The 121,896-nt window shown below is 39.8% G+C and overlaps 2 protein-coding genes across 3 annotated transcripts; one reads left to right on the top strand and one right to left on the bottom strand.

Annotated features, from left to right (window-relative positions):
• Positions 1 to 262: 262 nt before the first annotated feature.
• EFCAB9 (EF-hand calcium binding domain 9) lies at positions 263 to 10,657 on the top strand (the record flags this gene model as incomplete). Its single annotated transcript, XM_081942269.1, has 4 exons — positions 263 to 398; positions 2,546 to 2,694; positions 5,270 to 5,446; positions 6,811 to 10,657. The coding sequence occupies 4 exons, from the start codon at positions 263 to 265 to the stop codon at positions 6,973 to 6,975; spliced, it is 627 nt and encodes a 208-aa protein (XP_081798395.1). The 3' UTR covers positions 6,976 to 10,657.
• UBTD2 (ubiquitin domain containing 2) lies at positions 8,110 to 90,646 on the bottom strand. 2 transcript variants are annotated; one of them, XM_081942249.1, is made up of 4 exons: positions 90,513 to 90,595; positions 66,791 to 66,908; positions 36,930 to 37,166; positions 8,110 to 15,263 (listed from the first exon to the last, which is right to left on the bottom strand). In XM_081942249.1, exons 3-4 carry the CDS (start codon positions 37,102 to 37,104, stop codon positions 14,866 to 14,868), a joined length of 573 nt encoding a protein of 190 aa, XP_081798375.1. In that variant the 5' UTR covers positions 37,105 to 37,166; positions 66,791 to 66,908; positions 90,513 to 90,595; the 3' UTR covers positions 8,110 to 14,865. The 2 variants fall into 2 exon arrangements, with proteins under 2 accessions (XP_081798375.1, XP_081798374.1); XM_081942248.1 differs by lacking the exon at positions 66,791 to 66,908 and having other exon boundaries at positions 90,513 to 90,646.
• Between the last annotated feature and the right edge of the window lie 31,250 nt (positions 90,647 to 121,896).

The following is a 121,896-nucleotide window of genomic DNA, read 5'->3' as shown; positions in this document are numbered from 1 at the left end:
GGTGTCTTCTGTTTTTGTAGGGAAACTAAAAGAATTAGATTGATGTTTAATCTAGCCAATAACTTCAAATAGATAATTAAACACAAGACAGAAATGTTTCTTATCTATCCTTGTTCTCTGGGTGCAAAACTTTCATAGAACAGCACAAAAGTCTTTTTGTCATCATGTTCTAATTCCAGGATGGAATTCTGGAATTGTAGTGTTGGCATCACCATGACCAATTCCAGAATTCCAAATATCAACATAATTCTTCTATGGCAAGATGAGGCTGAAGCCAAAATGTTTCTTTCATTTTCTGTGCTTAGATAAAATATATTGCTTATTATCGGTCAGAAATGCCAGAGCTCTGACAGCTTACTTTCATCTACTTGATGTTCATAACAAGAACACTTTGAATAGTAAGTAGGATATGGAAGCTAAAGAAAAGTCTATAAAAATGAAATATAGGATTATCATTACTGTATTATTTCCTTTTGAAGATCTTTAAGTATTGGGTTTTTTTTTCCAACTTCATTGAAATGAGAAAACTGAATAGACCTCATTGAATATCTTCAGACTTGGAAGTCAAATGATACTGCTATGTTGAACAGTTTAACATGCCTGTAGGTTAACTATCAAAGATGAGTCCAAGTAGATTGTATTACATGCCTCTCTTGTTAGTGTATTCCACTAACTTTTTCTCATTTGTCCTGGCAGCTGTATTTCCTTGACACTCAATTGTGGCTAAATCAGCCATGATTTACTCAGCTCAATTATCACGGGGATTACTGTGACATATTAAGGTGTAGTCTAACTACACAAGCTGAATTTGCACAAATTACTAGGTTAAATATGGTTGGCTATGCCGAGGTTCATATACCATGCAAACATAGCCACTATCTGGAATTAAGAGTTCAAATTGACCTAATTGTGACAATTATGTGGCAAAAAACAACAACAGAAGACTGATAAGAAATTGGGGAGGTTATATTCTTAGCAGTCATCTGGTTACTGAGGCCACTTGGGAATTTATCTGTACCTTCAGATTCACGTGAATCAGAGTGCAAATGGGTGTGGAACCTTTTTTGGGACAGCTGAAAGGATTGTATTGTAGACAGGAGATAAGTAGTGTCCAGAATGTGGACCTTCAAGGAAAGAGGACCACTGGTTTGAAAGAAGGGTAAAAGAGGCCATCTGTGTTGAAATTGAACAGGGAGAGGGGTATGACACCATCTATCTCTTGCATTCTGAATCAGGTGAACCTGAGGATAAGATAAATCCCCAAATGGCCTCAACAAGTCTCAGAGAGCTAATAACTGACCTTTAGAGTGCTGATGAACAGATGGTTGCTAAGAATCCCTCCATTCCCCACAATTTAGCCAGAACTGAAGAAACTTCTTGGGAGAGAAGTGAAATGTGTTCAAGAAAAAAGCAAAGTCCAGTTGCCTTTTGAAAAACACCTTTGGGAGAGGTTCTTTGAAGACATGCTGAGTAAAGCATTTCCTTTTTCAAACACGGTGCCCTCTGGATGCTCTGGGGCTAATCCCCCAGAATTCCAGACTGTGTAGCAACTAGGGTGGGAATTCTAGGAGTTTCAGTCCCATCTGATCTAGAACATGGGTCTCCAACCTTGGCAACTTCAAGACTTGTGGACTTCAACTCCCAGAATTCCTTAGCCAGCTTCACTTTGGGAGTTGAAGTCCACAAGTCTTAAAGTTGCCAAGGTTGGAGACCCCTGATCTAGAAGGTGCCAGATTGGGAGTGCTGCATTGGGCTGTCTCAAGTAGAGCATAGGACCGACTGCTTCCAAATTTAGGCAAACTGGTTTTCATACTTGTTTCCAGGAATGTATGCCTCTTTATTTGATTTAAGGCAGCATACTTTTTTGATTCTGTGACATCACCATGCAACCTATTTTAGGTTGCAGTTAGAGTCAGGAATGTACATATATTCAATTATATATTTTAAATAAACTTTTTCAGTAACATGTGGAAAATGTCTTCAAATGATTGTTTTGAGATACTGACATCCACTCTTATTTGGTCTGCTGTTAATCAGTGGCTGGGTACAAACATTTAACTAAACCAAAATATGTTGTTAGATTTTAACTATTCTGTTGTGGGAAACTTATTATCACTTATTCAGCAAACCATTATGTACAAATCCAATCAATATTAGTTGCTGTATTACAAGTTGGACAGAGGTGGGTTTCCATATTTTTTACTACCAGTTCGCTCTTGTGTATGCAGGCACGATGCTTCTGCGCATGTGCAGAAGCATCCGGGTGGGTGGGCGGAGCCTCCCGCTGCTGCCACTACCGGTTCGCCCAATCCGGGCCAAACCGGGAGCAACCCACCTCTGAAGTTGGAATATATTAGAGTTACCAGATTGGGATAGCAAAAATTAAGATGGCTACTATAAGATATAAACAATTTTTTTTCTGTATCATCATCTGGATTTTTGCAGCTTATATCTGGATATTTTAAAATGTACAATATGCTATTATTAATAGTCTTATTAACTACAATAGATCCTTTGCACACACAATGTGCACATTGTTTTTCAGATCTGCAGTTTTACTACTTCCTTCGTCATGTAACTAATTTGTCCAACTGTCAGATCATGCTAGTCTTTGATTTACTGGATTGGGATGGCAAAGGGGAGATCGGCTTTGACGAATTCTACATGTTGGTCTGCATCGTAATGGCACATGAGGTAGGAGTTAGATTGCTGTTGGTGATTGAAGAAACATTTGGTTTTGCAATGAAGTCCACCTTCATCATGCAATCTATCTTTCACTTATATAGCAGGATTTTTAGTGAAATTTTGGGGTGCTAAGTAAATGAAGAAAAATATATTTTGCAAGCATTTTCCATTCTGCAAATGGATGGACAATTCTGAGTCCAATTGTTCACAAAAGTTGATTTCTCATTTCTGATTTCCCAGTGAAAAAGCTTACATATCTTTACTGAGTGTTTACCTCTTTGGCTGCAGCTTCTATGGGAATCAACTGACTAGAAGCCACATGTTTTCTCTCATCATTTACGTCAGAATCCTTGGCAGATTTTCCCCTGAGAATCTAATGGATTAAAAAAAATAATCTGTATCTTCTAATTCTGTTTTATTAGAATAGAGACTAGCCTGGGATGTCAGGTCAGGAACTGGTATAAACAAACCATGATAAGAGCTTCTACAATTTGGGCATCTGACTCCTACTAACAGAAGGCAACTGAGTCTGATGTCTCAGCATATCATCTTATTCAAAGTCAAAATTTTCAAAAATTTCAATTTGCACAATGGGTGAACTATTCCTGAATTAGCTGAACTAGTAGCAATTTTATTTTCAAATGCTATGGTGGAATAAGAAAGATTTTTGCTTCCGATGAAGAGACTATCAGTGATCCCTTACCGCTAAAAAACAAACCTCACTTAATTGTAAATAGTTTAGATATGCTCTTAGCCTGGGCAAAATCATTGTTTGTGGAGCTAGAAATAAATGTCAGTCTTGCAGTCTTCTCCTGTGACTAGCATCCAGTGGTAAAATTCACATTTTTTTTACTACTGGTTCTGTGGGTGTGGCTTGGTGGGAAGGCAGGGGAAGGGTACTGCAAAATTTCCATTCCCACCGCACTCCAGGGGAAAGATATTGCAAAAACCTCATTCCCTGCCCATTCCTGGGGGAAGGATATCGCAAAATCTCCATTCCCACCCCACTCTGGGGCCAGTCAGAGGTGGTATTTGCCGGTTCTCCAAACTACTCAAAATTTCCGCTACCGGTTCTCCAGAACCTGCTGAATTTCACTCCTGCTAGTATCTACTTATACCCTAGCTTAAAAAAGGACAGGGATTCAGAAAACCAAGTCCATTATATCAGCGACCCTCAACCTTTTGGGCACCAGGGACTGGTTCTGTAGAGAGAGGTTTTTCCAGGGACTGGAGAGGGCATGGTTTCGTGTGCTGCCTTGCATCCCATGGATGGAGCTTCACTTATTTGTATGGACCAGTTTCTGGCATGCTGCAGACCGGTTCTGGTCCACAGACTGGGGGTTGGGACCTCTGCATTATATGACAGGTACATGGGGGACTTGTACAATATGGCTCAAAGAAACAGTCATGGGCAGCTGCACTATACAGTAAGGATCTCCTCTCTCTACTCTGTATAGCTTCTCATATACCTATCAGCTGTTACAAGTATACTTTTTAAAATCTGGGTTTAAGGGCCTTCTGAATCAGTACCGTTATCAAAAGTAGCCTGATTGACAGGCGTGTGATGGTGCTGCAGGGGGGGTGGAAGATACTATGTGAAAGGGAGATTGAGGGAGATTTTGGGAAGGCTGCAACAGGCCACATCCAAGTGTAGGAAGAGTGGAATGCATGATGCAATGGGTGCAAGCACAAAAAGGCTAATAGACCTTGCCAGAGCAACTAGCAACCTTCCCTGCCAGCTTCTGCATTGACTTTGCACCAGGGAAGCCAGCAAGGAAAGTCACAAATGGCTGGCTCATGAATGCAGAATGTTGCAACCATTAAGTGTGGTCCAGTTCCCATGTGCTGAAATCATAGCCATGTGACTGTAGGGTTGCTGCAATAGCCAGAATTTCAAGGACTGGTCCTAAGCACCATTCATTCAGTGCCATCACAATTTTGAATGGTTCTGAATGAGTGGCTGGTAAACAAAGATTAACTGTGCACAGTGTTATTTAGATTTAAGAATATCAGGAAAAGTAGAAATGCTTGGATTTTTTTAAAAATATAAGAAGATATGTTTTTTGCTTTGTTTTAGATATGTGTTGCATGAGCACAAACCAACATTCTGTTGAAGTCTTCCTGCCTGAAATATATCTTATGGTCTACAGGAGTGGTGTCAAACTCATAGCACCATAGTGGTGTCCTGTGACATATCCTGACTTTCCCCCCCTTTGCTAAACCAGGCGTGGGTGTGGCCAGCGCATGGCACATTCGGGCTGCGGGCCACGAGTTTGACAGCTCTGGTCTACAGGCTAACTTCTTAACAAATTAGTAACTCCAACATTTGGCCTTTTTGTACAATTATCCTGAATCACTTCTCATTAAATCCCATCATCAAGCCATCACAGGAAAAGAGTTGGTATTGTTCAAATCCTGTTACCATCCCTGAGGTTTATTCTTTTTCACATTCAGATTGCCATTTTAGAAGCATTTCAAGTTGTTGTTGTTTTCCTGATATCTACCAGTAATGTTTATTTTTAATGTTTGAGGATACTAGGGCAGTAGCTCTTATTGCTGTTCTTGCCTTTCTGTCTTTGACCAGAACCATCTTGAAAAACAGTTCATGTATCGTCATTCTCATGCCGTTTTTGAGTTGCTGGACATTGATGGGGGCCATACAGTTGCTCCAGCAGAGTTCCAGGCCACACGCTTCCTTTTCAATGTTAAAAAGACTGACCTGAGTCAGATATTCAAGGATTTTGACATCTCAGGTGATGAGGTAATCAAAAATGATGAACACAGGAGACAGGTTCCTCCTTCATCTCAGTATCTTTTGTAAGCCAGAAGCAACCCTACCTAATATTGTAACTGTGCTGCCCACCAAAAATTTATGTCCTTCTGGTATGTTAATCCCTCTGCTACATTTAAAGATCATGGTAAAGCAGTGTGTGCTTTAGCCAGGACTTGTTGAAAAAAACCCCCACAAAGTTAATTTTGTAGCAAGCAAGATTTATTTTGGGATAATTTTTGGCTTGTTATTTCATGCTCAAAATCTTGCTACTTTTGCCTTGCATTTCTGTGAATAGTTCCACTTTATTTAAACACAAATACGAAATGTTCAGATTGTTGCAATGGAAGGGCTTAGTCATTTTAAGAAGGCATGATATCCTTTCTAACCTCTCAGCCATATGTAACATGATTTAAGTTCATGTGAATGTTATGAAGGATCTTGGTAACCATGGCCTCTCTTCTTGTATCAACATGGCAGCATCCACTGACATTGAAACTTCCTGATCCTCACATTGCAAAAAGGTTTAATTTAGAGCAGAAGCTCTGAACTTGCTTCCTGTGTAAGAATTAGTCACCTGCTTGCAAATTCTGTAAAGAAATTATATTTGACTCTTTGTTAAAATTACATGAAACTTCAAGCTCGAAAAAGTTCATCAGCTTACTGTTTCAGCTTTTAATAACATGTCCCGTTCCAGAATTCAACTCCAGCATGCACTGGAGACTATCCACCCACTGAGTTTGGGTGATACAGCTTCTAATACCTGCTTAGAAGGATACAGTCAACTGTTACTTTAGTACACTTACAAATGTAGACCTCATTCAAGCAGTTGTGAATATTGAAGTAAGATTCTCTTTCCAATCCAATTTACTTTGGTATATAGAATGGTAAAGTGAGACTATTTTCCTTTAAAAGGATGCATGCTTGGTATTATATTCAGGCAGTTCTATGGACTTCTGAGATTTAGTTTGAAGAGTACTAATAGAGGAGGGGGGAAGAGTAAAGCAGGATACTGTTTGAAGAGTGACAGAAATATCTTCTGGGGATTACAGTGGCATCTTGGTACTTATTGTTAATTGGTTCCGGGAGGCATGATAAGTATCAAAAACAATGAGTACTAAACAATTTTTTCCCATAAGGAATAATGTAGTGAGTCACAAGGTAGCTGATACTGACAAGTTCTAACCTGTGCTGAGTACCAAACAAACAATGAGTACCAGGATAAAAATTTTCAGGTCAAAATGCACCGAGTGCCAAATTTTATGAATTTCAAAGCAGTCGAGTACCAAGGTATCACTGTACATTATAAGCCTGCTGTCAATATTCCACTAAAATACTATGTTTTGCTCCATTAGCAATTGAACTACAAGGAGTTTAGAATGTTTACGATCTTCTGCATTGATAGACAACAGAGAAAAGCAAGAGATAAAATGAAAAGAGAGATGGCCAAAGCGGCAGCTGAAGTTGAAGCAGCAGAAGAGTATGTTAATTTTACCAGATTTAAACAGAAGTTGTTCTAACAGCATATAGAATTAATCTATGACAGTTCTCCAAGGTGCAGCAATTTAAACCAAAAGGATGGCGATAAGAAAACCTTGCAACATGTTCAAAACAGCGTCAGGATACCAGTGAGCAGTGATAAGATGGTGTGCTGTGTTATGGAAATATTCAGTGTTCTTTAAAGAATAAATCACCTTTTAAAGTATAACTTACTTTTCAAAAAATAAAAAAAACAAGGCCGAGAATCAAGAAACAACTGATCATTTATTGGGATGAATTGGGTGCTTATAAGAAAAATGAAAGAATTGCATGGAGCACTGTATATTTAAAAAGAGCAGTATAAGATGGGACATCTAGAATGGATGGATGAGGTGTCTGGAAAGTCCAGAGCTCTAGGCTAGCTTGAGAAATCAAAATAACTCCCCCCCCCACTCCTGCCTATCTTTTTCTTTACTTAACATGGCTGATCTAGGAGAGGAAACCTCATCCCAACTTCTCTGGAGCTGCTTCAGGCCAAAACTTAACTCCTTTTAATGCCTCCCTCCCCCTCCCAAACTGATTTGATTGTCTCATCTTCCACATCCACAACCATACATTTGCAGGACTTAATACTTTCCCTTGACTTCATTTAGATTGACAGCATGTCTAAAAAGAGCAGATTGTGGCCTACTACAAATATCCATGGTACATAAATAGATTCTGGGCACCACACATAAGGAAAGTGCTCCAATAGATATTCCTATCCCTTTATAGAGGTACCTTATATAGCAATAAACTAGTATGTCCAAGAGTCATGTGAAAACTATAAACTTTTCAAACATGAGTAGTTTTCAAAGGAAGTTTTTTTTTAATTGCAAAAAGACTTTCCCATTTCTTTATGATAGAGAGTATTGAACCACATTTCATTTCGGGGAAGAATGTCAGGGTCAGCCTGAATTTCCGTCATAGTATCGAAACTTTGTCCTGAATTTTTGCGTTGAGATTTCTAAAACATTAGAAATTCACATACATTTTGATTTGTACGCATGCTGGCAGCTGCTGTGGCTTCTTGGCATATTTCTATGTAAAGTAGTACAGCTGGTTTTTTTTCTTCCAAAGATGGGAACATATCTAAAAAAAGCCCACTGTCACTTTTCGAACTCTTTATTTTTCATATGTGTGAATTTTAAGAAGTATTTCACAAACACCATGGTAAATAAAATCCAAAAACATCAGATATAGGTTTATGATCCATAGAAAAAAAGGTAGGTTTTGGAAGATGGTAATTGAAAAGTGGACTAAAAGAACAGTAAGCAAGCAAAATATAAATCTTAAGGTAGATGTAAATGTATTAAATATTCATTCATAACCATGGTGTAACCATGGCACTTCTATATTCAAATTAGCAACAAAGAATTTACTAAAAATGATCGATGATTGTGGGACCTCAGATCAAAATCTTCCCACTCATATACTTGACTAGGAGCTAAAACTGACATAAGGGAGTAATGATGCTATGTAACCAGTACTTTGAATGCTCTAAACAGATTTAGAATTTTCAATTAGGCATACCAGTGCACTGCTATAATAATATATACAAGGGCATTTGCTGACCTACAGACTCCAGCAAGGCAGGATAGAAACAACCATCAAATAATTTAGCTCTAGTTTAAGACAGAAAGAACACAGAATTTGTATTTTAAAACAAGACATATCCTGTATTGGCTTTATTACTTAGCCTTCCCCAAAATAACTAAAAGGTATTTCGTTTTTCTTTTTAACACATAGCATTCTATAACACATATTCTTACCTTTTTGAAATCAAAAAGTTTCATTTGTACTTTTCATTTCACTGTTCAAAAAGAACTATTTGTGCTCAGAGATCTAAGCATAGTGTTGTCTGACTATGAATGAGCCTGGACTACTGACCTGGCAGAAATACATCATGAATATAAGCCGTGGCTTGGGAAGAAGATATGCTGTATCTTCAGAGACAGCAAGACTTTATTCTTGGGCTAATGAAAAAAAAAACCCTCTTAAAAAAGGTTCATACAATCCATGCATAAAGGTTTTTTTTTTTAATTTTATAAAAGTTACAGGAAGAAAAGGTGTCACATCATTATTTCCTCTGACTTTCTTTTTAGCCACTGAAATTGCGTACTGCATTACTAACCATCTGTAGAACATGAATGCTTCTTAGATACATAGCACACAACAAACAGTGTACAAAAAAGGATTTACCAGAAAAAGAGAAGGTATTTTATTCAAGAAATACAAATTGATGGTACCAGCCATCTTTGGAAGCCACTACCATGAGACAAATAGGACATTAAACTTGAGTCCTTTGCTCAGCACACCAGAAAAGAGTGTCATTATACACTGCCAGCTGCCTAGTGCACAATTGCTCGAAAGGCTGTCTCCAGTTTCTTGACATTCCCAGGATATGGAGAAGAGAGGCACAACAAAGGCCCTTGATAGAAGGCAATTTCATTATTTCAGTTAAAGCCCCAGAAATGGTTTGTATATCTGTGAGTTCAAATCAAAAAACCCCAAAATACCCATTTAAGCTGACTTCCATCTTTGGCTTGATTTAACTACCAGGAAAGAAAATGGGATGAAACAGATGCATTTTTACTATTCTCCATAAAAGCAATATTTGGATCTTCTATTTAACAGCATAGTTCTGGTTTGCAAACCATCTGCACAATTTCCAGAAATATTTACCCCGTGACCTTAATCAGAAGGCATAAACATAATTTTTCATGGATTGCTAATGCCATGTGGCTAAACCCATCACTGTTGTTCAAAATTATGAAGCAAATTCTAAGGGAAAAAACCCCAATATTATACTTCTTAGTTCTATACATTTACGGATATGCTTTCCAATATTCCATCTTAAAATGAGATGGAGGGAAACAAAAGAGTTGAATTAAAGAATGAATAGTTCATGGCTACATTATTATTTTAAAAATCCCCCAACTAATCTTGGGAGCATGGATGCAAGCCAATAGAAATTGCTAGTATTAGTTTAATACTCTCTTGCTTTGAGTAAAATATTGAAAATGTAGATTGGTTCATTTCTGCATCTCCCATACACAGCATTTCTTTCTGCTATTTACATATTGTTTGGTAGAAATGTATTTTTAAAGCACACTTGGGAGGCATTTGTAAGTGAAGCACGTTGCTAGACTGATGAAGAAACTGCACTTCAAGGAAAGCTCCACATAATCATAAGCAAACACTATGAATGCACAATCATGTAAAATGAAACAAACATAAACATTGGTTGTGTTAGAACATCAAAGTATTTCAAGTGATGTATATGATTATAACATTCAAAATTAAGGAAGAAAAAAAATCAACACTAATATGCCAATGCTTCCAATGCACCTATGTGTCTGTCTGTCTGTGTGTACACATCACCCATATAAACATAACTGCTGTATTAATTTATGTTTGGGTTTGGATCAGTGGTGGGATTCAAATAATTTAACAACTGGTTCTCTGCCCTAAGGATTTCTTCCAACAACCAGTTCACCAAACTGCTCAGAAAATTAACAACTGGTTTTCCTGAAGTGGTGCGAACTGGCTGAATCCCACCACTGGTTTGGCTGTTTAAAAAATGAAAGCACTTCTGTAAAACTTTTCTGCACCTTGTCAGTTGTTTATATCATGTGTTATCAAACATTATATCCCAACTAAATATATTGCTTTTACCATCTATATATAAATCCTAATTATTTATGTAATGAATTGAGATACCATACTATTAATAAAATGGAGGGATTTACCCATCAACTTATTTTTAAAACACACTATTCTTCTTATCAAATCATTTCTTGAACATCTCTTTAGAGGTGAGAGAATTATGATGTTTATATGATCATTTCCTTAATCTTACTGACAACTTTTCCCACAGCATGGTGAAGCAGTAAACATAGTCCATCTTATATTAATTTGTTGCTAGGTTGTTGTACATGGTGGAGTACAAGCACTGCTACTGTCCTTTGTCTTTCAGACTATTGCAGAACAAGCAAATTATAAACTAGCCATTAACTCTGAAGCACGTAGCATTGACATCTTTGCCAGACAAGGGTGCAAACAGAGTTACTATTGGATATATTTGTAGATTTAATTCAACAGCAAAATAATGTTAATTAGAAATGTTATGGAAATTTGATGTGGCTATTTGGGGAAATTGTTGTTTGCTTTTGATAACTCAGCCAAGTATTTATATCATTATAATATATACTACCTTACATAGGAGTGGAGAGGGAGGCACATTTTGTAGACAATGAGCTGGCAGTGAATCAGAATCTGGACTACATATAAATACAGTTTAATACAGTGCTTGCTTAAACTTCTGTTATTGCAGAATAACTGATTATTCTTGCAGATTAACAACATTAAAAGCCTATAGTAGTTGGCTTATTATTTCTTAAGAGTCGGATGATGGTGGTGATGACATATTATAAACTTCTGTGGGGCAGAAAAAGAAAGAAATAATAGACTCACCAACTCTTCCTTTGTTCTGAGAAACAATTTCTATTCAAAGTAAAAATTATTCATGATACACATGGATTAAACCAGATATTAAATATCCCTTATTTATGAATAGAAGATCTTATATCAGTGCAAAAGAAGAAGTAGTGAAATTATCATGCCTCTGCCCCAAATTGATCTTTTGTTGGTGTTAATGAAATTCTAACTTTATGGATATTCATTTTTTCTTTCAAAGTATTCCATTCTAATTGTAAGAGTGGTATCCTTCATTTTTTTCAGGAAATATCTTGCACTGTGCCTTCCATGCTGGTTTATGAGCAGGTTAGAAAAAAAATGATCAGAACATTAAAAACAATTGTCCCAATGTGAATTCTGTTCATGAAAGCCCACTAGGGACTCTGGGAAATACAGAAAATATTCTAATGTATTCTGGTGGTTGTTACTTCAGAGCAATATGGTTACTGATGAGCACTTTACAGCTGACTGTATTCCAGATGCTGTTTTTACAAAATTATTCCAGTGATTCTAAAACATCTATAATCATGTTGGCCAGCATTCTTGGGCAGCTGTTGAGGATCCACAATTGAATTCTGATGCGTCAACACTGAAAAGCATCAACTTTGTTCTCTGAACAACAGGAAAACTCTTATTTCCATGAAGAGAAAAAGAAAAGGAACTAGTGGATGTTCCTTACTCTTTTGATTTACCTGTTAATTGACAGCACTTATACAGGATAGATTTGCCTGTCATATTTTTCCTACAGAGAGTTGAGTGAATGCCAATGATAGGAAGGAGCTGGTGCTCACTTGCTTTGTGCTGATTCCACCATGCCTATCCCCATATTTGTGGCAGCAATACTGTAAATATAATTCACTGCGGGACGTTCAAGAAACTTAATTTGATAAACTTGGTGAATACATAAAAAAGGGCAATAGTTACAAAAATCATCAGACTATATAAACTTTCACTTTTTCCTTAATAGTTGCAATTTTTTTCCTTTTTCTAAATAGTCCTGGAAAAAATAAAAAGTGCTAAATAATACTTTTTTTCATAGTTTTCCTGATGTATAATGCAGTAACTTGCACAATATGTAGTGCATATTCCTTATCTAGCCACTGCCCAAATAAATGAAAATTCTAACATAGTAGAAATTTAAATTTCACTTAAAGCAGCCAGACCTTGCTTCATATAGTGACAATAATAAAAATATCGCTAGTGATATGCAGGATTTTGAATTCATTCAATGACTGTTGGGCTCTTAATATTAATGGAACACCAAGAAGAGTTTCAGGAAAAGGGAAACTTAATCAACAATTTAAAAGTTACTCTTTACTGAATATTTCTATGAAAACATTTTAGTTACTGAATGACCCTAATTTAGATCCAACAATAATAGACAATGGGCAGAAGAGTTCTATAGTTGTGACACATGATACATTCATGTAAATATAAAAACTGACTTCTAAATGAAAAAAACGGGGGATAATGCATTGTATCTTTTATAAAAAAATGAATTTAATTAAAACTTGAAATTCTGTAACTGTAAGCTCCATGTGCATAAAGAAAGATAAATTAGATTTGGTATTTAGCCAGCAAAAGTTGTGCCAGAAATGATGACATTACTACCAAGCACATGACCATGTCAGAATCAAGGAGCAGAACCAATGACAGGCCCCATTTTAAAATAACGTATTTGATGAATATGCCCATTGTTCTGATACACTTGATCAGTGCCATTCTCCAAACATATTTATTATTCTAGAGAGAATCATTACTAATTTTGCTCAAAGCACTCTTAAAGGATATACTGTACCTACTCCCTAAAGAATGTCTTACCTTCAGATTCTAAAGGGAAAATCCTGTATGATATTGCTAAGGTTCACATTGAGCTCTAGATAAATGACAACATCATTTAAAATCTATCAACTATAAAAAGTTATAATCTATTTGCCACAGGCACTCTTTATACACTGTTAAATGCATAAGTACGAACAGGTGTCATGGAAGATAAGAACACTCGAAAGATGCTCTCTTATTTAAACGTTTATGGGGTATATATGCTACTTTTACAAACTAAATGAATCCAGTCTTAATGCAAGCTTCCATCTCTACAACTTATTTAGGGATTCAGGGAAAATAACATAAATATACATGCAATGCAGAATCCCCGAAAATGTACGTATGGGTCTAATGGTATATTTGAAAGATCTAGTGTTACACAGTCTATAATATTTTCACCTGCTAGTGAGGGTTTTTTCCCCCCAATCCTTTCTCATAATTTTCTCTCATTCTGTGTACAATGGCAGCGTATGTGTGTCTATGTGTGTGTACGTACCTAACATACGTATATTTGAGTAAGAATAAAAACCGTAGGCTTAATTATGGCAAGAAAATACAAATATCAGTGGGTAAAAATGCTATCAAGCAAGACAAACTCTTATTAGAAAAGTGTATGAAACCAGCTTGTGCTTTTTCCTAATTAGTTCATTGCTATTTTTGAGGGTAAAGAAGGTTCAAAACTATTGTTTTAGACATCAGAGCTGAACATATTTAATAAAAGATGTCCTGTGCCTTTAATATTCTCAAGCTGGTATACTTTGAATAATTGATTTTTCACCAATCGTAATAGTGTACAATTATTTGACAGGCCTTTTTATTGGTGACAGGGATTTGTACGGCAAGTTTCCTTATAATGGACAGCTTACATTAGACAAGAAATTATGTATTTAATAAATTATTGCCTAATTTTTCAGAAGGCAGTATTTATACACCCTGAAGTCAGCCCTAGCACATTGCTATTTGTTGCTAAATCGGAATGTACCAAAACGTTTAGTAAAACCTGAATTTGGGAACATACCATTATTGGAGTGTACCTCTAGTCCTTTGCTACTCATTATTAAGCAGGAGTCATATTGAGCCAGTAAATAAAACCCTAATAGAAACAACCCCTACAAATATCACAGCATGCTAGATTAACCAGGGGAGCTACAATGATCAGCTGAACTATAAGTGACACTGATTTCATGAAATAGTTCGATTTGGTTTAATCCTTTAAAAAGTGCTTTTCACCGTCATGGATCAATGCATCACTTACAGTTCAAAGCACAGTTTTAGCATTATCTACCTTGAATTTCAGGCTCATTCTATCACAAACATTTTTCCATTTACTTTGTTAAAAGTGGTGTCAAGAAATACTAAATTGAACAAAGCCTCCAAGGATAGTTTAGAAACAGGGACTGTGTGTTTATACATAAGGTTTATGTGTGCGCATATTTGCTCATGTATGTTCTTACTTAAATTCCATCACAGATGGAGGGTTTGCTGGTCTTTGCTTGGAACCAAACCTTTTGCAGGAGAGAATGGAAAGTGAAAAAGTTCCCACATGATAGAAGAGCAGGGAAAGGAAGGAAGAGGCATATAGGCAAAAATCAGTTCTCCGCCAAGACAGGATTTGTTAAGGGCTGGCTCACAATTACTTGCACTACATAATCCCTTGGTATTTTCAGTTCCTCCAGTTTCATTTTGTCTGCGAGTGGCCGGCCTGAAAAAAACCATCGCTGACTTCTAGGTTCTACGCCTTCCACTGTGTGTAATCGTCTCTTCATGTGATACACAGTGTCCATACTGCGAACCACAAGTTTGAGGTCTTTGCCTGTTGAGAGGCGTAAACGAAGCTGGCATTCGTGACCGGAGTTAGGCGGAGGATCCGGAAAATCCAGAGTCTCTAGATCACCCTTCTCCTCTATCATGTTGATGGGTTGGGCAAGGCAGTAGACAGGAAGCTGGTATCTGTTTCCCAGTTCATCATAGCACTCTGTCAAAGCACCTTTAGAAAAAAAGGAGGGGGGGGGGACTGAGTAAATAACACATTTTTAAAAAATTACATGCTGCATTTTTTAAATTACTTGAATTTTTTTTAGGCACAACATACAGAAGGCAACTTTTATCCTTCATCCTCTTCAGAATTAAAAGTATTTTCTAGTATTAAAAGTGAATGTATATGTTATTTTTGGAAAAAAAGATTAGTTTATCAATGGCAAGTTGTAAGCAATGAATGTAGAGGAAGTACAAACATACTGACCTTTGTAACTAGTCCTGTTAGAACATATAGCATGTTACCATATGTTTTGGGTTATAAGACGCACGGGAGTATAAGATGCACCAAGATGTTGAAGAGGTAAATAATAAAAAAAAAGTTTTTGCCCTCCCTGGCCCCCAGGAGCACTCTGCAGGCATCCCAAACGAACAGGACACACAGAGAGTTTGGAAGGAGGCTTGCAGAGTGCTCCTGAGGACTTGGGAGGGCAAAAACAGCCTTGTTTTTGTGAAAAACGGGCCCATTTGTTGCTCATTTTTGCCCTCCCTAGCCCCCAGGAGCACTTTGCAAGCCTCCCAAATCCTCTGTGCATCCATTTTTGCAAAAGACTGGATGCGCGGGGTGGGGTTTCAGGAGGCCAAAAATACTGTACTCGGTGTGTAAGATGCACCCAGATTTTCACCCTCTTTTGGGTGGGGGAAGGTGCATCTTATACTCTGAAAATATGGTAATTTCAAGCCTTGCTCACCTACACAGGTTATTTTAATTTGCTTTTAGCATCATAGGAGTATTTATCATATTCAGAGAATATGAATAGGCACAGTATTATCAATTACAGAAAATGTATATCATGGAAAACTCTTTATGTATTATAAGTGGCAGCCTGTCCACTGAAAGCTTGATTATATCAGGCTCTGATTTACATATAAAGAAAAAAAGGTCACATTTCACAATGCTGAAGTATATGAAATTACTGTGCCATCTAAAAAGTGCATAGGTAGTTCTCAGCTTATGATAACACTTGAGACCGGAACTCCTGTTGCTAAGCAATGCAGTTGTAAACCACAATTGTTTGGCAAGACAACTCCCTGCGGGTTCCCACAACCAAGTTAAGGGAGAAACTGGCAGGAAATTGCAAGCTGATAAGCAACTAGCAGGCAGGTAAATGGCAATTGCTGGGTGGAGAGTGGAGGAAAGTGCAAGGGAGTACATGAGAGGATGACGTGAGGAAGCCATGGCAAGTCTCAGGGAGAGTGTACGGGGGATGCAAGGGAGATGTAGTGAGAATTGAGGAAGGTGCACAAGGGTGAGAGAGAAGTGCAGAGAGGCTCAGGAAGGGGGAGATTTATTATAACAAACTGACCTTCCCTACCAGCTTCCCCATTGACTTTGTAAGGAAGCTGACAGGGAGGCCGTGAATGGCAATCACATCACTGCAGAGGACTGCAACAAATTGCGAATGTGAGCCAGTTGCCAGGCACTCAGAGGTAGCAATCATGTGACCATGGGAATGTTGCGATGATAAGAACTCAGAGGATTGGTCATATTCATCATACTTTCAGCACCATCATAATGTTGAACTGTTGCTGAAAAAAATGGTAACAAGTCGAAGACTATCTTTTAATGTGTTTATTATGTAGGTATGTATTATTTAATTATTTAATAGATTAATATCTATTGATGCAAGGTATTTCATCTTAAATAGTCATGTGTCTTAGTAAATATGTTCTAGGCTATGAGGTGTATCCAAAAGGAAGATTTGAAATTTAAAATGGCCATCTCTTCCACAGCCCCTGCAAGGAAAAATTAAATAGATTCGCCCCCGCTTTTCACATGTACATATCCTCAGCAAATGTAAAATATCCCTTTTGTTTTAAAGATACATTCTTTTTTTGAAGGGGGGGGGGAGAACGACTTCAGAAAATAAAGACTATTCCAATACTGTTTTCAAACTTTGGTTTTCTTCCTGCTCTATTTCTAAAGATATGAAATTTGGCTCTTGCTTGTTTTTAAAATATCTTGCATGACACTATATGGTGATCATAAGATGACAATACTATTATCTTTAACACAATACAAGTCCTCATTATTGCATTATTATCTGGAGTTTTAAATATTTCTGTTGATAATTACTGAATTGGTTTCACTATCCACAGAACACTGAAACTCACCAGTCTATAAAGTAATAGGAGCCACCACATTATGTTAATTCCTAGTAAAACAAATAAGGTATGGCCTAAATTAGTGAGATTTGTTATTACTGTATTAAAAATAAGGCTCCCCTGAATTTTGAAACATATGCTAGAGGTTCAAATTTGTGCACGACAATCTAGTTTTTTGAATTTCCTCAATTACTGATTTTATTTGAGGCTCTTTGGCTCATTAATGTCAAACATTTAAGCCATCCAAAATGCCAAATAAGTTTACAAATAAGTTTAACACTTCTTTTGATTTCTCTGTTTTTATTGTTGTAAGCCACCTAGAGTAGCCCCAAGTCAAGATAGGCAGCAAATACATTTAACAAATAAATACTAAAATAATACTGTGGGAAAAATGCAAAGTGTGACAAGTAATAAATAAAGCAGGGCGGAAGTTGAATATTCAGCAGGTCTTTAGGTGAGCTTAATTTATTTCTGAAAGAGAATTTCAAGGAAGGAATATTAAGAAATATATATTAAAACAAGGCAAATGTGATTTTTATACAATCCATGGCCAGAATTGAGAATGCTGATTCCCTATGTTGCTCAGTTAAAATTTAATAAATGGTACCAAAAAAAAACAAAAAAGGTGAAGCAAAACTGAATTTGCATTTTCAACAGCTGACATCTTAAGGATGTGACTATTTATAGAGCCAACTTGAACCTTTGTAAAAATGAAGTAAGTTCTTAATTTGACATATTTTAAATATTAAAGACTCAAAGGAAAAAAGCAGTATTTATTAAAAATATAAAAATAAATGGCAACGGCTTTTATAGCCCCTCATCTTATATATCATAATCCTGAGAGCTTCATATAAACGTTAAGATTATAAAAAATACAACAGAAACTAGCAGTACCGCAAAGGCTTAGAAACAACTGATTGGCTGTGCAATATACTATAAACCCCATATTATGGTTGTGTGTGTGTGTGTGTGTGTGTGTGTGTGTAGCATTATGAAATTCCCATCTGTTTTACAAGCCAGAGGAATGATCATTCAGTATATATAACAACTGATGAAAATCTGAAGGTCTAAGGATGTTAGAGAACACTGAGAGAAACCAAAAATGTACTAAATTCATGTAACTAGATTCAAGATAAGTGAGGTTTGTTCAGTTGGTTGTGACAGAACAACAGGTGTCTCTATGCCAGTGTTTTTCAACCTTGGCAACTTGAAGATGTCTGGACTTCAACTCCAAGAATTCCCCAGCCAGCATTCGCTGGCTGGGGAATTCTGGGAGTTGAAGTCCAGACATCTTCAAGTTGCCAAGGTTGAGAAACACTGCTCTATGCTTATATAGTTCACAAGTTTGTCCCATTTAAATTAAATACCTATATTATGAAACTGTCTCTGGCTCATGTCAGAATGAGCCTAAACAAGTCATCTTTCTTCTTTTCTTGTTCTCTGTGCTTCTGCATGCAAGATCCTACAGTCCCACGTTCCTTCCTTCTTATTTAACAATGACTGGTATTACACGAAATAAAATATTGGGGAAAATGCAGATAGTCCTTGACTTTTGACCATTTGTTCCGTGACTGAAATTACAACAGTGCTGAACAAAGGGACTTACGACTCCTACCTGAATTTACAGCCACTGCAGTACCTTCACAGTCATGTGAACAAAATTTAGGTGCTTGGCAATTAAACCAAGCTATTACAGTTGACTGCAGGGACCCCTTATCGTCTCCCTCCTGCATAGCATTTTTAGGTGCCATAACATTATGAAATATTATGAGTTATAAGAAAAGGGACTGGAGGAAAAGGTTATAAGTGGTTACTATGGCTGAAAACTAAGGTTCATGAAATATGAAGGAGCTAATAAAACTAGTGCCACTGATTCATCATCTTCCATATACGTCTTAACAGTTTTCTGAGAGGTGATTTGCAATTCATTCTAAAAAAGCACAAGCCATGACAAAGTTGTCAGCTTGTACTGCTCAGAAATAAATATAGGGAACAGATTTCCTGACACTTAATTTATTTTTCCTGCATTGATAATAATTGGAGAAAAGAAGAATGCCAATTCTATTTTTTGATCCTCTTGTGCAAGAAGATGAGAAAGCTTTGAGTTTGGGTACCACAGCTGGTACACTTCCCACAAAGTTCATTACTTGAGTACCAATTACAGAAAACAGATGCTAGCAGAAGTTCTCACTACTATAAGGTTATTTCTGATAGCTCTTAAAGAAGATTTCTCAAAACATTTCACAAGTTCTAGGCTGAATCTTGTTTTGCAGTTAACAGAGATGCAACGTAACATTTATTTAATCAATGCACCAAGTAATGCTCTATTGTAATGTTAGAGGTCCTTTTCTTAGAGTAGGAATCTTCAAACTTGTGATCTCATGACCTCCTAAAATGACAAATGAATTTGGCAAACCATCTCAGAACAAAATGACCAGGATTAGGTTTGTGCAAGAAATCATTTATTAAAAGATACATAGCTCTTATGTATCTTAGGTTTTTCTGTTACCATGAAACAAACCCTTTTTCATTTTAAATAGCTAGAAATTTAAAAAATATTGATCAAACATTGAACTTCACTAACAAATACACAGATACTCTGAAGATTTAGATATATAAGATTTATATGCCACACCGGAAATCATCAGCCACTGCTTACCTATCCACCTATCACTGTGTAGCTTGACAGATGGCCACAACCTGAATCTTACCATCTCCCAAGTGGCGTTCCAGGTTTTGTTCCCCATTTTCTATGAACAAACTCTCAGCACAACATGAATGAGTTTTCTGTGGGCAAAACAGGAGGTTTTCACTCCCTAGTTGTGTCCTCTGCCTTGTCAGTATAAGGGAGTAAGCAGGAAAGTTTGGGACAACGTGTTGATTTTGCTTGAGCAAGATAATCAGTTTTTTATTTTTTTTACAGCTCCCAGGGTTCCACCCGAATTACAGTATAAAGTAAGATTAAAGAGATTCTCTAGGTATATGTTCCTTGAATTATTATATTTTAATGCTGATATATTAGCAACATGGTTTTAAAATTACCAAAAAAATAATAATAATAAAAAAATCATCTCTAGATTTGACTCAATTGCTATTAATCCTTAATGACCTGTTAGTTGCCTATTCAGTTTTACACTAAAGATTATTTACTGTGTTTACACTTTGTTGTGTTAAATACCTATTTATATGCTTTTAACTGAATGTTGGAAAACACTTTAAATGCAAAACGTATCTGAGATTCAAGTTGAAGTGGAAGCTACACTTAGACAAATGATTGTTGGATACTGGAAAACATGAACTTCAATCCCATGAGCTAGATTTATTTCAGTCATTATTTTCAGTTTAATTATTATTTTTTCTGCTTCACATAGTTAAAATAATCACGACAGTGCTCTCTCCTTGATCCATTGGCCATTCAAGTAGCTTTAACAAAGAGAATCTACACTGAATAGAGGAGAAAAAAATCCCAGGAAAGTATTTACTTGCCACTTGAGACACATGTCTATCTTGGGGGCATGAAAGTAAAATAATTCAACTGAGTAATTCACAAATTCTTCTTTACAAATATCCAGGTGCAAAACACACTTTTGCATACGGTATGGTGGTGGTTTCCCAATCTCTTTTTGGTTCTTTGAAACCTTCAAAGTTGCAGTACCATCTATTATGCATCCGCCAACAAAGAAAAAAAAAAGAGTCCTTGTGAGAAAGAGAAAAAGTTGTCTATATTGTTATAAGTCAATGGAGACTTAAATTAGAGGATTTAAAATAAACTAAAATTTAAATTCAACCATTAAAATTAGAACCGTGTTTGTGGATCCATTGTTATTTAATAGTTCTTTGGTACATAAACCCTTTTTAGTCTGAAGTTCAAATGTAATTATAATTTAAAAAATTGGTTTTTAGTACGTATTTCACTGGTTTTAAGATGTCCACTGTACAGTACTGGCATTCTAACAAATATTTTGATTATATATTTCTGAATATAATTACTTTTTGTTTAAAACAATAAAACCGCCAAAACCCATAATCACCAAATTTGCTTACAAATCCAGTAGTTTATGAGGCTGTTATCCCCCCACCCACCCACCCCGTCTAGATCTAATGCTGTGTATTTATCTGTGGAGAATGAATTTCAGAACAACATTTTGTAATTACTGGGACCACTGGTAAATCAAACTAAAATTCCTGTGTGCAATCAAAACAGTAAATTGCTCCCATTCCCACCACTGCTGGATGTCAGAAGATGGGCTTTCTATTTGCAGCAGGGAGCAACTTTTCCCACCTCATGTTTTATGAGAATGCTCACACAAAATTCAAATATATATCTAATTAATTCTACATTGTGTTTGTGTGTAATTTATCATTCACATCGCTACATCTAATTTCCTTGGCAGGATATTAGTGCAATATTATCAACTTCAAAAGCTAACAGCTGTGCCATTTTATTAAGCTTTTCCCCCTCCTGTTTATATCATGGAAGATCAACTCAAAAGTCTTTAAAGCACATTCCTGTTCTTTTCAGATAATTAATTTACATGAAATTAAGTTTGTAATCATTCAACCAAGTAAGCACAATCAACCATCATTTATCTTAAAAAGAAACAAATAAAGATTTATAATCTCTAGAAATCTTACAAACTGCATGTACAAATCATGAGGTAAAGTTAAAAAATATCAGAACTATTCATGAATTTTTTGTAGAATTTCAGCATTTTTATTAAAGCCTAATTTTAATTATTAAGACCCTTGGATGCTATACAGTATAACATTGAGATAAATATTCCTTGTGTACACTTTATTACAAAAATAAACAATACTAATGAAACAATTTTTTTTTCATACAGTACAACAAAATAAAGTCTCAGGATTCCAACTAGCCTAACAGAAACCCATTAAGAACTGTTTAGAGCTCACCGATAGAAAAAATAATTAGGAATGTCAATTTCTTTTCCTAATCTCCATAGCAGTAAATTATATACTTTAATTACTATAACTCACTTTCGATTTAAGACAATTCTCAAGGTAGATAATAAAATTCTGCATCAACATAGTTAAAATTTGAAATTGTGAATAATAACAGCAACCCGTTATTATTTTTAAAATTCAACAGTCTGATGTACAATGATCAGATCTGTCACTTTGACAATACCTGAACTTTATTGCAGGAGTCAGCAATGTAGAGCAGATGGCCTGCCTCCTGTCTTCCCAGATTCATGTCTCTCCAGAACTCCCTCTTAGTTGCCATCAATTTGCAGTAACAATGCCAAGCTGCTATGATTTGTGGCAAGGTAGGCACAGCTGAAATTCTGCTGCAGAAGAATTAGAAAGATTCCCTGACTTCTAAAATAGCAACTTGCTATTTGGAGAAGGGCAAAGCTTGCTGTTGATCGCGTACTAGATGCTTAGTATACTATCAAAAATTTCTGACAATGTGAAGAACTCTTGAGAAATCCGAGTAGTAAAGAATCTCCGTTGCATAAACATACTTTCTCTTGCAATCATTATAAAATCTATGGACTTTTTATTCCTTCTATCTTTCTCCATTAGTTAATAATACTGGAGTGCTTACAAGCTATGCTGTTGTTTTTGAAGTCTGTCCTCTTTCTCTTTCATGGACATATAAGGAATGTAATCTCACCGACTGGAATAAGATACATAAAGCTCAGAGACACATTTATCAGAGAGATGTTGAGTGAATAATTACAGAATCAAAATTATTTGATAGAAAATAAAATGGAAACGATCAACGGCAGCCTCTGGCTCATCTTGGAAAGAAAAAGGACTGGACTTGGTTAATATTTTTTGGGTTTTATGAGTTATATTTTTAAAACGTTTTTAATGATTTCTGTGTTTTTTCCCCAATTTTAAATCTTGAAAGCTGCCTTGAGTCATGGCAGCAAGATTGATCACCATATACATTTAATAATATTTATCAAATTTAGAGACTACCCATCTCATAAATAGAGTGTCTCTGGGCCGTGAAAAATTAAACACATAAATAATGTATAAAATATTAGATTTCAATAGGAGGCAGTTAAAAGAAGAATAGAATTAAAGTTTAAAAGGTGGGGGAGGGTCTCTAAGGCGCTAACCAACTCCAAGTTTGTCTGCTTCTCTGAAAGTCTCAAGTGGGCAGAGCCAGGTGTTCGAACTCCTTTGGAAGGGGAGGAACATGGGGGCCCAACTCATCTCTCAGGGGAGGACATTCTAAAGGGAGGCAGCAACAGAGAAGACCCAGTCAAAACTCTTTAACTGGCAGGGTCTGTAACATGGGTGAGTGGGATGGATAAATGTAAGGGGAAGAAGACAGTTCTGCAGGTATCCTAAGGGGAAGAAGACAGTTCTGCAGGTATAAATTTGATAAAATAAATAAATCTTGGCCCCATGACATGTAAGCCGGGTGAAATTCAGCAGGTTTTGACAAACTGATAGTGAAAATTTTGAGTAGTTTGGAGAACCGGGAAATACCACCTCTGGCTGGCCGGAGGGTGGGAAGGGAATGGAGATTTTGCAATATCCTTCCCCCAGGAGTGTGGAGGGAATGGAGATTTTGCAATATCCTTTCCCCAGGAGTGTGGAGGGAATGGGGATTTTGCAATATCCTTTCCCCAGGAGTGTGGAGGGAATGGAGATTTTGCAATATCCTTTCCCCAGGAGTGTGGAGGGAATGGGGATTTTGCAATATCCTTCCCCCAGGAGTGTGGAGGGAATGGAGATTTTGCAATATCCTTTCCCCAGGAGTGTGGAGGGAATGGGGATTTTGCAATATCCTTCCCCCAGGAGTGTGGAGGGAATGGGGATTTTGCAATATCCTTCCCCCAGGAGTGTGGAGGGAATGGAGATTTTGCAATATCCTTTCCCCAGGAGTGTGGAGGGAATGGGGATTTTGCAATATCCTTTCCCCAGGAGTGTGGAGGGAATGGGGATTTTGCAATATCCTTTCCCCAGGAGTGTGGAGGGAATAGGGATTTTGCAATATCCTTCCCCCAGGAGTGTGGAGGGAATGGAGATTTTGCAATATCCTTCCCCCAGGAGTGTGGAGGGAATGGAGATTTTGCAATATCCTTTCCCCAGGAGTGTGGAGGGAATGGGGATTTTGCAATATCCTTTCCCCAGGAGTGTGGAGGGAATGGAGATTTTGCAATATCCTTTCCCCAGGAGTGTGGAGGGAATGGGGATTTTGCAATATCCTTCCCCCAGGAGTGTGGAGGGAATGGAGATTTTGCAATATCCTTTCCCCAGGAGTGTGGAGGGAATGGGGATTTTGCAATATCCTTCCCCCAGGAGTGTGGAGGGAATGGGGATTTTGCAATATCCTTCCCCCAGGAGTGTGGAGGGAATGGAGATTTTGCAATATCCTTTCCCCAGGAGTGTGGAGGGAATGGGGATTTTGCAATATCCTTTCCCCAGGAGTGTGGAGGGAATGGGGATTTTGCAATATCCTTTCCCCAGGAGTGTGGAGGGAATAGGGATTTTGCAATATCCTTCCCCCAGGAGTGTGGAGGGAATGGAGATTTTGCAATATCCTTTCCCCAGGAGTGTGGAGGGAATGGGGATTTTGCAGTATCCTTCCCCTGCCATGCCCACCAAGCCACGTCCACAGAACTGGTAGTAAAAAAATAATAATTTACCACTGCATGTAAGGCTTTAAAGGTGACAACCAAGACCTTGAATTGGACCCAGAAACAAACTAGGCAACCAGTGCAGCTCATGCAGTGAAGGTGTTATTATGTGTCATCCTTGGGGAACCCAAAATTTCATGAGCAGGCACATTCTTATCAGCTGAAGCTTCTGGATACTCTTCAAGGGTAACCCCATGTAGAGTGTGTTCCAATAATCTAAGAGGAAATGACCAAAGGAGAGTGATTGAGAGAAGGACCTCCCTATCCTAAAATATTTGGAGACAGATGGTTAGATAATCTTAGGTTGCAGACTAGACTAGGAAATTGAAAAACCTTCTGGAAGTCAGTAGAAAATCAATTCTGTATTGATGCCAATAAAATTGTATGGAACCGTACATGTAGATATTAGAAATCAAGCTTGATGTTTTTATGTAAAGCTGAAAATGGGACAACAATTGTCTGAGTTTATGAGTAGAGGTCTCAAGTCTCTCCTCCCAGAATTCCAGCCTCATGTTCAGCTTTGGGAAAGTAGGATGGTAGTTCCTGCTGCCACCATCAATCTTCCAATGGGCGCCCACCTGGCACTTACCCCTTAATCTTAGTAGTGTGAAACAGAGGTTTCAAAATCTGTGTTACCTTTCTAAATTTAATGTCAAAATATTAAACCTGAAATATTTCCTCTAAGCCCCTAGTTCATAGGCACATGGCTAGAAGATACAGCCCCTTCTTCTGTCTTGGGGAAATAAAACAATCTCTTTAGAAATAAATAAAATCAAACTTTATTAAAAGCATAAAAAAATAAAAAGTAAAAAAACATTTTTAATTTTACAGATTAAAATACAAACATTCAATATTGAAATAAGAAGTTACAGAGCTGTTCAAATCAGGGGATACAGTAGCTAGAAACTGAATTAAGCAGGAAACATAAATAATAATAATAATACAAGGCTCCAAAGAGTACACAAGATGGTGTCAATCTACAAATCTGTGAAAGATCTCTGAAAAGCCACTAGAATGATTCCAATTTATATTACATGTCACAAAATGAATGAATGGGAGGAATGAAGAGTGGGAGGGAACGGAAAGGAGAAAATTCCCTCATGTGTAAATTGAGATATGATTCAAAGCTGACTTTGAAAAATCTGATTTCTCTCTCTCTCTCCCTCTTTCTCTCTCTCTCTCTCACACACACACACCAGAAAATTCCACTTTAACATAACACAGTAACATGTCATAAAAGTATGGTGCAAAATTTCTTGCTTGAGCATATCTAGTCATATAGAAAAATATTAATCTTGCAGTTAAGACTCTCTGTTATCTCTTATACCTGGTATCTTGGAATTCTAAAACTCAGGCCGAAGCTATGGGGAAATGTTAGTTTACATTCTTTCCCAATGTGGTTCACTGTTTCTTTTGAGTTATATCCTTCATTTTAAAAAGGGCCAAGGCGCTGTTATCTTCAGCACTTGGAGGGGCAGGACGATCTGATCTGTGTTTGTAACAAAGAACATCCTTCACTTGAGAAGAACGTGGATTGTGCAGCTGGCATATAAGGTGTAGCCTGGCTACATTTACAACAGAAATATAATACAGCTAGGATTTAATTTGTAGCTTGTTTTTAATTAACAGAAACAAAATCTGCACAGAAATCCACAAAGGCAACGGTTTCCTATTGGCATGTTTTTCATGCTTATTTATCTGTTGATCCAATACAAGACCATGATCAATTGAGTGTTCTGCTAAAATCCCTGCCTGTTGCTCTCAAGCACATTGTTATCAACGACCTAATTTTCTAATTTATTAGCTAGATATTTTGCACACATTGTAGTTGTACAGATTAATTGTCTATACTCCCTGAGTGGCTACCATCACCTTTTCTATATATTGTGATCACTATTCTTATATTTCAACCCTGGGGAAGTTCCTAAGAGAAATTAATATTGTTAAAGAGCTTAACCAAAATAGGTTTCTACCAAATGATATTAGCTTTTAATAAATCATCAGGGATATAGACTTTTTCTGGGGTTTTGCTTGATGGCAGTACCAGGATCAGAGATTTGGTTTCTTTATTATTTTCTAGGCAAATAATCTAGTGTAATGGTTCTCCTTTTCCTCTTTGGATACTTTAATCTTTATGATGTTCTTAGCTTCACCCAAATTGGCATTTGCCAGTTTCCAGAACAATCTTTTGTCTTTAGAATCTATGACAGTCAGGAATGAATATCAATGAGTCATTTATTATAACTTCTCATGTTTTAAGAGATATTTACATTCCATTATCTTCCTAAGCAGTTCTACGAATATCCATGAGGAATCACTATTTTCTGTTCTTCGCCAAATTCCTAACCATACAACATGTTGTTCTACAGTAAACCAGTGGCCAGGTTGTTCAAACTTAATTTAGAACTGTCATGAATGTTACTGACTTTCAATGTTCAATTGTTTGTTGATAGTAACTTCCAAAGGGAGGGAGCCACCACGGAGAAGGCCCGTCTTCTGGGCCCCACCAGATCAGTGGTAGGTTTCTGCCGGTTCACACTGGCTCGGTAGAACTGGATGGTGAAAGTTAACGATCCGGTGAGAGGAGGTTCGACTGATGGATCCGGAAGTAACTTCCGGAACGCCTGCTCCTTGCTCGCTCCCCCCTCCCCATCTGCACTATCCCAATTAGGTGTCAAGTCCAATACCTGGGACCGGAGGTGGTGAACTGAGATGAATAGAGAGTTCCAGCGGCACAATCCACCAGACAGCAGCGGCAAGCTCAGGAGTTTTCTACTGGATTCCCCTCTGTCTTGCCTCTCCGATCTTCCAAGGTTCTTTCCCCAGCGTGTGATAGCTTTCTACTGGATTCCCCTCTGTCTCGCCTCTCTGATCTCCCAAGGTTCTTTCCCCAATGTGTGATAGCTTTCTACTGGATTCCCCTCTGTCTTGCCTCTCCGATCTCCCAAAGTTCTTTCCCCAGCATGTGATAGCTTTCTACTGGATTCCCCTCTGTCTTGCCTCCTCCGATCTCCCAAAGTTCTTTCCCCAGCATGTGATAGCTTTCTACTGGATTCCCCTCTGTCTTGCCTCCTCCGATCTCCCAAAGTTCTTTCCCCAGCGTGTGATAGCTTTCTACTGGATTCCCCTCTGACTCGCCTCTCCGATCTCCCAAGGTTCTTTCCCCAATGTGTGATAGCTTTCTACTGGATTCCCCTCTGTCTTGTCTCCTCTGATCTCCCAAAGTTCTTTCCCCAGCATGTGATGGCTTTCTACTGGATTCCCCTCTGTCTTGCCTCCTCCGATCTCCCAAAGTTCTTTCCTCAATGTATGATAGCTTTCTACTGGATTCCCCTCTGTCTTGCCTCCTCCGATCTCCCAAGGTTCTTTCCCCAGCCTGCGATAGCTTTCTACTGGATTCCCCTCTGTCTTGCCTCCTCCGATCTCCCAAAGTTCTTTCCCCAATGTGTGATAGCTTTCTACTGGATTCTCCTCTGTCTTGCCTCCTCCGATCTCCCAAAGTTCTTTCCCCAGCATGTGATAGCTTTCTACTAGATTCCCCTCTGTCTTGCCTCCCCCGATCTCCCAAGGTTCTTTCCCCAGCATGCAATAGCTTTCTACTGGATTCCCCTCTGTCTTGCCTCTCCGATCTCCCAAAGTTCTTTCCCCAATGTGTGATAGCTTTCTACTGGATTCCCCTCTGTCTTGCCTCCTCCGATCTCCCAAGGTTCTTTCCCCAGCCTGCGATAGCTTTCTACTGGATTCCCCCCTGTCTTGCCTCCTCCGATCTCCCAAAGTTCTTTCCCCAATGTATGATAGCATTCTACTGGATTCCCCTCTGTCTTGCCTCCTCCGATCTCCCAAGGTTCTTTCCCCAGCATGCAATAGCTTTCTACTGGATTCCCCTCTGTCTTGCCTCCTCCGATCTCCCAAAGTTCTTTCCCCAGCATGTGATAGCTTTCTACTGGGTTCCCCTCTGTCTTGCCTCCTCCGATCTCCCAAGGTTCTTTCCCCAATGTGTGATAGCTTTCTACTGGATTCCCCTCTGTCTTGCCGCCTCCTATCTCCCAAGGTTCTTTCCCCAGCGTGTGATAGCTTTCTACTGGATTCTTCTCTGTCCTGCCTCCTCCAATCTCCCTAATTTCAGCCCTTAATCCTCCAGTTGTCTATTTTTGGGAGGTTTTCCCCTCTCCCCCCCTCTCATAGGAGTCCCAAAAAATTTTGCCACATGGCTTGGGGTGGTGGTGGTTATGTGACTGAGTGTGCATGAATGATGTCAGGTTGGCCATACCCACCCGGTCACATGACTGCCAAGCCACACCCACAAAATAGGACACACCCACAGAACAGGTTCTAAAAAAATTTGAAACCCACCACTGCACCATAAGTACCTTCTTAGGAGATAGGATCTGTAACATTCTTTGCTTTCCTGCTCTAGTGGATTAGGATGAGACACTCCCTCATATGACTCATTCCCAAGCCATGATGGGCTTTAAAGATGCAAACCTTTCAATTTCTTTTACTCTGTCTTCCCTCTGAACAAACCAAGATAAAGATTCATAAATAATTAGCTTTAGACATGAATCTTCAAAAGAGGATAAATATAATTTAAGAGCTGAAGACTCATGTATGTTGCTCTCACTCTCTACATCCCGTGAAAGTCCTCAGTGAAGACAAATAAATGTAGGCATGTCTGGTGATTAGGATGGCTTATGGAACTTTTGCAATTGTGAATATAAAAGGAGAGGAAGGTAAATAGCATGAATTAACAAATGAAACAAAATGCTGTTATGAAAATGAAACAAGAATGTTATAGATGTGAATGAAGATAGTCTGAGCATATGAAAAAGAGCTGATAAATACATGTACAGAAATGGAGGTAAAAGTTTAATTATGAATGAAAGTGCTAAACTTTATCCCAGATAAAGGTTGTAGGTATATGTGAAAGCAGAAATACATAAGTTGGTGATACATGCAAATTACTCTCCAGTGAAAAAGGCTGTGGATGAGAAAAATAATGTAGATATGGAAGTATTTAATATAATTAATGATGATAGAAAGATACTGCATAATGCGTACAAAGGGAAAAAACTAATTATGTAATCAAAGTAATCAAAAAGAAACATTTAAGATTTTTAAAAAGCAAAAAGGCAGTGTAGTTTTGATGAAATAAGAAAATGGGAGAACAGGGATGAACAAAAGTCTTTTTGAAGAGCAACTATAATTAAAAATAGATGTGATTAAATGATTTGGGATGAAACTGAAGTGATAATGAATGAAACTAATGTTATCTATAGGAAAGTCTAAAGAAATGATGAAGACTGTAGGTTTTGAGAATGTTAACTAGAAAATATTAAATATGTATCTACCGTATTTTTCGGAGTATAAGAGGCTGAAAATCTGGGTGCATCTTATACATTGAATATAGCATCTTTTGCCTCCTGAAGCCCCGCCCCTTCACAAAAATGGCCGTGCATACCCTTATGGAGGTTTTCAGAGAGCTCCTATGGACTGGGGAGGGCAGAAATCACCAAAAAAAAAGCCTGTTTTTTGCCCCTCCGGCCCACAGCAGGACTCTATAAGCTTCCATAAGGCTATGCATGCAATTTGTTTTGCAAAAAACGGGCCGTTTTTTGCTTGTCCCCTCCCCCCCCCCGGAGCACTCTGCAAGCGCCCCCAAAGGCTATTCATGCTTTAAAAAAAAACAGGCCCGTTTTCGTGAAAAATGCGCCGTTTTGGGGAGACTTGCAGAATGCAAAAACTTTTTTCCCCCTTTTGGAAAGCTCTTTAACTGATTGATGAGAATTACATTGATCAAGTGCTGTACCAGTAGAAACAAAGTCTTAGATGCTGCAGATTGTCAGCGATTTCCTTCTCCAGCACATGGATAAATACACCTGGAAGCATCTACCTACCTACCTACTCTCTCTCTCTACTATCTACCTACTGTACCTACTGTATTTTTCTCTATTTCTCTCTCTCTCTCCTTCTATCTACCTATCTACTCTTTCCCTCTAACTACCTACTGTATTTCTCTCTCTCTTCCTCTCTATCTACCTACGTACCTACCTACATACCTACCTACTCTCTTTCTCTCTCCCTACCTATCTACTGTATTTCTCTCTATCTCTTTCTATTTCTCTCTATATCTCTCTACCTACCTACCTACTGTATTTCTCTATCTCTCTCTATCCTTCTATCTACCTACCTACTTTTTTTAAAAAAATGCTTCTTCAAAACCTTGGTGCATCTTATATGCCGGTGCGTCTTATACTAAAAAAATACAGTAGTTTACTTTAGGAACACTAGTGTGACTTTATTAACACATCTGTGAAGACTAAATCTATACATGAGAATTGGATGAATGCAATTGTGTTCCCCTACACAAAAAGAATGATAGGGAGAATGGATACAAAAATAAAAATACAGGGAGATCAGTTTGTTAACTGTCTTGGAAGATGTTTGGCAGAATTCTGATCAAATAATTATGATAGGAGTAATTTGAGCCAAAAAACTGTAGTGTAGTTGGCATGGTCTTCAAAGAGAAAGAGGTGAAAATTTGACAGAAGAGCAGGCAGTGTATATGATTGTAGTAGAAGCAAGCACAGTTTGCAAAAATAGTTATTAATGTTGTAAATTAGATTTAGCTATGTTTTCTTTTATTTTCATGTCTTTAATTTCTTTTGATTACTATTTCTTACTCGTTTTCCACCCTTTGCATAATATAGCTTACCTTGAAAGATAACTGCACAATTGGTGTGATGTACATTAATACTCTTAAGAATTTTAAAATCAAAGAATACTTTTTTATGGAATATGAGAGGCAATTCACTGAATTGCTGCAATTTACCTTATTTGCTTTATAAGAAAAATGCTTACTATCTCTACTAATAAAAGTAAAGAAATCCCGATTTTTAAAAATATAAATGTATATATGTATGCATATACCCAATATACCCCTCCCCTCCCTACATTCAAACAAGATTAGCAGGCCTGCTGGCAAAACCATGCCTTCATGGAGTTTGGAAAATGTGGGGGCTAATCTTATTTCCACAGGGAAGGGAGCCACCATGGAAAAGGCCTTCTTTTTGGCCGCACTAAATAGACCTCTTTAATGGGAGATGGGGGGATGGGGAAGACACATAACATAACCCGCCTCTCTGATCTGGTAGGTTGGGGAGATACAACTGGGAATAGATGGTCCTTCAATTAATCTGGCCCCAAGCCATCTAGGGCTTTAAAGTTAATGATCAGCAGCTTGAATTGGACGTGGAAGCAAATCAGCATTTAATACAGCTCCCATTAGAGCGGTGCCACACGTGCAAATGTAGACTTGCACAAAACCATGCAGGCCCTGTATTTTGAACCAACTGAAGTTTCTGAGTACTTTTCAAGTGCAATCTCATATAGAACGCATTACAGTAGTCAAGACACTAAGGTATGGTCATGCATGATCTGTTCGTCCAGGGAAGGATGTAATTGGTGCACAGCCTACACTTGAAAAAAAACCATCCTGGCCATGATTGTTGCTTGCTCCTCGAGCAGGATTCTTGAGTCCATGGGAACCCACAGATTGTGCACTGGTTCATCTGGGCACGGCAACCTCATTCAAAACCAAAGATAGTGATTCTCCATGAACCAAAGAACCCCAAACTCAGAGCCATTCTATTTTACCAGGGCTCAGTTTCAGCCTGTTGTTCCCATCCAGCTCTTAACAGACTCGAGGCATTGCGAGAGGGAGGTCATGACACTGCTTAATTCACCAGATTATCATCCTTCCCTGGAAGGAAACAGGTCACCTTAAAAAAAGTGATTATTATCTGCAGACACAATTAGTGTGGAGAAGTGTTCATGTTTCACCCTCTGAATTGCCAGGAGGTAGGCTTTGATAGCAGCTCTTACCTGTATTTGGGCAAGCATGTTTCTCAACTTCTGCTAGTGGTGCTCTAGATGTCTCTTCATCCATGTCATCTCTCTCAATTCCTCTGTATGCCATGGGTATCCTGTTCAAAGCCCCAGTCACCTCCCTATGCCACGTGATAACTAAGGATTTGACAGGACTACACAGCAGATCTTCACTTATAATACCCAGCTCTTTTTAAAACCCATCTGAATCCATCGGTTGTTCGGGGGGGGGGGGGGGGAATTGATCCAGTAGGTCCTGCCTCTCCATGGAGAAGGTAAGGCTTTAAGGAAGCTCACCAAGCCACCAAGGTCAGATGTCACCATGACAAGGGGATGTAGGATAGGTCCACCAATTCCAGATCACAAAGGCACCGCTCCAACAAGAACACCAAATTGCTTGTTTGACCCTGGATGATCTGGGTCAGGCCCATGATGGTCCTCTATTCCATGAACTCCTACCCCTGCCCCAAAGAACACAGTACGAAGTCCTCCGAAACTATGAATCTGGGAAACTCCATCTCCAGCCCTGCTGTGAAGTCCAGGAGATCAGGCAGGGAGGCTGGTACAGTAGCAATCCCATTTGGTTCCTCAAGTCCAACCTAAGAAAAAGGGCCCTCTTGGATCAATGCCCCTGGAAGCTATCAGAGATTCTCTGATGAAAACGGCCCCACTGCCTCCCTACCCTCTAGCCTAGGCTGGTGCAACGCTCGATAACCAGCTAAGCACATTTCGGAGAGAGGAACCCCACCTCTGCTCTCAGTGACATTTTGGTGATGCAAGTGAGATCAGCCTTCTCAAATCATCAATAAGGCAAGCCTTATTACAAGCTGATCTGGCATTTAAAACCAGCAGTCTAAAACCGGGGCCTCCACAAATGTACTGACCAGATAAAAATATTGAATTCAAGGGGCTGAAACACAAGATCAATACCATATTCCAAGGTTACATTCCTTCCAAGGTGACCTGCCCTTTGTCTCCTGCCATATTTCTCATTACCTGACACCACCGAAGCACACTGCCTTGTTCTGCATACGCCACCAGCCAATATTCTTGCAAACATATATACTGTATTTATTTATGTACAAAGTATTTTGAATTTTACTGACAACTGGCTGATTGCCAGGCAATTCTGATAAATTATACTATGGCACTTCTGTGGCCTAATACCACATTATTAAAATCCGTAAAAATGAGGCATTTTTACATGAAATGCAGGGCATGATCAGCTTTCCAATTTCAGAAAAAAACTTAAATGTTTTATATCACAGAGAAGGTTAAGTAACAAGAAACAGAAACAAATTCTACAATGTCTGAAGAAGTAAAGCATCTCATATGTAGGACTGGAGAAGAATTGGCAACACAACCAGCCTTTTCTTCTCACTATATCACACCCCAAATGTATTTTAAAAAGGAGATACTCTTTGGAACTTATCAGGAGCATTGTTTTCCCAACAAGAAAAAAAATATCTTGCTCTGATGTTCTGTCACTGATGATGTTACCCAGTTGGGTAATGAAACATCTGCAAGCAAAAGCCAAGTGCAGACAGCACCAAGGACTCCACAAGACAGAATCTAATAATACAATACAATACAATACAATACAATACAATACAATACAATACAATAGTAGAGTTGGAAGGGACCTTGGAGGTCTTCTAGTCCAACCCCCTGCCTAGGCAGGAAACCCTATACCGTTTCAGACAAATAGCTATCCAACATCTTCTTAAAGACTTCCAGTGTTGGGGCATTCACAACTTCTGGAGGCAAGCTGTTCCACTGATTAATTGTTCTCACTGTCAGGAAATTCCTCCTCAGTTCTAAATTGCTTCTCTCCTTGATTAGTTTCCACCCATTGCTTCTTGTTCTACCCTCAGGTGCTTTGGAGAATAGTTTGACTCCCTCTTCTTTGTGGCAACCTCTGAGATATTGGAATAATGCTATCATGTCTCCCCTAGTCCTTCTTTCTCTTAAGCTAAACATACCCAGTTCCTGCAACCGTTCTTCATATGTTTTAGTCTCCAGTCCCCTAATCATCTTTGTTGCTCTTCTCTGCACTCTTTCTAGAGTCTCCACATCTTTTTTACATCGTGGCGACCAGAACTGAATGCAGTATTCCAAGTGTGGCCTTACCAAGGCATTATAAAGTGGTATTAACACTTCACGTGATCTTGATTCTATCCCTCTGTTGATGCAGCCTAGAACTGTGTTGGCTTTTTTGGCAGCTGCTGCACACTGCTGGCTCATATTTAAATGGTTGTCCACTAGGACTCCAAGATCCCTTTCACAGTTACTACTACTGAGTATGGTATCACCTATACTGTACCTGTGCATTCCATTTTTGTTGCCTAAATGTAGAACCTTACTCTTTTCACCATTGAATTTCATTTTATTAGATAGTGCCCAATGTTCAAGTTTGTCAAGATCCTTCTGTATCTTAAGCCTATCTTCTGGAGTGTTGGCTATTCCTGCCAGCTTGGTATCATCTGCAAATTTGATGAGTTCCCCATTTATTCCCTCATCCAAATCATTGATGAAGATGTTGAAGAGTACTGGGCCTAAAACAGAGCCTTGGGGTACTCCACTGCATACTTCCCTCCATGTAGATGCAGTTCCATTGAGAACTACACGTTGAGTGCGGTTGGTCAGCCAGTTACCAATCCATCTGGTGGTGATGCTGTCTAACCCACATTCTTCTACTTTATCTAGTAGTAGGTTATGGTCTACCTTATCAAAAGCCTTACTGAAGTCCAAGTAAACTATATCAACGGCAATAAATAAATCAGGTGGAGGGTAAGGGATATAACTCCTTTGGGAATGGAAGCTCTACATAAGAAAATCTGCTCCCACTACAGACTGTAAACACCTTTATGATACAGATTGTCCTTGAGTAAACTGTTTTGGAACTTTTTTGTGAAAAGCAGTATGTAGTCAAATCAGAGGGTGACCACTGCTGGTTTGCAAAGGAACTGCAGGTGCAAATAATAACATAAATAAAACAACAAAAAAACAACACCCCAAAATATTTTATGACATTATACAATCTTGCAAGAGTTTGGTGTTCTTATTCAGAATTGTTAACAAATAAAAACAGTACAAAACATGCTCATTAAAAAGGTGAGAGGGAGGAAGGGAAGAACAAAGTAAACAAATCCTCCCTAGTATGTTTTGCAGAATATGGACTGAAGAATCTTATAAAATATTTACACTTTATTAGCATCTTTAAACTTCACCCTGCATTTCAGCTTGTTAAATGTTTGCTCATATAAAGATCTTTTTCCCAGGGAGAGTGGATGAAAAAGTTTAACAAAACTGAAACAGTTTGATTAGACAAATTTCATGGAAGATAATACTGCAAATTACACTCCATCCTATGCCCAAGACTCATTGTTAATTCTTGCCATTGTTTGGAACAGGAGGATAGGAGCCTTTTCTTATGATCTAATAAACATATGTGAATTATAAAGAGGCATTTATACCCAACTGGAGTTACATTAATGGTCTTGTAATGTTTCAAAAATTCTTACTCCTTTGCTTACCTCCAAAATCCAGCCTCATCAATCAGTCAATCATCCATCCATCCATCCCAGATTCAGATTTCATTACTCTGACCAACTTTCAATCACCTTTACCTTAGACAGAGTTTCTTCATTACTTAGGTGACTTTCAGTTGACAGGCACATGGCTAAATATGAAAACATGTCATAGCACACTGCAAACTCCCTCATTCCCTCCTCCCTAACAAAGCAAAACGGAGAAGTTTAGAACTATATCCATTCAACTGTATATTAAAAGTAACCCAATAATTCTTCAAAGCTAGAAAAAAACCACTTATGGTAAATTTTAATAATATGCACTGAAAAGAAGCTAAAGTCAAATAACATTTTTCGGGGTTATTTGTTGCAGTGTGGTCTAGGAGGCAAAAAAAAGGAAATATGGGCTACACTAAGACTCTCACAGTGCTTTTCTGCTCACAAGTGCTACAGTACATCCATTAGGAATATACTTACCATGTGGTAAAGTTATATTTGCACCATCAATGATTGCTTGTGCCAGTTCATGATCATTGTTCTCAAATGCATGTGATGCAGCCTTCAAGGCATCCCAGATTTCCTTGCGGCCTTCAAAAGCAGGTGCTGTGTCCCAAAATTCATCTCTCTTGCTACGTAGCTGTCCATCTGTCATGGGATAATCGCTTTTCCATTTTGGTTTCTCCTTTTTCAGGGGTTGATTACGGCCAAGGGCAACTGTAGGAAAAGAAAGAAGGAAGTAAACCTGCCTGTCTTCTCATGGGCAGAATGTTCATGTTCAAGCAACAGCTTTTGACAGTTCTTGGCCATCACTTAAACAGCTATTGCACATAATATTATTCAGTTCAATTTTTATCTAGTATTGTGCTGGAAGGTTTCTTCATTTGCCTATAAAGTTATTACCTAATTTGATAAATAAAATAAATAAAGCAAAAAGGCATATCTGATCTTACATCTTATATACTTATTACTTCCCAAATCATATTCCAAAAATAATGTTTGTAAATGATTCTGGAAGAATTTTTAAAAAATTGCTTTTCAGTAAAACTCTTGTTATATCTTGAATATCGTGGAAAAGCCACATATTTTTGTTAATGCAATCCCTCACTTCCAGTTTGTCATTTCTTATCTTGCCATACAGAGGCCAATTTGTTTTGAATTGAAATAAATCTCTGTAGATTATGTGCCACCAAATCGGGGGCTGCTGTTTATTAAATGCTAATAAGTATCTCTTAATATAAGGCACTTTCAATATATTAATTCACAGAAATATTGTTCTCTTATTTAAAAAAAATCAGAAACATACTCGTCAGATCGACTCTCCACACGAGAGAATACAACAGTTCTATGAAAAAAGATTCACTCACTTTCAGATTCTTTGAATTTCTGTACAGTCCTCAAGTTATGACCATTTGCTTAAATAGTCATTCACGGTTTGAATTAACAATACCCTTGGAAAGGATGTTTTATGGTCTATAAATCGCTTCTGACCCATTGCAAAAGATCACACTCCCCCCTTTGGGATGCCATGGTTGTAACCTGGGCATTTGGCAACCCGTTCGCACTTACAACTAGTCGTCAAGCATCCCTCAAAATGTGATCACTATTTGTAATCTTCCTTGCTGGTTTCCTTGGAAAATCAATGCTTTCTGCATTGATTTTGGCAGGAAGAATTTTCAGCCTGCTGACCAGAGAAACATTTGTGTGTGGCCTGTGCTGGGCCTCCCCATTGCCCCTGAGGTGCCGAAAATATTATTTTGCCTTGATTTTGCCAGGGAGGATTTTTCATACCAGAGAGCATTGCACTTAAACTAAGGAGCAGAGATGGCCCCAGGGGAGTTCACCAGGGAGGATTTTCAGCGTCAGAGTGGAGAGACTTGTCCACAGCACACCCTCTACTTGTTTGTGTGTGACCTGCGCTGGGCCTCTCAGGGTCTCCCAAAAACCCCAAAGCACGTTGCATTCCTTACCTGGGACTCTGTCCACTTAACAATTGTATAGATTAACTACTAAAATTTATCAGATCTTCATATGGATCCTGTTGAAATGTGGTGTTGGCTTCATTTATTTCATAAACAAAAAATATCTAACGTGCAATTACCAGTGTGAAAATGTTCCTTTTACATTCAATAACTGGTTGTACTTTCTTCAGCTGTCACAATTGCAAACAAATGCTTCCTGTAATTTGTAATCAGTCTTTCACATTGCAATACTGTGAAGCAATTCTGGCCCAATTCTTCGTGGCAAACTGCTTCAACTTAATTAACACTAGAGAGGTTTCAAACATAAAATGCTTGTTCGGCTTCTGCCAAAATATTTTTTATGAGATTTATGTCTGGACTTTCATTTAACCATTCTAAAACAATGCATTAACCATTACCTTGCAGACTTGCTTGCGTGTTCTCCAGAGGAGTTTTCTGACCCAAAGTGGAGTTTTGTGCTCTCTTCACAACAAAGGCAAATGCTAAAGGCCTTGAGGAGCAAAACACCTCCAAGTCATGATACTATCACTTCATGCTTAACAGCTGGGATGAGGTTGTTATGGTGGAATGCAATGTTTGTGTTCCCATCAGACATAATTATATCTATGTAGCTCAATAGTTCCTCTATTGATTGGAAGGGTTGCTTTCTGGCATACTTGAGTAGAAGGTTCATTTTCTGGCATACTTGTTAGCCTCCCATAAATATAATTACTTGATGCCTTTTTGGTAATGGAATCTTTAAAGCTGACTTTGGCCAACTAGGACATGTCTACAGATCCCAGGATGTTATTTTATGTTATGATTCATTACTGTCTCTGACTATATATTGATAAAACCTCAGAAATGATTTTGTAGCTGTTTTACAGAGATCTTTATTTTTAAAGAATGAGATAAGTGCCTCTACAATCTTTATAGTGAGAACTTTACTGTGATGAAGACAGAGTTCTGCATACAGGGCAAGAGTGTCTGAATCAACCTTCATTTTTAAATGAAATATTCACAGAACTAGTCTTCATGTTCTCTTTAACTGACTGATTTGGCTGGCGGGGGTGGAGTGCACGGATTACTTTGTCATACTAACACATTGCACATTGGATGACTTTGTTTATAAATAAATGAAATGTGCGTCAAACTTTAGTGTTACTTGTTCCCTCAAATGCTCTTCATATATCATGATGACTCACATGAAGCTCTGATAACCTTTAGTTGCAAAGGTAGGTAAAAATTCAGACAATTTGAAAGCATACATTTTTTTTCACAGAACCTAGGTAGAAGGTATAGCTAAGCTATATATCAAACAGAGCTCAATCCTTTATGAAAAGAGAATGGATGGCACATTTGGAACTAAAGGCTCATTTGATTATCCCAGAATATGTCAAATTAAGTTACTACTTTGCTTTCTATAACTTGTCAAAGCTGACCTGCATAACGTATCTGAAAGATTTCTTTTGTGGGGGGGATTATTGTTAGAGACTAAAATTTCTTACACTATCTTTCCTATTCTTAACTGTGAATGCTCCCATTATGAAATTAGGCTACTCTGATAGCTTACATATTATCACTAATTCAATGGATTTTCATAGAAAATACCTTGACTATGGTGGATTTCTATATGAAATAGTAATTGTGCTTGCTGTCTTCTGTATACATGGCAGAATAACTTGAAGCATGTAATCAGCTTTGACAGAATAAATGCTGTCTCATGCCCTTAATATGATTGGCCAAGTCATACAGTAAAAAAGTTTTAATACTGTTTCTGTGATTAATTGCGTTATGAATAACGTCTTTTTAATAGCTTGTAAAGGCAAAAGTCTGGCAGTGATTAAAACCAGTTCTTTGAGAGCTGCTTTATTAACAGTTATGTTAGATTCTGTTGATGTCTGTAGCAAACACAAAATGTGGAGAAGAATCAATTACACCTAAACACTAAGAGACTGATATACATTGTTACTGTCAATGTGTGAAATTAGGGATTTTATAGAATCTACAGAATGCCAAAAATGGGACATCAAAGCATAAAGTGCTTTATATTTCACACATTTCCAAGGCATTCTATGAAATGGCAAAGGCAAACCGGCAAAGTATAAAATATTCCCGCTAAAATACCATTCTATATTTTCTTGTTAGAACAAGTAGATCAATGCCGGTCTTTTTCTCTTGTTTTCTTCTGCAAGAAAGTCCTGTACTTTATTTTGCATTTCTTCTTTCATTTTCATGCATGTCTTTTCAATAAATGGTATTAACTGTAACCTTAACCTTTTCCATGACTCTCTTTTCATACTTTGCCTAAATAGTTCTTCTTATTCTGCATAATGCTTAGATAGTATATACAATGCCTAGGGAAAGTATATAGGATATTAAAATAACAGGCATTTCATGCATTCTATCCCAAGGAATTATTTCACTTGCAAAGAATATCAAAACCATTTTAATTTCTGCACCACAAAAGAACTAGAAAAGACTTCAAATGAAAGAAAACAAACAAACAAACCACGCTGTGCTACTGCCACAGCTCTGGAGTTGTGCCAGCAGCTCTGGGGTTTCTTGCTGTGCCTTAGGAAGGAAAGATGAGAGGGGAGGAATTGAAGAGGATGAAGTTCCTTGCCTTGTAAGAACCAAGACTCCAGGCTGGGACAAAGCTGGCAATGGTTTGGACTGGGATGGGTCCTCGCCTAATGACTATGCTGAATTCACTTAACAACGGCAACAGAGAACCACTAAGCAAGGCACTCATGTGATGTTTTAGTTACTGATTGCTGTGCTTAGTGATGGAGTTGCTGATCTCAGTTAGGATTATTAAGACTACCTGTAAGCCAAGAGTACTGAAAACAAACTTACTTCCATGTTTCATAAAAATCAAAGTAAGTCGATCAAGTATAGGCAAATATTAATCTCCCCTCTGGTTCCATGTAGAGGAGAAAGATTTTTTTAAAAAAAAACCATTTCAAATATAAATATGTTCTGTTCATTTTGAAATCAAGTAAGATATATTTCTGAAATACAAATTAAGCTAACGTTTACAGAAAACCTCTCCCTTAAAACATTCAGTGTCAGTTTCAGAAAGCATGTGCTTCAATAAATAGATGCCAGACAGGAAACACAAGTCGATGAGTTAAATTTACTGTATTGTAAGGCTACATTATCAGAATCTGTCAAGTCTGAAACTACAAAAATTCCCACCACCACTTTTAACTTTTCGGGTGAATCCTTTCCAAATTTCTTTCTTTGACCATTAAGTCACTGGGGGCTACTGCTTTTCTTGTCTGATTATTGCCTTGGCAGCATCACTTCCCCTCTTTCCGCAAGGTCACATTCCCACATTCTACTACACAGGCAATCTCCTTTCTGAAGATAAACTCAAAGAATACAAGTATTATAGAAATGATGAATGGGCAACTCCAAACTTGTCACAATTTTCAGCACTTGCTCTTACATTCTCAACATATATCTAGTATGTTGCAAAGATTGTTCTGCAGGTTATAAAGCTACTAAATACTACGATTACAGGTAAACTCTTTTTTACACCTGGATTTTATTTATCTTCACTAAATTCTTCAGATTTTATCAAGGTCAAGTAGGGATTTAATGGTACTATTGAAACAATTTAGAAATAATTTATCCATTTTCATTATGCATTTGATTAAATCTCTAACATGGTTCATATGGAGCTGGGAGTACAGTATATTGTTTTTGAAACAGCAATCTCGCCAACCTTCCAAAATAATTGTTCTGATTAAGACTATAGTACAATATGTCCTCCTATTGCTCTTTAATATATATTCATTGTCTACATGCATGACTTTAGTTGCAATAAGCTGCAGCAAGATGTACGATTAGATTATTTTAGATTTTTTAAAATTCTGCTTTGAACATGAATATGTAGCTTTGGCTCATTTTCCTCAATAAATATAGCATATAACAAGTTTAAAGTTTTTGACTCAGTTTTTTAACTGGGTTCTCTAGTTTCAGGACAAGGGGAAAATAGATAAAATTTTAAGTCAGATTTATGAAGAAAACAAAAGGATACACAACTTTTTAACTACTACCATACCAGTGGTGGGTTTCAAATCCCGTTCCAACCGGTACGATTGGAACTGGCCCGGCTGATGGACATGTGCAGTGCGTGCATGCATCTTAGCGCCTCCGTAACACTCTGTGATGCTCCAACTGCTCTGTGGAGTGTCGCGCAGGCGCTCTATGTGCCATGCGCATATGTGGAAGCGCAGAAGCCTTAAAACACAGGTAAGGAGCTCGGGCGGGCGGGCGAATGGGCCCTCTGGAGCACCGTACCAGAACGGTATCCGGTGCTCTGAGCTGGCTCCGGTATGCCCGTATGCTCCGAGCTGGCTCCGGCATACCGCCTGCAACCGAACACTGCACCATACACTATATTTTTTAACTAGCTGTAAGGAAAGAAAAGCAAAACAGATACTTTGTGAACATTGAGCAGAGCTGCAAACATTTTTCATTTTCCTAGTTTTCTTTCTTGACTGATATAATTCCATCCTATCTGGATTTTCATCATTCACTTCACAAAAACGTATTTCCTATCTATTAAATCACATTCCCATATTTATTAAAAATCTACATTTAAAATTAAGAGATCTGGAGCACAGCAAAATAGATCAAATTTCACAGTATTGAATTTCTGCAATGGCTACCTTCTCTTAAAATGATTTTTTTCTGCTTCATGTAAAATTATTTGGGGGGAATTTATTAATAGGGCTTTTCCATATTTTGTCTTAGGGCATGGTATATCTAGTAGAGAATCTTTTCTCTTATGGCATGGCTAACACTTTATTATGTAAGAGCATCACCCACAGAAAAATGAGGAGAATGGAATATTGCAAGCTTATTACCCTTTCCTCTTAATTGCTTAATGAGGGGAGTGTGCATGCATTTATATTTCAAAAGAGTAATGTAAAATCCTAGGAAAGATGGGCCAAGACTGAAAGATATAAATTCTAGAGAAATTGAGAGTCACGTTGCAGTTTTGCCACACATTAATAAGTATAGCTGTAATTTAAAATAGCTGTTCTATATAGTTGCATAGCAAGATGCTGCTTATATCTGTTCCAAATGATATGCAAGAAGAAACATTTCAATCACATTCAGCCTATCAACCAGATAAATCCACTCTCCTAATAAAACAGTTGCTTTTTGATGCATACTAAACAGGATATCAATTTTTAAAATCAACAAGTCTATTTGTATCAACAAGTATGTACCTAAAAAGGTACAAGACATTTGATGCTACAATAAAATTATAAAGCTCACTTGATTTGGTAACGGTATAAATGCATCTCTCACTATCCTATCTATTCAACCCCTACTCCATTCCCAGTTAAATCCTGATCAACAAGTTAACTTATTGTGCCTTAAAAAAAAAGATGTAGCAAACAATATTGAATCCACCCACTCCTCTATAAATTGGGAAACAGGAAAATGCTTATGTTATTCTCAAATGAAAAAAAAACCCTCAACAACTATTCAAACCACACACACCCCTTTTGCATAAATCTTAACTGACATAGCAATCACACGTTAAGGACAAGGGAGACAGAATCTTAATAATCACTTAAAAGTGCTTGTGCCAAGGGCAAGCCAAATCCTGATATGAGAAGTAGTGAGCAAGGTTTCTAAGGTCACCATGAATTTTTTCTAGAGTTAGGGCTACACAATGGTGAAAGTTACAATGGTGATTGGGAATGGATCTCTGGATTGTAATCATCCAGTGCCAGCTCCTATTTTTTTTTTTTTAGTAGTGATATCAGTCTGAGTTGGACTCTCTCAGGACATACTACTTCCCCATGCTCACTATACAGATGTGCTTCCTCTACAGACTGCAAGAAACCATTCATTATGATGAAGAAACATACAATTTAAAGATATGTATCAAGGGAGCAACCTCAACAGATATTTTGAAATGTTATATAATTCAATAGTTAACGGTTCTTCTGAAGTCTGCACATGCAACATCTAGACCAGCCCTTGGAGTGAAACTCTATAGTATACAGTATGAGAAAGCTGTATATTAGATGAATATCCTGTCTATAATTCAGGATGGTAGTGAATAAAATGGGAGAACATTTTGTATCAGCTGTAATGTTAGAAGTTAAAAGAAAAAGCTTTAGGCTATAAAGCACAATGTCTGAAAATATTCTACTTTGGATGTCATATTTTAATGCGTTCTGCACTCTGCTCCATTTACAAATGGCTGCCAATTTAGGATTTATAAATAAATTAAGTCTTGCATAATGTATGCATTAACTTAATTCCAATGTCAAATTAATATTTGCATTTTACATTTGCCTTCTGCTTTGCAAACAGATGCAGAAATGTAAAACCGTGAGCAGAATATGTATACCAAACATGAAATTCCACTATTTCAAACTTATTGTGCCATATACTGAATACCAAGTTGTTGAAACAATGCAATGGCTTCTCTCTCACACTGCGATGTAATACAGAATTGTGATATATAGATAAGTTCTGACTTCAGTTTTTATAATCAATACTATGACATTTATTTGGAGAAAAACAATCCAAAAACTTTTAACATCTGGTCCATAAATCAAAATAAAATAAAATCAATTCATAATCCAGGATATTTCTATAAATAGCTAGCACTGTAAATAGGTTTTCTTCAAATAGGTTTTCCTTTGTGGAAAGTAATACCATTATCATAAGTAGGGTTGTTGATAATCTGCAGCTTCATAACCTGCAGACTTCCTGTACTTCTATTCATATGTCTGATAACGCTTTTTGTGCATAGGATCTTATGCATCTATAAACCTCAAAATCTCCTAGCTATTCTAGAGTGGCAGGCAGATGGTATTTGTTGGGGGGGGGGAGTCTTTGATCTTCAACGGTTTTCAGATGTGTAAAAAATGCAGGTAGACCTTGCTAAACAAAATTTGTTCAACAACTGTTTGAAGTTATGCAGCAGCAACATCCCCCCCATAGACATGTAATCAAAATTCAGGTGCTTGGCAGTTGACCCACATTTACAAATGCAGGGTGCTCCTCAAGTCCTCTGATCAGCCTATTCCCCGCCTCCCAATTTCTGCTGTTTGGTTACTCTGCACTTTGCTGTCTCCTAGATCTCTCAGTGCTTTCCAACTGTCAACCACAGTTGGGCCAGCTTATGGATCAGCTGCAGGGGTTGGGAGTGGGAGGACTGCACTCCAGTGGTTGACAACCTTGTCAGTGGTCAGTTTCCATCAGTGTTGATGAGGTGGGGGATACTGCATCTGCAGCCACTCATGTGTGGTCTCCTTCAAGGCTCAAGGCTCTCCCCCATGTGTGTGAATCAGAACGAGAGAGATCAAAATACATTCCTTTATTTTCACGAAAGTTTATTTGCATTTTGCCTCTGAGTTCTACTATTTTGTATTAATTGCATTGCATTTTCAGACATTACTTTTGTCATTTAAATATCAGTATCATCATTTTAGCCATTGTCTATCCACTGCACAATGAAGGTCTCTTCTGCATGTTTCCAACCTATATGGTGCTGAGTTTTCCTTTGCCAATTGGCCCCGAAATACCTAATGATGGTGTCAATCTATTGTTTTAGATCTGTTTCATGGATGCTTTTTATCAAGTGGAATCCATTCTATGACTGCCTTGGTCCACCTGCCTCAGTTCTTCTTGCTATGTGACCAGCCCATTTCCATTTCAATTCTTTTACTCTCTTGATGATATCATACATTTTTATTTGTTCTTTAATTCATTTAATCTTGCACTAGTTCAACAGTTGTTGAAAGATAGGCGTAAGCTTAAATAAATTGAACAGATTACCCCATAGAGGGGTCCCCCCCCCCCGGAAGTTTTCAAACAGCAATATATCAGGATGAAATAGTGAAACCTACAGTCTACAGGGGACTGAACTTCATGACCTCATAGATCCCTTCCAAATCTATGATTCTATAAAGTATTATCAACTAACAAATTAAACAGCAATCACTAAATGTATAATTCTTCAGGACAATAAATACTATATTACACTCTCATGTGAAAATAATCAAGATTTGTAGCAGTGATATAATTGTAATTTTCTGCTTTATTTCAAAGACTATTATTTCTGAAAATTAAGCTAGCATGCCTTTACCTACTTTCATTTCTTATAATTTTTTAAATAATTTAATGTGTGAAGAGAAATACATAAACTGCTTTAATTTGTCAAAACTGCTTCTGTATTTTCTTAAAACATCTGCCAGTTTGCAACCAAACACAGCCTCTCTTGCTCTGAGTACCTACAACTGGTGATCATCCACATAGCTGCAAAAAGACAGCATCCTGTTGAAGGTACCATTGCAAAATACTTTATTCAATAGGTATCTCAAATGTCAGACTGCTTGTAGGGAACATCCTTCTTATGCTAATAAAATGGATTAAAGGCAAAGTCAGTTTCAAAGTGTGGCATTTCTCATGTGTAATGGGCTATATTAAAATACTTGTTCAACACTAGGTTATTAACACCTCAAAGACAGCTACAAGCTTAAAATGGAGCAGCCACTCCTATAAATTATTACAAGGTGCTTTTAGGAGTCAGACTAAACCAGTGTTTACAATGATGTGAATAAAGCCCCAGCATGACAGCAAATAGATTAGAAATTTCCATTTTTAATTCATCATAGCCTGCGCGATATCTGAATCTAACAAATTATTTAATCTTTACTACTTTTTCTATAAAACTATAGGAAAAGGAGTGGCAGAGCCTGGGAGCAGTCAAAAGAGGAATCAACCAAACTAGAGTCTCTATGATGCCACAAGCAGACTATGTCCAACCCCTCTTGAATTTTATTAACTCTTATAGAGTACCAAAATATTGCTGACCATTAGTTCACTAGATTCCTGTTCATAGGTAAATTTCTATCATCGTGAAAATATACAAAAAACACCCAACCAACATGAGATGTCATACTTTAATATCAGGGCTATATACAGCACTTCTATTATGAAGATTTTACCAAAATATTTTTATCATTTTCCCTATGAGCCACTGGAAAATGCAGTCTAAAGCAATTGTAGTACTAACATATCAATAGTTATATGTGCATTTAAAATGTAAATTCTTAATGTTGTATTGTACAATAATAAAACTGAAGAAAAATTAAATTATGTAGAGAATATTAATATTAGTGTTGGTAGATAAGCCAGGAGTTTTCTACTGAAAGGCTAATAGTTCAAATAAAAAGTTAAGACATTTCAGAGAAATTATGATTTTTTTTTCTAGTTTTCCTTTTCTTAAAGGACTTGCAAGGATTAGTAATAGTTGTCATAATGTTAGAATCTTCCAGTAATCAATTTCAAGTCTCCAATAAAACACTGATTTACAGACTGATAGGACAAGAAATGTTTATTAGATAGGAATGGAATTTTATATAACAAAATATATAAAAGACAAAATGAGTTTTTTGCCTAAGCATTTTATGCGCCTATAAAATGGAAATAGAATTTTACACGTTGGATAGGATTTATATTCTGCCTTTTATTCAGGAACTTGAGGCAGTATGTATTATGTTGTCTGTCTTTCCCTATTACGATATATAAGGTAGCTTCAGTTGAGAATGCATGTCTGACCCCAAATCATCCAGTGAATATCTGTTGAGATTGGACTAAAACCTGATTTTCTCCATTCTTAGTCCAATGCTTTAACCATCAGCAGCTTTTTGTGAAGTTCACAAATGGTATTTTATGATGCGAAGAACCCAAAAATATATTATTTGTTTAGGGGAAAACATTTAACCAAAGTCCATTAAACTCAGGACTTACTATACAAGTAGTACTAGTTTATTCTCACATTTTTACACCATTATTTTCTGTAATATAAAATAAACAGCAACGCATTAAAAAATTTAAAACATCTTGATCAAAGTTCTTTGACAGGGAATTCTTTTGGCATATTTGATACTGCTGTTCAAGGTAAACTAAAAAGGATATTTTTATTAACTGTATAGACAGGATCTATTCAAACACAACGCTTAACTTGAACAATTACAAACATGGTAATTGCATCCTGGTTTACTTAGTGTTCAAATGGTTATTCTTTGTGTGTGGGGTGTGTCTGTGTGTGTGTTAGTGTGTTATGTAAACAGAGGCCATTAAATAATTTATTCTATAACTTGTACCCTGTTTTGGGCAACACATTTAAGAAAGTGCACCCATCTAGAGCGCAATCAAGATAATAAAGAAGGAAAAAAGGAATTGTTTTGAGTATTAGCAGCAAAGATTGCAGGAGAACATGAAAACTGAATCCAAAAGAATATCACCCTCATAAAATGTGACACGGTTGTGCAGAGTTGTTTCATAAGACAGCACAAGAAAAAATGGGTTTATATTACAAGCAGATTTTGGTTGGATATCGGAAAAAGATTCCTAAAGGTAAAAGCAGCTCAAGAATGGAACAGACATCTTTAAAAGATACATGTGTTTCCTTCACTGCATGTGTTTGAGCAAAAGCTGCATGATTTGTTAGGGCTGCTGGGGAAGCAAATTCCAGCAAATTTCTACATTGATCTTCAAAAACCATTATACATTCTATGATTTTATCAGTTGATGATTCAATATATTATATAAATCCAAAGCAAATATGAACACTGCAACCATGTTAAAGATGTTGTGTAAAACAGAGCCAAAGTTACATAAAGAAACTAATGACAATTTAATGTTTCAAAAAAGTACCGTAATAAAATTGCAAACATTCTTAAAAGAAGCACCCATTTCAGCAATTATATAAGTCCCACTAAACTGCTTATTGTCTTAATTATCTTAGTTAAATAACTGCTACCAAAAGGGTAGAGTACAGTTGGGCTTTTCTAGAATAAAGCAACTTAAAAATGAATGCTTAATATTTATTAAAATCATTTAACAGATTAAAATAATATAGCGGCCCAATCAAAAGTTGGGGAGGATGGGAGCAGGATAGAAGGGAGGTATATAATATCCCATTATATACTGTGGCCATTTATCTACTTTACGAGGAAGTTTTCTATTTGAGGTGGTGTCAAGAGGATAATCCTCTGCTTGAAGCTATATTTATTTAACAGGCCGTCCAACTTAAAGATGAAGAATTGCATGAAGTGAAAGCAGCCCAAGCTTTGAAGCCGGTCACCTACTCATTCTTCATTACTCTGGTCAGAAGTATATTATTTTTTAAATTATCAAAGCAAAGCTTTTTTTTTTTAACCTGTGAGGTTGGATACCAAAATATAGCATGGCCAAAGGTAACATTGCTATTGCATCTGCATGTGAACGAAGCCCCTTTTTTCACAAAAATAACAATGTACCCAATACTCCTATCTGACGGGAGACTTTACATACAGATATGTAACATATTGCGGAAGTGTCAGTGTTGCTCTAAGAATACCAGTATTCCTTCTTGATTGCAGTGTGTGGCCTCTGGGGCACCCAGATTGGCCCCAGTGTGGCTGGGCTTCCAAACAGCACTGAATACATGGCTCTTTGCTCAAGCATGGGGAGTCAGGTGCTTAATACTCTTCAGTGGTTCTTTTTATTCACAGCTGCTGTTTTTCTTTGTTACATTGGTAATATTATTTTTACTCTGGAATGCTGCTTATCAGTGTTCCCTGCCAGGCTACTTTGGTGAGAGAGGCAGTTACATACGTTTAAATGAATTTTACCAAGTGCTGTGTATCAAACACAAGCCCTGCTTTTAATGAAATCAAGGTTCAAATTCTTACACTTCTTTTTTTTTCCCCCTGCCTGTAATGGGTAAAACCCTTTCTCTTTTGAGTTGAAAGAAATGGCTTAATCTTTCACTGGTTTTGTGATAGTTTCATCCAGTGCAATGATGGTGAATCTTTTGGGCTTGGCAAGTCAAAAATTCCGAAAATGCCTACCTTGATTCTAGTAAACAAAAGGGAAACAATTTTCTTTCCCCCATCTAGGCCATCCTGATTCAGCGGTAACACCAAGGCTGGGCTTGAAACCCAAGAGGCCACCTAACGCCATTGCTTAAGTTGCCTGAGCTTTGGAAATGGCATGATTGCCTCTGTGGCCTAGCATTCTCCCGGATCTGCCGTGCACTGCTTACCTTCAGGCAGTGTTTCTGTTGACAGGCACCTGTGGCGTACCCAAGGTTGCCGTGGGTTGTGCAAAGCATTCTGCAGCCTCCAAAAACCACACAAAAGCATTTTCCGTTCTCACACTATTTTCAGAGGCACCAGAGACAACATAGGGAGCACATTCCCTTTTCACATGGCCTGAGTAGCCTCAAAAAATCATGTAAGAAAGGGCCACACTTTCAGGAATAGTCATTATTGGGTGAAGGTCGATACTGGTGAGTCACCCAACTATTGTGATGTATCTACTTTGACATGTGTGTATATCAGACTTTGTGAGAATTTATTCTTACAAGGATATTGCAAATTGTGACTGAAAAACATGTGATTAGTTGCATGCCATGTGGCCCTAGTTTAAATTTTCATGTCCTCATGAAAAGATCTTATTTTGTGCATCTTTTCTAATGCTCTAATGAAGGAATTACCATTCCTATAAATATTTGTAGCCATTTGAAATGTAAATAATAAATCCTTACAATGTTTAGGAAACTGCTAAAAACCTGGTTCCTTTCCCAGACCTTAGGATAAGGCAGCTGAGGAGCTCTTTTCAGTTTAAGCCTTTCAGTGATCAAAGAATTGGGCAGCCTCAGAATAAGTAAATACATTTAATATTCTGCAATTTAGTGATCAATCAATCTTTTATTATGGTCACAAACCAGAATAACAATTAAATGTTAAAATAAAATAGAACAAGACATACTATTACATTACAGTTAGTGGTGAGACTATTGATCGGCAGCCAAAGTCTGCTTAATTTTATAGACAATACAGCAAAATTTAGCTGTGTTCAAAGCAACTGTATCTTACTCATTTGATAGTAATAGCTGTACCTAAAAGAGATCAAATTTTCAGAGATATTTTATCAGGTAATGCAATTTTGTAAAGTATAATTGCTACTATATCCTTTCTGCAAATGGAATTCATATTATATAGCACATTATATAAATATGCTTTTACTATAGTTAGAATAACATATAGAAATTATTTAAAAATAAAATGAATATACATTTTTAGGGATTGGGAAGTATTCTAAGTGCATAAAGTATTTTTCAACATCACAGGCTTATAAATTGGTTTGAAATTTATTATATTGCTTAATGGAGAATCAATAAAAAATCCAGTTCCTTTTACAAAGCAATTAGCCTGATGTATTATGCTACAATACCTATATGAAACTGCCAGAAGTCATCTTGATTGCAGTAGGGAATGAATAAGTATATACTTTATTTTACTTATGTCCACACGGTGTCAGGAAAAAATACCAGAGTTATGTACAATTGAATGCAATGATAACATTTTCAAAGATATGTATTAGTCCCATTATAAATACTTGCTAAACTATTATATGGAAGGAAATATTTAAAAAAAACATTGCCAAGCCTATTCCTGGCATGTAATAGGCATCTGAAGGGACAGAAGTTGATCCAATAATTAAATTTGTCAAGTAAAGTTATCTTTCAAGGATAAAAATAATCTCTTTGATTATGTTTTCTAAATGTGGATCAAATATTAGGAGATTATAGTTTTATCAGGTACAAATACATGGGGAGATTCACCATCACTAAAAGGAAGTCCTTCTTTACAAAATTCATAAATGATAACAGATGTGTTGTTGGTCATCAATTTAGACAATCTTTAGAAGGAATATAGATCAACTATTCTTTACATTTTAAAAAAAATCATCTTAAGTGGGGGAAAAACCATGTTCACCTTCCTGGATTTTTCTTACAACAAAAAAAAAAGTGTTGCTCTGAAAAAGTAGCTCCTGGGGAAGAATAAAGCTGTTTATTGGCACCATATGAAACTGCTGTCTCCTTAAAGTGATGGTCCTACTTCAAAGAAGTTTACATAGATCCACAAAGCACTTCTATAACAGAGCAATTCTGCACTATCTAAATGGTTATGTGACTAAAGCAATTTCTTATTATTAATCTAATGCACTGAAAAGAATATGGAGAAAAAAACAAACTCCATTATAAAACACTTAAAAGTTTGAATGACATTAAAATTAAATTCAAAGCTAGAGCCAATGTAGTGTTTAGCTTTTATGCACACTATTATAGTTGTCAGCACTGAGCCAGGCATGATGGGAACCAGTTATTCTCAGCATAGAGAAAACATGTTAAATTAATGTATCTCAACTGCCTTTAAAGTCCACCGAGAGTCTTGCAAAATAGCCATTTCTTCAAAATGGAATAAAAAAGAAGGTATGTTTGAACCACAGACATGTAAAATCTATGATTTATTTGCGCAGTTGTATTTGCAGCTTCATTTTTGTCTGCAATAAAATGTTTAATCTAGCTGGGTTATTTATAGGAGTCTGTTGCCGAAATCTAGTCAAGAGGTGAATTTAAGGTTAAGGACTGGAGATCTATGATTTACTGCCAAGGTGATTAATTTCAGGTTATGAAACCTGCCTTTTTCATTGTCCACTCTTACCTCCATCAGACAGAGAAGGGCCGTTGTCTGCAATCAAGGATGAAATGAACAATACGAGCCATCATGGAACTCACACAACTTGGCACAAGCTACAGATAGCCCAGGATGTGACAGATTATCTGGACCTTTTTCAAGTCTGGGTTCCAGCACTGACATGTCATTGGTCACATTTGCCAATGACATTTGGATAGCTTGGGGTGGGCGTAGGGCAACCATTATGGCATTTCTTGACCTTTGGATACCATCAACCATGCTATCCTTCTCGACAGGCTTCTGGAGTTGGGAGTGGGATGCACAATGGTTTTCCTCCTCCCTTCTCTGTAGCTCGTTCCAGTTGGGGTTTTTTTTGGGGGGGGGGGAGGAAAGGTTAAGCCCTCAACCCTTACAATGTGGGAAATGCACGCCCAAATACAACGACCCTACGAAGAAGGGGTCATCTTGTGCCCCATGGAAATTGGCTGATAAGATACGAAGAGCACCTCCGTTTGTCTCAATGCAGCAACTTAGGTAGATCTGGAGAGCCCTCCGGATGTCCAGTGTGTGCCACTGTCTTTCCAAGAGGTGAGCAGGATTTGGGCAAAAGTTCGGCAAAATCACTTCCTCTGCTCGATGAAACTAGGTGTTGATCTTGAGGATAAAGGAATGATCGAGTCTCAAAACGACTCTGTCCAAATGAAAGGTCCACAAATCCTGTCTTACTGACAGGGCTGCCAGAATTGGCCTTTTTCCAGATTTATGGAGAAGCTATGGTTTCTTAGAACAGCTAGTGTCATGTCTACATCCTCCCTTGCCTGATCCGCTGACCTGGACATCAGAAGGATGTCATCCAGGTAGCACTGTATCCTGATAGGGACTGCCAGGATTAGCCTGTTATGGCTGCCAGTACCTTTGTGAATACCCTTGGGGCCAATGAGAGCCCAAAGCGGAGGGTCCTGTATTGGAAGTGCTTCCCCTGGTAACAGAACCAAAGGAACTGCTTGTGGTCCTTGTGGATTGGTATATGGAGGTAAGCCTCTATTAGATCCACCGAGGTGAGGAAGTCATCCCTCCCTCACCGCAAGTGGAAGCTCCCAAAATGGTGGCTGAAACTTTTTGCGCCAAAAATGCCTGAAACAAAATGGCAGCCAGCTTAACGAGGGACTGAAAATGGCACCCGTGATCTCCAGGAGAAGCCGAGGCAAACAGATTGCCAAAGGCATGCCCTGTTGTTTCCTTATGTCCACGGAGTTGCGTGACCCAGATGGTAAGGCAAGCGGCGATCCAGCAAGATTGCAGCCCTTTGGCTTGTTGGTGCCGCGAACATGCCGCCACACGGCTCGCTGCATCCTGGGAAGCCCAGGGATGCTGAGAGACTGCTCAACCTGCTGGTATTGAAGAAGGGAGCTAACCTCAAGGAAAACTGTGTTCAATCCCCAAACTTTTTCTTCTTTGTAAAATTCGATGAGGACAGAATTAATTTATGTCTAGTCCCAAGGGAGATTGAGTCTAAAGCTGGGAGGAGCCAGTAGAGGAAGCAGGATATTGGGGGGGGAAATGCAGACTCAGTCCCCATTGGTTCAGATGGAGTTAATCCATTCCTGGATGCTATCTCCACCAACAATGGAGAATAGGGATGTTCACAAGACAGTTCAGAGTCTGGAATAAAACATCATATTCTAGAATTTCTGATGAATCAGTTTGGGTCAACCATGGTTCAGCAAAAGTGAAGCTTGAAATAAACTGGCTGTTTTGGGTTTAAGATTAAAAAAAATCTGGACATATCTCACCAAGAACTACTTATCTTCCCAGTAGTTTCTGAAATCTAATAAAATACAAAGATTCCTTCTGAAGATGATAAGGGGAGTTCTGAAATGGGAGAATCCCTTGGAAATCATGTCTTCTCTGCTCTCCTGAGTCAGGAGAAAAGAGGAATAGAGGGGCATAAAAAAGTGAGATCTTGTCAGTTTAAGTCAAAGCAGAAACAGAGCAATTACTCTCCAAATACCCAAGTCCAGAAAGAAAGGAGGTGAAAAGCATGTAATATTTCATATAATAGGTTCAATATTTACAACTGTGCCAAATATTCACTAATCTAGAAAGGCAGGAGGAAAAAACTTCATGCTCAAACTCTGAGTCATAGGTATAGTCTGCATATGACTTCTTTGCACTGCTATGGGCAATCAACTGTTGTGCTTGTGGCTTTATTTTTGTCTGTGATAAAGCTTTTAATCTAGCTGAGTCATGTCTGCTGCCAAAACTAGCTGAAAAATGAATTCAGGGTTAAATGTCTGGAGACCCATGATTTACTGCCAAGTTTTGGTGTGAAGCCTGACATTTAGTAACCCCCTTTTCATGGTATTAGTGATGCTATTGCTAGAACAGTGCTTTCTCTCTATTAGCCTGAAGCTATTTCACTATTGATAAGGATTGGTTCCAAATAAACCTCACCTAATTGTATTAGACATCAAATATATTTCAGGGTGCCGTAAAGCGATCTCCCTCTCTAATTCTTGAGAAAATAAATCCCTCTACCAATGAGAAATATGCATAATAAGAACTACTAAACCATATATTTGAAAACTTTAAAAAATTATTGGAACAAAGATGTTTATCAGAGCATGTCTGTCAACTTTATGCTACTTCCAGGTACATTACATGACCTGTGATATTTATAAATATTATATATTTTGTTATATATAGTATTTACCAAAATAGTAAATGACTATTATTTTTATGTGTTGTCACAACCATCTATAAACTTTCCAATTCTCCCAGATGTATTTATTCATGCTAGTAATTTTAATTATCTCCAGCTGGCCACTAAAGAATGTGACAGCATCATGATTTTTGTTTTACATCTAGTATCACAAAATCATCTTACTTCAACATCAACTTTCATCTGATTGTAGACGCTTCCCTCTTCTTCCAAAATCAAGTCTATCATCTATATATAGAAAAGTACATTTATTTTTTACATTTATTAAATGATAAGTTGTTGGGTAACAGGCAAGGTGTGTGTGTGTGTGTGTATGTGTGTGTCGGGTCTTTTCCCATGTAAGATTGAGATTGTCTTGGCAATCTTTCGGCGAGGTCTCACTCGCTATCTGAGACCTTGCCGAAACGCTGCCAAGACAATTTCAATCTTAAACAAGACCAGCATATATCTCCAACGGATTCCAAAGAAAAACAATTACCAACCTAATCCAAAGGGAGACTCCCCCACCAAAACCAAGACCCAGAACAGGACAATGGCATCGCCCTCCTCCCTTACATCAAAGGCACCACAGGTTAATCTCCAAAACAGAACACTTCAACAAGAGAATAATTATGGAAGCTATTGAAATAGAGAAACACCCCCACAACATGAATAAACGTGACGATACCTCCCGCCTACCAGACATCTGGAAACCAGCCCTAGTCAACAAACGAGTCCCACCTACCACCCAGGCCATTACAACACGAAACAACAATGGACACACAGCCAGCACTAATCAGCCCCAATCTACCAATCATGATACAACCACACAACCAATCATTCCACTTACTAAAACAAAGCCAGCACTCCACACACCCCCACCAAGATTTATAGAAAGACGGCAGCTCCGATCACACCTTAAGCCCAAACCCCAGCCTGAAGATGGCGAGTGAGACCTCGCTGAAACATTGCCAAGACAATCTCAATCTTACATGGGAAAAGACCCAAATACAACAAGACCAGCATGCATGCACGCACACACACACGCACGCACGCACACACGGCAGTTTGCTGCTGCTGCTACTACTACTACTACTGCTACTGCTACTACTAGTAGTAGTACTACTAATTTAATAGAAAAGTTGCAATAACAATCATAGTCTTGCAATACTCTAGTTTTAATATTTCAAATCACGGTGAAAATTATGAAAAATGTAATACTAACACTGCATCTACCATACCTATGAGTAATAAAAATTAGAATAAGCAGTACTTTTTGAAGAGTCAGTTAATGATCTGGAAATGCTGCCCCCAGCACATTTTTATATATAATAATCCTAGATTAGGTTGACAAGAGAGATCAAAGGAAATTATTGTGTATTTTCTATATAATTGTACTGATATTCATTACTCTTAGTACTTTATATAGTGCTATAAAGAATCCATTGTTTATTATCAGTAAACCTTCAATCTAATGCAAATCACATATTGTGAAGATTTTAGAAAACTGAAGAAATTTAAAACCATACATACATTAAATTAATTTGCCTAAACCTTGCATTGTTAGGATTAAGCAAGAAATGAAATTATCAGTAAAAGAAATCGGGATTCAGCATTTAATTATTTTGGAAAGTGCTTGATATTTTAACATATGGAATTATTTAGAGCACAGCTAGATATTCAGATGACTATCTGTACCATATTACAGAAATCTGGATGTAGGTCATTGCACTAGAATGGAGGAAGAGATATGTGAATACAATCTTGTGTGCATGTAATGTTAGACACAAAATAGGTTGTTTGTATATATACAGAGGTCTATTTATTTTAGAGGTAATTCTAATTTTTATTAATTTTTATTTATATCCTAGAACATTTATATCCCACAACATTTTTCTAACTGTCTTTTAACGCCAAAACAAAAGTCTCCGGCTTCAATTGCATGTTAGTCTTTAAGATCTTCTGATTTTATTTATTTGTACTCCTTTGTGGGGGGGTTACATGTCCACCGTTCATGATAAAATGTCCCTTATGTTCGTTCATATTTCCAGCAATGGGTCAAAGTACCTTTACATTTTCTAAACAATTTCTGAGCTTTTGATATTTCTTCTTCTTCTTATAGGTTCATTCAGAATTTGTCTATGTTCGGTAACCTTTGGTAAATTTTGTTTTCTGACATATTCCTCTATTTTCTCATAAATAAATAAAATAAAACTAAATATTTTTATATAGCACATTATTTCGCTCTTGTAATTTCAGTATCATTTCTTTTCTCTTTGTAATTTATAGGTCAGCTATTTCCCTACTTTATTTGCAAACTCAAAATTTCTGTTTCATGTAATTCAATTTTATTTCCATTGCTGTTACTGTTAATGTGGATGACTATTGTTGTAAAATCTTGATTTGTTGAGAAATACTTATATTTCTGTGGATTTCCTTAATTCTTCTTCTTTTTATCTCATCCAAAATTTCTTTTGCCTTCTTCTCTTATCTTCAGAATCATGTTGTATCAAATAACCCCTAAAAAGGATTTATTTGCATCTCAAATCAGTACCATTGTTTAAATTATATATTTTTATATCAATAAAGGAGAATAATGTAGCACAGGGCTAGACTCCTTGGTGCTCTGAGCTTGCTTCTTATTTTTCAGACATTTCATTATCCAAACCTAGGTAGTTGGGTAAAATGGATGTTACCTAGTTTGGATAATGAAATGCCTGCAAGAAAACAACCAAGATCAGAGAATACCAAGGACTCAACCATTTTTTTCCCAGTAATCATGCCTCCTTTAGTGTCCATTTGAAAAAACTGAATTTTCTTTTATAAAACAGATTCATAGGATTTATGGTCTGAAAAAGTGTTTGGTAAAATCTCTATTCTGGAAATTTTAGTTGTCAGATCTTTTGAAACCCAAATCATTGTTTATTCTTGAAACCAATAAGAAAAGAGAGAAAGTCTTCCTAAAAAATAAATGTACTCTCTTGAACTGCCATTGTTTTGTCTCCATTTATCAGCCAACCCTAAACTGGCTATCAAATCAAAGAAGACTTTTTGTAATTTACCATGAATTAGTGTGTGCAGTGTGCAGCAGCTGCCAAAAAAGCCAACACAGTTCTAGGCTGCATCAACAGAGGGATAGAATCAAGATCACGTGAAGTGTTAATACCACTTTATAATGCCTTGGTAAGGCCACACTTGGAATACTGCATTCAGTTCTGGTCGCCACGATGTAAAAAAGATGTGGAGACTCTAGAAAGAGTGCAGAGAAGAGCAACAAAGATGATTAGGGGACTGGAGACTAAAACATATGAAGAACGGTTGCAGGAACTGGGTATGTTTAGCTTAAGAGAAAGAAGGACTAGGGGAGACATGATAGCATTATTCCAATATCTCAGAGGTTGCCACAAAGAAGAGGGAGTCAAACTATTCTCCAAAGCACCTGAGGGTAGAACAAGAAGCAATGGGTGGAAACTAATCAAGGAGAGAAGCAACTTAGAACTGAGGAGAAATTTCCTGACAGTGAGAACAATTAATCAGTGGAACAGCTTGCCTCCAGAAGTTGTGAATGCCCCAACACTGGAAGTCTTTAAGAAGATGTTGGATAGCTATTTGTCTGAAACGGTATAGGGTTCCTGCCTAGGCAGGGGGTTGGACTAGAAGACCTCCAAGGTCCCTTCCAACTCTACTATTGTATTGTATTGTATTGTATACAATGACCATTGGCTTACCTTAAGGGTCGTTCTCTGTGCGCTGCGGGAGAGTCCAAGCATGGGTTAACTTAGTCTGTTTGCCCAAGGTCTGAGTTCAATTTTCTTTAACCATGCCTCCTGCTCCATGTCGAGGCCAGTTTTTCAACGATGACTGGAAACCAGAGAGGTACGATGAAATGACGTGGAACAGTTCTAATACTCCCAAACCCTGGACCAAGGAGACCCTGGGCGGAGTTGGACTCTCCCGCAGAGCACTGATAACGACCCTCCAGGTAAGCCAATGGTCATTCTCCTGTGTGGTGCTTGGAGAGTTTAAGCATGGGACATACCTAAGTTAAATGTCACTAGGGCGGACAAAAGGTCTATCCAGGGTATCGGTGCTGGAAAGAACCCTCTGTAAGACCCTTCTACCGAATGCTGCGTCAGCGGAGGCAAATGTGTTTAATTTATAGTTCTGAACAAAAGGAGAGGGGGATGACTATGTTGCCGCCTTGCAGATCTCCTCTATTGTTGCCTGCGTTGCCCAGGCAGCTATGGTGGCGGCACTCCTTGTGGAGTGGGTGGTGATGTGGCAAAGAATTGGCCTAGACTAAAGTTTATAAGTTAACGTGATACATGCCCTGATCCATCTGCCAATGGTCGAAGATGTCACTTTCCACCCTATAGATTCTGGCTGGAATGACATAAAGAGGGCCTCGGACCTGCACAATTCCACAGTTCTTTTAATATATTGATGCAGTGCCCATCTGACATCCAGGTTCTTTCCCTGGGATGTCTAGGGTGTGGAAAAAAGTTTGGTAAAACCACCTCCTGCGCCCTGTGAAAAAGTGTTAATTTTTGGTATAAATGAAGGTCCAAATGAAGGACAACCCTGTCTGGATGGGTAATGCATAAATCGTCTCGGACTGACAGGGTTGCCAGCTCCGATATTCTCCTTTCCGATGTCATGGCGATTAGAAACATGGACTTAAAGAGTCAGGTGCCGGAGATTAACTAAATGAAGTGGTTTAAACGTGGTCGAAGTCAAAGTCTGCAAAACCACTGAGAGTGACCACACTGGGTAACAATGAACCACCGGGGGACGTAGGTTGAAGGTGCCCTTGAGGAAACTATGTACCCTTGAGAGTCTGCTGAGGGGCTTGGATAAGTCCCCAGACCAAATGGTGGACAATGCGGCAACTTGACGTCAGAGGGTGTTGGGAGATAACCCTTTATTAAGACCCTCCTGCAGGAAGTCCAAGATGTGTGACGGATGCTGGCCGTAGGTGGAACACCACGTGGCAAAGGTGGCCCATGTAGTCATAGATTCTGGAAGTCGAGGGTCGCCTAGACGGTCTGGATCACCTTGTTTGAAAAGTTATCCCTCCTCAGGAGGTCCCCCTCAACTGGAGCCACTGGGGGTCCAGGTAGATAATGGTCCCCTGGCTGAGGGAGACCTGACCCTAAGGGATTCACCAGGGCTTGGCACCAAGAGGCTGACGAGATCATGCATCTCCTGGGCTACTGAGGTACCACCAGGAGAACCTCTGCCTCTTTTGTGATGATCTTGCAGACTACTTGCGGTAGGAGAGGGAGAGGTGGGAAGGCATACAGGAGTTCCGGAGGCCATCTGCAATGGAGGGCATTGGTTCCCTCTGCCCGGAGGGAGCAAAATCGAGAAAAGAAGTGAGGGAGCTGCATGTTCTCCTGGCTGGCAAAAAAGGTTGATCACGGGAAGGCCAAATCTCTGTGACAGCTGGCGAAAGAGATCCGGGTGCAGGTGCCACTCTGAGTTGTCGATGGTGGTTCTGCTCAGCAAGTCTGCTTGAGTGTTGTCTACCCCTGAGATGTGTTCTGCTCAAAGTGATTCGACATGATGCTCCACCCACTTTCCTAGTGCTTCCGCTTCCATTATGAGTGATCTGGAGTGCATGCCCCCTGGCGGTTGACATGGGCCTTGACGGCCACATTGTCTATCATCAACAAGACATGTTGTTGTTGTACCTCCTTCTGGAAGTGACACAGGGTGAGTCTTGCTGCTCTCAGCTCTAGCCAATTAGTGTTGTGAGCTGCTTTGTTGTGGGACCACCTGCCCTACGTCACCTGTGGTCCTAGGTGAGCTCCCCAGCCAAAGAGACTGGTGTCTGTTGTGATGACTAGATGATCTGGCTCTTTGAAGAGGCATTCTTTCTTCATGACTGATGATAGCCACCACCAGAGGGATCGTAGCACCCTTGGGGGAACCCGGACCAACACTGCAAAGCTGCTTCTGTTGATCTTCTGAAGAGGAAGAACCACTGGAGTTCTCTGGCCTGGAGGTGAGCCCAAGGAACCACCAAAATGCACAAAATCATCTTGCCTAATAACTGGGATAGGTGCAGCACAGGGACCTGTCTTGTGCTCTGAACCCTGAGGACTAGGGCCTTTATGCTCTCTAACCTTTCCTGGGAGAGGAATACCCTCCAGTCTGAGGGGTCTATCTCTGTTTCTAGGTGTAGCAGCCTGGTAGTAGAGGACAGGTGGCTTTTTTCCAGGTTTACGGAGAACCCGTGGCTTTGGAGGACTCTCATGGTGGTTCAGAGGAGGGCCTGTGTCCCTCTGAATATGTATGCCATCCAGGTAACACTGGAGCCGCATCTGTCTCCATCTGAAGTGTGCTGCTACAACTGAAAGAATTTTGGTGAAGGTCCTAGGGGCCAATAACAGGCCGAATGGTAAGGCCCTGTATTGATAATGACGACCCACATAAAAAAACCTCGGGAACCTTCAATGGTATGGCTGAATTGGTATGTGAAGATACGCCTCTCTCAAGTCTATAGATGTAAGGAGGTTTCCCTGCCGTATACCTGCTAGAATGGTTTGCAGGGATTGCATTTTGAACCATCTCTATGCAAGGTTGAAATTGAGGCCCTTTAGGTCCAAGATTGCTCCCCCCCCCCAAACTCTTCGGTACCAGGAAGAGAACGGAATAAAATCCCTTTCGTTCCTGATCGATAGGAACCTGTTCAATGGTGTTTATGTCCAGGAGATGTTGGATCTCATGGTGCATGAGATCCCTTTTGTAGGGACAGGTGAGGGTGGGGCAAAGAATGAATTTTCTCAGAGGAGAGGAGTTGAACTCTAGGACGAAACCCAGTCTCACTGTTTGCAACCAGGAGTCCACTGTGGTCTGTTCCCATTGGATAATGAACAGCTGAAGTCGTCCTCCTATGGGAGCCAGCTGTTGGTAGTCACTTATTTTTACAGAAAAGGCGGTTGGAGGACCCACCCCGATTTTGCCTGCGATAGGGGTACTGTTGCCTTCCCTTCTCCTGAAAGGATAGTCTGTCCTGGGGCAAGTCAGAGGGCTGGGAAAAGGACCTGTGGAAGGAAGTGGCATTAAAGGAGGGCTCAGTCACTCAAAAGGACTGCCTCTTGAAGTAGGGTGAAGCTTTGAGATCCTGCCTCTTATTTAGAGTTGGAAGGACCTTCCATTTGTCCTTGAATTCCACCAAGATGGAACCCAAGGCCTCCCCAAGCAACTTATCTCCTTTAAAGGGAGCAGATGCCAGCTTCCACTTTGATTTCATGTCAGCTTGCCAGTGGCGAAGCCAGGGGAGATGTCATGATGTTACATTAGACGCTAGGGCCCTATATGTGAACTTGGCCGCATTGAGGGAAGCATCCGCCGAATACTGGGCAGTGTGATGATCTTATTAACATCCTGGTGAAGAAGGGCATCTTCAGCTGGTAACCTGGGCTGCAGCTGGTGGAGCCACAGCAGGGAGGCTCTATTAGAAAAGGAAGGGGAGGTAGATGCCTTAATGGCCCAGGCTGCCGCTTGGTGTGTCTTGTGGCAAGCCTTCTTATCATCTGCCTTTAGACCCTGCAGGAGGTCCATGGAAAGAACAGAATTAGTGGTCAAGGACACTACAGGAGAATCTATAGAAGGCAACTTCAAAACGTCCTCTAAGATAGGTTGTACTGAGTAGAGCTTTTTATCCCCACCGCTAGGTGCGGCTAGGGAACTGAGTTATACCCATTGACACTGTACAATGTCCATGAATAGTTTAGGGACTGGGACAAGTTCCTGGGCAGGCTCGTTGAAGACGCTATTGCTAGGTTTAACTGACCCAGAGGTTCCCTGAGATGTTTGGGGCGCAGTTCCCATCTGGGTGGTGGCCTTCACCAATTGCAAGATGGATTTAAAGAGATTGGGTTTAAAGAGACCCGAGAAGGCTAGAGCGTCCAGGGGTAGGTTCTTGTCTTCTAACAGCTCCTTCTCATCATGTTCCTACTCGTTCCAAATAGATTCCATGCTAACAATCAAGGATTCTAGGGAGCAATGTCTCACCCTATGACTTCTGCCTCCTGCACCTGCCTTTCTGGGATTAGATGAAGCTACCCTATCTGAGTGACTGTCCCTTTGTTTCAGGCCTCAGCTATGTCCTGCGATATAGCATGGGCAATGATCACTCTCATCTCTACCGATAGAGAGGAACGCTGATCCTCCATAAGCCGGTGCCCAACCTGGGAGGTGGAGGTAGAGGGACCCAGTGTTGGGTGTGTAGCTGGGGAGTTTCCACCAGAAGGATTGGCACCCTCAGGGGATTCCGGTTCAGATGCTGTGGAAGGGACCAGGGAACCAGGGCTAACCACAGAATTATCAGGGGACAGGTCCTGTGGCTCTACTTCTTCCTCAATGACCTGTAATGGATCCAGAAGGGGACTGGAAGGGAAGGCTACATTGACTGGTGGGCTAACTCGTTGGTTTAGTGCCTTTGTCTGCCTTTGGGCCTTCTCAAATTGTTTGTCCAGGGCCCTCTATTGGCGCTCGTCCCTGTCTGCGGTTGTCACTTTGTGGTAGGGCTGTTCGCCCTTTGCTGCCACCTTGCCCCTCCCTGCCGCCTTGCCCTTTCTTGTTGCCTTGCCTTCCCTGTTGCCTTGGCCGAAGGTCGGCCCCAAGAAGGACCTGGTCTACCATGGCTGTTGGTGGAAGGGCCATGTTGTTCAGAGTCCACAGGAGAAGAGACGTCTGCCATCGTTGGGAATTGAACTGCCTGGGCCTCATAAGCGTCAAGGAGACCGACGACATCCTGCCGATCCATTTCCCTCGTCACCTGTGGTTCTGGGTCACAGTTGCAAGGCCAGAGGCGAATGGCGCGAACCGGACGGCTCCACAGTTTAGGCGGATGAAAGAGCGTTGGCAGATGAAAAGTAGGCAGAACCCAGAGTATGACCAAGTGGTGGCCAAAAACTCCGAAGCTGCCTTGTAGAAAAAAGGGGAGGGTGGCGGCAACCCTGCCGGCAACCCGGACAAGGACTGCCCACCATCTGACAGCAATCTGACAAGAGCGGGGTTGCACAGTTAACTGACCAAAAGCTCACGAAGCGGAGGCTTTAAAATGGCCACCTGCACACATTGGGGGCAAGCTGGAGTAATGGTGGCCGCATGAGATGTAGGCGTGCCGCGAGCCTACTCTAATGCTGGCTAGCTCAGATGCTCAGCCCTGTGTCCTCCAGCAGCCGCTGGGACATAGCAGAAGGGAAGGCAAAAAGGCAAATTTACACTCCTCAGCCCTGCCTCCAACCACGTGTAGCACGAAAGGCAGATTTCCCCCAACGGCCCGCTCCTTCATCAAAAAAAGGAAAAAATTGACGAAAAAGAATAGTAAAAAAAAAAATAACCACAAAGGTCAAAATAAACAAAAATTTAACGGAAATAAAACAAAACCTGTGCAGTAATGGAGAGTCCAAGTCTAGTTTAAGCCACTGCTGGAACTCATTCAACTGTGTCCTTAATGGGCCAGACTGAGTTAAAAAAACTGGCCTCAATAAGGAGCATGAGACGTGGTTAAAGAAAATTGAACTCAGTCCCTGGGCAAACAGACTAAGTTAACCCATGCTTGGACTCTCCAAGCAGCGTACAGGAGAAAGTAGTTGATAGCAGACCACTTCATTCCAATCCCTCATCAAATACTAATATTCAATAGAAAAGTCTATTAGGCATTTGTATAAATCATTTGTAAAAAATCACTTTAATCCTCATTTGGGACATAAATACACAGCACCATAATTTTACTCTATATAAATTAATTTTACTGCAACAAATATGCCATATTCATCAGTTAATATATGTTCTGGATTTAATTGGAAATTAATATACAAAACAGCTCTCTTTGTCTTTTTAATATCTGCTAAAATAAATTCTTTACCTAAAGATTTATAGCTCAAATATTTTATGGGGTTTTGTTTTGTAATATGAGTCTGCTTTAATTATTTCAAATACTTTCCTACCTTTTGGGAGCATGTGTTACTTTTATATTCTACGTTAAACATTTGTAATTCATATCCAGTTCAAAAATTTAGAAAAGCCAATACTTGTATCATATAATCAAATTCCTTTACCACTTGTTGTGATTGTTCCCTCTAAAAGCTCTGTTTTCATCTCCTCCAATTCTTCATCTTTCTAACACAGGGGTGTCAAAGTCGCGTTGTCAAGGCGTCGTCACGTAATGGAACTTTTTCCCCCTTCACTAAACTGGGCTTGGGCGTGGCCAGCCCGTGATGCATCTGGCCCACAGGCCACTAGTTTGACAGCACTGTTCTAACAAATCTGACACTTTATGAACAGAATTCAACTTCATGAACAGAATGTCTACTGTTAAAAATCACATCTTCTAATTGATCTCATCCAAATGGAGTCTTTTTCTTTTTTTTCAATCAAGAAAATATATTCTTTTTCCTTACATAAAATTTCAATTTGTCTTTGAAAACTGTTATTTCTATTTTACCTTGCATTAAAATGCTGCTGCAGGACTTGATTCTTTGTCTTTAACAAAACGTATGGAAATTAAACATAATTGTCTTATTCTTTTGCTTATCTTCTGTTATACAAAATCTGCCAATTAAATGTACTCTTTAAGAATAAACAACAAGCATTCCCATGCAGGACTGGTCTCCTTTATTGGCTTAGTAAAATTTTGTCCCAAACACTTTCATCGAAAGTAAAAGTAGTAAAGAACAAAAACATTGTTTTCTTATCAGTTTTAGAACGTTCTTAAATCTTCTTTTCATTGAGCTTTTTGCTCAATGAAAGTTTAAATCAAAATATTTCTTTCTTACTTTTTTGTAATTCCAAAAGGAGATTTAACTCGTCACAAGGGGTTTTATCTTTGCCACAGAGGATCTCTTCATCTGTAAATTAATTAATTGTCGAAGTGATTAAGATATGGGGAAGGTAGAGCTTAATGTATGTGCCAGTTCCCTTGAAATTAGGAGCTCAGATGGAATCCCAGGTCTCTCAAGAGCTCATCTCAAATAAGAGAATGTGCAGGGTGGATTTGATTTAAACCACTAGTAAAAAGGCTTGATTTAAATCAACTCGATTTAAATAATATTTTTAAAGAATATTTGTAAAGAACATTAAATAACATTTTTGTCATCTCTGTCCTGCAGCAGCTCCTCCTCTGACCCGCTGTTGACTCACCGACAGTCCCGTTCACTTTAATGGGATGGCTGGTGATGCAGCAGTGACCCAACAAGATGAGGGACGTTGCAGGCAGCAGGTGAGTAGATGCCCGCTAACAGGCGCTGCCATGATGGATCTGAAATGACAGGTGCTCTTTAATATTATATTTATAAGCTGCTTAGAAAGTTTCACTTTTTACGGCTTGCACTTCCTCTTCACACTTAAAGAGTTTGGTAGTACAGATGCATTTCTCTTCAATCATAGAGTTCATAGTGTAGATAGATTTGCAAAACAATGGGATAAAGGAATATTTCTGAACTTTGTTTTATGATTTATCACATGGTTACTGTGAAAGTGTATGCATGCATCAATGCAGTACATGTTATCTCAGCTTGCAGAGATTGGATTCATTGAATGAGTTTACCAAAAATGTAAATATTGCAGAATATACAGCCTCATGCTACATAACTAAGCTCCATTTCATGCTGAATAAACTAAATTATTAATGTATTTTAAATAGAAAACTATCTTTAGGTAGATTTTACTCCAAATGCATTTTATTAAAATAAATTTGATAAAAATAAAAAAAGAATCAAATAAAAAAAACCAATTTAATTTTTTTAAAAACCATCGATTTTTATCCACCCTGAGAGCGTGGTGGCTCACGAGGTCAGGATGCTGTCAGCAGATAGCATCCTGATTATCAGCAGACTCATGTTTGAGACCTGACTGCTGCTGCAGGACAGGGTGGGCTCCCATTACACCCTCCAGCTCCTGCTGATCAAGCAATGCAAAAGCAGGAGACTGCAAGTAGATAGATGGGTATCACTTTGGTGGGCAACTTAACAGGGCATGAAAGGAGCCAACAACTGGGCATCGCCCAGGCAACAGTGATATCACCATTTAATCCTTTCATTTTGAATACAGTTGGGTGTTCCCGACACAAATGTTCCCAAGTCAACTTCAAACTTTTCTGTTTCTAAAGTTTACTCAAGAGGAACTGCCATATGGAGTGCTTGTGGTTTATCTTGCAATCTTCCTTTGATTCAGGAGGATTGTGCAAGTAGGAATCTGACGTCTAGCGGACATTTTTAGTTATGGTGTCTCTATTCCTTCGGAGAATGTCAACTTACCATGATTCCCTACTGGAAGCTTGGCTTCTGGTCAAAGTAATACACATATGCAGCTATGTCACATGGACACTCTAATAGTGGGGAAATTCAGTTGTTAATACTTGGTTGATAGGATGAAGAAGCTAGATGTTGCAAAGGATCTGTTTGTTTATTTGACTGGTTTCCTATTGTCTATTTAGTGTCTTTGGAGCAGATGAATTATCTTAAATTCAGAGCCATCTTTCTTTTGGGAAAATATAGCACATCATATTAATTCGAATACTGTCCTCACATTTTATAGAAAATGGGTGTTGGTTCTTACCTGATACGCTCATTTTCTGGTAGAGTAGAGACAGCAGCCAGACTGGGTATGCTCTGTCCATTAACCAATCAGAGTGAGTCTACACTTATGATATCATCAGGCCCTTGTGGCTTCTCCCCAGTTTCAGATGAAGGAAAAACTGTAGACTCAAATGAGAATTTTGAGCAAAAAGTGAAAGTCCATAGTCACTGTATCTCTCTCCTCTGCACAAGGAATTCCCTCGCGTAACCCATACCAGGGCGGGGCTGGCTGCTGTCTCTACCAGAAAATGAGCGTATCAGGTAAAAACCAACGCCCATTTTCCTGTTATCATAGAGACAGCAACCAGACTGGGACGTACAAAGACTGGGCTGTCCACTAGGGTGGGAAATTGTAAAAAATGTATGTTAGGACACAAGCACTTGTTGTAGCACCCTGCGCCCAAAAGCCGCGTCAGCTGACGCGTACTTGTCCAACTTGCAATGACGTATGAAGACTGTGGGTGACACCCAGGTGGTTGCCCAGCAAACTTCTTCCAAGGTGGCTTAAGTGGACCAAGCCGCAGATGTCGCAGTGCTGCATGTAGAGTGAGCTGTAATGTTTGCAGGGACCTGTATGGATTGAAGTTCATAAGACAGTTTAATACAGGGTCTTATCCAGCGGCCCAGACTAGACGATGAAGCCTTGGTACCCAAGGAGGCCTGCCGAAAGGAGATGAAGAGAGCTTCTGAGTGGCGGAATGAGGCGGTGTGATCGATGTAGATCTTGAGGGCACGACGTACGTCAGGAGTGTGCCACTTGCGCTCCCTCTCGTGATGGGGAGATGGACAGAAATCAGGTAAGGTCAACTCTTGACGTCGGTGGAAACATCTATTGACCTTTGGTATGAATGTCAGGTCCAGTCTTAAGACAACTTGGTCTGGATGGAACACGCACAAGTCATGCCTGACTGAAAGAGCAGCCAAATCAGAAATACGTCTGGATGAGGTTACAGCCACCAAAAACAGCATTTTAAAGGGCAACAGTTTCAAAGAAGTGGATCTCATAGTTTCCAAAGGCACGGAAATCAATGCCTCTAGGACACGAGGCAAGTCCCAAGTCGGATATCTATGTATGGCAGGGGGACGCAGGTTGGACGCTCCACGGACAAATCTCCAGATCCAGGGGTGAGAAGGCAGATGTTCGGATGCCAGGCCGTCCAGACCAGAGGCCAGAGCGGCCACCTGTCGGTGTAGCATGTTAGGGGTAAGTCCCTGATCAAGCCCCCTCTGCAGGAAGTCCAATATCTGCGGAATGGATGCCTGAAATGGGTCAACAGTCTGGTTGGAACACCACAATAATAATAATAATAATACTTTAATTTATAGACCGCACCCTTTCCTAAACAGGACTCGGGGCGGTGTACAGTCATATTAAAAACAATGTGAATACAAAAATATAGATATACATAGATAAATAGACGGAGGAGGTAGGATATGCACTGTACAATAATAGATTAAGATTCGAATAAAAAATTAAAAATATCCTTAAAAACTACCCCAAAATATGATGTTTGCCAGGAGGTTGAAAGTGGGACTATAAATCAGCTAAGCCAGCTAATTGGAACAGGTGGGTCTTAAGTTTCTGTCGGAAGGAGCGGAGGTCGGTAGTAGTTCTGATATCGGGGGGGAGGTCATTCCAGAGGGTTGGGCCCATCACAGAGAAGGCTCTACTCCTGGGCGCCGCCCGTTGACACTGCTTGGTGGACGGCACCCGGAGGAGTCCCTCCCTGTGGGAGCGGATTGGTCGCAGGGATGTATGAGGTGAGATGCGATCCCGCACGTAACTAGGTCCCGTGCCATGAAGCGCTTTGAAGATGGTAACCAACACCTTGAAACGCACTCGAAAAACCACAGGCAGCCAGTGCAGCTCGCGCAGGAGTGGTGTTATATGGGAGTATCTGGTCCTCCCCATGATAGCCCGCGCGGCCGCATTCTGAACTAGCTGTAGTCTTCGGGTGCATCTCAAGGGGAGCCCCACAGAGCAAAAGTCCACCATGTGGCATCATAAATGCGGTTAGTAGAGCTTCTGCGTGATGTCTGAGTGGTAGCAATGATGTCAAGGGAGATGTTATCGACTGTTAAGGCTTGCCGCTCAATCGCCATGTGGTTAACTGCAGCCACTGGGGGTCAGGATGACAAACTGACCCTTGGTGTAGGGACAGGAGAGACCGTGGGATGTGCCATGGATGAGACCGTGGGTGTAGGGACAGGAGACACCGTGGGATGTGTGGGTGGAGATTGACAGAGTCACTAGATCGGCATACCAAGGCCGACATGGCCAATTCGGCGCTAGCAGCAACAGTTCTGCCTCCTGCTCCAGCATTTTTTGAATTACCCTCTGAATGAGGGGAAGGGGAGGAAATGCATACAGTAGACGCCTGGGCCACTGGCATCTGAGAACGTCTACTCCTTGTGCAATGGGATCCATGAACCTTGAGTAATACCTGGGTACCTGGTTGTTGTCTGCTGTTGCTAACAGGTCTAGGACTTGGAGGCCGAACCGTAATGTCAGTCGATGGAAGAGGCCCGGATGGATGGTCCATTCCGCCTGAACTATCGTTGTCCAGCTCAGCCAGTCTGCTTGGACATTGGAGACCCCTGAGATGTGTTCTGCCCTGAGAGATGACAGTTGAGATTCCGCCCACTGGCACAACATGTTAGATTCTTGCATCAGGGACCAGGAACGAGTTCCCCCCTGTCTGTTTATGTGTGCCTTAGTCATGGTATTGTCCGTGAGGACTAATATGTGACGGGCCTGAACTCGGTGGTGGAAGTGCCTGAGGGCAAGGTGAACTGCCCGCAATTCTAGCCAATTTATGCTGTTTTGGCTCTCTTCGAGGGACCACTAACCCTAAGCCACTAGGCCCTGCATATGTGCCCCCCATCCTGTCAGACTTGCGTCTGTCGTAAATGTGAGATGGAACAAGGTCCCTTGCTAAATCGCCGGGGACTGCCACCATTTGAGAGAGTGTAATACCTGTCTGGGAAGAGGAACCCTGAGAGAAGAGCTGCTCCTGTCAGCCTTTTGATGTGGAAGCATGAACCATTGAACGCTCCTGCTGTGAAACCTGGCCCACGGGACAATCCCAAAGAAGGATACTATCTTGCCCAAGACTTGAGAAAGAAGAAGAAGGGATGCCTTGCGTAGACGTAGCACCTTCCTGACAAGTTCCCTCAGACTGAGAATGCGGTAATTGGATAGGAAGACCCTCTCCACCATGGTGTCTATCAAGACCCCGAGGTGGAGAAGGTGAGTGCTGGGAATGAGGTGACTCTTTTTGAGATTCACCCCGAACCCGTGATTCTGCAAGGTGTGAATTGTGAGGACGAGATCTCTTTCTGCCTGAACCGGAGACCTAGACAACAAGAGGATGTCATCCAGGTAACAGAGAATCTGAACTAGGGATGACGTGTTGTGGGTGGCTAGTATTGCCAGTACCTTTGTGAATACCCTGGGGGCAGAGGATAGACCGAACAGAAGAGCTCGGTACTGGAAGTGCCTCCCCCCATAGGAGAAGCGGAGATATTTTCGGTGGTCTATGAAGATGGGGATTTGAAGGTGAGCTTCGGTCAAGTCTACCGACGTGAGGAAGTCGCTTTTCCTGACTACCTGGAGGATGGGGTGCAGAGAATGCATTTTGAACCGCCGATAGACAATGTGGCGGTTCAATGTTTTTAGATCTAAAATTGTTCTCCATCCCCCGGAATTCTTCGGTACCACAAACAGGCGGGGATAAAAACCCTGCCCTTCCTGATGGGGAGGAACCAGTTGGATGGCCCGGATCTCCAACAGGTGCTGAATGGCCTTTTCCATCAGTACCCTCTTGCGAGGACACTGAGAGAACGGGTATGGCACGAAGTGTTCCTGGGGGATGGAGAGGAATTCTAACATGAGACCAAATTTGACAATTTTAAGTACCCAATTGTCTGCTGTGGTCTCCTCCCAGCAGCGGCCTCCGATCGGAAGAGAGTCCAGATAGTCATTTCCTACGTGAAAAATGGTGGTTGCCTCCTCCACAGCAAGATTTCTTGGAGGGGAAATGCTGTGTGTTTCTACTGGACCTGTCCTGGTGAGATCCCTGTCTGGGAGTGTAGGATTGGCATTGTGGATGGGGGAAGGAAGGTCCCCCATCTGCCGGTCGAAAGGGTGACCTCCTATAGAAGGGAGCAGGCCGAATGTCCTGTTTCTTGTAGATGGATGAAAGGACCTTGCGCTTGTCTTTAGATTCCTTGAGGTAGGGGTCTAAGGGATTACCAAATAATTGGATGCCACTGAATGGGAAGGCTGCGAGGCACCACTTGGTACGGACATCCGCCTGCCATGGCTTGAGCCAAAGCAGACGCCTGGCCATGACCGAAGAGGCCATGGCTTTAGAAGCGAATCTAGCAGCATTAAGGAAAGAATCAGGCGCAAATTCAACCGCTGCTCTGATCTTGTTGAGATCCCTATGTGATCTTGTGTCAGTCGGAGCGATGCACTCCTGAAGCTGTTCAATCCAAACCAAGGCCGCCCTGGAGAAAAAGGAAGTGGCCGTAGAGGCCCTAACAGCCCAGGTCCCAGCCTGATAGGTTTGATCTGACCTTTTCTCCTCAGGCTTGAGAACCTCCTCAGGGGCTCGAGAGACCACAGTAGGTGAAGACAGGGCTGCAACCGGTGCGTCCACTGGGGGAGTCTCGAAGAACTTGGTGAGGTCTGGTGCAATGTTGTAGAGACGTTTGTCAAGGTTGGTTGGCTGTGGGCCCATGCCTGGAGACTCCCACTGCTTCTGGATGACGTTCAGGAATCTCTTGGGAACAGGGATCACCCCTTTTTCCACCGTGGGTTCGGGGAATGGGGTACTGGGACCCTCCGTTGAAGCCGGTTCTGCCGGTTTATCCTGTGAAGTAGAAGCTGAAGCAGAAGATGGTAAATTAGCAGCTTTAATGGCCTTAAGAAGATCAGTTTTGAATAATCCGGTAAAGGCAGGAGTATGTGAGGTGACCACCTCGTCATCAGACAGGCCTGAGTCCCGCAGGTTATCTTGCTCCCCGCCAATTGAGGCTTGAGAAGTAGAGGCAGAGGGATCAGGTTGCTGAGCCGCAGCAGAAGATTTATGCTTATGGCCATGTGATGGAGCAGGTTGGGGTTGCGATTGTAGGCCAGCAGCCATGACCTGTTTAATGGTTTCAGTAATGATGGTTGCCATATCAGCAGAAGAGGTGTACATGGTGTGCCCCCCCCCCCCAGAGCCATGTGTAACTGGGGGGGAAGCCTGTTCAAAGGTGCGCTCCCTATTGAGAGGGACATCAAAGAATTTGCCTCTGTTGTCAGGTTCCATCGAAGACGAGGACTCCGAAGAGGACAATTCCCCTTCTGAATAGGGCAGGGTAGTCAGGGACCATGGGAGGCAAGACAGGTGGAGTTGGGGATGCCACTTGGTGATCCTCCGAGGGAGGGATGGAGGGCTGGGCAGTTAGACTATGTTGTTGTTTTTGGGCCCTCTGAAATTCTTTTTCAAGGGCCTTCTGCCTGCACTCTTCTGCCCTGGTAGTTGCTTTAGAGACCTTGGGTTTATTCCTAAGGAAGGGGCCTCTTTGGCTTGCCTCTTCCTGCTGCTTTTTGCCCCTGATGGCCCTGCCTCCTCTAATCCTGCATTTGTATCCATAGTTGGATCAGCCAGTTCCCCAAACATAAATCAACACACCAATAAGATAGGTAATGGTCTCACCCATTTGCTGGCCAGGCGCTCCTGATCTGGTCCACCTGGGGTGATCCCACATTGCTGTGCACTCCAAACAGCTGCTGTAGAGTTCACACCTTTTTTAAAATGTCCAAAATGGCTGACTTTTTTTCTCTGAGGCTTTTCCGAGCCTCAAAATGGCCACCACTATCTTCGCGGGCTTTTCCAACCCGCAAAATGGCCACCGATACTAAGTGTGGCCACGCGATCTGCAGAATGGCCACTGGACTTGCCTGGAACTGCTGCGCGTGAAGCGGCCAGTTGCGCGTCCCTCCGAGTGCCCAGAATCAAGGAACGCCACGGGGAAACAGCCGTGTAGCCATAGCTCGTGAGCTGGCCAATCTGATTGCAAGGCAGGCTTCCTCAGCGAACTCGTGGCCACAGGCAATCAGATGGCTGAGGAGAGGCAGCCAGAGATTAGTTTCGAATTTCCCTCCAATTTGTAGAATAAAGGATTATTTAAGGAACCAATTTAAAGGAACAACATTTTTTTTTTGAAAAATTCACCAATTAAAGATATAATTACTGTATTTTTTGCCCTATAAGACTCACTTTTTTACTCCAAAAAAGAGGGTGAAAATCTGGGTGCGTCTTATACGCCGAATGTAGCCACCTGGATCATCTAAAAATGGGGCAGGCAAACACCAGTGAGGAAGAAAGCGATGACAATGACTGCGTGGATCTGTCCTTCCTCATTTCTGATAGCAGCGAAGAAGAGGAATTCTTGGGGTTCGAATAAAAACATTACAGCCTTATTTTTGTTACTTTCACTGTTTACTGACTTTACTGACTGTTAATGAGAGTAAAGATAGTTCTTAATATGTTACATGGTTGACATAAAATTGTTCTTAAACTGCTGTTAACTTTATACAGTTGATATAAAATATTTTACTACAGTATTTGGTTCAGAATCTTTTTTTTCTAGATTTTCCTCCTTTAAAATTGGGTGCGTCTTATATTCCGGAGCGTCTTATAGGGCGAAAAATACGGTAAATAATTTGGAGGAGAGATCAATTCTCACAGCTAGTCCAGGTTGGACTGAGTCTGAAACTGGGGAGGAGCCACAAAGGCCCGATGACATCATAAGTGAAGACTCAGTCCGATTGGTTAATGGACAGAGCATACCCAGTCTGGCTGCTGTCTCTACGATAACAGGAAAATTGATCAGCAGTTTTCTATCATAAAAGTTAGTATATCAAGAGATACCTGTTTTGAGTAATTATTTTGTGTTTCCAGTAAAAACATTACAAACAAAACCAAAAGAGCTCACAAAAACATGTAAAATATAGGTCATGGATTCTCACAGAAGTCAGGGGTTTTTTTTCTCAATGAAAAAATGCACATGTGAAAAGTGATCCATATGCAGTATATTTTGCAGCAGAAACAAAATAACATCTAGCTATTAGGGACTGACGCAACTGCATTTTAAAAGATCATTTAATTATAAAATTCTTGTTATGCTAAATACTACTGCTAACGAAGACCCTCTATTACTTCCTTCCCTCCCCACTCACTCAAAGGTTCAAGAGTGATGCTAATAATCCATGCCTATCAGATCCACTTCTATGGATACCTGCACGTTTTAAGACTGTCAAAAATATATGTTCCTTTTACATACATAGAGAGAGAAAGGAACACACGCCCGGGAGAGGGAGGGAGAAAAAGACTGGTTGGCTCCTAAACATTTATGGGGCTAATGCTGTAGAGTGAAACAGATGACATGACTTGTTCTTAGAATAAAATTTGCATGGGAATTATAAATCCCAAGGTAAACACTTCCTGATGTGAAGTCTCAGTGATTACTACTTCAAAGGTACTATCTCTGAATAAGTTATGAAGTCCAATTGAGCAATCTTTGTAACCTTTTTCAGATGACAGGCATCATCATATAATTTAATCATGATCATGGGTACAATAAAGAAATATCTACAATATACAATGGTCAAACAGGATATTTCATGTGAAAATACAGAGATCTTTTACTACCTCACAACATTTTGAATTTATTGGGGGGAAGGATGGTAAAAACAAAGTTTGAAAATTGCCAAACTCGGTTTACTGGGACAATATGGCATCTGTACTCATCATGTGGTCATTTTCATTTTATACATGCAAATGCTACATGTTGTGTTTAATACAACCTATGCTTGTAATACGTAAGACCATTTTACTTTTTTATAAGATGTATATAACTTAAGATTATTCAATGCTTACACTAGAGAAAATAAATAAATAACCACTAAATTATTGATATTCAAAAAGCTAATTCATGGCATAATATAATGGAGTTGAAATCTGTGCACTCTAATAACTGAACTTCTTTTATATACGGTAAGCCATAAACTTGACATTTGTTTCACTTTAAGAGAGCCGTCAATTTTCCTATAACATGGTCTAATTCAGAAGTCCCAAACTTTTGCAAACTGGTGGCCTGGTGTGGGAGGAGGGGAAAGTGGGTCATGTGAGTGATGGGCCAGCACACATAACCATGTGCATGCAGCTCAACTCGCATGAACGGCAGGCTGTTATGCGCGTGCATGGCTCAACCTATGCAATGTGAGCTGCATTAGTGTGTGCCTGCATGCTGGGCCGCTACTCATGCAAGTTGAGCTTACGTGTGTATGCCAGTCTGCCACTTGTGTAACCCACTTCCCCTCCCCCCCCCACTGGGCCACCAGACTGCAAAGTTTGGGGACTGCTGAATTAGAGCCAAGAGAAGCCACTCAAAACTTCAGGTGTTTCTTCAGCAATACATAAAGTATAAGAAATAAACAACATAAACTAGAGATCCTAATTCATGAAGGCAAATATGCTGTAATCAGCATCACTGTAAATTGGATGAAGACTCATGTTTGGCATACAGCACTGGGAAGCTACAAAAAAGAAACAGACACTAAGTCTTGTCCCTTCTTGCTCACAATTTTATTTGTCACAAGGTGGAAGAAAGAACGTTTGCTATCCTGAATCTTATCCTCCCCCACAAAAAGGAATTGGTTGAAACAGTGAAATATCTTGAGAGAACCAATAATGCTGTCCTTGAATCTGTGAAATCTAGAGGAGCAGAATCTGAGAGGAAACAAATCTGCATCCTGGGTTTCAGAAGAATGAAGTCTGATGATCTAAGACAGTGATGGCGAACCTATGGCACGCGAAGCCATTTGTCGGGGCACGTGAGGCGCTGCCCTGTCAGCTGGCCAGTGCGCAGCTGAGTTCACCCTTTTTTAAAGCCATTTTTCACCCTCCCCAGGCTCCAGAGGCTTTATAGGAGCCTGGGGAAGGCGAAAAGAGCCTCCCCCCCCCCGGAGGCTTCATGAGCTTCCCTGACACCTTTGGAGCGCTCAAAACGACCCTCCGAGCAAACCGGAAGTCACTTCTGGTTTGCTTGGAGGATCGTTTTGAGCGCTCCGAAGGCGTCAGGGAAGCCTTCGGATGGTCCCTGAAGCCTTCGGAGTGCTTAAAACAACCCTCCGAGCAAACCGAAAGTCACTTCCGGTTTGCTCGGAGGGTCGTTTTGAGTGCTCCGAAGGCTTCAGGGACCATCCAAAGGCTTCCCTGAAGCCTCCGGAGGGCTTCCGCAGGGGCGGCTGTTTTCACCCTCCCCAGGCTCCTATAAAGCCTCTGGAGCCTGGGAAGGGCGGAAAAAGCATGTAAAAATGGGGGGAGCGCCTGTAGTGCGCGCATGCCCACTGGGGGGGTCGCACATTGCATTATGGGTGCGGCACGCCCGTACACGACCCCCCTGCGCTCCCCCCCACTTATGGCACATGAGCCAAAAAATGTTCGCCATCACTGATCTAAGAGAAGGTAGCTAGGATTCAGTATCTTGAAATCTTGAAAGAGAAAAGGATTCAGGAAGAATGGGGAATTATGTGAAATGAGATACCAAAGACCAATCACTAACAATTCTCATAAGGAAAAATAAGGGAAATGGAAGCACAGAAGCATACTTAAATAAAAATACAATGTTGCTTCTAGAAAGGAATTGGAGAGACTAACGCTCAGAATGAGTTGTAGTTCATGAAAGATGCCAAAAACAACGAAAATAATTATTTGGCTCATTAGAAACAAAAATTAGCCAAAGAGGGAAGAATTCCATTGTAAGCAAAAACTGGCAAATGGAATTGTGAAAAGGCTGAACTAATTAACTCCTTTTGTTTATTTTTTCAAAAGAGAAATGGAAACCTAACCTATTATGCCACTGGGTAAAGGCAGGAACCGTAGCTTAGTATAGACAATGAGAAAGTAGGAGAGAACTTAGCTAATTTAAATAACTTCAAGGCCAGATGGATTACAGATAATACAGAAGAAACCAAAAGTGATCACAAAGCTACTGATGATAGTCTTTGAAAACTTCTAGAAAACTGGCAGGATGATAGAAGACTGGTGGAGAGAAGTGTCCTCACCTAAACAAAGGGTAAGGAGGAGAACTCGGGAAGCTATAGACCTGTTAGCTTGACAGTTGTATCAGGCATATTATCAAGAACATATTATCAAGGATATAATATTGTATCCAATTTTCGATATTGCCACAATCCTGTCTGTGAACACTCGGATGGGCAAGCTACAGTTAACAGATAACAGATTAATAGAGTTGGAAGAGACCTTGTAGGTCATCTAGTCCAACCCAAGCAGGAGACCCTATGGCATGTGTGCCACAGGTGGCATGCGGAGCCATATCTGCTGGCACGCCTGTGGTCAGTTCTGGCATACATGTGCATGCCAGCCAGCTGATTTTCGGCTTTCTAGAGAGCTGTGGAAGGCAGTTTTCGCCCTCCCCACGCTTCAGGAAAGCCTCTGGAGCGAAAAACAGGCCCAACAGGCCAACCAGAAGTTCAGAAACAATCAGTTTCCAGCTTCCGGAGGGCCTCTGGGGAGGGCTGGGGAGGCCATTTTCACCTTCACCAGGCTTCAGGAAAGCCTCCGGAGTCGGGGGGGGGATCATGCTTACATGCATGTGGGGGGGGAGGATTGAATTGGTGTGGGCATGCGTGCATGCACGATAGTGCGTGTGCACACAATTTTGGCACACCATAAGAAAAAGGTTCGCAATTTCCCTACATCATTTCTGACAGATGGCAGTCCAATCTCTTTTTGAAAGTCTCCAGTGGTGAAGCTCCCACAACTTCTGAAGGCAAGCTGTTCCATTGGTTGACTGTTCTCACTGTCAGTAAAGTTTCTCCTTATTTCTAAGTTGAATCTCTCTTTGATCAGTTTCCATCCATTATTCCTTGTCTGGCCTTCAGGTGCTTTAGAAAACAGGTTGACCCCCTCCTCTCCTCCCCCTCAAATATTGGAGGACTGCTGCTCATAGGTTTATCCCCAAAATTCATGCCTCACTAAACTTATTTTGTCTTTTGATAGAGTTACTAACATAATAGATTAGGGAATGCTGTAGACAAAGGGTCCCTAAATTCTTCAACTCATTGATCATGAACATTCAGATTGTTCATCAACCTCTATATATCATATATTTCGCTCTCACAGAGAGGGACTCCTCCGGGTGCCGTCCACTAAGCAGTGCCAGAGGGCGGCGCCCAGGAGTAGGGCCTTCTCTGTGATGGGCCCAGCCCTCTGGAATGACCTCCCCCCCCCCCGACATTAGGACAACTACCGATCTCCGCTCCTTCCGTAAGAAACTCAAGACCCACCTGTTCCAACTAGCCGGCCTGGCTTAAATAAGAACTATATTCTCGAATCCCCCCTGGCAATTTTAAATGGTAAATTTTGGGCATTTTAATTGTTAATTTTATTGTACTGTTTTAACTATATGGCTATTTATTTATGAAATTGTACAAATGTTTTATGTATATACCTGCTCCATACCATATGTTTATATATTTAATTGTACGCCGCCCCGAGTCCCTTCGTGGAGAGGGAGCGACTTATAAATTGAATAAAATAAATAAATAAATAAATCATATGAATTTTAAAAATAAATACTACATTAACCTATAGTGCTACAAGTACTATAAGGCTGATTGTGCAACCAACCCTAATAAGCATCTTCCATTGATGCAAAAAGAAAACCACCGAAACAGCAAAGGGACAAATGATCAGCTCCTAACTGACAAGATGGTTTTGAAATCTGTAAGAGAAGGAAGACCAATTTGAATGTGGCTTGGTTTGATTACAAATCATTTAACACGGTGCCACATGAGTAGATAATGAAGTGCCTAGAAATAACAGGAGTCAGTAGAAATATCAGCAGCTTTGTACACAGATCAATGGCACAGTGGAAAACATAGTTGCTGGTCAATGGTGATAGACTGATAGAAGTTAACATCAAGAGAAGAATCTTTCAAGGACACTCACTATCGCCACTATTGTTTGTCATTACGTTGATTCCTCTGTCAACAATACTGAACAAGTCAGGCCAGGGCTATCAAACAACAAAAATATCTGCCAAGCTATCTCACTTCCTCTACATGGACGATCTAAAGTGTATGGAAAAACAACATGCCAATGGAATTGCTGTTCAACACTGTCCCAATATTCAACATAATTTACAGCCAAGATATTGCAGTAAAATTTGGACTGGACAAATGTGCCACTGTTGAAGCAGCTTACATTCTGGACAATACCTTTAATATTAATAATCAAGATCTGTCTTTCCCAGGTCCTTGGGGAAGGACTCAATAGATGGGGAAAAAACATCAAATCCAGTTTAAACAATCTGGTTGACTGTGTGACAAACAAACCATAATAGCCCCTTGAATTGTCCCATCAACCCTTGAGGATCAATAATTGATACTTTGGGGTACCCCACTGTACCTGTATTTCAGAATACCCTTCAACAAGTCTCTGATATATTCTTTAATGTATTTATTTATTTAGTGCCTGGCAAACAGGGCCAGAGGGTTTATCCATGGCTCCACTTCAACTTAGAGAAAGATATCAAGTAGAATGTGACAAAGTACTATGCTGTTAAATATTTATCAATGATTTGGATGATGGAGGTGAGGTAATACTTACAACCTTTATAGCTGATATAAAGTCAGGGGGCTGGGTGGTAGTATTTTAGAGAAGATAAAACATTTTAGAAATATCTAGATGGGCTTGAGCAGCTGAAATGAATAAGGTCAAATTTTATAGCAAATTCTACATTAGAGTAGGAAAAATTAAAGGTACAAGAATAGGATGGAAGAAACCTTGCTTGGTAGCAGAACATCTGAAAAAGGTCTTGTTGACCAAAGGTTAAACATGAATCAACAATGTGATGCAGCTGCTTCAAAGACAAAGCTATTTTGGGATATGTTACTAGGAACCTACAGTTCAGATTATGGGAAGAAAGTACAGTATTCCATTTCACACTGTTGTGGTCAAATCTCACCTGCAACAAAATATTCAGTTCTTGGTCACCAATTTGAAAAGAAAAGTGACAAAATGATGCAGATTCAGAGGAGCATAAGAGACCCTGAAACAAAGCTTGTGAGGAGAGTTCACGCTCCATACATTCAGCCTACATAAAAGGTGACTGAGGTAAGATATGATTACAGTCTTTAAATATTATGAGAGTTGTTACACTGAAGAAGTAGACTTATCATATACTGCTCTAAAGCAGTATTTCTCAATCTTGGCAGCTTTATGATCAGTGATGGGTTACGGCTGGTATGCCCCTGTACGGATGTACCAGTGCCTGCTGGGAGCACCAGGTACCGTTCCAGTATGGTGCTCCGGAGGGCCCACCTGCCCGCCCACCCTCCTTACCTGTATTTGACCCAACTGGGCCATTTGCATACACGCACGGAGCGTACAGCACCTGCGTGACGGTCCGCCGAGCAGCTGGAGCATTGCGGGATGTAGGTGCACATGTGCTTGCAGCGCACGTGGTGGACACTCAGCCCCATCGCAGAGTACCGGTTGCAACGGGATCTGGAACCCATCACTGTTTATGATGTGTGAACTTTAATTCCCACAATCCAGCATGCTGCTGGGGAATTCTGGGAGATAAAGTCCACACATCATAAAGTTACCAAAAATGATAAACACTACTGTTCAGGGCAAGACCAGGACCCAAAATTAAAACTACAAAGAAGTGGATTCAAGTTTTACATCAGGAAGAACATCCTGATTGAGCTGTCAGTTAGCAGAACTGGCCTCCACAAAAAAGTTGTAAGTTCGCCCTCACCAAAAGTCTTTAGTAGGGATGGTCATTGTCAAAATATGATCTAAAATAGTCTTTCTGAACCTTGACAATGTTAAGATGTGTGGACTTCAACTCCCAGAAGTCATGGGGCTGAGATAATTGCTTAATCCTGCACTGAACATGGGATTGAATAAAAAGACTTCTAAAATCCCTTCTAACTCTATGATTTCATCATAATTGAAAGCTACAATTATATATCGTTTTCATTCTTTTCCTTTGCTAAATTTGATTAGTATTTTTTTGGCCTTTATGTATTTTCAAAATTTAAAGTATTTCTCATTCACCACCTGAATTTTTTTGACAGAAGTGTTCCTAACAGCTATTACTTCTAAATTATGTACCAAAATATTGTGGAGCAGCTGTCTAACTATTAGTAGATGGAATGGTATTGTGTTCTTGTATTGTGTTCCAATGGGAATGATCGTTACCTGAATGTCGATTCTAGTGATGAGAGCAGGAAGTGCTACCAAGGTTTCTGATAGGGTCAATTCCACTCTGGAGGCTTCCAGGCAGCTGTCCACCACTAGAATTTATAACGCCTCATGGACAGAGTTTGTCAGGTGGTGCACAGCGGCATCCATTTCTGCAGAGGATGCCTCGGTGCCTCAAGTGTTACACTTTTTGCAAGATGGTTTGGACAGGGGACTTGCACATAACACCTTGCGACGCCAGACGGCGGCGCTCTCCACTATTTTACCAGGGAAAGGTCAGGTGCCCTTGTCTCATCTTCTTTTAGTGAGGTTTTTGAAGGGGGCAGCAACCTTGCGCCCCTTGTTATGCACAGATTCCCTACATGGGATTTACCTTTAGTTCTCCAATCAATGACAGATCCTCCATTTGAACCAATTCGCATAGTTGCCCTTCAATTCTTGACATTGAAGGTGACCTTTATAATTGCCATCACATTGGCTAGACATATTTTGGAGCTTAGGGCTCTGTCTTCTCGCAACGATTTATGCATTTTCCATCAGGATAGGGTAACCTTAAGATTAGATCCTGCTTTTCTTCCCAAAATTAGTACTCAATTTCACAGGGTGCAGGAAATTGTGTTGCCAATTTTTGTCCAGCGCCCACTCAAGTCAGGGAACATCTATGGCACAGGTTGGATGTCCGGAGGGCATTGAGGATTTACCTGAAGCGAACGGCTTCATTCCACAAATCAGAGGCCCTTCTGGTGTCATTCCAGCCTTCCACTCAGGGTGCTAGGTTAACATCAAACACAATAGGTAGGTGGTTGAGGAAGGCTATTACATTGGCTTATGAAGCCAAGGGCAAGGTTCCGCCACAGGGTATTACCGCACAATCTACTCGCAGTGCGGCCACCACGGCAGTATGGGCGACCAGAGCGCTGTTTAAGGACATCTGTAGGGCTGCTTCTTGAGCATCCCCTACCTCTTTCATTAAACACTATCGATTGGACGCTTATGCGTCTGCTGAAGCATCTTTCGGACGCAGTATTGCAGCAGGTAGTGGCTTCTGTAGCCACTACAGATACATAACTTGTTCCCTCCCTAGGGACGGCAGCTTAGGTATGTCCCGATGGTAGCACCTCCCACTCTCCATCATTGAGAACGATCATTGGCACTTACCTGAATGTCGATTCTAATGATGAGAGCGGGAGGTGCTACCTCCACCCTAATTAGTGTAGTGGCTGGGGGAGGAGGTATCCTTGTTGTGATATTTATTCCACAGGTTTTCTCCCTATGACCTCGAAGAAACTGGGCAGAGGGAGCAGAGGCGTGGCTGCAACAATTTCTCTGTCTATGGACCAATCAGGATTGACAATAGCCCGATGGTAGCACCTCCCGCTCTCCATCATTGAGAATAAACCCATTTCTGTTGAATTAATCCATTTAGATTTTTTAAATGGCTCTTTCCCAAAAATGCTTGAATTTGACCATTTTCTCCCTACACATGCACACACACACACACAGAAACATATTTCCAAGTTTTTTTATCTGAATAAAAGCTGAAAAATAAAATCTAATTTACAGTTAAGTTGCAACCAACCGAAGCAACGTTTGTTATTTCTCAGGAAATATTTCCAAGCTATTAATCCACACAGTTTCAATGTGTATATTATTGCTTATTGGATGCTTAATATTTCTTCACTGCATATAAACAATGCTTGAAGAGTTAAATGTTTACCTACGAGGTTTGCTACTATTCTCTACTGCTGGAACCTGTGATACTTTTAGATTAATTCTAAAGAATTCCAGTGATTTCACAGCAAGGCTCAGGCTATAATTTTAATACTGTAACATCCTCTTAGGGAAATGTGCTATTGTACACAGCGGAATTTACATCTGAGTAAACATACATATTATTATCCTTGTGGTTCGATTCTAATACCATTTACTTGGATGGACATCTTGCTTTCTTATCACACAGTTTAATAACATATTACAATAATACATAAGCTCAGCTCTCAGTAGCTCTTACTAATCAATAAAACTAGGATATAGATATGAAGTCCAATAGGTAGAATACTTTCTTTGTGATCATAAGAAGAATACCTACTTAACAAAAACAATTTATTTCTCCTTTTAAAAAATCAGTTCATAAACAGAACACCACTTCTTAAATTAAACACCTGAAAGACCTTTAAAAAATTATATATGTTTGAATGAATACTTTCAGTATGGGACCCTCCACTAGAGTTTCAAAGCTTGTCTATTTTATGTTTGGAATAAGAGAATAGTTGCTGGAAGTTTACTTCGGATGGAATGTGGAGATCATAGAGAAATAATTACTTTATCATCACTTAAGGTTTGTTCAGTTTCTATAAATTATCCATTTATACTGAAAGAATACAGAATAGGACCTCCAGAGTAGAATACACATTTATCAGGCAAACTAGAATTATACTAGCAGTTAAAGTAACACTAGGATGTAATGTTAAACTACACAAACTTTCCTTTATAATAAATAATGCACAACTTTGGTAGAAGATATTCCGACTACTAAAACCCAGAGTTTATGTTCATTAAAATCCAGTTTTAGTTTTTCTAACAGCCAAAAATCCACAGATTCTTTGAACCATGCAATTGTACTTTGGGATTTTTGTCTTTTCCTTAGACAATTGGAAAACACAAAAAATACTGTGAAAAAGCATTTCACAATCATGGCCATCACTTCGTTATGCTGTGCTGCATTCTCCAACCTTTCTCTTCCAATTGTGGCAATAATTATCCAAATCCAAATGAGTTCTGTAGGCCACCCATTCTGAATTAAGAACAGATGCTTATCCTGGATGAGCAGATTTTAGATGACCTTGGAAATCATAACAAGATAACTCAGAAATAACTAGTTTTACATTGTGGGAAATTTCAGTCTTAAGACAAAAACTGAAGTACAGAAGAGTTATGAAATAGTTTCCTTGATAACATTTAGAAATGTACCAGAAAGCTTGAAAAAGCATGTTGAAATCTTTTTGGGATTTTATGACATATGCCCTTTACTGCTTAGAAGCCATGTTAACATTCTGCAACTGCCAAGAGTTGATATCAATTCTAATCTTACCCTACAAATCATGCAAATGGTATTACAGAAATGCAATATATTAAACCACACATGTATGTTATTTATATAGCATCTTTCCTTACAACAATACTAAACAGATGGCAACAGGGCTACTTTTTTCCTTCATTAAAAACAACAATATCTCTAAATGTGAACTTGTAGGAAGGAATGAGATGCACAGTCGATTTGGCAGAATAAGTCTCCAATGTGTAATCATAATTTCTATGTTATGTTTCTTGATTTTTATGAAAAAAATATATACTATCAGCACAATATTAAGAACTGGAGCTACATAAAGAAAGAAGAGAGGAGGAAGCAAAGTTCTGGTTAATGCTAATAAAAGTTTTCCAACACATCCAGAATTTCTAGCACTATTAGCAATATAAAAGGTTTGCTATTCCTATTCCGACATCTAGCTTTGGAATCCTACTCATAAAATTTCCTCTGGTTAGTTATAGTCCAAGACTATACTTGGCTTAGGAGTATTTTTAAGATGAGAGAAACAGAGTACTAGACATTTAACTTGTATAGTTGTTATTTTGATATCCTATCCATTTTGTCTAGTTATATGCTTCTATTTCTTTTTCTATTACCACTGGTCATCTCAGGAAACTTTAACAGTAAAAGAAGAATGAAACTGAATTGTTGGGTGTACTCTGAATCATGAACAGGCAAGGCACATGTCATAAAGTCAGCAAAAGGTAAAAGGATTACTCTATAATAACTCATATATAAAGTAGTTGGCTGTCTTCTTTCATTTATATCTATATTTATAGCATTAACTGTCTACTATGACAAATAACTACAAATTACTCTAAAATGGCAGTGGTCTTATTTACCTTCAGATATGTTAACTGACACTGTAACTGGAAAAATCAATGGTATCCAAACTGAGCCAAATAATTTTTTTAAAATATTAGGAACCTTCTTTCAATCTTTCACTGTTTGGAAATAGCAAACTTGAGAAATTATACTACGTGCTGAAAAGGCCACCAACACTATAATTAGATACACTAGCTGTAATGATAATAACTTTGTCCCTGCAGCAGTTAAATTATTTAGAGCCAAGGTATAAGCCTTCTGCTGAATGGCACACAACCCTTTGGCTGCAAAGATGTAAATCAAAAATGTTATGCTTTGCTTGCCTCAATCTGGGCCAAACTATCTTATACGGCTAGAATTGGATTGTGGTTGTGAGGAGGCTCATATGCGAACTGGACATTTGAAATACAGGTTAGAACAACTTTTTCTGGGGTCAGACCCTAGCCCATGCAATCCTTGCTGATAAATCAATCACGGGGAAAAATAGTACAATCTTTGATTTATCCTAATAGCCTTTCACACCAATTCCTGATAATGATTGGCCAGAGAAAGATATCTTAAAGGTCAGAGTCATGATTTGGATTTAAAGAACATATTCAAAGTTTCAAACAATTGTTACAAGGGTTTCTGTAACAGACCTTTCACTATTTGGAATTTTCTAACATCCTTTCTGTCTTGTACAGAAGGGCATTCATACTAGCAAGATTTCTCTTCGAGGATGTTAGGCGGGAAAGTTCAGTAACATCGCATTATTATTATTAAGACAATAAGATGGTTTTGTACATCACATATTGCTATGTTGCTCTCTATGCGATATGTGGTGGTCAGAGTTATATTTCTTATCCTTACGTGTAAATTGTCATGAAATGGAGCTTCTGCTAGCAGACTGGTCTATCTAAATTTCTTTGAAAGTTATTAAATTGTGTTCAATTGTGACTGCTGTGAGAAGATACTGGTTCTAATTTATCTTCAAGTTTGGATCTGAGTAAGTTAGTCTACAAAAAGTCAATATTTAGTGTTTATTACCACTACCACTCTAACACATTAATTCCTCATTGCATTTTTTTTAATGTATAATGTAGTTTTCTGTCTCAGTAAACTAAGTAAACTCAGTGAACTAAGCTTTCTTTTTCCATTGCACAGTTAAGAGGCCTTAATGATATTAGTAATTGCCAAAGGAAATAATAGTTTTAACATAGGATTTTAAAAAGAGTTTATCAACATTGCAATAGAAAAACTGAGTAACCACAAAACCATTGGATCTGTTCAGAATAAAAAAGTAATATACCATAAGCCATGCTGCTGGCCTATATCACTGTAATAGCAGATTGGAGAAAACCACATGAAATTCATCCAACAGTGCTCTGGTTCTGTGAACACACTTCAGGTCTTAGTCACAAAAATAACGTGATAGGAATTTCTTTTGGCCAAGCTATCAATATACCTGTTGATTTATTTCAGCTTAAATTTAATATGTAAAAATAACAATTATATGGTAGATTTCAGCTGATACTCCTTTTGTAACATAGGAAAACCACATAATGGCATTATTGGTCATTTAGATCCCATTGCAATTGAAGAACAGTTTACAACACAGAGATGCACCAACTCTCATGCCTTTGGTCAACTAAACTGCCAAACAACTCCACATAAGAAATCCAGCTGAATTCAGCTCTATCATGGAAAAAACTGCATAAAGGACAAAATGACAACCCAATAGGAAAGACATACCTTGATATCTGTATGTCAAATTCTTGCCTAAATACTTAACATATATACTTTCAAAATTTATTGTATTTAGTAGATTTAACAGCAGTCTCAAGAGAAAAATTGAGATTGACACTCTCCACTAAGTGGTGAATTAATGAACACTAATAATTTCTTATAATTCAGAGCCCTAAGAAATCAAAAGCTACATTTTAGAAATGTCTAAGATAAAACTCTAAAGTGCAAGATCTGCTTGTAATAATTTGCAAGAACCTGTAAATTGATCTAGCGCTGCAAGTGAAATTAGAGACAGAAGTGACCTAGTAGGATAATAACTGTAGTCTCAACCTCAATAGATCTGTTTTTGAACTAGTGTTGTAATGACAATGCATTTCTAACTTCAACACAGTACTACATCTCTTGAAATGGTTAGTGAGATTAGGCATTCATCACAAATGCATATTACTAAAAAGCAAATAATTTAGACAAAATTTTGAGAATGACATTTTTGCAGGTACATTACACTACATTAGTTATTTCATGTTAAAAAATAGAAAAACTACTGTTCTCCCTGGTTTGTTCCACTGTGATACACAAGTATCTACCTAAATACTTTACGGTATTTAAATAAAAATAGGGGGAAAACCCCTCTAAAATATATTATTGTGCAACCAATATTCAACAAATTGGGATTTACGTCTGAGAATCACATTATCAACCAAATATAAGATCTCTCTTCAGTGATTAAATTTTACCTTAAACCCTGCATATAATTCGCGCAGATTGGGCAATCCATAAAATGCAAGCACTATATTAGATGGTATTTATTTCAAAATACAAAATGATGCCCAACAGAAGTGGAATATAGTTAAATCAAGGCCAAAAAGGATCCATAATCCCATTGTGACCAACTATTTATATGCTTTCATTGTGCAAAATACCATAGTCTTTAATATAATGATACCCTCTATCTAAAAAATAATTCTTAACTATTCATTGAGCTATAAGATGAAGATAAAAGAAAAAAAAATCACATCTAAGACTATTTCTTCTATGACCTTCCATTGCCTCATAATACCTAACCAGCATGGCAGCTTCTTAACAATGGATGACATTACTCAGACATGGTGAATTATCTAGGCCCATCTGAATGGCAACTCTCACTTTATTAGACTTGACACTAGTTAAGCCTGTGATATTTCACTGTCCTGGTTATGATAACTTAAGCAGACCCTTAGATTTCTGTAATAGATGTTCTATAATCTATAGCTATATGCCATACCAGTAAGGAGAACAGCAGCCACTGTTTTATTAGAAACCACAGGGGGCATAACCCTTAAGTGGGTGGTAAATGCTCTCCAGGTGGCAGAAGAGGAGACAATCCTAAAAGGGGGGAGGGAGGGGAAAACCTATCCTCCCCGCCTGATTATCATACAATTGTATGCAGAGTTACAAACAGGCAAAACATTAGCACCCAGCAACTTTTGAGCGCAGTCTGCTTTAAGGGAAAGAAATATTCTAACTTAAAGACTTCCCTTCTCTGGCACAATTAGATATTTTGTATGCTTCAGGCTATTCTGGAGTTTCAGAAGGCAGGGGATTTTTAAGAAAAACCACCTTTGCAACAGACTGGTTTCCCACAATGTCACTGTTAAAGGATAATCCATTGAACTATAGGTGAACACTGATGACTCTTTCTTAAGGGAATGCTCATCCCCAATTTCTACCTGTCATCAGGTCAGGAGGCTGGCAACCCTAAGTTATCAATAACATGCATTGTACTTCTTAAAAAAAATAAAAAAGAAGTAGCAGTTCCTAAAGTTCTTTGGAAGAGAAAGGATTCACGGTTTTATTAGTGTCCTTTTTTTTCTTAAAGAAAGTGGGTGAGACTAAGGGAGAGAAGCAGGCCACCTTGGGCAGAAGAGCAATTCTCCCCATCCCTGAAGTGGGTGAGACGGAAGGCCGGGGGGGGGGGGGGATACTTTTCACTTCAGTCCCACCTTCTCTTTCAGGTCAGGGGCCTTACCCCTAGCCCTGCCCGGGTCCCTGAAGGACCCGCTCCCTGTTGGAGAGCTCCCGCTAAGCCTTTTAGTTGAGGAAAGTTGGAAGGAGGAAGAAGAGGAGGAGAAGGAGGACCACTTCCAGGAAGCGGGGCGCTCTCTCCAGGCGGAGGAAGGCAAGACAGACGGGCAAGTCTCCCAAGAAAGGGAGACCGCCGAATGGGGGGGAAAAAAGGAGAAGAGGAGGAGGAGGAGGAGACGGCCGCCGAGGGCCCCTCCCGGCTTCCCTCATTGTGAGAAGCAGCTGCCTCTGCTCGCCTCTCTTCCCCGCCTCGGCCAAGAACAGCCCAGCCCCTCCGCCGCTCTCACCTCCGGTGCCGTCCGAGTTTTCATTCAGGCTTCCCGAGGAGTCGTGGTGAGAGCCCACACACCCGCCCATGGGGCCCGGCCGTCCCGGCCCGGAGACCCCCCCGCCCCTCCTCCTCCGCCTGCTCGCCGCCCGAGCTTCTCCGTCGTTGTCGTCGTTGCCACCGGTCGGGCAGGCGCGCTGGCTGCGGAGCCGACGCCCCCTCCTCGTTGCGCTTGGCCCGGCCCCGCCTCAGCGCCCGCCTCCTCTCCCCGCCCTCCCCCCCCCGCGCAGGCCGGGAGCGCGGGTGGCGAGCGCGGCAGCCTCTCCGCCGAGCCAATCAGGCCTTCCTCCGCGCCGCTCCGGCAGCCGCTCTTTCCAGGCAGCGCCAGGGCCTTTCCCGGCTGCTCCTCAGCCGCCCCTACGCAGGCTCCTTCTGGCGGGAGGGCCTCCCTTTCTGGTCTGCTTCCCGAGAGCGAGCGAGCGAGAGAGACCGGCGGCGGGGGGCTGCGCGGAAGAGCTCACAGCTGCCCCTCTAGCCCGACGCGGGGCGCCTTCCGAGGGTCTGCTGCCCTCGCCCTATTCGGGCTCGTCACAGCGGGAGCCCCAAGTGTCTTTCAAAGCCGGGCCCCTTTCTCCGCTTCTCCCCTTGAAAACGAAAGGCCACCCCTGCCAGAGCAACGGGACGGATTGCAGGGCCCTACCTATCCTCGCCCCCGACAAAGCTACCTGCTATGGTGGCTCCCGTTGTCGCCACGCCGCACCAGGGGAAAATATCCCACAGCCGCATCCTTCTTTCCCCTTCTCGTCCGTACTGCCCGGAGTTCATTGCAGCCGGTATCAAATGTGCAAGATTTCCCATCTATTCCGACCCCTCCTTTTAGGCATCTTTTTTTCCTTCGTGAAACAGGATTATTTATGGAGAGAACCAAGGATTCCACAATCCTGAGCTTCATGTGTTATTTTCTATCACAATCATTTGCCGTGCTGCGATTGCCCAAGTAATTTTTTTTACTGGAAGGGATGCAGATACCTATTTTAAAAACAGAACAAGATTGGTGTTTACCTACTCGGAACAGCAGTTATTGTCAGGCCTGTCCTTAACATTTGTTGCTTCTTTGGAAACATTGATTTAGAAGGGCTCTCTCACTGTCTGTCTGTCTGTGTGTCTCTCTCTGGGTGTGTGTGTATATATAAAATGGATGTCTGAATTCAGCAGAGATATTTGTAGGTTTAAATCCCTGACTTTAGATGGACAGATGCACATCAGCCCAAAGTACAAAAAAAAAATGGAAAGGTAGGCTATAAATAAGTATTCACATTTTTTTCACCTTTTACTCCACTTGGGGCATGTTTGTATGGCATCTTTTCCACCCTGAAGTTATTTTAAACCATTTTGATGCAGCTGGCTGCAAAATGCTCTGAATATCTCCTTCTGTCATGACTCCGAATGATGAAAAACTAGAAACTAGGGTGAGTCAATCTCTGCTTTGGAGGAGGAGAGAGTGCAAAAATTGGCATTCTGAAAGTGCAACCAGGGGAGACTGCAAAAATTGGCATTCAGTGAATGATGTGCCATCTGAGCTGGTGTACATCCTCAGATAACAAGAATGCCCCGAGTTTCATTTCCTTAAAGTAAAAAAAAAAATCTATTTCTCTGACCTCTCTAAATTACTTGTCCAGGCCAAATGTAGAGCTTTCAGGATCTCAAAACAAACCTGCCAAATGAGTTCTCCCTAGGGCACAAGTGTCCCGGCACCAGGCTCCACTATCCAAGTCCAGAGAAGATAACAGAAAGGAAGAGCTACAGGCTTTACCTCCAAAACTTTCTACCCTGTGTTTGCACAAATCTCTTTGCCTCATTTCCACATATGGCTGTTCTTTTTCTTATTCTTTTTACAGCTTCTCTACTACACCTATTGGAGCCCTGCAGGTAGAACCTGTTTTGTTAAAGATGCAGGGCAAAGTGATTCTAAGACACCTACCTACCCTACTTCCTTGTCTTTACTATTGGTATAGCCCTGTATGTATTGAGATGCAACGTAATAGATAAAAGGAATAACCTTGAGTAACAAAATTAAAGTCTGCAACAGGCAAGTCTGAAGCAAGACTGTAACTGCAAGATTCTATTACTATAACCTTAAAATAAAAGAATTAGTTTGGGTATTTCTGGCTTCCAAGTTTGATGAACCTTGGAAGGATGAATGCCTCAGAAACAACTTGATATTGCTTTGTTGAATTAAAAAAGCTCCTTATATATATATATATATATATATATATATATATATATATATATATATATATATATATATATATATATATATATATATATATATATACACACACACTATATCACATAGAATATAAACAACATACTAGCAATAGCACTTACGCTTGTATACCATTTCAAAGTGCTTTACAGCACTAAGCAGTTTACATAGAATCAGCATATTGCCCCTAACAATCTGGGTCCTCATTTTTACTGATCTCAGAAGGATGGAAGGCCGAATCAACCTGTCAGGATGGAACTCCTGGCAGTAGGCAGAGTCAGACTACAAAGAGGAACCTGTGGTTGCTGGTGGCCAAAGAGGAATAAGAAGACTCAAGGAATGAGAAGCAAATCTGCTTTGGGATGGGAAGGAGAAAAGGATTAAGTTTCTGTAGTCTAGCAATTGGTTGACAGGGCAAGGCAAGACATTCTTTCAATCAGCAAATTATCCCCAAGTTCCACCAGCCTTTGCAGAAAAAACTTCTGCTTGTTCCAGTTTCAGATGAGTGGCACATAGCCAGAAAAAAGCTAATTAAACTCTTCAAACTAGCCAACACCATCTGATTAGGCAACTCCAGAGCCGGCTTTGCACTGGCACAAACTCACAATGCAGCAATGCCTCCATGCAAAACCAGACACTGTCTCCCCCACCCCTTTTTGTTGCACGATTTTACTTAATTTGTCCCTAGCCATGAGTGAACAGCCAAGTATTGTTTCCTTCTTTAAGGTGGATTATCCTCTTATAGGTTCAAGATGTCTAAAATCTGTAATGGTGTTTGTACCTGTGATCTTGGAGACAAAGTCAGGAGTTGTATAGTGACTGTAAACAGAAGTCTTCCTTCCTTCCTTCCTTCCTTCCTTCCTTCCTTCCTTCCTTCCCTCCCTCCCTCCCTCCCTCCCTCCCTCTGCTTAACTCCAAACCTATTCTGGAAGTGTGGGCAAGCCACCTTTCTCATCAGCTAGCCTTCAGTGTAGCCAACTATGTGTCCTCTTTGTTAACACCATGTTTCCTGAGTTTCTTTCAGACCTGTTATACGACCCACTATATTCTTGAAACCATATTCTCCTCAGCAAAGCAAAAAAAAGGGGGGGGGAGACTCTCTTCCCTGCTACTTTATTTGAAGATGAAGAGGGGACATATTAGCATCATTTTGCATTATCAGTGCTTTGAAATTGCATCTGAGAAAGTCATTATAGTATCTTTAACTGTAGCAGACCCATTTTGATTCAGTGCGTATCTGGAAAATAATAAGAAATGTCACATTAGGAGTCCATTGCTTCTTTGCAAGTTTCTTTGTTATTTCTCCTCTGATCCCCAAAGGAGACCAGCATCAAGTCAGTTTCAACTATTGATTTATAGTACTTCGATCATTGCACATTTGTGGGACAGGCTGACTCTATTTTGGCCTGGGTACCTTTTCTCCTTTTAAAATTCCATCATAGACAACCGTGCAACTGTTCCAAGTTTTGATAATACTGAAAATTGTGACTTGTGACTGCTCCTTGCAATTATAACCATCACAGTGTCCCTGCAGCCATGTCATTGTGATTTGAGCATTTGGCAACCATTACACTTTTATGATGGCCGTCGTGTAATTATCACTTGTAACTCCATATGATTTCCAACAAGCAAAGTCAATGGAGGAGCTGGTCGGAAATTGCAAGTCACAGTCACATGATTTCTTGCTTAATGACTGTGGGTGGTTCACTTAACAATTGGGACTTCTGGAACTGTCATTGCTAAGTGGGGTGATAACATGATGTTTCCCTTAACTACTGCTTCATCTAGCAACGTAGTTGTCATAATAATAATGATTGGGGTCATTAAGCAAGGACTACCTGTATTTTATTTAGGAGATGCCAAATGAGAAATATTAGAAGATGCTGACAAATCAGAGTAGAGAATCCCAGGGAGAATTAGGTCAGATTTCACGCTGCATTCTCCCATCAATGTTTTCCACATTAACTGATTACATTTATTCATTCATTTATTTATTCAAAGCATTTATATAGCCTGCTGTTACTTGAAGTAGAGCAAGAAAGGAATCACATGGATCAGCCATGGATGCAGCAAAATTTAAGGTGTTATTGTTTTGTGTTGTCTCAAGTTGATTAGATAGGACTTCAACTCACCTGATGAATGGGGAAAATCCATAAAATCATTGCTTTGGAAGGGGACATTTAAGCCATTGAATTCATTGTATAGGGCAGTGATGGCGAACCTATGGCACGAGTGTCACAAGTGGCACGCGGAGCCATTTGTCAGGGCACGCGAGGCGCTGGCCTGTCAGCTGGCCAGCGTGCATGCGCGCGCTGGCCACCTGAGTTCACCTTTTTAAAAGCTATTTTTCGCCTTCTCCAGGCTCCAGAGGCTTTATAGGAGCCTGGGGAGGGCGAAAAGAGCCTCCCCCGCCCCCCCGGAGGCTTCAGGGACCGTCCCTGATGCCTTCGGAGCGCTTAAAACGACCCTCCGAGCAACCCGGAAGTCACTTCTGGTTTGCTCGGAGGGTGGTTTTAAGTGCTCCGAAGGCTTCAGGGACCGTCCGAGGCTTCCCTGATGCCTTCGGAGCGCTTAAAACGACCCTCCGAGTAACCCAGAAGTCGCTTCCGGTTTGCTTGGAGGGTGGTTTTAAGCGCTCCGAAGGCTTCAGGGAAGCCTCCGGATGGTCCCTGAAGCCTCCGGAGGGCCTCGGGGGGGTCGGTGGAGGCTCTTTTTGCCCTCCCCAGGCTCCTATAAAGCCCCTGGAGCCTGGGGAGGGCGAAAAAAGCATGTAAAAATGGGGGGGGGGGGTTGCGCGTTGTACGCGCGTGCGCACTGGGGAGGGTTGTACATTGCATTATGGGTGCGGCACGCCCGCACTTGACCCCCCTGCGCTCCCCCCACTTGTGGCACGCGAGCCAAAAAAGGTTCGCCATCACTGGTATAGGGTTTAGTCTGCATTATTATACAGATAGCTGTCCAGTTTGAACACAACCAGTGAAAGGAAATTTATCACATCTCTTGGGGTCAAATGTTTGCAATCAGAATCTACCTTCCTTTAACTTTAAATGTACCATTCTGTATTGTACCCGCTGAAATGATAAGAGAACAGGTCTTGACCTGCTGTCTGTGACATTCTTTCAGATGCTAGAAAAGTGCTTATTATATTCCTTCCCTTATCTTTTCTGAAGATTCAATTCTCAGATCCTTCCATTTTTCTTCATAGGTCTTAGTTTTTAGAGCCCTGAACTCTAAAATTCATTGCTGTTTCTGGCATCTCTTCTAGTTGCACTGAATCAATCTGAAAACATGATGCCCAGAGCTGGACACAATATTCAAAGTGAGGTCAGGAGATGATGATGATGATGATGATGATGATGATGATAATTAATAATAATAACATAACAACAACTTATTACATTTATAAAGGCAGAATATAGTGTAATTTGGAAATGATGATGCAGGTAAAATTGTGTTTGTCTTGTCAGCTGCCCCATTACATGTGATCATTGCTTAAACATCACATTGCTTTTAATAACTTTATTTCTTTATTTGTTGTCTACACCAAGACAGTTTACCCTCTCTTGTTCCGTCACATTTGATTTCTGCGTTCTGAGTGAAGGACTTTGCATTTTTGTTTGTACTGCCTCATTAATAACCGTAAGAACTGAGTTCAGAGACCAAAGACTTGAAAAAATAAGGAATGGTATTTGAAACTACATGTGTACTTAATGTCCATATATATGGACAAATATATATATATATATATATATATATATATATATATATATATATATATATATGTGTGTGTGTGTGTGTGTGTGTGTGTGTGTGTGTGTGTGTGTGTGTATTTGTGTTACAACCCCTGGTTGTAACACAATATAAAAAGGCAACAGTAAAAATAAAAATATGGTTTTCTGCCTGCATGGTCTTCTGTGATAAGCCGAAGGACAGAAAGAGGGAGTAGTGACCTTCCTCCCATATTTAGTCATACCGGGGGTTGTAACACAAATACATACCTATTTCCCTGGCTCAACTGATAAGGAAGAGAACCCGTGGCTTAGTGGTTAAGACTCCTGCCTAAGATATATACAGCCCGGGTTCTAATCCCAGTAAGGGTATGGCTAGCTGATGAGAGCTAATTAGCTCGAAATAGATCTATCCTAGTCTCCCTTTATTTATTTATCAGTACAATTACAACATACATACATACATACATACATACATACATATATGTGTGTGTGTTTTCTGAGGTTTTCGCGGGTGTTTGTATGTACGTCTTTGGTTGTTCGGGTTTTCTCCCGCGTAGAATTGGAAGTATCTTCACAACGTTTCGATGAAGTCTCATTCATCATCTTCTGGCTGGTGCTTCCGGCTTGGTGCTTCCGGCTTGGTGCTTCCAGGAGCAATGTGAGATCTCAGCCGGTTCCTCTTTTTAACTGCCAGTGGGGGTTTGTGCTGATTGGGTGGGAGCTTGGCTGCATTCTGATTGGGTGGAGGTGATATATATATATGTTTTCATAGATTTTCACGGGTGTAGGTATGCTGGTTTTGTTGTATTCGGGTCTTTTCCCGTGTAAGGTATACACACACACACACACACACACACACTATATTGCCAAAAATATTCGCTCACCTGACCTGGAATGTTAATGGACTTAATTCCCTACAAAAAAGAAAGGTTTTCTATTATTTGAAACAGCATAAAAATGATGTAATTTGCCTTCAGGAGACGCATATTAAGTCTAGTGATTAAAATTTTTTGGACAATTGGAAATTGGGACAATGTTTTGTAGCCTCAGCTCCTGGAAAAAAAAGAATGGTTTGGTGCTGTAAAGTTAAGGCTTTATGGATTAAAATATGGTGGATAATGCAGAAGAAGATTCTTAAAAGAAAAATTAAATTTGCTCCCCAATTTTTAATTTTTTTTTTCCTATTGGGCATAATACCTGACTGCACTGTAGCTGAAACTAAATTAATATTGTATATGATTACAGCAGCTAGACTGCTGATAGCACAATATTGGAAGAAAGCAGAATTATGCTCTATAGAAGAATGGATACTTAAGGTAGCAAATCTTGCCGAAATGGATAAAATTTCTGTATACCTAAAAGATCACTCTTACGATAAGTATACTATAGATTGGTATCCCTGGATTGATTTTGTAAAATTAAGGTACGGTTCAAAGGAAGTGTCTATGGGATTTGGTTGAGAAATGCTGTATAAATATGTATTATCTTGTTTTATCTTGTATTATCTTGTTCTTATTCTGATATATGCATATTATTATTGGGATATTTGTTTTTCAGATTTGCTGGTAACTATGCTTCTGACTCTATCTGGGAAGTCAGGGGTTGGGTTAGGGAGGGTTAGGGTGGGGAAATGGGGGGGTGGGTGGGGGGAGGGGGGAGGGGAGGGAGAAAATGTTACTCCTAATAAGATAATCTGTATATGTCTGTTACATAAATAAATAAATGTTAAAAGAAAAAACAGAAATTAAAAAAAAATCGCTCACAACTGATTCTGATTATGTGGATGGGTGAGTGAATAGTTTTGGCAATATAGTGTATATATAAAGCAAGTATATTGGATTCAGTTTTGTCCAACTATGGGAGTAATATGCGTAATGATTTTTTATCAAGCTTGTATGTTAGCATGTTATGTTATATGTTGAGATTTCTGACAAAGCTGATGCATAAACGTAACCACTGTGTGGAAACTGGGCAGCAAGCTATTTAGATTGTCTTTGCATCTGGCTTCTGATATTTTGTTAAGTGGAAGATGTTTCATAAGCAGGTAACAGTTACAAGATAAAAAATCAGTTAACACTTTGGAAACCACATAATGAATTGAATTGGCAGCAAGTGATGAAAATTAAAATGTATAACATTTCTCAGGTTTCTGAGTTAGAATCAAGATGTGATCTGGATATCCAATATACAGTACAGGGTCTTATAGGAATACTTCTCCACTATGGTATGCATGCATATTTATTGATAAAATATATGAAAATGGCATTATTACTCATGAGCAGTAAGTTTATGCTGCTATGTGCTTCCTTGGGAATTGCTTACCACCGTGGGAATTGAAGCATCAGTGGTAACTATGTTAATTTTAACTGAGAGCCAGTTTGGTGTATTGAATAAGGCATCAGGCTAGAAGCCAGGAGACTGTGAGTTCTAGTCCTCCCTTAGGCACAAAGTCAGCTGGGTGACCTTGAGTCAGTCCTTCTTTCTCAGCCATAGGAAGGAGGCCATGGCAAACCAGTTATGAAAAACATAGCCACGAAAACTGCAGGGACTTGTTAGACAATCTTGTACATGAATAAATGGAAGAAGGAAAAATACTGGGATCATGAAAATCTCTGGAGCAATGTAATGAGCTGTTTTCTACCGCTGGAATAAGTATGGAAAGCCAGTAAGAAAAAACAAAATGGGAGGAACGCTGTACAGTATAAATGTAGCTTTGGTGGGTGGGGGAATGTCAACTGTATTGATTTTCAGTGAACATCTACTGTATCTCTGAATTCTCACCTTCATCTGACTCCTGGACTGAAACCAAGACATTGTATTATAGCAGCAAGAGGAAATGCAATTCGTTATCTGCTGCATTCATATATTCAAAAGTTAACTGAAGAGCAGTAAATCAAAAAAGTATCAGCAATATCTGATGGTCATGTTGAGTCTTCCTCTTCTTACCCATAATCTAAGTTGAAGATACGATTTCTAAGTGAAAAATCCTATGATAAATAATTCTCAGGCTGAAAGATCTGAATCTTAATTTGATTTAATTTGACTGATGAGGAGTTAATATCACAGAATAATGATAAAAATGTTTTTATGATAAAGATATTATCCAACTACAGAATTAGTTCTTTCTTTTATGGATCAGCATGTCTAATCTTGTTCTATTTTGCTTTTAATGTTCCTGAAGTACCAGCAGTTTTCCTTCTTCCTCCTCTTCTCTACATCCTGAAAAATTCTGCATGCTTGCCTGTGCAGCCATTTAATAAACATTAAGGTTACAACAGTTATTGTAACCCATTATGTTTCACGACTTCAATCATCTTAGCTGCTTGAATAGCCACTTTCATGACATTTTGAAAAGCAATCATAGCAGACCTATAGTATGTTCACCAAATATTGAAACACTGAAAAAAATATAGTCCCACTAAAGACATATTTCTCCAATATCTATTTATCTGTCTGTCTGTTTGTCTGTCTAACTCTCTATTATTATCTTTCATTCATTTTACAAATAGCTCAAGGAAGCGAACTTATCCTCCTATTTTTCCCACAACAGTCCTGCAAGGTGAGTTGGACTGAGAGAGAGTGACTGGCCCCAACACACCCAGCTAGCTTTCATGGATAAGTTGGGAGTAGAATTAACGGTCCCATTTCTTACCTTGACCATTAGACCAAACTATTATTGTCTCTTCCCGTGTATCACTCCTGAAAGTCCTTGGTTTTCTGAAGAGCTTCAGGAGATAAGGCAGCTGCAGAGATGCCTCGAGCACTGTTGGAAGAAGATGAAGGAAGTTAACTGGACACCTATAAAAGCCCATCCTCCTTTTTCCTCTCCATCCTGAATAAGGTCCCTGGGTCCATATGGTGCCCAAAACCATGGAGGATGAGGAAGGCTTCAAAGGGAGGCTGAACTGTGCTACTTTCCAACAGTACAAAGTATCCAAAGCCTTGAATTTTCTTTTAATCCTGTGTTTCAAAAGATCAGCCAAAGAAGTCTTGAAAGGTATCACACATGTTATTTGAGTGTGAAGTTATCTCTGCAGGCATCATGTTGTTGCTGCCATCTTCCCAATGAACCAACTTTCTTTTAACACTGATTCAGAGGAAAAGACAAGGCAACAATCCGTAATGATTGCCAAAATTAAAATTAAAAAGTTCCAGCTGCCCTCTTTACCATTCCTATCTCTACCACCTTAATAAGTGAAGCTTTATAAACCAGAATTCTCATTACAAATTATGTAGTAAATAACCACATAAGAGAAGAGAAAGGACTTGCTTTGGAAAAGTAATCTTCAACCAAGTCCTTTTAGAATAACACCATGCTGATGATGACAATGTATCATAAAAGACTTGCTGGATCAATGTAAATTTACTCTGGTGAAGGACACATCAAATCAATTCTGCCTAAATATGCTTGTAACTGTCAGCCTAGATTGCAGTCAAGCAAATACATCCAGTTGTTGTTGCTTTTTATTAACTGTCCCAAGTAGAATTGTTCATGGACATGTTTCAGAAGCTTCTCTCCACTTGCACTTATTTAATAGCAAAAACAATCCTTGTGCTACAATGCCCAGACAACTTCTTTTTTCTGCAATACCCCCATGACATTTTCTTCCTCTCATTCGTATGAATGAAAGATGCTTAATCTCACTCACTCTCCCTCCCTCCCTCCCTCCCTCTCTCTCTACCTTTGAGTCAATGATGACCCTTGGCATCTGCCTGCAGTTTGGTCCCTGCAGTTTTCTTGACAAGATTTTGAGAAGTGGTTTGCCATTGCCTTCTTCCTAGGGATGAGCAAGGCCAACTGGCCCAAGGTCACCCAACCCAGCTAGCTTTGTGTGAGACAAGAACTTGTAGTCTCCTGTTACAAGGATGGATCAGAGATAAGACATCAGCCTAGGTGTTTCTGAGATCAGAGCCTCTTGTAACTTATATCATAGGTTCATTCTTGATCCTGTACAAGACTTAAGAAACAAAATTCATTGCTAAGCAAGGCAGTTGTTAAGTGTGCTTTGCCACACGTCTCGCTCTTGCCCCCCCACAGTTTTAAAGCGAATCACTACAGTTGTTAAGTAAACAATGTGGTCATTAAGTTAATCTGGCTTCCCGCATTGACTTTGTTTGTCAGTGGCTGACTGAGAAGGTTACAGGTAGTGATCACATGACCCTGGGACAATGCAGCTGCCATAAATGTGCCTTGTCATCAATCTCCCGAATTTTGGTCATGTGACCATGAGGATGCTGCAATAGTCATAACAGAGGTGGGTTTTGCTCCTGGTTCGGCAGAAGCATTCTGCGCACCTGCGTGCGCGTGCACGAGCAAACCGGTAGTAAAGTGGTTATCAACCCACCACTGAGTCTTAAGTGTGAAAAACCAGGCACAAGTCACTTTTTTTTCAGTGCGGTTGTAACTTCAAATAGTCACTAAACAAATGGTTGTAAGTCGAGGACAACCTACATACATTCTTTCAAGAACATTAAGCATCTATACTTATCTAAGGATTTCACCATGGAAAGACAGCCATTGGAACTAGGTGAGGCATCCAAATTATGCAAGTCTGTACTCTTTTATTTATTTATTTTTTAAAGAAGGCAACTTTCTACATTTTGGGGGAAACAAGATTGGAAGTATGCTGGCATCTCTAGGGAAAATAGTATGCAGTGGCTAAAGAGGACCATTTTTTAATTGTTATTGTTATTATTATTTGTCATTAGCAGTCTTACAGGGATATGCACCGCCCTTCTCCAGCAACATAAATAAGTAAATATCTGCCTAGCTTGAATGGAAGTGCTTTCTTTCTATAATATTTTCTCTATGGGGCCGTTCTGCTTTCTCAGTACCAACATGGACATATTTGCAACTGAATTTAATTATAGGAAACAAATATTTTATTACAGTATTGAAGTGGTTCTGTAAGTCAAGTAAACGTTCTTAGAACCAGGCTTGAAGGGATCATTACGGAAATCATCTTCTTAAAAGAGAATGGATTAATTTTAGCAGAAGTGTTTATTATTGTCCATTTCAGGGGTGGGTTGCTGCCGGCATTCCTGCCAGTTCAATGCGTGCGCAATTTTGTACGCTCTGCGTGTGTGCACATTTAGCCATAGATGCAATAAAAATTGCTGAGGCACAGAAGCAAAAAACAAGAACCAGTTTGGAGCCCTGCGGCAGGTTCCAGAGACCCAGGCTGCCAAACTACTACTGGTTCAGCCAAACCGATCTGAACTGGTGGGAACCCACCACTGGTCCACTTCATCAAAAGATTCCTCTTTAACAATTGAGACAAGTCATTGCAAATGGTCTCCTTGCTTATGGAGAATGTACATTTGAGCTCTGAACAGATTTATAAATGTAGTACAGATAGTCCTTGACTTATGACGGGTTGCATAGGGACCATTCAAAGTTATGACTGACCTACCTGGGGGCTACTTACAACCCAGATTAAAGTTCTGATTGTTGCCTCCTACAGTCATGTGATTGAATTTTGGGCGCTCAGCAACATGATCGCATTTACAGCCCTTTGCAGCATCACACAGTCACATTATTTCCGATTTTTGACAAAACCATGCCCACAGCAAACTCTAACAACCCTAGCAGTCACTTAATGATCATGGTGATTCTCTTAATGACCACACCGAAACAGGTGATAAAATAGCATCAGTCACACGAGTGACCTGTTTTATGACAGTCATGACTTATGACCGTAATGGGCAGGCTCCAATTACAGTTCTAAGTTAAAGGCTATCAGGGTTTTTTTTCCCTTTCTACCCTAACCCCAATGTGTATCTTTCTGTGTGCCTCTGTGTCTGTGTGTAGAAAGTGAAAAAACAAAACAAGAGCGAAGCTTTTTGATACCCAGAATTTGCATTATTAAGCCAGGACTTTTACAGATATTTCTGTTTTGGGTTTAATCCGTTGGGCCTACTGAAGCTGACTGTCTGGAAAAAGATGCTTTGTCTGTAAGGCTCCATCAAAGTGATGTTTTTGCTTGCTGCAACAGCCCTAGACAACTATCCCATTTGGGCAATTCTGCAAGAATACCTTTTCATGCTGGAGTGAGACAAACTGCTGAAATCTAAATCCTGCCCAGGCGGCAGTAATAGATGAACCATGTTGTCTTTTGCACTTGAGTCAGCACTGTAGTGAGAAATAAGAAATGATGACTTACAGATGGCTTATTTTTAACCCAGAATTTTTTAAAAAAAGCTCTCTGCAGGCATTTACCTGCAGACAGAACTATAGCAGGAAGGGGTGTGGGCATACATCAAGCCTCACCCATCCCCACTGCTTCCACTTTCCGCTTCCATGCTTTCAGGTCAGAACCTTAAAAAAGAAGTCCTGGAAGTGTATACAAATTAGCACCTTTATAGAACACTCAAAATCAAGGAACTTTCCCAGAGTTTCTAATTATGAAAGCGTTTTAACAAATTCAGCCAAAGGCATTTATAACACCACAGAATTTTGAGGACAGGAATATGGGACACCGTTCGCCATCACCCCTCTGGCTTTATTTATGTGCAAGAGAACATCTACATATGGATATAGGGAGATTTCACCACGAGAACTTCTAAGGCTTTTAAGAAAAGCTACCTGAGTTTAGAAACTTGATTAATGTACCGTGTTTTCCTGAAAATAAGACAGGGTCTTAATTTCTTTTGACCCCAAAAATAAGCGCTTGGCCTTATTTTCGGGGTGGTCTTATTGTTTTTGAGGTGTAGGAGGCGGCGAGCATGGTCACCTCATGGCTGCTGCTGTGTTGCAATATTTTCAGGGAGGGCTTATTTTCGGGGGAGGGCTTACTTTAGCACAAGCACTCAAAAACCCAATTGGGCTTATTATCTGGGAGGTCTTATTTTCAGGGAAACAGGGTAGCTTGTTTTATAATCTTAAAGCAAGAGTCATTTATACTGAGCATCAGATTCTGGTACAGAAGATTCTTATTATATATTGAAAGCCATCATTCATTCATTCATTCCCTCTCCCCCTCCCTCCTCCTCCCTCCCTCCCCCCCCTCTCTCTCTCTCACACACACACACACGAAGGGAGAATGGTTTTATTTGCAAAAGAAGCCCTGATGCCTTCAACAACACAGGAACAAACTCTGGCTGTGCATTAAGGTAACTCTTTGCTGTCACATGCCTTCATGTTTGCCCTGAAGGGCTTTCAAATCCTCAAGAAGATTTCAGAGGACGCATTGGAGCGATAGAGTGCTTTGTGTCAACACTGTTCTCTGTGTTGGGGAATATATACAATCCTAGAGTGCAGCTAAAGCAGGAATAATCTCATATTGAGTGAATATGCCTATATGAGGTAAGGGTGGTTAAATCTATAATGCCTTCTTCCAAGCTACTTTTCCAAGTTATTTAAGGCCAAGCATTTCTTTTTTTTAATTATTATTTTTTATTGTTTTAATTAGACAAATAACACACACACAAAACACTCTTCAATACAACTGCCAGCTAGCATGTCAATTAGTTACATTTGAGTTCCGTGCATTACTACAATCATTCTTTATACTTCATTCACATTAAATTGTGCATTTTAAATCAAAAACGATACCCGCATTAGCTACATTTGTTCTGAGAGTACTTTTATCAAGAGACATTAAGGCCAAGCATTTCTATGTGTACCCTGTCTTGCCAAGACCCCCAGGCACTTACTGGGAGAGCAAAGGATAGATATGCATGTCAAGGTTCTAACTAATGAGCCCAAGCAAATCAGATCATTAGTCGGCACTTTGACAACAACATTGTAATGCAAACAACATTGATGTTTGTGATGCAACACACATTTTATCATTTTTGTATTATCACAACAGTTTACATGGGATGTCTATGCCATGACCTTGTGTTGTTTTTCAGCTTGTGAAAGCCACTGTATTTAGCCCACACTGAGATTGAGCTATACTGTTATGAGTTGGGTTGGTCTTGTCCTTATGAGGCTACCTGTTGAAATCCACCTTGGGTTCACAATGACGCATAAAGTAAGGTAGACCAAGATCTCGGGAAACTTCCTAAACTTTAGGAGCACTTTCAGACAATGGGAATTATCTGGGTCTGCATATAGGAGTACTTGCCATGTCAGACTGAGTAGAAATGAGCCTCTAATTCTAATGTTTCATCTTTTAATGGTTTCATCAATTTAAATATAAATCCAAAATAGGGTTAAGTTGAAGATATTTATTAGATTTATCTATTACCTTTCTTCCATGATCTCAAGAAAGAACCCACTTCTACTCCCCCGCCCCCACAAAAAAACCAGCCTTGTGTGGGTAGAATGGCCCAAAGTGAGCCACTGAGTTTCTGAGATTGATGGCTACATTAGAATTCAGATCTCCCCACTCTACCTTAAACACTCCATCTTATTGGCTTGCTGCAAATATCTGAATATTATATGTTGAAATTGAAGATGAAAAGATTATATTTTCCCGTCTTTTGTATGGCATACTGCTTAAGGCAGTTGTCTGCCTGGCCCTCGGATAGGGCTAGTCCAGATTCAGACAGATTCAACTATGCTTCAGTGCTAACAACCGCAGCTTGTTATCAAGAAAGCAATGGAAGGCTAACAATCTAAAACGGATCTCTGCTCCCCTCTTGTGGTAAACATGATATTTTGTATGAGGGAAAGAAATAGATTCACTTCATATTTGTTTGTTTAAATCTCTTTCCTTCATACCACTTGCCATATATTATATATCTTCCACCAGTGAACTGTGGTTGAAGGAATTAGGACATTGGTCTTCTTTGCTCTTAACTTTACTATTAACCACTGTACCCCCTTGGCTCTATTTAGCTCTCTCCTATAAAAGAAATAGGAGATAATGATTTAAGACTTTGAAAGGGCAAATGAATATACAGTAGGTATTTCATGACTTATGACCAAAATTGAGCCCAAAATTTATGTTGCTAAGTGAGACATTTGCTAAGTGAGTTTTGCCCCATTTTGCGACCTTTCTCACCACAGTTGTTAAGTGAATCACAGTTATTAAGTTAGTAACACGGTGGTTAAGTGAATTGATTTTGCTTGTCAAAATGTTACAAAAGGGGATCACATAACCTTGGGGCACCGCAATAGTCATAAGTGTGAAGCGTCCGGATTTTGATCACATGACCATAGGGATGCTGCAATGGTCATAAGTGTGATAAACGGTCATAAGTCACTTTTTTTCATGCAGTTGTAACTTTGAACAGTCACTAAATGAACTGTTGTGAGTCAAAGACTACCTGTAGGTACCCAAAACAGTGGCCATGTTGGGCAAACTTCTCTTCTGTCAATAGCAAATGATATAAAATATTTTATCAGTGGGCAGAGGTAAGAAAATGGCATGTTTTGAGGTACCCAAATGAAACTGCTTGTGGACATGGCTCCCTGAGTGTGGATAGAAAATGAAATGCCCTTTCCCATTCTTGCGAAGGTTGGAGATGGAAATCATGTCAAACTTGGGGTATTTCTCTGCTCTGGGAGCTAAAATGAAGATGGACGTCTGATAGCTCCATGTATAAATCACATGCCTCAGGACCCCAATTTAATTAAAACAATCTCTCTGGTAATTGCCTCAGAGAAAAGACATCACCCTTGTGTCTGGATATTTTCCTCTTCCTCCTCCTCCTCCTCTCTTCCCTTCTGTCTTCTATACATCCTCTGGCACTCTATGAATGAGACCAAGAGACAGGGTCAGTGGCTTCAGCAGGAGCAATAAGACAGATTATACAAATCTCCCAAACCCCAAATAAAGGAGGGAGAAAGAGAAATGGATGACGGATGGATGGATTGATGAATGAACGTAGTGTGAGAAACAGAAGGCAAACAGAAATGCCATTTTTATATAAAAATATTACCCATTTCAACCGTGTAATTTCTCCTACGTGTTCAAAACCGTGATACTGAATTAGTTCACACTTTGTCCAAATTGGCCTTTTTTGTGTGTTTAACATGTGATTTTTAACCTGAAAAATGATTTGTGAGTCATGAATCACAGTTAGCATGTTCAGTTCAGCCACATTGGTACATTAATTAAACCAGCATTAAGCACACAATGGTCTTACGTCATGTATGAGCCAGAAAAGTTGGTCAATGTTTCTACAGGCTCTTTGGTGTAATTAAGAGGCTGAAGCTTTCTGGGAAATGGATTATAATCAGGGATTTTACCATCTGAGGTTGGGGTTTTTAAAATTTATAATTGGTTCATTATGCAGCTAAATATAATACTCTCAGACTAGGAATCTTATAGAGCAGGGATGTCAGACTTGAAGCTCAGATGTGTCATGCACTGGCCACGCCCACACACACTTTAGCAAAGGAGGCAAAAGTCACAATACGTCACGTGATACTGCCGGGCCGATGTAAGTTTGACACCCCTGCTATAAAGTGTCAAAGAAGAAAGCGGAACTTAAAACAAGATATAATTAATCATAAAACAGTTTCTCTCTCATGGTGTCCCCCAGAAGCATGAACTAATCTCTGGACATTCTGATTGCTGTCACCCTACCTGTCATATCAGAGCTTGCTTTATTGGAGCAGAAGGTGAAAGGAGAACAGCTAATTACGAAAACATACCCTACCTTAAGTATGATATTGGGCAATGGACTTTACATTTTCAGTCTATGTCCACACCAGCTGCTTGTCCACGGGTGGCAGCATGCTTCTGAAAAAAAGAGCTTTTCAAAAAGGTTCTTTTAACAATGAGAGAAATCAGAAAGTTTTAGAATTATATATATATAGGGTTCTCCTACATACACCTATAAATGACATTTTGTTGTAGAACAGCAAGTTCTTCTGGTCAAAGCATGTGAAATGCTATTTACAGTACTGCACACTATGTGACCAAGAAGGAGGCTGCTATATATAATTTCTCCTGACATATCATCAACATTTGATAGATTGGTGATGTCAGAAGCATAAGGTGGATTCTTTAAAGCAGAGAAAAAATATATATGTGGTGCAGTGAGGTTTTCATATACGTTTTTTTGAATAAGAGAGTATGACTATTCCAAGCAGCATTCCCTATTAATGGTAAGGATATTGCCAGTTAGTTTAATATATTTTGACCAGGCTGCCTCAAATGGGAAAAAAGCGCCCACTTTTACCATAAGCATGCTTACACAATACAAGCTCAGCCTTCAGAGATTGACATTGTCATCCAGGATTGAATCATGGGACATTTTGCATGAATACTTTATGACTGTGATGACGAGCTGGTCTTTGCAGGCACCAGAGCTCTGGAAAATGGCCTGAAAACGGCCTGAAAAATGGCCAAAAAACACACCATTTTTCGGGCTGTTTTCCAGGCCATTTTCCAGGATGTTTTTGGGCCCATTTCAAATTGCTTTTGGGGTTGTTTCAGGCCATTTTTGGCCCGAGAAGCAGTCAAAAAACAATAAAAATGGTCTGAAAACAGCCCCCAAATGACCCCCAATGCAGCCTGAAAATGGCCCCAAAAGTGGCCTGAAAATGGCAAAAAACCCAGCCAAAACCAGCCAAAAAACTATGATGATAGTTTTTGATGATGAAAAACTATGCTGATGATACCCAACTTGTCATCTCTACCCCAAACCACCCAAACGATGCCCTCAACGTGATGTCCCGATGCCTGGAGGCTGTGCTGATCTGGATGGGGAGGAACAGGCTCAAGCTCAATCCCTCCAAGACTGAGTGGCTGTGGTTTCCGTCATCCCGATTTGTACATCTTGTCCCATCTCTGACAATAGGGGGAGAAATTTTAGCCACTTCAGAGAAGGCTCGCAATATGGGAGTCCTCCTAGATACACGGCTTAGTTTAGAAGAACACCTGACGGCCGTGACCAGGGGGGCCTTTTACCAGGTTCGCCTGGTACGTCAGTTGCACCCCTTCCTGGATCGGGATGCTCTGTGCACAGTCACTCATGCCCTCGTCCTTTCTCGCCTGGACTACTGCAACGCTCTCTACATGGGGCTGCCCTTGAAGAGCACCCGGAAGCTTCAGCTGGTCCAGAATGCGGCCGCGCAGGTTGTCATGGGGGTACCTAGGTGCTCCCATGTTATACCCCTTTTAGGCGGCCTGCACTGGTTGCTGGTTGTTTTCCGGGTGTGATTCAAGGTATTAATTATGACCTTTAAAGCGCTCCATGGCTTAGGCCCAGGGTACCTGCGAGACCACCTACTGCCACCAGTAGCCTCCCACCGTCCAGTACGATCCCACAGAGTTGGCCTCCTCAGGGTGCCATCGGCCAGACAGTGTCGGCTGGTGACCCTCAGGGGGAGAGCCTTCTCTGTGGGAGTGCCTTCCCTCTGGAATGAGCTGCACCCGGAGCTTCGCATAATCCCTGACCTCCGGTCCTTCCGATGCGCCCTAAAAAGTTGGCTTTTCCAGCAAGCCGGCCTGGCCTGTTAATTTTAACTTATTTTAAATGTATTGTCTTTTAAATTCAGTTTGTTTTTTTGGATATGGATTTAATTTTTTTTAACTTTTGGGATGTGTTTTTTTTAAATGTTGTACGCCGCCCTGAGTCCTTTTGGAGAAGGGCGGCATATAAATCCAAACAAACAAACAAACAAAAAACTGGTATGCGTGTGCTAGCCAGCTGGTTTTCTGGTTTCTGGCCCTCTGGCACGTTCACATGCACACACGTTCTGGTTTATGCACTTGGTGCCGAAAAAGTTCCCCATCACTGCTGTATGATATTGAAGTTTGGTTGCTGAATGAAATGAAGGAGGTGTAGGATAAAAGCAGGATTTCATGAGAACAATTGGCATGTTTAGCAAATGGCTCAATGCTGATAGAGGTGTCAGTCTGTCAATCAGTCGGTCAATTTCTAAAGCCACCCAACTCAACCAAGTAACCATGGGCAACAATTCTAAAACTATAAAACAGTTAAAGCAATTAAAAACATCACAACAATGAAAACATCCACAAAACAAATGAGCACAAACAGCAATTGTTACGAGTAACCAAATAGTAGTAGAGCCAAGTAATGGGCCCCTTAACATATTCTGAGTCCCGGAGGCAGTACATTGCCACGTTTTAAAGCTTTGTGAACAGTCAATAAGATTGACCGTGTACGATTTCCTTGCTGATTTAACATATTTACGGATGAATGCATTAGGAATTTTTGTAGTGATGTTGGGAGCGTGTTGGGTGTGCACACAAATGTCCATGTATTTTGTATGTTATTGGTGGACAGGACAACCTGTATTGTTTGCAGTAGATTATAGAATATAGAGACTAAGTTATAGCCTCAATACAGCAACAAGAATATGGGCCCAAAAAATTAATGCATCAAAAAAGTATTGAAATTTGTGTACTTGAAGCAGAATGTTATCTAAAGATGGGCATATGGATGGGAAAATATTACAACGGGTAAATAGAGGTAGAAAGGTAAGTGGGCTGCTGAAAGGAATTAATGTTTCTTAAAAGCAGTGGAAAAAAGTTTATACATATAGAAGAGTGCTTTTTCTAAGTTGATATAGGGAAATAAGAGTTGGCATGTTGTAAGAAATATAAAAGTAAGTAAGGATAAAAAGATTCGTACAATAGATGAAGTTAGTGTACATTAGCTTTAGCTGTCTTTCCTTTTCCTTATCTTGTTCTCATGCCTAATGTCTTTGGTTTATTATTTCTTCTTCTTTTTGTAATTGGCATGCCTTGCTTACTCTGAAAGGGAACATGTATGTAAGAATTAACTCTTAGTATTGCACAGTGCTAGAAAAGCCTGTCTTCAAATCGTTTAGTTATAACATTTGGTGAGTCACATTGAGTCAATAATTTTCTCAAAGACTTCTGTTTTGTTGGACTGTGGTAGCAAATATTTTGTTCAAATACCTGGGAGAAAAATGTAGTAAATTAAAACCTAGTCAGTGTTGAGCCTATTCATACTGATACATTCTCTCACAAGTAAACACCATTGCTTTTGTGTCAATGTTTACTTACGTCCATGTCAATGTACAAAAGACTAGTAGCTGTAGTGCATTATGCTTAGTATAAACACACAAAAATCTACCAGGCTTAGTTAGTTATTAAATCTCATTGATTTGACAGATCCACTGTAAGCATGTTTAAATATAAATCCAGCTCATAGCCAACAGGATAAGCCTATTATGATAAACTTTGACCAGAAATCAGGATTGTCTGCTCCATTAGTATTAACTTTCTTGTAAATCAGTGCAACAACAGGTGCCAATTTTACAGAATATATTTGATGTATGGAGTCCGTCACCAAGACTGAGTCATCTATAAGTGTGAATATTGTTTAAAGCAGCACTAATTAATTTTATCATAATTCTAATTTATCAATTATTTAAAGCTGTAAATAACAGCATATTTGATAGATCTGGGCTCAACGGGAGGGTAACAAAAACAATCATAACAAATGGTTTGAATAAATTGAAAAGAAGAGACCAAGTTTGGTGCAATGGTTAAGGTAGAAAACTAAAAATGGGGACACTGACTTCTAGTCCCACCTTGTGCACAAAGCCTTCTGGGTGACCTTGAGACAGACACTCACTCTCAGCCCTAGGAAACAGGCAATGGTAAGCAGTTTCCAAAATATTGCTGAGAAACTTGCAGGGTCTAGTCCAGTGTTTCTCAATCTTGGCAACTTTAAGACCTGTGGACTTCAACTTCCAGAATTCCCCAGCCAGCATGGCTGGCTGGGGAATTCTGGGAGTTGAAGTCCTCAGGTCTTAAAGTTGCTAAGTTTGAGAAACACTGGTCTAGTCCAAGCCAGAGGTGGTATTCAGCAGATTCTTTACCAGTTCTGGAGAACCGGTAGCGGAAATGTTGAGTAGTTTGGAGCGGTAAACACCACTTCTGGCTCGCCACGCCCCCATCTATTCTCTGCCTCCTGAATCCTAGCTGATTGGGAGGGAATGGAGATTTTACAGTATCTTTCCCCTGCCAGACCCACCATGCCACACCAACCAAGCCACAGCCACAGAACTGGTAGTAAAAAAATTTGAATCCCACCACTGGTCCAAGCTGTTGCCAAATATCAACAATGACTTGAAGGCAGAAATACAATAAAAATAAATAAATAAATGAAATGGTTTTCCAAGCACAGAAATTAAGATATGTACATTAACAGATTTAGTGGGCTCTCCAAAATATTTGAAGTCCTGGGAAGGCTAGCCAAAACAAATAAATAATATGATTTCTATGTATTTATTCCATGTGGACATTGACAATTAGATTCACATAGTACGAAGCCAGAACTTGTTTTAATATTGTTTGGCTGACTATTTAAATCTTCAGTAAAGACTTTTTTTTAAAAAAAATAATTCTTTATAACCAGCAATTGCTGCATTATAGCACACATAAAAACACTGGGTTGACAGCATTTTTCAGTGGTATGTGTAGGAGACAAAATTCTTTTACAAAAATCTCAAATATCTTTTTTCCATGAAAAAAATATCCAACTTTCTCCTAGAACTATGATCTTCTGGGGTTTGGATCTGGAAAACCTGAAAAGGAGACATGTGAACCTTCTTTTATGGATGTAGAATTTTCCACCCTGGATCCCTTCCATCATAAAATGTCAATTTTCTTTGGTGACTGTCTTGATGGGTAATGTAAATAAATACTGGAAAGTTACATGGCTGGACATCATTATATTGGTAATGCAGTCAAAGCCAAATAAACATTGACGTAGATATTTGAAACAAATCTGGATTTTTGATTAGGCATTATTTAGGAGGAGGAAGGATAGAAGAAAAAGGGATGTGAACCAATGAAATACAGAGCTGTTTTTGTGATGAAAAAAAAATCAGTTTGCTCAGAAACACAGACGCTGATCTACTTACTCGTGTAAGTAGGCAATAAATGAAATATTGTCCATCTAATTAAAATCTGGCTTCAGCTGCTTTGTGTAATGTCCTAAACAGCAATGAGATTCTCTTTATTTCAATCACATTGCAGAGAGGCTAACCTTATGGTGTGCCTCCTGTCAACAGTTTTACATAGAAGAATGCTTCCCTGTGTGTCCATGATGAGAGAGAATCTGTCTTCCTAAGTCTGGTAATTTCTGAAATTACTTTTTATAAATTTGTCCTGAAACCTTTTGAAACAACCAGCCAAATTTTTATGTATAAGTTGCTTGATACACAGAGTTCTTTGTGTGAAATGGAAATATACAAAAACAAACAAACAAACTTCAGTGAGATCTCTTTGAGCTGTAAGGGGCCACATCATTCTTTCTACAACTCACTCTTTCCTAATTCAACATCCTTCAGATGCACGGGGGCTTTTAACTCACTTCTTGCTATATCCTGGGTGGGTATCAGTTTGAGATTGTTCATGGCTATGCATCAATGAATAAATAAATGAGCTTGGCAGCAATTTATGCAGTTTGGCCTTCACATATCTTTCCAATATGCTGAGGATGCTGATCATCCAAAGGAAAGAGGAAAAAAATTGATCTGATTTTATTTAATCTGAAATGACGAGAAACAAACAAACTTAAGAGCTAAATAGGTAGCACTGTGCAATATATATGTAAAATAACGACTACATCCCACTTGTTCCTTCCGTAGCCAAAACCTCATGAGATCTCACAGGAAAGCACAGAAAACTTCTAAATATTATCTGAGGCATTTACATATTTAGTTTTTAAAAAAATATTGGAAATCAATTGTTATCATCTAGTAGCATCATGATTACCACATGGTAATTGCCACAAGCTATTCTCAGCATTGTGTACATATTATAAACAATGAAGCATTGATCACAATATGGCCTCAAAGGTTTAGGAATTACAGTTGGAATTTGAAGCATCCTCATTAAGAAGTTCAGTTGAGACTGTTTCGTCCGCCCTGCACTCTCTTGGTGGGCTCCCCTCGGCAGGGGGGGGGGTGTCACAGGGTGCCTTGAAGGGGCGCCCTGCCGTATGGGCTGCTCACTGGGGGTCCCCTGGATCGGCGGCGGCCGCGGGGGGGGTGTCCCTGGCATTGCCCTAGGAGCTGAGAAGCGAGAGGGGGTGCGCGACGGAGCCTTCATGCTCCCGCGCACTTTCGTGTTGAGGCAGCTGGATGATCTTGACAATTTGAAGGCTACAGCTGCAGTGCGGTGAGATGGGAACCCTCTCCGATTCTCCCTTTGATATTTAAATAAAAGATTGTCAGCTTTTTAAAAGATTTTCAATCCCCTCCTGGGAAGTGTGATTGGAGGGAGGGGGATTCCCCCCCTCGGAAAAGTGGCTTTGGACTTATCTCCTCTCTCGGAGGAGAGAGAGTGAGTTTTAAAAGGAATCACACTCGTTATAAGCAAGCAAATGAATGTTTTATTGCAATTGTGAAAGAAAAGCGAATGATCTGACTTCTTTAAAAACTTTGAAAACTTTTGGCTTGTTGCTTTCTGATCCCCGGTGTTGGCGAAGCAAGATGGCACACTTCCCTTGTCTTTATGCTCTTTGAAATTTGACTCCTCCTATGAAAATTGCTGGCATTGTACTTTTGCCTCCGTGACTCTCAGAAACATCTCTTGCTACATAATATCTTGGATTTGGAATAACTGATTTAATTGACTGGATTTGAATGAGAGAAAAGGTCTCTAGTCCTGTCTCTACTGCCTGCCTCATGGTCTCTCTTGGTTGTGCCCTCCCACAGTCGCCATCTCTTTGTATGGACATAGACACCTCTGAGTTTTTTTTTATAATGGCTCCGAAGAAACCACCACCTGGGAAACCAGGCTTTGCTGGTTCTGCTCCAACATCTTCAACATCCAGTCCAATTGGACAACAGTCACTAACATCGTTTCTACAACCTAAAGCCCCTGAGGAGGAATCAGTAACCCATCAGCTGCTTCAAAAGATCTTAAAGGGGCAGGATGAACTGAAAAACCAACTGAGAGAAATAAATGAAGAGCTCAGAGAGAATCAAAACCAAACGGCACAAAACAAACAGAGACTGGAAGTTCTGGAGGAGGGGATGGCTGAGATGAGGGTGGAGGTGAGGGGGGGGGGGGGTCCAGAGAGGAAATTTAGAACTTGAGAACCACATGATAAAAATGGAATTTGAAAGGATATCTTTTTTCCTTAGATTTCAAAACGTAATTGAGACTGACAATGAAGACTTGAGGGAGATCATGACAAAAATGTTAGCTGAATATATTAAAAAAGACAAACAGCAGTTAGGATGGGACATTGACCTGGTTTATAGAGTTAATTCAGCTTATGCTAGAACACACAATGTTCCAAGAGAGGTTCACATTAAATTTCTTAGAAAGGCTACAAGAGATGAGATTCTGGGGGCACAAAAGGGGCAAACATTAAAATACAAGGACAGAGAGATAGCCATCCTGAAACAAATCCCGAAGAAAGTAAGAGATAAAAGGAAAAAATATGCACTATTAGCAACAAATTATTTGATAAAGGATTCTGGTTTCGTTGGCTTCTGCCAGAAGGTATGCTGATTTTCTGGGAGGGCAGTAGAGTTAGAATTAATACAACTATGGAGGCGGAGGCCTTCATGGAAAAAAACAAAACCCTCCTAGATAAAGCGGAAGACACTACAAGATATGGGAGGTGCCGAAGCTTTGCTGGCAGGCGGGGGGGGGGGGGGGGAGGAGGCAACAATGAAAAAGCTCAGATCACAGAAGTAAGTTAGAAAAATAGTGCAATTGCTGATATAATGAATCTTTTTGTTTGATACAAAGTAAAGGATTGAAATTATTGAAAGATACAATGTAAAAATAAGCTGTCAAAATCTAGTTAAGCAATAACATCTTGTTTATCATTATGTAAAAGTTATGAGAATTGAGGGGAATACCATTTCCTGCACGATGTAGCTGTCAAAATTTGTAACCATACCCATCACCCTTTTCCTTAAAATTTTGTAAAACTAATAAAAAAAAATTCAAAAAAAAATGAAGAAGTTCAGTTGAGCTTAATATGGTTAACTTTCAAATAAGTAACTTAATCTTATCAATTTGCAAAGGAAAGAAATTCAGGGTTACCTAATCTGGCCTGCAAAAAATCTAGATGATGGCTAGATGTCAGCTGTGAGACCTAGAAAATGTTTACACTTTGGTATTAGTGGTTGCCCAGTTTTTTGAAGCTCAGATCTGGTAGCCTTAAAAATAACATATTGTGCCCCATAAGCAGCAAGATCATTTGCTTTTATTTTTAATTAATAAAGATAAAATGTAAAACTTTTAACTTTTTTATTTTTGTATGATTTTGCAAATTGATTTTACATCTTTTCAATAGAAAAGCTTCAGTCATGATATTTTTGTATTTTCATAACTTTGTAGAGTTGTTGCAAAATGTGTTTACTGCTAAAATGTGTCCAATTTTCTGCAACTCACGCAGTGAAGAAGCAGCCATCCCATCAACAAAATTGCTTTATTACTTTTCTAACTTAATAGTCCTGACTTTTTATTTGAAAAGCAAAGTTTGGATGTGAGACTTGGCCAACAATTACAGGAGGACTACCTTTAAAGGAGTAATTTAGAGTCAGAGCAAACAGATTCATATTACTACGCTGCTTTAAGGTGTTCAAAATAGCTGGTTTGGAGATATTTAACTTGGCACTTTTGGTTTCTAAAATTTAGTCCAGGAACAAGAAATTTGATGCTTTGAATTGCTGTTAATGTGAACTGAAGCTTCCCGATAGAGGTATCTTTGAAGTTAAGATGGCATTTGGCACAGATTGACTGGTTTCATGCAAAGCAGATGGTCAAAACCAAACAGCTCTGATTTAGCATATCAAATAGTACATGACAAGTAGGCAAACTCCATTATGCTGTGCATACTCTATAAATCAAACAGACAGAAATACCAACAGGAATTCAGTAATCTTTATTTTGCTGTTTCTTCCAAGTTGGCATTTTATGAGTATATATATTTTCCCATATTTTACCTGCATAAAACTGAACATATCAGCTAAACATTGTAGTTTGCTTTCATTTAATGGTCATCTTGATTTCTCAATCTATTGGTATGATTGTTGGGAAAATATAGGTTATAATTAATTGCATAGAATATCTAAGCATCTCTACTAAAGACCATAATTTATGACAGGAAAGTGTTTTGGCTCAGGTAGTTATAAGGTTCAGATATATTATCAAAGGCAAGACTTTATTATTTTTTATCAAAGTTTGCTGAAAAACCAATAACGACCTTGCTTACACAACTTATACTGTAACTATACTGAACAAATCTCAAAGCTGATGCACATTTCACAGTCAGCCAATACCAAATAAAGGATATTATAACTCAGCATTATTTTCTCTTTGAATGCATCCTCAGTAAAGCTCATTCTATTATTACAGGTTTTCCCTATACTACTCAGTTTCAACCCATTCTTTGTTAAAAATCTCTTTAATATGTTTTATAGAACATTTAACACAGCACAGTACTTTAAAAAAATGGTTCGGTTGAGATCTGCATATGTGGGATTGATTGGGGTAGATTGCAGGGGTGACACCGAAATATAATTTTATCATATTTTATCTATATCTTAAATTATTGTATTGTATTCCAATTTCATTTTAAATCTTATTTTATTCCTATTCCATTTAAAGTTGTATTTTATCAAATTCCATTTTATATTGCTTTTATCAAATTGCAGTAATAATAATTTGTTTCTGGAACTTTGCACTTTGATATGGCCCAAGGGCTAATCAATAAAGACTCAATGTTTTACAGAACAAAGTAAAAATATAAAGTAAGTGTTGCTGGAATTTATTAGTGAAAAATCATTTATTTAGGCAGGCTAAATAATGCCTGGATCACATTGTGTCAGTAATATTTAGAATGTTGTGCAAAAGAGCTTAAGGGAGATAAACATATACCCCAAATACAACGAGGGCCTTCAATCACCCTGACTTGCAGCAGAGATGCTTTTGACACCAGATACAGCACAATAAAGAGCCTCTTATTGGTATTCAGACCAAGTAAAATGATCAAATCAAGACACCTAATCCGTAGAGCATTGGTTGATCAACAGCCTTTCTATCTGAAGGGTGGAAAATGTGTTTCCTCATTTCAGAAAAGTGAAATGTTCTGACAATGTTTGCAACATATGTGCCCAGCAGTTTGTTGAGACTAATAGGCCAGGTCTCCTGACAAATCTTTTGAGCAAACACAGAACACCACCACTTCAACTAAAATTTCAGGGACGAAGGGATCTATTGACCCACAACCAAAGGACGTCTCGGCTGACTGAAAGAGAAACTTTAATCATATTATCACACCCCCTACTCAAAGGGGAACAGCAGGTTGTTTATTTCTGAACTTCATTTCAGAGCTAAGAAAGAGATTCGTCTGCAGACAACATGGATAATAGTCTGTTGTTCCAAAGTTTACTAAGAAACCAACACTATTATAAAAAGCACAGAATGGCTCACGCGGTATGTGAACAGGGTTTTTGAAATATGTTTATATTCTGCCTTTTATTCAGGACCTTGAGGAAATAGTTTTTCCTACTCCTATTTTCACCCACAACAATCCTAACCTCTGGGAGAGATTGGCTGATGATTATAGCAATTCTACTGGCCTGCACCAACCATGACTTTTTACTTTCTTTGGTAGGCTACTTTGTTTCCTATAACTTCTTTCCATGGCTTGTAAGATTTTATATTCAACATTGTTGGGTTGGCCTTCCAATTGGGGTAGTCCACCTTGCTACTACAATGGCGCTCAGCATTACATGCATTCAGTGGTGGGATTCAAATAATTTAACAACCGATCCCTATCCTCTAGCTCTGCTGCAAATGTGGATGAGCCTCCCACAACAGTCAGCCCTGGACAAACTGGTTGTTAAATTACCCCCTTCTCCCAGTATCAAAGTGGATCCTAGGCGCTAGTGCTGTGCTGCAATGGAGAACAGGCAATGGAATGGCCGACACGAGGGAAGGAGGAGGAGCAGAGAGAAGAAAGAGGGAAAGCAGCCTTCTTCTCTTGCACTGGCCGCTCCATTGCCCATTTCTCTATTGCAGCGCAGTGCCCAGGATCCACCTTGATAGTGTGGTGGGTGGGTAATTTAACAACCGGTTCACTCAAACCGGTAAGAACCGGCTGAATCCCACTACTGTATGCATTCCTTTTAAAACTATGCATTTGCAATGTGCAATCCTGGTGGATTTCCTAAACTCTATCATTCTTCCCTGGACAGAGGATTCTTCCAGTTCCTTTGCTGGTGGTCCTTAAGCATATCAAAAAGACATAATGCCCATTGCATGTAAATACTACTGTGACAAGCAATGTTCTTAGAAGCTTCATACTTTCTGATTTCAATGGACCTGAGTCACTCCCTGTCTTTGCTGCATAAATCAGTTACTGAATTCCCTGAACATTTTCTATAAATGCAAGCAATACTCTATTTTTCCTTCAGGCAGTGACCACCAGAGGGTGATATAATTGCATAAAACTGAGTTTATGATATACGCTCTGTCATGGTTATTATACTGTGTAAGATAAATGTGAGAAGAACACATCATCATGACAATGAAGCAGGGAAAACTCAATGTGCCAGGCCAGATAAGGCTGTCAGTTTGCTAATGTAGTGAACTGGTTGAATTATGCCTCCGTCTCCTTCTCAGATGAATGTTTAATTTTGGTTTTTAAATCTTGTTTGTCTACTTAATTAATAGATTTCATCAGCATTCTGTCTTACCACATCTGCCAGGTAAATGTATCCATAAACATTTTTTTTAATGTCAGAAAGTGCAAACTTAAGAGAAGACATCTTCTTTGACTGCATGGAAGACTTGACGGGAAACAACAAGTCCCACTTTTTTCCTCCTAGCCTGCTCTTTAAGGGTTCAGAATGGAGCAAACTCTTGGAACATGCAGTCCAGAAGAAGGCTGTCCAAGCAACTTGCATTTACTCACATGGAATTGTTGGCAGAGCAGCAGTGGTGGGTTCCGGATCCCATTGTCCAGTGTGCACATGAATGCGTGCAGTGTGCACATACGTACTTACCTCTTGCAACGCCTCCGTGACATTCCAGCTGCTCGGTGGAGCATCGCGCAGGCACCATGTGCTCCATGCACATAAGCGCTGAAGAGCTCAAATACAGGTAAGGAGCTCAATTGGATGGGTGGGCCCTTGGTTGGGCCCTCTGAGTACCATACCAGAACGGTACTCGGTGCTCAGAGCAGGCACCATTACGCCCGTACCTGGGTGTACCGCCTGCAACCCACCACTGCTGAGCAGACATCCCAGAGTTTCTCACTGTTGATGTTGCTGCTACTAACAAAATAAAACTTCAATCCTAAAGGCTGCACAGAAAAACAGTGGTTTTCAATTGTATCATTACATTCCTTCGCATTCGCTAGATGCATCTCGCTATCATTCCAAACTTTGGTGAAGTTTAAGTACAACCCAGGCACCAAAAACCATGTTATTTTTCTTACATTTTTCTTATTAGTCTTCGGCTAGCTGCATAATTAATTTGCCCTTGGAAGAAATTTGCATCAATTTGAGGTAAATTTTATTTCAGCTTGCCCCCTATAACATTTTGCAAGTAAAAAATTCCATTGAGCTTTCAAACAAGTCAAGAAAATGGTTTCATTGTATCATTTCTCATTTCCTCAGAAGTTTATTTCTCTAAAACCAACATAATATAATTTGTACACATTTTGCCATTTCACACATAGTTTGGTTTAATTTAGTGTTTTATATTAACCTGCCTATTGAGGCTTGAGGGGAAAAGATTTATGGCCAATTATGAGTTATGGACATTGTCAATGTGGCTTCCTCAACAAACCTTGGCTTGTCAAGAGGGGTAAACCCAGTAGAACGTTTTTCATGGTGCAGAATCAAAGCTGGAGTAGGCTTGGGAATAGTACAAACTATATATGTGAGACAAAACCATTGGTCAAGATTAAAGTTTAAGTCAGGACTGAGCAAGAAACCCTTTGAAAGAGACGAGAATTGTGACAGAATTGAAGACAAACTTGTGCCCCTGTGGTATAATGGTTAAGATATCAGGCTAGAAGCTGGGAGACTGAGTTCTACTGATGAAGCCTGCTGTATGACCTTGGACTGGTTCAGTGGTTGGATTCAATTTTTTTTACTACTGTGGTTCTGTGGGCGTGGCTTTGTGGGCGTGGCTTTGTAGGCGTGGCAGGGGAAGGTTACTGCAAAATCCCCATTCCCTCCCCACTCCCACTAACCTGCTTTCCAGCTCCGTTCTGTTCAGGGCTACAGAAGAAGATCAGCTGGGAGGCTGGGAGGCTGGGAGGCAGTGGGGGCGGGACCAGCCTATTTTCTGGTTCTCTGAACTACCCAAAATTTCCACTACCGGTTCTTCAGAACTGGCTGAAGACCACCTCTGGATTGGTTCCTCTCTCTCATTCCTAGGAACAGGCAATGGCAAACCACTTCTGAAAAATCTTTTTAAAAAGCTGCAAAAACTTGTTGAGACAAGGCTGACTTGAAGCCCCCCCAAAAGATAACAACAACAAATTCAGCAACCAAATTAGATCATAAGACAACT

The sequence above is a fragment of the Natrix helvetica genome (assembly GCF_964273705.1).
Source record: "Natrix helvetica genome assembly, chromosome: 1".
NCBI lineage: Eukaryota > Metazoa > Chordata > Lepidosauria > Squamata > Natricidae > Natrix > Natrix helvetica.
This window is presented reverse-complemented; position numbering and strand designations above follow the sequence as displayed.

What these genes read in the sequence shown, in the direction of transcription:
- UBTD2 (XM_081942248.1), bottom strand. Translation starts at nt 90,582, where the DNA reads ATGGGCGGGTGTGTGGGCTCTCACCACGACTCCTCGGGAAGCCTGAAT. An exon ending in AAACTCGGACGGCACCGGAG is followed by an intron (nt 37,167 to 90,512) that starts GTGAGAGCGGCG and finishes CTTTTCCTACAG; the next exon opens with TTGCCCTTGGCCGTAATCAA. An exon ending in AAATATAACTTTACCACATG is followed by an intron (nt 15,264 to 36,929) that starts GTAAGTATATTC and finishes TTTTTTCTAAAG; the next exon opens with GTGCTTTGACAGAGTGCTAT.